The sequence below is a fragment of the Aquarana catesbeiana genome, linkage group LG13 (assembly GCF_042186555.1).
Source record: "Aquarana catesbeiana isolate 2022-GZ linkage group LG13, ASM4218655v1, whole genome shotgun sequence".
Lineage (NCBI taxonomy): Eukaryota > Metazoa > Chordata > Amphibia > Anura > Ranidae > Aquarana > Aquarana catesbeiana.
In genome coordinates, this window is record NC_133336.1 from 54,204,242 (window position 1) to 54,348,420 (window position 144,179).

At 43.8% G+C, this 144,179-nt stretch overlaps 1 protein-coding gene across 1 annotated transcript; it reads left to right on the plus strand.

The window, feature by feature from the left end:
• The first annotated feature begins 16,304 nt into the window (after positions 1–16,304).
• Positions 16,305–98,419, plus strand: LOC141117511 (uncharacterized). The gene is made up of 11 exons (XM_073610409.1): positions 16,305–16,730; positions 45,995–46,523; positions 55,051–55,147; positions 58,531–58,632; positions 62,813–62,913; positions 66,257–66,361; positions 77,986–78,103; positions 79,142–79,243; positions 92,368–92,499; positions 94,653–94,777; positions 98,107–98,419. Exons 1-11 carry the CDS (start codon positions 16,463–16,465, stop codon positions 98,291–98,293), a joined length of 1,866 nt encoding a protein of 621 aa, XP_073466510.1. The 5' UTR covers positions 16,305–16,462; the 3' UTR covers positions 98,294–98,419.
• Positions 98,420–144,179: the final 45,760 nt, after the last annotated feature.

Here is a 144,179-nt window from a genome sequence, read left to right on the forward strand (position 1 = left end):
GGAAGTCAGTCAAAAGTCTGACGAAAGTCCGCTGGAATGGCCGTCGGACTTTTGTTGACGAAAATTCCGCTCGTCTGTACGCGGCCTTAGAGGACCCCGTAACCGAGGAAAGAGGTAATAAAAATTCTAAATGAGACACCTACAGGAAAAAGCCCTGGCCCAGACGGGCTGATGACATTATACTATAGAAAGTTTAAAGACATTTTAATTCCCAAACTATTTACGTGTATAAATGGGATAGAAACTAAATGGGAGATGCGGAAGGAGGCCATGGAGGCTGCAATAACTATTATACCAAAGGAAGGAAAAAATGCCTCACTCTGCTCCAGTTATAGGCCCATATCATTGTTAAATGTTGACACAAAGTTATTTGCGAAGGTATTGGCAGAAAGGATGAAAATAGTAATGATTTGGTACATGCGTATCAGGCAGGGTTTATTCCAGGAAGAGAAAGTTGAGATAACGGAATCAGAACATTGCTGGCGATACAAAAAATAAAAGAAAATAGGACTCCCGGTCTGCTGTTGTCAATAGACGCTGAAAAAGCGTTTGACAGGGTAGACTGGAGTTTTATGCAAGACATCTTAGTGGCAATGGGACTTGGCCCCAGTTCGATACTGTGGATTAAAGCGCTATATAACCAGCCCACAGCAAGGGTAAAAGTAAATGGGTCAGTCTAAGGACCTTTTGAGATGCACAATGGTACCAGACAGGATTGCCCCCTGTCCCCCCTGTTGTTCGTGTTGTCACTAAAACCACTATTGGCAGGGATTCGGCAGAATGTAAATATCAGGGGGATTAAAATAGGAGAGGAGGAACACAAACTCGCGTCAAATGCAGACGATATTCTGTTCTTTATAACCATCCCCAGGATAACCCTGCCCAACTTAATGAAAGTGCTAAAACTATATGGAGAAATATTTAACTTTAAAATGAACCCTGCCAAATCCGAGATTCTAAATATTAATGTACAAAAGCAGGAGGTGCAGATGTATCAAGAGGAGTTTTCATTTATTTGGCGAGAAAATGTACTAAAATATCTGGGCATAAAGATCACAACATCCTTGGAGACGCTTTATCAATCAAATTTTATACCACTATTGAATGATATTAAATTAGAACTAAGCAAAATAGTGTGACGTGGTTGGGGAGAATTAATATCTATAAAATTAGTATTTTACCAAAGATCATGTATAAGTTTCAAATGCTGCCGATCCCCCTCCCACAAGTATATTTTAAAACACTTAAAACCATTTATACCACTAAAAGACACAGACTATTTTCCACTTGGGAGAAGGAATTTGTTTGGAAATTGGATTAAGTTAGACAATGCACAAATACAAGATGTAATGGTGAAAGAGTGTTTCAGGAGGTAAAACACAAAAAAGATTTGATGGTAATAGATGAGTGGCGGTATTTCCAGCTGAAACATTTTATTGAGACTCTGCCCCAACCAATTCAGTCAGTAGAAAATCTACTTCCGATGGAGCAACTTTGCCTGGCCACAGTAAGGAGAAAGGGGATATCTAGAATATACAAAATTTTTATGCCAAGGAAGGGGCTGGAAAGGCCGCCATACATCGGTAAATGGGAATTGGGAACACAGGTGAATGATATAGAGTTGGGGAAAATATTAAGAATGGCACATTTAACATCAATTGATAGCAATACTACAGAAATGAGTTAAAAAATGTATAGCACGTTGGTGTAGCGCCCACCAGTTTGTGTGAGTGCTACAATAGAGAGTTTAGTGTTAAAATAGGTTAAATTTGCACTCTGCTTGAATAGTTTCCTTTTTGTTTTCTGGGGGTTGGCCTAGAAGACAGAAGGAATATGAGTGTGAGTGACAGGTAGCTTTTGGAAGACGTCTCTGGACCAATGGTTAATTTGTTGGGACAGGGGCAGGACTTCTATTTAACGCCTGGTCACATAGTTCCCGGGGTTCTTGTTCTGCATGGGAACTGAGAGGAGCCTGGCGTAGGATGTAGAAACCAGGAGTTTTCCACGTGTGCTCTTCCCCCTCTGGGGTAGGAGGGATCTGTGCTCGGTGTGGATATGGATGGGTGGAGAAGAAACCCAGGAGACAGGATTCAGACACTGATATAGCATTGATGCTCTTCCCAAGTGAGAGGAGAGGAACTGCAAAGCCATGTGTATGGAGAGGAACTGAACTACTTCTTCCAAATCGCTGCCAATACTGACAACCAGGAATGGGTGAGGATCTTCCATGTGCGACATGGATCATTACTCAGAAACACAAGTGAGTGTAACCCAAAGGGAAACAGTACCTATGAGAGACTTTACAGGGATCGGTGTGCGGGTTCAGGGTAATTGAGCTGGGCCTTAGAGAACTGATACCCTTGGGGAATCCAGAAGTCACCTTCTGAATGTGATTCAAGGAATTATTCATGAAGTGAGAATCATAGTGCTGCAAAAAGTCAGGAAGTGGTGGTACAGAGGAAGAAGGAAACATGCATCGCACAAGGAAATATTATGCAATAGGAGGTCTACTTCTACTACTTGGGGTTTATGTAATCCGAGGATAATATTGTGTTGCATATCATCCAATCCTGCTGAGAGTTATTCAGAGTGACTTTTTTAGTATAGTGCTGCATTGTTCAAAGTGACTTTCCAACATGATGCTGCCTTTCATATGGAATCCACAATAAACTTGTATATAGTTCACTTTCATTTGACTGTCTGCGTGTTCTATATTGTTGAGGAGTAGGGGGATGGCAAAAGCTTCAGGGTAGAATGAACTTTCAGCCACTCCTACGGGAGTAGGGCGCTTCATTGGTATATAACCCTAGACAAGGCACACAAATATCAAAGGGAGACTTTGCAATTTTGCTGGAGGGGGTGTAGAGAACCTGGAACCATGACCCACATCTGGTGGACTTGTCCAAAAATTAGAACATACTGGAGAGAGGTACTGCAGACAATAAAGTAAATAACTAAAGTTGAGGTAGCAGAGGACCCATGGGTGTGCTTGTTTCACCGGACGAAAACCCCAACAAATCAATATATGAGAACATTGGTCCCTCCACTGTTAAATGTGGCGAAAAGTTTAACCCCAAGACTGTGGCAGGATCCAGAGAGTCCCACATTGAGGAGTTGGTGCAACAAAGTAAATTAAATTTATAGTTTGGTGGAGTATGTAAGATTTAGTGGGGAGGATGGATGGGTAGGATTTGAAGAAAAGTGGAGTGATCAGGTCAAATTTAAGTATACAATAAGTTTATCTGAAAATATGGGAGTTATATGAGGGGAGAGGAAAGGAGATGGGTATAGTCAGTCCCTATCTGTGCGTCCCTATGTCCAGATAGATGAGGGGGGGGGGGGGGGAATTGCCATTTGTATCATATGATGTATAGCGAGAAGTTTATCTCGATTTATTTTTTGTATGTTGAGAATTTTTATAAGATACAAAGAAAATTTAATAAAGAGATTGAAAAAAGAAAATTGTAAGTGTTTAGGTGTGACCTCATATTATATGGTTTTAGTAAATCTAAAGGAAAATTGTACAAGAAAATTGTATAATGCATGGCCAGTCTTAGGACTCCCTGCTATGAGAAATGCTTTCCCTCAATGCAAAATCAGACAGAGCCATTCCAAAGAAAGGGGGAAATAGGGATTAGTCATGGCTTTGTCTCATTTACTTGTGTGAATAAACTTCAACTTGAGCTTTTGAACTTTGTAAACAAAATAAATTTTAGGGTGGTAAGGTCATAAAGAAAAATGTGCACATAAAGCTCTGCCTCCTTTATAAAATAAGTATACAAAATAAAGATAGAAAAGCTTCTTCACAGTAAAGGTTGTGAATGTGGAATAGACTCCCTCATAAACTAGTTTTGGCCAGCTCAGTAAATAGTTTAACCAACTACGGACCACCCAGCGTCATTATACGTCGCTACTTTGAAGAGGAATATTGTTGTTATGGCAGCAGCTAGCTGCCATAACCCCGGTATCCTCTTCTACAGCGGGCGGTCCGCTTTCAGATAAAAGTGGTCTCTGCGGTGGATTCGCCGCAAGATAACTTTTATCAGCGGCGGGAGAGGGTCACCGCCTCCCGCCATGCTCCGGTGCCCTCCACCGATTACCGGAGCCGTCGGTACCGGCGGAGGCGAACGGATCCTTCTCCTGGCTTGGTATGGAGATGAGTGAGGGGAAGATGGCCCCCACCCATCTCCATATCATTGCAGGACAGAAGCGACGTCAAAACGTCACTTATGCCCATAGCTCCTAACCACTTGCTTACTGGGCACTTAAACCCCCCTGCAGCCCAGACCAATTTTCAGCTTTCAGCGCTGACGCACTTTGAATGACAATTGCGCGGTCATACAACACTGTACCGAAATGAAATTTTTATAATTTTTTCCCACAAATAGAGCTTTCTTTTGGTGGTGTTTAACCGGTTCAATACCGGGCAATTTCACCCCCTTCCTTCCCAGGCCAATTTTTAGTTTTCAGCGCTGTCGCACTTTAAACGTCAATTGCGCGGTCGTGCGACGTTGTACCCAAACAAAATTGACATCATTTTTTCGCCACAAATAGAGCTTTTTTTTGGTGGTATTTGATCGCCTCTGCGGTTTTTATTTTTTGCGCTATAAACAAAAGAAGAGCGACAATTTTGAAAAAAACACAATATTTTTTACTTTTTGCTATAATAAATATCCCAATTTTTTTTTAAAAAACACATTTTTTCCTCAGTTAAAAATATATTTTTAAATTTTTTTAGCGGCGTTAGTGATTTTTTTTGGTGACTGCGACATTATGGCGGACACATCGGACACTTTTGACACATTTTTGGGACCAGTCACATTTATACAGCGATCAATGCTATAAAATTGCATTGATTACTGTGTAAATGTGACAGGCAGTGAAGGGGTTAACCACTAGGGGGCGGGGAGGGGTTAATATGTTTCCTAGGGAATGATTCTAACTGAAGGAGGAGGGGACGCACTAGGGGAGGAGACCGATCAGTGTTCCTCCGTTCTGGGAACACAGATCGCTCTCCTCAGAGCTGACAGGCTGTGGATCTGTGTGTTTACACACACAGATCCACATGCCGGCCCGGTTAACGGGCAATCGCGGGTGCCCGGCGGACATCGCGGCCGCTGGGCACACGCACCGGGTCCCGAGGAACGCGGCGGGCGCGCGCGCGCGCTCCCGGCGGTGCGCGTGCGCCCCCTAGACGGCCGGGAATCCCAGGACGTCATATGACGTCCACCCAGGATGGGAGATCCCATCTGTGGACGTCATATGACTATGGGCGGGTAGGGAAGTGGTTAATCACAGATGGGATTTTTATTTTTTGCTAAACAAACAAAAATAGATGGAAAATTTTGAAAAAAAAATCATGTTCAATAGTTTGTTATAAAATTTTGCAAACAGGTAATTTTTCTCCTTCATTGAAATGCGCAGATGAGGCCGCACTGGTGGGCACTGATAGGCTGCATTAGTGGGCACTATCAGTGCCCATCAGTGCAGCCTAGCACTGATGGGCACTGATAGGCACAGTTAAGGCAGCACTGATAGGCACAGATAAGGTGACACTGATGGGGACAGATAAGGCGGTACTGATGGGCACAGATAAGGCGGCACTGATGGCCACTGATAAGATGGCCCTGATGGGCACTGATGGGTGGCACGGATGGGTGGCACTGATAGGTAATACTGATAGATGGCACTGATGGGCACTGATAGGTGTCACTGATGGGCGGCACTGATGGGCACTGGTAGGTGACACTGATGGGCACTGATAGGTGTCACTGATGTGCAGCACTGTTGTTGAGGCACTGATTGTGGGCACTAATAGGTGGCCCTGTGTGCCCTGATGGGTGACACTGTGGGCACTGATGGGTGGCCCTGGTGGACACTGGTAGGCGGCACCGTTGCCTATTGCTAGGTGACACTGTGGGCACTGATGGGTGGCCCTGGTGGACACTGGTAGGCGGCACCGTTGCCTATTGCTAGGTGGCACTGGCAGGGGGCACAGGTTGGCACTGAGAATCTAGCTGCAGCTCACCATGATTGGGACTGATGTCCCTCTCACAGCCACCGGAGATCAGCTTTTTTTTTTTCTCCTCACGCTGTCAGCGCGAGGAGAAAAAATAGCCGATTACTGTCAATAGAAGTACTCCCGGCAAAGCAGGTCCGCGCTGTAGCCGTTATTCGGCTATAACGCGGATCTGAAGTAGTTAAAGGGCCATTTTTTTTTCAAATGACAAAACATTTATTTTATTATTTTTTTTTTTTATTGCGTTTTAGTGTAAATATGAGATTTGAGGTCTTTTTGTCCCCAGATCTCATATTTAAGAGGTCCTGTCATGCTTTTTTTCTATGATGATGTGATGTTTACATTCCTTGTAATAGGAATAAAAGTGACACCATTTTTTTAAAGAACAGTGTAAAAATAAAAAATAAAAAGGTAAAATAAATAAGAATGTTTTTTTTTTTTTTTAACTGCGCCCCGTCCTGCCAAGCTCGCGTGCAGAAGCGAATGCTTATGTGAGTATATGAAAACGGTGTTCAAACCACACATTTGAGGTATCACCACAATCGGTAGAGTGAGAGCATTAATTCTAGCTCTAGACCTCCTCTGTAACTCAAAACATGCAACCTGTAGAATTTTTTAAACGTTGCCTATGGAGATTTTTAAGGGTAAAAGTTTGTCACCATTCCACGAGCGGGCACTATTTTAAAGCGTGACATGTTGGGTATCAGTAACACTATCTTTCACAATATAAAAAAAAATTGGGCTAACTTTACTGTTGTCTTATTTTTTTATTTAAAAAAATGTATTTTTTCCACATAAAGTGCACTTGTAAGACCACTGTGCAAATACGGTGTGACAGAAAGTATTGCAACGACCGCCATTTTATTCTCTAGGGTGTTAGAAAAAAATGTATATAATGCTTGGGGGTTCTAAGTAATTTTCTAGCAAAAAAAACAGTTTTTAACTTGTAAACAACAAATCTCAGAAAGAGGCTCGGTCCTTAAGTGGTTAAAAAAAGAGCTGGGTGCATTCCTAAATGCACAAACTATAACTGGATACTAACATTTGCACTAGAGGTAATTGATCCATGGAAAATCCCATTCCCTCCGGGGGGGGTCAGGAAGAATTTTTTTCTCCAACTGGAGCAAATTGGATCATGCTTTATGGTTTTTTTTTGCCTTCCTCTAGATCAACTGTGGGGTATAGGATATTGGTGGTATTCTGGAGGTATTCTATTTATTTATTTTTATTGGTTGAACTATATGGAATTTTGTCTTTTTTTGTCTTAGTAAACTGCTGAAACCCCCCCCAAAAAAACAAACCTGCAAGACAATAGCATAATGTGTTAGTATGCATCACGTGGCTGTAGACATGAAACACGGAAGAAAAACCGGGTGAAGATGGAAGCACCAGGGATCGGGGAGAGCTCTGATAGCGCATCGCTGGAAGGCTCTGTGTGTCGGTTATGCCGCGTACACACGAGCGGAATGTCCGACAGAAAAAGTCTGGCGGAAGCTTTTCATCATCTATTCCGATCATGTGTAGGCTTCATCTGACTTTTTTTTTTTTAAATTCTGACGGACCTAGAAATAGAACATGTTCTAAATATTTAGAGCGGAACCAATTCCTATCGGGAAAACCGCTCGTCTGTATGCTGTTCTGACGGACCAAAAACGACGCTTGCTCTGAAGCAAGTAAGAGATGGAAGCTATTGCCTACTGGCTATTGAACTTCCTTTTTCTAGTCCCGTCATACATGTTGTATGTCACCGCGTTCTGGATGGTCGGACTTTGGTGTGATCGTGTGTACGCAAAACAGTTTCAGCGGAATTCCGTCGGGACTCCGTCGGAAAAACCTTCAGAGTTTTTTAGGAAAACTGTCTTGCGTACACACGATCACTCCAAAGTCCGACCGTCAGGAACGCGGTGACGTACAAGATGTACGATGGGACTAGAAAAAGGAAGTTCAATAGCCAGTATAGCCGTTTTTGGTCCGTCAGAACAGCATACAGACGAGCGGTTTTCCTGATTGGAATTGGTTCCGTCGTAAATATTTAGAACATGTTCTATTTCTAGGTCCGTCAGAATTTAAAAAAAAAAGTCCGATGAGGCCTACACATGATTGGAATAGACGATAAAAAGCTTCCGTCTGACTTTTTCTGTCGGACATTCCGCTCGTGTGTACGCGGCATAACCGACACACAGAGCCTTCCAGTGATGCGCTGTCAGAGCTCTCCCCGATCCCTGGTGCTTCCATCTTCACCTGGTTTTCCTTCTGTGTTTCATGTCTACAGCCACTTGATGCATACTAACACATTATGCTATTGTCTTGCAGGTTTTTTTTTTTTTTTGGAGGGGGGGGTTCAGCAGTTTACTAAGACAAAAAAAGACAAAATTCCATATAGTTCAACCAATAAAAATAAATAAATAGAATACCTCCAGAATACCACCAATGTACGCGGCATAAGTCTGTCATAATGTACTAGCCTGCAGTGCATACTAGTACATTATGACTTAAACCTGCAGGGGGACTATTTCTTTTATTTTGTTTTCGGGCTTTACAACCACTTTATCTATTTTGACGTACTGTATGTCAAAGCTTAGAATACATGTAATATGAAAGGTGGAACATGATGGTACAGGTTTTTATCTATTCTTTAGACATACTTGTGAAATTGACCAGCCTAATGTAAATATTCTTGTCAATACATGTTAATGTTTAATAAAATCTTCTTTATGCAACTTTTTCAGCCATGTAGTTGAAGGCCGACATATTTGCTCATTGCAGGCTCTGCTTACTGCTTAGTAGCACAATACACTTGTTGTGCCTATTGGATGGCCATCGGCTTCCAAGGGAGCTAGGACATGTGTTAAGGATACTCTTATGAACTTCCTGTCCACATGCGTGTACTCTAGCAATAGGTGCATGGCCTGATGGCGACAAAAATGGAATATGCCTGTGTAATATATTAACATGACCATTTGTAGTCTCCGTTGGAAGACTTGACAAAGTGCTAACACAGGAGCACAACTGGTAGGCAGTGATATTGTATCTGTGCTGCTTTTACTATGCAATCTTGCTGTTTTTTTCCCTGCTTTGCGTACAAAGCCTCTGATTGGCTGAGTCAGAGGTTGTGACATCATCAGCCCACCTTTCTGACTCAGCCAATCAGTGGAAGCTTTGTATTAAGTACCGGGGACAAGGTCATCCAGTGCCCAAGGCGAACATGGCAAATTTCCCCCCCTTCCCCCCAAGATAGGGCTAAGGGTTTAAGGTTTGTAATGCATGTAATGTTTGTGACATGCACAGTGGCATCACTAGGGTTGGTGTCACCTGGTGCGGTAAAACATGGGGGATTACCATGTTTTACTGCACCACTACGGCTCTCACTTCCTAGCCTGCCACAGTGCTCTGTCCTGTCGCTGTGGAGTGACAGCAGAAGCAGGACAGAACAGTAGACACTTGGCAGGCTAGCGCATAAGGCTCTCTCCTGTCTAACCTGCCACAATGCACTTGATGGTGTCACCCAAGGCTCAACGACACCCCCACCACAATCCCCCCCACAGGGGGAGAGCACACTGCATTAAAGGGTAGGTGTGACCGAATTGCGCTGTCAATGGGAGGGCCATACAAAGGCATTGTTAAAAACCATGAGTGCATTATGCATAGGTTCAGAAGTACACTACATACAAAGTGCAGCGTTCAGGAATGTGATACAAACAGGGTGCAGAATTTTGCTATGTACAGGGTGCAGGGCTCAGAAGTTTGCTATGTACAGGGTGCAGGGCTCAGAAGTTTGCTATGTACAGGGTGCAGGGCCCAGAAGTTTGCTATGTACAGGGTGCAGGGCCCAGAAGTTTGCTATGTACAGGGTGCAAGGATTGCTATGTACAGCCAGGGTGCAAGGATTGCTATGTACAGGGTGCAAGGATTGCTATGTACAGGGTGCAAGGATCGCTATATACAGGGTGCAAGGATCACTATGTACAGGGTGCAAGGATTGCTATGTACAGGGTGCAAGGATCACTATGTACAGGGTGCAAGGATTACTATGTACAGGGTGCAAGGATCGCTATGTACAGGGTGCAAGGATCGCTATGTACAGCCAAGGTGCAATGATCGCTATGTACAGGGTGCAAGGATCACTATGTACAGGGTGAAAGTGTTAGCTATGTAAAGGGTGCAAGGATCACTATGTACAGGGTGCAATGATCGCTATGTACAGTGTGCAAGCATCACTATGTACAGGGTGCAAGGATCGCTATGAACAGGGTGCAAGGATCGCTATGTACAGGGTGCAAGGATCACTATGAACAGGGTGCAAGGATCGCTATGAACAGGGTGCAAGGATCGCTATGTACAGGGTGCAAGGATCGCTATGTTCAGGGTGCAAGGATCGCTATGTACAGGGTGCAAGGATCGCTATGTACAGGGTGAAAGGATCGCTATGTACAGGGTGCAATGATCGCTATGAACAGGGTGCAAGGATTGCTATGTACAGGGTGCAAGGATCGCTATGTACAGGGTGAAAGGATCACTATGTACAGGGTGAAAGTGTTAGCTATGTAAAGGGTGCAAGGATCACTATGTACAGGGTGCAATGATCGCTATGTACAGTGTGCAAGCATCACTATGTACAGGGTGCAAGGATCGCTATGAACAGGGTGCAAGGATCGCTATGAACAGGGTGCAAGGATCGCTATGAACAGGGTGCAAGGATCACTATGAACAGGGTGCAAGGATCGCTATGTACAGGGTGCAAGGATCGCTATGTTCAGGGTGCAAGGATCGCTATGTACAGGGTGCAAGGATCGCTATGTACAGGGTGAAAGGATCGCTATGTACAGGGTTAAAGGATCGCTATGTACAGGGTGCAATGATCGCTATGAACAGGGTGCAAGGATTGCTATGTACAGGGTGCAAGGATCGCTATGTACAGGGTGCAAGGATCGCTATGTACAGGGTGCAATGATCGCTATGAACAGGGTGCAATGATCGCTATGAACAGGGTGCAAGGATTGCTATGTACAGGGTGCAAGGATCGCTATGTACAGCGTGCAAGGATCGCTATGTACAGGGTGAAAGGATCGCTATGTACAGGGTGCAAGGATCGCTATGTACAGGGTGCAAGGATCGCTATGTACAGGGTGCAAGGACCGCTATGTACAGGGTGCAAGGATCGCTATGTACAGGGTGCAAGGATCGCTATGTACAGGGTGCAAGGATCGCTATGTACAGGGTGCAAGGATCGCTATGTACAGGGTGCAAGGCTCAAGAGTTCTCTATGTATAAGGTGCAAAGTTAAGTACCGCATGCTTCACAGGACAGAAAAGAGGACAAAAGAGTGGACAGAGAGGCTGCTGCCAAAGAGCAGCTTCAACTTACAGAGGGTCAGGTGGGCATTCTGCCCACCTGACCCTGGGCTGTAGAAGGAGCCGTCGCTGGTCGGGGTAGTGGAGCCGCTGCAGGCCGGGATAGCGGACCCGCTGCAGGGATGGTAGAGCTGCCGAGCACATCATCCCCCCGCCCCCTCTCCCTTTTATAGAGATATTGCTGGGCAGGGAGAACTGTGCACACCGCTGGGGCGCTGTCACCTGTTCTGTGTGATCACTGGAGGTGGTCACCGGCCAAAAAAAAGCTCTGGTGTCACCCCTCTGACGGGTGTCACACGGGTGCGGGCTGCACCCCCATAGCAACGCCACTGGACATGCATTGAATTAGTACTAAGATACCATCCAACTTTTGAAGTTGAAATGAGGGGCATAGTGCACTGCAGCAAAAAATGAATGTGGTTAAATTATAGTTGGATAGGTAGTCTGGTTGAAAAAAGACAGAAGTCCATCCAGTTCAACCAATACATTTTAATGGCTTTGAGGGGCAAACTGGTACCCCCTGCCTGGGTGCTTCAATGGTTACACCCTTTATCTGTAGAGGGAGCGCCTGGGGAATGGATGTACACATGATGCAGCTGTGATGTTTTGCTTCACTGCTGCAGCATAAATTATACTTGACCTATTCAAGTTAATGGTACTGCACTGCAAGTGCTTCACAACTGTGTGCAATGCACATTTTGTGGCATGCTAATGTAGGGTTGAATGGGTTAAAGCAGGCAGGGAGAAGGCAATGCAATGCCTCCTTGCCGCCTGTCAACCTAAATGCTGATCGCTCTTCAGAGACCAAAACACGTGAGAACAAGCCTTTAATTATTTATTTTTTTACATTTTGTTATACAGTGCTTATAATTTATTTATAATACATATATTATTCTCTGGGAGGATTGCTGTCTATAACACTATATATCGCACAGAAGTGCTACATTAGAGAAGCTAAGATGCTATAAATCTTTTTTATTGCATGTCCTATGCTTTAAAAACTGTTATTAATATCCTAGATGTTTTGCCTACCAGCCTAAATTAATGATCTGTCTTTTTCAGTATTTTGGCATCAGACAAGAGTGGAAATAACTGATGATAGAATAGGATGGGATGGAATGAGTGGACTAGGAAAACATATGATGGTAGTGTATGACTTGCCTCCCAAATGTTAATTTTTTAAGGGAAAGTCCACTATTCTAAGATGGGTAATTAAAGGTCAAATCCAGGCAAATATAAAAGACACAGATTAATGTAGCTCTGTATTCAGTAAAACATCATTAATATGTATGCTCCTTTGGCTCCTTTGTAAATTGGCCCTAGTATGTTTATGTATACATGTAAGATAGGGACCTTAGATTGTAAGCTCCTTGAGAAAAGACTGATGTGAATGTACAATATGTAAAGCACTGCATAAATTGACCCTATATAAATACCTGTGTTAAAGCAAAGCTCCAACCAAAAGGAGAAGCTCTGCTTGTCTGCCTCCCCCCCCTCCTCTGCCACATTTTTCACCTTTTGGGGGGAGCGGGTACCTGGTTTTGACAGGTACCTGCTCCCACTTCCGGCTGTGGTGGAAGTTTGTCCCCCCTCCTCCTTTCCCCCCAGTCGGCCCAATCACAGAGCTCAGCCTGCTTGGTGCACGTGCAGTGGGGAGCTGGCTGTGAACTCGCAAGGCTTCACTGCCGATTTCCCTTAGTGGAGATTGCGGCGGCAGCACCCGACAGCCAATTGAAAAATCGGCTCAGGTGAAGACACCGCTGGATTCCTGGACAGGTAAGTGCCCTAATATTAACAGTATTTGTAGCTGCTGACTTTTATTTTTTCTATAGGAGCCTGGAGCTTCTCTTTAACCAGATGCCGACAAGCGCACGACGATGTAAGTCGGCACAATGGCATGGCTGGGCAAATGGGCGTACAGATACGTCCCCTTTAAATTGCGTCATTGTGGGCGCGCGCCCGCAGCGAACTCCGTGACCGTGCCCGTGGGTGCCGTGGACTCGAAGTTCGCCGGGGGCCCACAATCGTGTCAAGGAACAGCAGAACGGGGAGATGCCTATGTAAACAAGACATTTCCCTGTTCTGCCTAGTGATCTACTGCTCCCTGTCATGGGGAGCAATGATCGCTATCATGTCAATGGTAGCCCAACCCCCCCACAGTTAGAATCACTCCCTAGGACACACTTAACCCCTTGATCACCCCCTAGTGTTTAACCCCTTCCCTGCCAGTGTCATTTACACCAAAATAGTGTCAAAAGTGTCAAAAGTGTCCGATGTGTGCGCCATAATGTCGCAGTCACAATAAAAATCGCAGATCGCCGTCATTACTAATAAAAAAAAAAATCTATAATAAAAATGCCATAAATCTATCCCCTATTTTGTAGACGGGATAACTTTTGCACAAACCAATCCATATACGCTTATTGCAATTTTTTTTACCAAAAATATGTAGAAGAATACATAGTGGCCTAAACTGAAAAAGAAATTTGTTTTTTTTCAAAATTGACGCTCTTTTTGTGTTTATAGCGCAAAAAAATAAAAACCGCAGAGGTGATCAAATACCTCGCTCTTATTGTTGGGGAAAAAAAGGACATCAATTTTGTTTGGGTGCAACATTGCGCGACTGAGCAATTGTCAGTTAAATCGGCGCAGTGCCGAATCACAGAAAAGGCTCTGGTCAGTTAGGGAGTAAGTCCTTCCGGGGCTGAAGTGGTTAAATAATAAATACCTTGTTATTCTATGGCTTGTATCAGCCCCTGTAACTGTAACTTTTACTGGACAGCTTGGCCCGCATGTAAATATAGAAAAAAATACCACTAAAGTCATGTGAAATAAAAAAGGAAGTCATATACAGTCATAGGTGTGCACAGCCTGTTGCATTAGGGTGTGCACCTCAAAGCTCTCAAAGTTTATACACATATGCGTGTGTGCATGTGTAGTTATACTGACGGTGTCAGTAGAGCAGAGGTTAGTGTCAGTGGGGCACTGGATGGCGTTAGTATCTTTTTTATAATTTTTTTTTTTATTAATATTTTTTACTTTTTTATTGTTTACAATTATTTTTTTTTGGAGCCCTGTTAGGGGGCTTTGGTGAAATATCAGGGGTCTAAACAGGGGAAATCTGTACCACACAGGGTGATTAGGGTGTGCCCAGGCACACCTGGCACACCCTGTGCGCACGCCTATGTATACGGTAAAACCTTGGTTTGAGAGTAACTTGGTTTGAGAGCGTTTTGCAACACAAGCAAAATTTTTTAATAAATTTTGACTTGATATACAAGCAATGTCTTGATATTCAAGTAGCGTCATGTCACAACTGGGTATAAAAGAGAAAAGAGGCACCTCTAAGTGTAGCAATACGGATATATTTAATGAAGGTACAACATTTAGCAACATATTGCTACGCTTAAAGGCTCCTCTCTTCTTATTAATACTCTGTAGCTCCTGCTGGTTTTAGCTTCTAATAACCTTGTGGAGGCTTCCATTTGTAGATGGACATTTTATGGGTGCACAACCTGGTCACATTGCTATAATCTTTTTATATGGACTATAAGCTGAAGGACTTATTAATAAATGGTTGCGGAACGAATCTTTTGAGTTTCCATTATTTCTTATGGGGAAATTAGTTTTGATATACAAGTGTTTTGGATTACAAACATGTTTCTGGAACGAATTACGCTCGTAATCCAAGGTTTTACTGTACTAAATACTATTATAACAAATACACAGTTACCAGAATACAATAGCTGTTATTATAATGTTCCTTTAAATAGCATTTTCTAAGAAGTATCAAAAGAAAAAGCATGACCACAAGATGTAGTAGATGATTTATAAGGCCTCATACACACGGACGTTTTAACAGCGTTTTTTTTTTTTAGCTTTTTTTGCTGCTTAAGAATGCCACTCCATGTTATTCAATGGGCTCATACACACCATGGCGGTTTTTGAGCTGTAACAGGCATGGTCTTTTTTAAGCTCCAAAAAAACCAAGGACCAGCGCGTTCTGAGGCTCCAGCGCTAGAGCTGTTTTGACGCCGACGCCGGAAAAAGCTCAAAACCGCGCATTATCGCTGTACCGACGTTTTTTTAGCGTCAGCGTTTTTAAAGTGGAGGGCCACCCTAAAATAAAAAACAGCATTAAAATTCTTTAAAAAATTAAAAAAAAACCATTTGAAAAAAAAAAATTTAACTTATCTGAAACCCCTGTTCCTAGGCAGTCTTCCTAATCTGCCTCTTGCTATTCCGCGGCGCTTCCTCCTCTTCGGCGAGTGGCCCCGTTGCCTTCTGGGAACTGTGTGTGTTCCAGGAAACAACGGGGCCATTCACAAAGCGTCGCGCGACTCAAGGCTCCACTGCCTGTTTCCCTTAGTTAGGTTGGAGGCACCGGCGGCCGATCCGATGGATGGATCGGCCTGGGGGGGGGGGGGGGGGGGGGCGACATCGCGGGCTCGCTGGACAGGTAAGTGTCCTTATTAAAAGTCAGCAGCTACAGTGTTTGTAGCTGCTGACGTTTAAAAAAAAAAAATCGCGGACGGAACCCCCCTTTAAGCTGTAAAAATGTTTATGTGGGTAATTTGGGAGTGGAAAATAGCAGAGGGATTTAAAAAAAAAAAAACGCGGCTTAGCGTTAACGCTTACAAACGACGTTAACCGCGCACTGACAGCAAATCAAAACGCTAATAAAATCGCGTTTTTAACACCGCTTTTTTTCCAGGCATTGTTACTAGCTTTACAGCCCGTTTTTTTTTTAAACGTCTGTGTGTATGAGACCTAGTAGTGGATAGGTAAAGGTGACCTTTGAAATTAAAACAAAAGTGCTGCAATAAGTGCATCTTATTCAATAGACTTCCTTATGTGTAATAAAAAATTCCCTTATTATGGACTATTATATGGGAAGGTGTGTCTCTCCCCCTGGCAATGGCCTTGTTGTTTGTTACTGTTTTAAAAGCACACAGTTCATTCGGAGATGCTGCAATAATAAAAGTCCAATGAAAGTGCAGAGAGCAGAGGCTGGAGTTCCCCTCCACAGTCTACTAAGCCACATCCTCTTCTGGAGTCTCAGTATTCACAGGCAGCCGGGCAGACAGCAAGTATGAAAAACGTGGTGAAAGGATTGAAGAAGCGCTTCACAAAGAAATCTAAAAACAAACATGTTTCTCCAACTGAGAAAGTTCATCTTTTACCTGGAACAGATAAGCAAGAGCAAAAAAACACAAAAAGAGTAAAAAATGAAGCCATAGACAATCCAAGACTGAAAGATGTAGCAGAAAAAGTTACCAGCGTACTCCAAACATTATATAAATTGAAAAGAAAAGGGGATATTATTTCGGACACAGAACCTGAACAGTGGAAAGACACAGGTAAGAAAGGAATGATCCCAAGATGAAGTTATCATTCATTGACCTTTTTTTTTTTTTTTTTGTGGCAAACACTTAGCGCATGCTACTTTCCTGAGTGGCAGTAATATATAATAATCTAATGTGAAGATAGTTAGAATTTAAAGGGTCAGTCCACCCAAAACTGATATTTCAATGTTTGCTAGAGGCTGAGGAGTTAAGACATTTGGCAGCTTCTTTCTACCTCTCAGGGAATTCTATTGGGAAAATCCATGGGCTGCATTCTTGGGTTTGCATTATGGCCGTTATGAGGGTTTTCCACTCTGCCTGCTGGGCGTTAAACTCATTTTATATTGTGGAAAATGAAACTGTAGGAGCTGAAACACACAAAGGCGGGCAGGATTACACAAAGCTTCCAGGTGGACGGGAACAAAGTCGGAAATTATAGCAGGGAGATCTGGTTGTTGGTGTATCCAAGACGCATTGGGGGTTATTTACTAAAGGAGAATCCACTTTGCACTGCAAGTGCACTTGGAAGTAAAGTCGTTGTAGATCCGAGGGGGACATGCGAGGAAAATAAAAAACAGCATTTTAGCTTGCACATGATTGGATGATAAAATCAGCAGAGCTTCCACTCATTTCAGATCTACCCCTTAGATTTAGAGCGACTGCACTTCCAAGTGCACTTGCAGTGCAAAGTAGATTTGCCTTTCATAAATAACCCCCATAATAAGCAAAGGATCACCTCACTTTTAAATAAAATATCCTTTTTGCCAATGGACTAAGCCTTTAACCACTTAACAAGTTAAAAACAGTTTTTTTTTGCTAGAAAATTACTTAGAACCCCCAAACATTATACATTTTTTTTCTAACACCCTAGAGAATAAAATGGCAGTCGTTGCAAAACTTTCGGTCACACCATAATTGCCTAGCGGTCTTATAAGCGCACTTTTTTGGGAAAAAATACACTTTTTTGAATTAAAAAATAAGACAACAGTAAAGTTATCCCAATTTTTTTATATTGTGAAAGATAAAATTGATACCCAACATGTCACGCTTCAAAATTGCGCCCGCTCGTGGAATGGCGACAAACTTTTACTCTTAAATATCTCCATAGGCGACGTTTTAAAAATTCTACAGGTTGCTTGTTTTGAGGTACAGAGGAGGTCTAGAGCTAGAATTATTGCTTTCGCTCTACCGATCGCAGCGATACCTCACATGTGTGGTTTGAACACCGTTTTCATATGCGGGCGCTACTCACGTATGCGTCCGCTTCTGCACGTGAGCTCGGCGTTTAAACATTTTTTTTTTCCTTATTTATTTTACCTTTTATTTTTTATTTTTACACTGTTCCTTAAAAAAAAAATCTGTCACTTTTATTCCTATTACAATAAATGTTAACATCCCTTGTAATAGAAAAAAAGCATGACAGGAGTCAAAAAGACCTCAGATCTCATATTTACACTAAAATGCAATAAAAAAAAAATAAAAATTGTCATTTAAAAAAAAATAAAAAAATGGCCCTTTTAGGAGCTATGGGCGGAAGTGACGTTTTGACGTCACTTCTACCTTGCAATGGTATGGAGATGGGTGGGGGGCATCTTCCCCTCACTCGTCTCCATGCCAAGGAAGGCACAACATCCGATCGCCTCCGCCGCTGCCGATGGCTCCGATAAGCGTGGCGAATCCGCCGCAGAGACCACTTTTATCTGAAAGCGGACTGCCGGCCGAAGAAGAGGATACCGGGGTTATGGCAGCTAGCTGCTGCCATAACAACGATATTCCTCTTCAAAGTCAGGACGTATATCGGCATGCGGTGGTCCGTAAGTGGTTAATTATAGAATACTACTACTATGTATATTATTCCTTTTTTTTTAATTATTATTTTTTCAGCTATAGTAATAAACACATATTTGTGACCAGAGCAGTTACTGTGTACTGCATTGACCACTTCAATACAGGAACCACTCATGTGGTCACAAATACCACACATACCACATATAGCTAAATTGTAGGAAATTTCCCAATAAGGGAACTACGAAGGGGATTTTACTGGTACCACAGGAAGACACATAAAATTGAGGGCCAGTTCACACCATAGAAGTCAGGATGCGTTCCAGATGCTTTTCTGTATGTGCGTTTTTGAAGTGTTTTTGGTGCAATTTTAAAGCCGTCCATTCCCCCCCCCCCCTTTTTTTTTTCTTAACTAGCACGGAACTGCATGTGGTGTGAACTGGCCAGTTCACACCACATGCAGTCAAATACGTTTTTTTTTTCTGCATCAAAAACGCATGGAAAGTAGGTTATATGGTTTTCAATGGCATATTTCACACCAGTGCTTGCAGTTCCAGTGCGTTCCAGTTCCAGAAAAAAAAGGAGAACATGCTGCATTTTTTCTGCACTGGACTGTACTGGAGCGCTGTAAAGCGCATCAAAAAAAGAGGGGGGGGAGCACTGGACTGCATCAAAAATTCACCAAAAACGCATCAAAAACCCACATGTAGAAAAGCATTTGGAACGCATCTGGACTGCGTTTATATGGTGTGAACTGGCCTGGAATTCTTTTTTTACGAAATGTTAAAAGAAGATGGTATTAAAATTGAGGGATCACATGTTGTCCCATAAAACAATTGCTTCTTCCAAACAAAAAAGAATTTGTAAAGCTGTATGCATCTATCTTCATAACAAGTTCATATATAGGTCAACGCATTTCACAAAAAAATGCGCTTTCATTTTCTTTCCACATTTTCCAAGAACTTTTGGAAAAAAAATGATCAAAATGTTCGATGTTCAAAAGACTCATTATGCCTCATAGAATATACGTTGGGGTGTTTGCTTTCCAAAATGGTCATTTTGTGGGCATTTCCATTGTCCTGGTGCTCCATGGCCTTCAAAAGTGTGATAGGTCGTCATGACATTAAATGGGTAATTTATGCTACTAGAATGCCTGAAGGTGCTACTTGGATGTTGGGCCTCTGCATGTGGCCAAAATCTCACACATGTGGTATCGCCATACTTAAGAGGAGTAGCAGAATGTGTTTTGGGGTGTAATTGCAAGTATGCCTATGCAGTGCGTGAGAAATAACTTGTAAATATGTACATTTTCAGAAAAAAATTTATATACAGCATTTCTTCATTTTTCAAAGCATTGTGGGAAAAAAATTGCAACTTCAAAAAATTCACTATGCCGCCTACTAAATACCTTGGGATATTCGTACTGTCCTGACATTTAGGGCCTCAAAAAAAGGCAGTCAGTACATCACGATTGATCAATTTTCAATGATACGTAGCATAGCCTGTAGACTCTATAACTTTCACACAAATCAATTATTATACACTTATCAGGATTTTTTTTTACCAAAGACATGTAGAAGAATACATTCTGGCCTAAATATATGACAAAATTTGATTTTATTGGATTTCTTTTTTCTAAAAAGTAGAAAATATTGTTTTTTGTTTTTTTTTAACTGTCGCTCTTTTTTCGCTTATATCGCAAAAAAGAAAAAACCCAGTGGTGAATAAATACCACCAAAAGAAAGCTCTTTTTGTGTGAACAAAATGATAAAAATGTAATTTAGGTACAATGTAGCATGATTGAGTAATTGTCATTCAAAGTGCTAGAGGACTGAAAGCTGAAAATTGGTCTGGGAAGGAAGGGGATGACAATGTCCAGTACTGAAGTGGCCATAGATAGGTAGGATTTCAAACAAAAAATCTTAGCAAAGTATGTTCTAAATTCATGTGTTTTTCCAATAATTAGTGGGTTAAATCAAAGTTCATTTTCAACCACAGTGATGAGAACATTAGAACAAGCAGGATGGAAAATATTTCTCAAATGAGTGCATTTTTTTTTTAATCAAAACTTTTTTATTTGTTGATGCAGCAAATATTTATACAAATGTATAGCAAACATTGACAAGACCGAAAACAGTTACAATCTGTCAAAGATATAATATACATATCTTCAAGTATGAACATATATGTTACAATGCACCAAACCATAGCTGTTAAATCAAACTTTTAGCACTTGGTTGGACAATCGTTAAATCAGTATACAACCCTTTTCTTTCTTTTTGCTATCGAATTTTGATAAACCAAGTATCTAACATAACAGAACTAAAACACATAGCTGTTTTCTCTCCCCTTCTCCATTTACTCTCAGTATTTTTAGAATCGCAATAGCCTATCCATTACTAACTGTTGGGGGGCAAGAGTAGGATCATCTCTAGCCATGGCTGCCAGATGGGTTCAAATTTTGACACGGCATTCCTGTGGCGATAAGCCAGTTGTTCCCTAATAAGGAGTGAGTTTACATACGCTATTCATTGTTTCCCGGTAGGTACGGTAGGTGCCATCCAGTGTCTAGCCTTAAGCTTTCTAGCTAGATACAGTAGTCTAATAATCATAATGTACATTCCCCTCTGGTACATTTCCTTGTCAATCGCTCCCAAGAGGCATACCAGAGGGGTGGAGGGCACCGTTACCTGTGCTAACCGGGAGATACTCTGTGTGACCTCAGTCCAATACCAGTTGAGTTTTGGGCATCTCCATAGCATGTGAATGAAATCAGCTTGTTGTGTTTTACATTTTGGACATAGGGGAGAGTCCCTCAGGCCCCATGCATGCAGTTTCTCAGGCGTCCGGTTCTGTGCACGATAAATAGCTGCGACAGCCTATGGTAGGCCGAGATGGAAACCATAGGGGTCGATTCCAATGCCATGTCCCACTAATCACCATCAATCTCTCCAATGTCAAGGATCCATTTAGCCCTACATTTCAAAGAGGCATGGTCCTGGATGGAGGACAACAGTACTGAGTATATTTTAGAAATCTGCCCCTTCCTGGCATCCGCTTGAAGTAGCTTCATCAAGAGCGGGAATGAGGCCACGGTCAGGGAGATTGTCTGTCCCTGTGCCTGCAAGGCGTGTTGGAGTTGGAGATATTGATAAAAACATCTAGTGGGAAGTGTAAATTCTGTGCAAAGTTATGCAAAAGATTTCAGTACATTCCCTGTTTATAGCTGTGGAAAGAACCATATCCCCTTGCCATAGGGCGAATCCCTCCAGTTTATTCAGTTCTGGGTATCTTGGATTATTCCACAGAGGGTTTGAATCCCAAGGGGCTCCTGACCTTCAGTGCCTCTCGTGGTTGCCCCCCACACTTTTCTAAGGAGGCCCGCAGTTGGGCAAGTCAGGGGAAAGCTGGGTAGATCCATTTCCAAATGAGAGCCGGCCTTCAAATCAGGGTTGGCCCGAGTTACCAATCGTATAAATTGGATCATCTAAGGCCTCCTCTCTTCCCCACCCAGTGACCTGCTGCATTTGGGAGGCCAAGAAATATAATTTAGGATGGGGTACAGCCAGACCCCTCCTGTCCTTACCATATTGTAGGGTATTCAAACTGATCCTAGCCCCTTTCCTTTCCTTTCCTTTAGATAGCTAGAGGTGTCCGGAGTCATCACCACATCCAGATACCTAAATAAAATTGGCTATGGCAATTTGTCCAGCCTCCTGGGGCAGGGGATTGGTCATGGGATCAAGGGGCATAAGGATGGATTTAGACCAGTTTATTGAGAAGCCCGAGAAGTTGTGCCAAACTTGGTTATAAGCGCCATTATCTTTATGGCCTCTGTGAAATCCCATGAGATCAGGTGTACTACAGATTAGTGTGGCTAGTGGTTCCACCGCAAGGGCAAACAACAGGGGCGACAACGGGCACCCCTGATGAGTGCCCCTATGTAATGATAACAGCAGGGAGAGGGTATTGTTAATGCAGCGTCTTGCTCTGGGGGGCGAATAGAGAACCTTCACCCAGTAAATGAACTGGTCACCCAGACCAAAGCGAGCTAGGATCTCCCAGGGGTAGTGCCACTCCACACTATCGAACGCCTTATCGGCATCTAGGGATAGTACGGCTCTCCCCCCAGGATTATCCACTAGAGTTTGTAAGTTTAGAAAAAGGTGTCTAATATTGTTGGCCTTGGATCTGGTGGGTATAAACCCGGATTGATCTCTATGCACTAGTCCCCCGATTACTTTGGTAGTCTATTCTCCAATACTCGGGCCAGGATTTTGACATCTAAGTTCAGGAGAGAGATGGGGCAGTATGAATCTGGTAGGAGCTTGTCCTTCCTCGGTTTGGGTATCATCACTATGATGGCTTCCTGCATGCTATTCGTAAGACATCCCCTCTCCGTAGCCTCAACAAAAGCCTGTAGAAGCGGCGGAAGAAGGATATTGCCATATCGCGAGTAAACCTCTGCAGGGAGACCATCCAATCCTGGAGATTTATGTTTCTTAGCTCCCTGCAAGGCCTCTGTCAAGTCCCCAATAGTTATCGGAGAACTCAGCATGACCCTGTCAGCCTCCGAGACTTGAGGGAGGTATAGTCCTGTAAGAATGACTCCAGTTCCGAAGAGCTAGCATTATTTTTGGGGAGGAGTCGAGACTCTCAGTATATCAGAATTGAGAGTGTGACTTTCCCCTGTCCCTGACTTAATGGCCAGAATGGAGATTGTGTCTCTCTGTTCCCTGGCCACCAAGGCAAGGAGATGGCCCGTATTCTCACCCTCCTCATAATACTCCTGTTGTAGGAAAAATCTCCTCTTTTCAGTTGCAGATAGCACAACAGAATAATACAGTGATTGGGCTTCGGTCCATGCCTCTCTAGTTGCTTGGGTATGGTCGGTGACCATTGCTTGCTCTCTAGCTTGTAATTCATCCCGTATTCTGGTTTTCCATTCTCCTGACCTCCTCTTAACACCCATTATCCCTTGAATGAGACATCCCCTCAGAATAGCCTTGAAGGTGTCCCAAACAACAGCAGCCCTCGCGGAGCCCCTGTTGAAGTGGAGGAACTCCCCCAAGGCATTAGGAATCCCATCCGGAGACGGCAACGGTGTCAACCAGAAAGGATTAATCCTCCAAAGGGGTCTAGTTTCCTGGGCCTTGATATCTATCCTTACCCAAAAGGGAGAGTGGTCAAAGAGTAGATGGGGCTCATATGCTGCACACAGTACCATCTGCATAAGGAGCACATTTCCTAGAACCAGGTCTATGCGTGAAAGGCCTCCATTTGAGGCTGAGTGACACGAGTAACATTTGGCCGTTGGATGTCTCTCCCGCCACACGTCCCTCAGACCCAGATCAGATAATAAGGATGCAAATATGCTTTTACCAGTAGCATGGTTTACAAATCTGGAAGTTAGGGATAGTCTGTCTAAGTGTGGGTCTATAACATTATTGAAGTCCCCCAGGGCTAGGACCGGTACATTGGGGTATAGAGCCATAAACTGGGCTAGTTTTTTGAGAGGGTCCGAGGAGAAAGGGGGGGGGGGGGGACATACATGGCAGGAATAATACATATAAATTCATTAAGCTTGCATAGTAAACAAAAATCTGCCCTCCCCATCAATTTGCTGCAAACATTCAAAGGACACCATCCCAGAGACCAGTACACTAACTCCTCTCGAGTAAGAGGAGTGCACTGAATGAAACTGGGAGGGATATTTGTGTGACCGCAGCAGACGGACCGAGTCAGGTCTCAGATGCATCTCCTGGAGACAGATCAACTGGGGTTGCATCCTGGAAAAATACTTAACCATTGCACTCCTCTTGGTTTTGTCCCCCATTCTCCTTATGTTCCATGAGAGGAGCATTAGCCTTTTAACACCACTATTCTCCATAATAAATCAGGTATATTGAATGTAGAGCAAAGGGCCAAGGGCCCAACTGTTATACAAGGTATTATCATCATGGCATTTGAGGTAAACAGTAATTGCATTTGTACGTAGTATGAATCCCAACATACCCATCCCATCACAGACACAAATCTTAACTACATATGCCATCTTGTGGATGTTATGGGTAGTAGCAGCAGTAGATAGTCACATAAATGTCCCACCTGTAGGGAGGAGAGGGTTATACTCAGAGAAGAAAAAAGAGAACGTGCATAATTAAAGTTAGCAAAGTGTCTGGCCAACTGGGCCGCACAGAACCAAAGTAATCCCCAACAGGAAGGAGGGTACAGTCCTTGCAGGACTATTTGCAGGGGGCTCTTGTGTAGCCCTGGGGGCATGAAGTCTTTTCAAACTTTGCACTTGTAAAAGAAACATCAGTACATACCTGGCACCAGGGCACAAATGTGTAAAGGTGACGTGCAAGGGGGAAACAAAGTAGGGGAAACCATCCCCGCCGTGGTAGAAAATCGCAACAAGGCACCATTGGTTCAAAGATTAGAAGAGGTACCAGAATATTTTGCCTACGCAGGATGTTGTGCTAGGGCTCGCTCCTCTCTATCTAGCCAGTGCATAGCTGCAGAAGGGTTTTCAAAGAAATGCAAGGTACCGTTGGCAATCCTTTCAGCTTTGCAGGAGACAACATGAAATATTGAACATTAAGGGCCCTCAGCCTTTTCTTGATATCAATGAATTTGGATCTGTGTCGTTGCACCACCGCGGAGAAATCCGGAAATAGTGATACCTTGGTGTTTTCCACCTTTAAGATTCCAGCCGTCCTAGCTTTATTCAGGATGGCATGACAGTCCTTGTAATTCAGGAGGCAAAATAGGAAGGGACACGGTGGCGGACCCCTGTTGTGGTGGCCGTGAGGGGACACGGTGGGACCTTTCCACTGCAAACATAGAACAGAATGCATCATTGCCAAAGGTGTCTGTTAGCGAGGCCTCAATGAAGGCCACTGGATTTTTACCCTCTGCTTTTTCAGGAATGCCCACCGCCGCACCTTGTTTCTGCGCAGACGGTTCACCATGTCCTCCAAGCAGGCTGCATTAGCAGGGGCCACAGAATGTACATGTCTGACATCTCTCTGAAGGGGCTGCCATTCGTCTTCCAAGGTACTCAATCGGCTTTCTAGGGCAGATGTGCACCCCCCGCAGTTTCTGCATGTCATGCCTTATGAGAGAGACCTCCACTTTCATGCCCTTTACTTCCCCAGTCAATACTGCAATAGAGGAGCTGCATAATGTAACTGCAGCGAGGATATCTCTCAATGTGGGTTCAGGGTCAGAGCTATGTTGCTGTGATATGGCGGCCATATTGGTATCAGGAGGGAGGGTACTCACATTTGTGGCGGCCGAAGCTTCTGCTAGTTGTGGAGGAATACCATCCAGCGATCCCATAGCTTCCTTCATAAGCATCTCATCCGGGTCAGGCATCAGAAGTGGTAGAGGATCTTTTTGGGACAGATTCCTGCTGAAGAGGTGTTGAGCTGCCTCCTTTGCTGTGCGGGGCGGCAGGCTGCCATCATGGCCGTGGGTGTCTGGAGCCCCTTGTGGAGCTGGTCCACGTCTGGACATCGTGGGACTGAAAATATCCTCCGTCGGGGATAGCAGGTAAGTAGCGGGAGTCAATGCCCTTTATCCCGGGTCTCGGCGAGACAGGATGGCGGTGCTGTCCAGATGATTTGCAGGATTCTCGGCGGAGCTAGGTGCTGCAAGTCCTACTCTATGCAGTGCGTGGCCACGCCCCCCAAATGAATGCATTTTTAACAATGTATGTAGTTTTTGTTCTGTAAAGCCCATTCATTCCAAAATCAAATGTTAAAAGCAAACACAATCTTTTGAATGACATTTGAATGTTCTGAGATTTTTAGGACAAATTTTCTTAAGACTTTTTATTTATCCATCTCTGGCCAGCGTAACACATGTTGCAGTGCCACAAGCAGCAGGTTTTTTATTTATTCATACAGTCTACTCTAATTTACTCAACTTTGATGAGACACTTTACTGTAGTCTACTCTACTTTGATGATACAGTGTACTCTAGTCTACTCTACTTTGATGAGGAAGTCCACTGTAGCCTAACCTCTATTGATGACACAGCCTACCCAAGCTTATTCCACTTTGATTAGATAGTCTACTCCAACCTACTCTCTATTGATGATACAGTCTACTCGGGTCTATTCTATGGTAGTGAGATTGTCTACTCTACTTTGATGTGACAGTCTACTCTAGTCTACTCTACTTTGATGAGAGTTTAGTCTAGTCCACTCTACTTTGATGAGACAGTTTACTCTAGCCTATTCTACTTTGATGAGACAGTCTACTCTAGCCTATTCTACTTTGATGAGACAGCCTACTCTACTCAACTCTACTTTAATGAGACAGCCTACTCTAGCCTATTGTACTTTGATGAGACAGTCTACTCTAATCAACTGTACTTTAATTAGATAGTCTACTCTAGTCTAGTCAATCCTATTCTACTGTAATAAGATCTACTTTGATGAGACAGTCTACTCTTGTCTACTCTACTTTGATGAGACAATCTACCCTACCCTATTCTACTTTTCTGAAACTCTACTTTAGTCTACTCTACTTTGATGACACAGTTTACTCTAGCCTATTCTACTTTGATGAGACAGCATACTCTAGTCAACTCTACTTTAATGAGACAGCCTACTCTAGCCTATTCTACTTTGATGAGACAGACTACTCTAGTCAACTCTACTTTAATGAGATAGTCTACTCTAGTCTACTAAAGCCTATTCTACTGTAATAACTGTAATGGTCTACTCTACTTTGATGAGACAGTTTACTCTAGTCTACTCTACTTTGATGAGACAGTTTACTCTAGCCTATTCTACTTTGATGAGGCAGCCTACTCTAGTCAACTCTACTTTAATGAGACAGCCTACTCTAGCCTATTTTACTTTGATGAGACAGTCTACTCTAGTCAACTCTACTTTAATTAGATAGTCTACTCTAGTCTAGTCAATCCTATTCTACTGTAATAAGATCTACTTTGATGAGACAGTCTACTCTAGTCTACTCTACTTTGATGAGACAGTCTACTCTAGCCTATTCTACTTTGATGAGACAGCATACTCTAGTCAACTCTACTTTAATGAGACAGCCTACTCTAGCCTATTCTACTTTGATGAGACAGACTACTCTAGTCAACTCTACTTTAATGAGATAGTCTACTCTAGTCTAGTCAATCCTATTCTACTCTAATAAGATCTACTTTGATGAGACAGTCTACTCTAGTCTACTCTACTTTGATGAGACACTCTACCCTACCCTATTCTACTTTTCTGAAACTCTACTTTAGTCTACTCTACTTTGATGAGACAGTCTACTCTAGCCTATTCTACTTTGATGAGACAGTAAAGTATAGTTGACTAGAGTAGACTGTCTCATCAAAGTAGAATAGGCTAGAGTATGCTGTCTCATTAAAGTAAAGTTGACTATAGTAGGCTGTCCAGGGGCTTTTTTTTCAGGGGGAACTTGGTGGAACTCAGTTCCACCACCTCTGGCTCAGACCCTTTGGTGCCTGCTCAACACAATCACTTGTAAACACAAAAGTCTGGTTTCTGTGTTTACAAGTGACAGCTCTACACTCTGTATGTAATGCAATCCTGGTATTTAATGCCCCTTTAAGACCCTCCTACTGTTTTCGTGAAATTTGACTGAACACACCCACTATTTGATATGACTTGGAGGGTGTGTGTAGGGGGAGGGGTTTTGTGGGGCCGTGGTTAAGTTCCAGCACCTAATGTTTGAGAAAAAAAGCCCAGAGGCTGTCTCATTAAAGTAGAGTTGACTAGAGTAGGCTGCCTCATCAAAGTAGAATAGCCACTTTAAGACCAGCCTCGTTTTGGATTTTAGGTGTTTACAAGTTTAAAACAGGTTTTTTTGCTAGAAAATTACTTAGAACCCCCAAACATTATATATTGTTTTTTTTCTAACACCCTAGAGAATAAAATAGCGGTCATTGCAATACTTTTTTTTGCACCGTATTTGCGCAGCGGTCTTCTAAGCGCACTTTTTTTGGAAAAAATTCACTTTTTTGATTAAAAAAATAAGACAACAGTAAAGTTAGCCCAATTTTTTTTTATATTGTGAAATATAATGTTACGCCAAGTAAATTGATACCCATCATGTCACGCTTCAAAATTGCGCCCGCTCGTGGAATGGTGTCAAACTTTTACCCTTAAAAATCTCCATAGGTGACGTTTAAAAAATTCTATAGATTGCATGTTTTGCGTTACAGAGGAGGTCTAGGGCTAGAATTATTGCTCCCGCTCTACCGGTCGCGGCGATACCTCGCATGTGTGGTTTGACCACCGTTTTCATATGCGGGCGCTACTCACGTATGCGTTCGCTTCTGCGCGCGAGCTCGTCGGGACAGGGCGCTTTAAAAAATTTTTTTTTTTTTTATTATTTATTTTACTTTATTTTATTTATTTTTTCACTGTTTTTTTAAAAAAAAAAAAATTGGATCCCTTTTATTCCTATTAAAAGGAATGTAAACATCCCTTGTAATAGAAAAAAGCATGACAGGTCCTCTTAAATATGAGATCTGGGGTCAAAAAGTCCTCATATCTCATATTTAGACTAAAATGCAAAAAAAAAAAAAGAAAGAAAAAAAAAAAGTCGTTTAAAAAAATGACACAAGAAAAAATGTGCCTTTAAGAGAAGTGGGCGGAGCTGATGTAATGACGTCGCTCCGGCCGTCCTATGGTATGGAGACGGGTGGGGGCCATCTTAGCCTCACTCGTCTCCATACTGAGGAAGGGAAAGGACCCGATCGCCTCCGCCGCTACCGACGGCTCCGGTAAGCGGCGGAGGGTGCGGAAGAGTGGCGGGAGGGGGGGTGGCACCTCTCCCGCCGCCGATAACGGTGATCTCGCGGCGAACCCACCACAGAGACCACCATTATCGTGTACAGAACTGACGGCCCTAAAGATGGATACCTCGGTTGTGGCAGCAGCTGCTGCTGTTACCGAGATATCCATCTTCAAAAAAATGACGTATATATAAAGTGGCCGGTCGGTAAGTGGATAGGCTAGAGTAAACTGTCTCATCAAAGTAGAGTAGACTAGAGTAAACTGTCTCATCAAAGTAGAGTAGACCATTACAGTTATTACAGTAGAATAGGCTTTAGTAGACTAGAGTAGACTATCTCATTAAAGTAGAGTTGACTAGAGTAGTCTGTCTCATCAAAGTAGAATAGGCTAGAGTAGGCTGTCTCATTAAAGTAGGGTTGAGTAGAGTAAATGAGATAGTCTACTCTAGTCTACTCAAGCCTATTCTACTGTAATAAGATCTATGCTACTTTGATGAGACAGTCTACTCTAGTCTAGTCTACTTTGTTAAGAGTCAAGTCTAGTCCAAACTACTTTGATGAGACAGTCTAGTCTAGCCTATTTTTCTTTAATGAGACAGTTTACTCCAGCCTACTCTAATTTGAGACAGTCTATCCTAACCTATTCAAGTTTAATGAGACAGTCTAATCTATCCTACTATTCTTTGATGAGACACTCTACCCTACCCTATTCTACTTTTGTGAAACAGTCTACTCTAATTTATGACACAGGCAAGACTTTAATTCCTCAAAGGAAACAGCCTTACCAAAATTGATGCATCTATGTCCTGCATCATGGGCTGGCTTTAAGGGTAGAAAAGAAACTAATTGTATTTGTATTATTTTAGAGACTAAATATGAATGTGTTCATCATAATGTGTTTGGACATTATGAGGAACAGAAACATCCAAGTTCTGTTATGATAATATGTAGCCATTAGGCGGAACATGCTCAGAGAGAGGTTGGGGGGGGGGGGGGGGTCCAGGTTTAAGAAGAAAAAGTAACCCTGAGTCAACATCTGGGTGTCTGGTTAAATGATGCCAAGCTTGCTAAAGAAATTATGTACTGACTCATAAGGAGACACAGCTGCAGAATGTAAAGGCGAGATTTTCTGTTTTATGAAGACAGCTCTGATTTATGTTGATAAACTCTGAGGAATTGACAACAGCTCAAAAGACACTACCAGGAAGTGGTATGGCATATGTCAGAATAGTAGTTCTGCCAGACTAGGTCTGGTTGAGGAGGGTGACCTAATGGAACATTGCTAGTGCTTCTCTTAGGCCCACTGTACTCTATGGGTAATGTTAAGACACCTGTGTTACCTGAATATGTAATGGTCTGGCAGCCCACCTTGATGCACCAAAACAGACATACCCTTTTTTCCTTCAATGCATGTATAACTTCTTCTAGGCCATCCATTTGTTTACTAATTGTGTAAAAAGAGTTAACACTGATGGTCGTGAAGATATAGTTCTCGTTATATGGTAACTCCCCTAGAAGATTGAGGTGGGGTTTTTATCTATTAAGTGTCATAGAATAAAAATAGCTATATTAGATAATTTTATTGTTTTATTATTATTGATTGTCACAGCCTTTTGCAAACACCATAGATTTATATATTTTTATATTAATATATTTTGACATTATTTATTTCTTTGTAGTGAGATGGTTTTTATACAAACAGGTTACATATTAATTATAAAATGGATTAATCTTTTATTAATATCTTTAATGCGGCATTAGGTTTTGGATTTTTCAAGTGTGTGAATATCAGGGGGATATTACGTTTGCCACAGCTGATCACCTTAGTAAAATTTCAAAAGAGCACAGGTATAATATAACAAATTTTGCTTTCCACGAGATCTGTTAACATTTGTATACCTATCCTAATCTGATCTTAATTTGGTAAATATAAGTTAATAAAAGTATATTTTTTTCCGTAAATGGACACTGACTAAAGATCTTCCATCTCTACTTCTCCAACTGTTCAAAACTTGATGAGGTAAAGATTTATGAATTGCTATAGAGACCCCCCCCTAGATTTAGAATAGGAAAAAGAATCATGATACCATGTTGGATAATATATGTTTTGTATATGGTTTGAGCGAAAAATCCATCTCCTGGAAAAAGACAACACTGACCTTTTGTTTATAAAGAGAATACAGAATTTGCGATCTCTTGATGGGGAATTTAATCCTCTAGCGTTAAAAGAACAGATCTTGACTGAATCCATAAATCAGGAAAAGAAAAAAAAAAAGAAAAAAATTTGATTTAATCAACACTTACACAAAAAAAAAGAAAACAGCCTAAATGACTCTTTTGAGTCTTAGCTTACTTTAGTAAGATCCCTATGTTAGAGATATAAAGGGACCTCCTTTAAATAAGTCGCGCATTGCACCAGGTATATTTATACACATTGAAATATATGTTACTCCGTTCCTCACCTTCGTCTTATTCATTTGATCATATAAGGGGGAGCCAGAGAGGAAAGGGGGAGAGGAGCCGTGAAGATCTCAAGGGAGCCCACTGCTGGGAGGGGAAGGGGAAAGGGAAGAAAGAGGGGGAAAAAAAGAAAAGAAGAAAAAAAGTGAAAAGGGGGCAGTAAAAAAAAGGGGGTATTCCCCTCATGACTACCCCAGGGTGAATTCAAATATCCATGGTAAATATTGGATGTGCCAAAATCTTTATCAATCATCATGTGCATAGTGTATATATTGTACACACTCTAACCTTCTCCATTTCCAAAGGGGGAATCCTCCCCCCTACAGAGGTGGAAGGGTTTCCCCCAGGAAACCTCTATCTTATTACAAACCCCCCCCCCCCCCCCCCCGAAAAACACATCACTATTGTGTTCAAATATGGTTATACCAAATCAACACTTTTCCTAAAACATCCATAAAATCCCCCCATCGCCCAAAATATATTCAGTGACATCAAGAAAACCCCTCTCTTTGGTGAATAATAAATTGCCCTATTTATAATCTTACAATCTTGCAACACAAACCACATTAATCCCTGCGTTGTAGTATTGGTGGATTTTAAACCTTTGTTATGTCCCAAGTAAAAGGTGTCAAAAAAACAAAAAACTGAAAAAAAAGAAAAAGGAGAGAAAAAAATCCCCCTTATCCCCCCCCCCCCAAGACCCCTGTTTCTATTTTCTAAATCGTCTATGGTGGTAATAGCATATTTAAAACATTAAGCTTGTTCTTTATTTTTTTTTTCAGACTGTATTAATTTCTGTTCAATGATTGATATTCTTGATTCCACAGTGTCCATCCTGCCTTGAGTATTTTCCAGAGATGTTTTCATTAACTGCAGTTCTGTTTTATTTGAAGTTTCTAATCTATATACATAACTGTCCATATCTTCTCTCGTCGGCAAGGCTTGTATATACGGCTGCATGCCCCAAGGCTCTCTCTCTCCATTCTCCCTGTTTCCGTTATATCATGTTGTGTGGTTAATAAGGGGCTACTGCTAGATCGTTCCAACTTTTTATCTGTAGTTGCTAGGGTTGTATTCAAGTCTGTCATATTAGATATTTCCAATTGGTGTTGTGATTGTTGAAAAAACCCTTTATTGTCTGTAGTTTGTGCAGGTAGAGCTTTCAAGGCGTTTTTGGCTGTAGCCCTGTTGACCCCCTCTTTCCCTTCTGTGACTGGGACCCTTTAGGTGGCATAATACTGTTTATCCCCTGATATTGTAAAATGCTTTAACACCTCATCTTGCTTCTTTTTTCCTTCTCCTCTTCCATCTCGTACCACGTCTTCTTCTCCCTGGCTTTGCTGTAGCTTAGACTGTGTGTCCCAAGGCAGGCTTCTCCAGGCTCCAGGCAGCTAATTCTGCCGATCTCCTCCCTTCTAAGTCACCTGTAATGGACTGAGTCTCCCTGGCCATTTGCCGCCTCCACAGGAACCCGCTGTCATTCATAGGGTCCATAGGGTGCCATAGATCCCCGCGGCACCTGCCACAGACAAGGATCTCCTGTATCGCACCTAGCACCGCTCATGTTCCGAAACAATCCAGCAAGTGGTGTCTACAAGCCACGGCAGACCCGGAGGCTCATAAGGGAGATCCGCTTTCCGTTACTCTTTTGGATCTGTGGGTAGGTGGATCAGCGTCTTCCTCATGCTGTCTCCTCTCTCTCTGTACGGCAGCAGGTGATTGTTCTGATCCGTCGTTCACCATATGTCACTGCTGGACTAACTCCTGGTCCGGAAACACACACCACTTTCGGAGATTTGTGGAGGTTAGTTAGGCTGTATACCCGGGCGTGAAGGAGTTACCTCAATGCGCGGCCATCTTGGTCAGTCTCTCCTCCCCCGTTTAGCCATTCTTTTGATGGGAGTAGCATGTTTTTTTACATTTTTGTTGCATTTCTCTGCATATCCCATGCCAGCAAATTCCTTCTTTATTTTTCAACATTTTGTACACTGATTTGACAGTGCATTTTAGAGATGTTTTATCCCATATAAACTTGGGAATATCATCTACCTTTTAGACCTTGCAGTGTAATTTTCAGATCAAAGTACAGTATTTATTTTGAAAACAGATGTCCCACAAATGTAGGCTATAGGATTCAGAATGCAGCGTCTTCCCATCTATTTACCTCAAAATATATTCAACAAAGTCTACTGAGTAAAACAAAACTACAGTACATTAATGTGACTTTTATGTAATGTAGTGAAATGGTGAAACTCAAAGTGAATTTGCATTTTACAGCTTTATTCGCTTTCAAAGCTTTATTGCGACACGTGCAGGGGAAAATGTTAGTGTAATATTAAGAAAAGTTTAGGCTGGGTCAATGAAGACACAAATTAGCATGACAGTGACTTTTTCACAGGATTGCTAAAAATTGGAATGACAGTACTTTCATTTATGTGAGCATTTGCAGTAAATGCAAATTTCATCCAGATCATGCAGCATCTATGTAGCGATCTGGGGAAGCAGACGATCACTTCTAATAGTGATCTTTTGCAGGCTGCAATCAGCCAGTAATAGATCACTATAGCAGGGATCTATTGCTGTAGGGAGAGGCTGGAAAGAGATACAACAGTTCTGCCTGAGCTGCCGTACTGGCTTGGAAGTGTGTAGGCATCTGTGGTGCAGGGCAGCCTAGTTGGCTGCAAGAGGTAATGGGTTTGCAAGTGTATATTCTCATTTTTAATGCCTATTTGATATGTTTATGTGTACATATGTTCAGAGCTGTTTGGCCTCTATATTGTCTCCAGCACCATTTTGGAGAAAAAAAAAAGTAAAAATAAATCAGCGCGAAATGGTAAATAATAAGGGCAGCAGCTGAACACCAGGGTCAAATTTCAAATCCCTCAATAAACACAACAAAACAGAAAGTGCAGCGCTAGTAAATAAGTGGGATGAGAGGACTATAAGCACAATACATTCCACCACAGTGTATGTGTAAACAGTCCAAATATTCGGTCCACAATGATCTTCAAAGTGTGGAAAAATGCATGCTTTATGAAAGCGGTGATTTCAGGAGCCCACCACCACGGTAACAATTGGCCTCTCACCTGATGTAATGGACCCTTAAATTATAGAGGGTCACAAACGCCTTTGTCATAAACCAATGGGTATGCAGCACATCAATCAGGGACCAGGTACAGGAACTCCAATACGACCATCTGATGTAATGGACCCTTAGATTATGAAGGGTCACAAACGCCTTAATCATAAACCAATGGATATGCAGCACATCAATCAAGGACCAGGTACAGGAACTCCAATACTCCAATTCGACCATCACATGTATTCAGATCCATTGTGAGGAGTCAACTCTATAGGGTACGTATAGTCAGTGATGAGTCGAAAAAGATAAGATTGGAGGAGATGTGTCACAAATTATTAGACATGAATTAAGCAAATTACAACAGGAGGAGATGAAGGTAACGCATAGTACTGCCGGGTCGGCTTAAAGGTTCTAGTGCTGTGTTTGCTATTCATCGTAAACCATTACATCCTGTGGCAGAGGATCGTACGGGTTTCTATTCCATTCAAGTCTGTGGCAGAGACTTTTGTTCGTGCTGCGTGCCAGTTGCTAGGTTAGTGAGAGAAACCTTTGTATATGGGTTGTCAACATCACCAAGACAAAACATACATTTTCCAGCCTCCTGGCTTTAAAAATATAATAATCTTTGAGCCTGTCTACACACAGTCTCACCAAGTTTTCTTAGTCAGTTTTGTGACAAACGTAATGCCCACCTGGGCTGCACAGGCTAATGCCTAATTATATTCAGTCTATTAATATCTCCTTGGCGTTGGCCTGGTCAAATTAGATCACCTCTCCTTGATGCTCCCAGTGTCTAGTCACACATGCCACTCCTGCAGCAGCTTGTCTCTAGGGGCTATCCAATCTTATCTTTTTCGACTCATCACTGACTATAGTACCCTATAGAGTTGACTCCTCACAATGGATCTGAATACATGTGATGGTCGAATTGGAGTATTGGAGTTCCTGTACCTGGTCCTTGATTGATGTGCTGCATATCCATTGGTTTATGATTAAGGCGTTTGTGACCCTTCATAATCTAAGGGTCCATTACATCAGATGGTCGTATTGGAGTTCCTGTACCTGGTCCCTGATTGATGTGCTGCATACCCATTGGTTTATGACAAAGGCGTTTGTGACCCTCTATAATTTAAGGGTCCATTACATCAGGTGAGAGGCCAATTGTTACCGTGGTGGTGGGCTCCTGAAATCACCGCTTTCATAAAGCATGCATTTTTCCACACTTTGAAGATCATTGTGGACCGAATATTTGGACTGTTTACACATACACTGTGGTGGAATGTATTGTGCTTATAGTCCTCTCATCCCACTTATTTACTAGCGCTGCACTTTCTGTTTTGTTGTACCATTTTGGAGAAGCCTGGTGTCCTGATAGGACAAGCAAAGCCCTGGAGATTTTGAGTGGATACTTTATATAAGGAAGCCCAGCCACGTTTAGTTGAGAACACGTGTGTGTATGGACTGGGACAGAGACCCCTGCTTGTGAGGGAGAGTTAGGAGAAGATAGGGAGAGTGTTCCGGCCTGTGAGGGATAGCTCAGTGTTACTACGGAGTCCTGTATCAGCAATCCTGGTCAGATGAAAGACTCCTCCTTGCAGATAATAAATCTGGTGTCCTCGCTGTGAGGGAGGGACAAGCAGATCAGATGCCTATATCCATCTGCTGAAGGAATACCGTTGTACCGGGTAATGTGTGTGAATAGCAGCCTCTACAGATACGCATTGTGTGCTTGGGTTTATACTGTGTCAGTCAGTGGAAAGTGACGATAGTGCTGAAAACTACTACAACTACTGCTTACATCAGAAGTGACTGTGCTGTGTATCTATGCCTCCATGCTTGGAGTGAAACTACTTGCGTTACTGCTGTAAATACTCTTTCTACTACCGTCTCTCCGGTAATAAACGTTGCCTGGTTTATAAAGTCAGTACGTGTGATTTCCTCTGTAAGCCGCTACTCCCTACACCCACTTACAAGTGTACTGACATTACTCATGACATCACAAAACCCCTAACGTATACACAATGCAAAAGCATTGCTTTCGCTTCTACAGCACCCTGTTATTGAGTGGTCTGCAGAGACATAGGAAGCTGATCGTTTCAGTTCCTGGGCTCAGTGCTGGACTGGCTGTTGTAGACCCTAGTTGTCATTGACCAAGGCTGTCACTGACATCCGGTGCTAATGCTGGGAAGTTGCAGAAGCCATTGAGAAAGGGTGGCAATTAAAAAAATTACAGACAAATAGCCCCTGTCCATGCACTGTTTTAAAACCGCGCTCAGGACAGAAGTGGTTAATTACCGCAAATGCTTGGGACAACATAATATGTACATCATAGGAATATAAAGTCATGTAATTATAAAGGTAGGTAAACTGAACTTTTGTTTATTTGGAGATTGTCACTATAATAATCAATGAAGACAGTCAATCTCAAGAGACTTAAATAAAATGCTTAGCAGTTTGTCCCATTGTGAGCCTGATAAAGGGGAAAGTCCTCAAAATTCTTCCTAAGCAATGAAATCACAAGACGTGTCCAGCAGCAGGCAGAGATTCAGATGCCGGTAGCCATGAGCAGCTGGATTAAGAGTCAACATTGAATGCCTTGATGTCAGCTAAAACCGCTTTTCTTGTGAGTGCAATACTTTTTAATTGAATATTAAAGAAAGTTCTTCACTATGCCAGTTCACTCTGCACTATCTCTTTGTGAAGATACTAGCTGCCTGGTTTTCATGTCACTGCTTTCGACTTCAATACTTCCTGAGTCTTGGATCTCCTTCGTTTGCTGTACACTTGACTTGGGAAAAATATATTTATTAAGGAAGAAAAGGGAAGAATTTATAAAATGGTTCCAAAAATTCTATGCTTTCCTGTCCCAGACAACCACACCCCTTACTTGTAGCGGTGACAGATGGACGGGAAGCGAGAACCAACTAAAGTGTTTTATCAGATATGGATGAACAATAAGAGCATTATACCCCAGATGTTTTATGGCTATGGAAACGTGAACTTTCAGCTATCTGTATGACTCACAGTTGCAGTGTCTCTATTTAGTTTACACAGATTTTTAGCAATGTCTGCTATTGAAACTAAAAATACTGAAATAGAAATATGTAGTAGTTGTATAGTATAGGTAGTGGTAGTATGATTTTGCAAGGATATAGCATTAAACAGTCTCTTGATTTTAATGAAACCCATAATCCTGTTACAACAAGAAGTCAACAGATACCAAATGGTTTCTGCTCCTACGCTAACTAATGATGGAGCCCCATGAGACAAAATTGAACTTCCTACTTCCAGTTCTGGGGCATAAGGACATGTTTCTCCACCTCCCCCAATGCACTACTTGGTGCCCACGTGACCCGTTTCCAGGTCTGAGCATAGTTATGGGGGGACGGGTGAGGAGGATGTGCTTAGTTCTATGAAGGTATCAACTCTCAGCACAGGGTGGGATTGGAGGTGGATTGGGCGGGTTAGCCTTGGTCGACTTGCTATAACTTGATTAAAAGTTACAATAAAGCAATTTGGTGTGTGTGTGTGTGTGTGTGTGTGTGTGTGTGTGTGTGTGTGTGTGTGGGGGGGTTATGAGAAATGACCCTCCCCAAAAAAGCATAGTGCACTAAACCTGTAGGTAAATAAGAGAACCATAACCTTTGCTAAGTGTAATAGTAGGTTAGGTAATAAAGTATGTAATGCCTCCACCTAGGACAGGGCCTCTATAAACAGAGGCTATTATCTTCCTAGGAAATTAACCAGTGATCTAATGAAAGTAATTGCGAGCAGAGGAACTACTGCAACCTGCATATAACATTAACCATAAATATATAGATGCACACCAGTATGGAAATAATACAAGCTTTACAGTATATACGTAAAGATTAAAGTGGATGTAAACCCCAAATTTTTTTTTTTTTATATCATACTGTACAGTATAAGATTTCCTATCATTTGGGCCCAGTCTTGCCACAAAGAGTTAATCCATCTCTGAGCAATCCTCTTTTATTGTTCAGTGAGATAAATCTTGACAAACAGAGAAAAACTTTGCCAAATCCTCCCCCTTGCTGTGAGTGACAGGTGATTTACATATCTCGTACACTAGCCTAAGAGACATGCAGTATTTTTTAATTCCCTCCCACTCCTTTCTTCAGCAGCTCTGCAAGGATTGGCTGTTCCACACCTCAGCATGATTGGGCATGCTGAAGTCAAGTGGTTACTTTCCTGTCTTTTCACTGGATGTTAGAGATCATAGCAGAAGTTCAGTGTAAGAAATACACAGGAGAAAATGCATATTGACAAGGGGAGTGTAGAGGTGGGCGGGGAGTCTACTGACATCACGACTCCACCCACCGAGCTCCAGACAACAGACCCACCCACAGAATATGCAGTTTTTCGGGTCTAATAACAGACAGAGGGGAGACATTTGACAGGTAAAGATACATGCAGGAGGCATGTATTTCCTTATAGATAACCCCTATGGCAGTAGTTTAGAAAGGATGACATTGGGTTTACATAAACTTTAATTATAGTACATACATCCAATATACAAACAGGTTACATCAGCAAAGTGGCCGTTTGGAGTCCTGGTGAAATTTTGCACAAATACCAGGGTATATATTTATTAAAAGAGATGCCTCTAGATGAATGTTGCAGCAAAATCCAGTTGCAGCATCCATGAGGATGATCATGATGCAGCATTCGTCTTTGTGTCAGAGACCTGAAGACAAGATCATTGCTGATGGAGTGATGTTGTCCAACCAGCCTAGAAAGCAGCTTTTCACACACAGAAACTGTGGTGTGGCACTGGAAGTCAGACCCTATCTACTCTGTGCTTTAGTCCCTCCCTAGTAGTTTCTAATATTACATGCAACTGGACCTCTAACTACCAGAATTGTCACGTACCAGGCTGGAGGCTGAGGTGACTAGAGGGCTCCCCTTGCGGCTGAGTGCAGAGCACCCCTGAAGTTGGAGACAGAGGGTGCTATGCCCAGAGATGCACGGGTTGCCTGTCGGTGAAGCTGTCTGATGGTTCCAAGAGCAGACAACCAGGAGCAGAGAAGGTGGTCACAGCCAATGATTCCCTGGAGGTACTGGCGGATCTTAACAAGTGGAAAAGCAGAGACATCGTCAGAAGCCAGGCCGTGGGTCAAACATAGGAAGGCAGTCAGAAGCAGAGGCAGGAGGTGTAGTTGTGATCAAGCCGGGGTCAAACACAGGAAGTCAATCTGGAACAGACAAGAGCAGGTCCATGAAACAAGCCAGGTTCAGAGCCAGGAGAGAAGCCAGAGCAGGTCAGGGTAAGCCGGGTCGGTAACAGGTAATCCAACAGGAGCAAGAAACACAGGATACAGAGCTGATGATAATCCAGCGATTTATGAGAGCAATTGGAGTCCTTATATAGGCCAGCAGAACACTGGTAATTAGCACGTTTTGCATACGCACGTTAGCCGTTACGCGCCGATTGCTAATGCACATGCGCGGATTCACGCAGCCATATTGGATATTGACATATTTGCCAGTTTATCTCCGGTTTCTTCCCACTAAGCTAAAACTAGCTATAAAATCCAAGTCCAGAGGGGGCAGGGCTAACTAAAATAACAGGACCTGAATATAAATTCTGACAACTAATAGGTTCACCTAATAATATACTGGAAGGTGACCACTACATACATACCTACCTAGACCTAGCTACCTAGCACTGTACATGTGAGATAACAACAATAGGACAGAGATACTCTGTCCGTCACAAGGATACAGAAGCACACACAAGAAGCGATGGGCAGCTGCAGAATTGGAACATGGGAATACTTGCATAATAGCCTCTTCTGGTCTGGATTTAGCAGCATGAACAGGACATGTGGCTGAGTCTTTCTCTCTCTCTCTCCACTTCCTCCTTCTGTTTTTATTCTCAAAGTCAGCCTCCCAGAGACAGGAAGTGCTATTACATAATTATACTGTACATAACACTGTGATATTAGCAGCTAACAGTAGAGGGCAGCAGATCACTACACAGGCAAACTGCAAAAGAAAAGAAACAATTCTTACCTCTCCATGATGGGGAACCATTGTGCACAGCAGGAGACACAGGCACCAAGACACCTGAATATGTCAGATAAAAAGTGGGTGTAGCTCTGCAAAACAGCAAAAACTGGACTCACCGGAAGCAGAATTTTAAAAATGATATTACACTGTCAGTTTTTTCAGCAGCTGATTTAGGTAAGTATACAGCTTCTGTTAGGCAGCCTTCCAGCGTCTCCCATCAGCTGAGGGTCAATGAGTTTTCTTAGGCTCCTAGCTGTTCCCATCAGCTGTAGGGTAATGAGTCTAGTAGGGTTGGCATCATTGGGTGCGATAAAACATGGTGTCACCCCCCCCCCCCAATAATTTTTTCCCTATTTAACATTGGCAAATTATACACTGCCCTAGGGACAGCCGACAATGCAATATATAGGAATCTGTATGAGGTCAGAGCAGACAGTGCAGTATATGGGGTATGGAATGCCTATGAAGAAGGTCATATATGTCTCTGATAGCAGACAATGGTATGAGGGATGTGGGTAGGATGGGATCTGATCCTGCAGACAATGTAATGTATGGTTAATTGGAGCTAACAATGGAATCAATGTATGGGGGATCTGGATGTGATCAGAACTGACCCAACAGCGAGGAAGATGCTGTGGGTGCCGGCAATCACAGCAGGCAACTCCTGGTCGATGGCACCGGCGATGAGATGCCATGGGATATGCCGGCCTGGATTGGATGGCCGCAGGGAAGATGGTGTGGGTGCCAATCACAGTGGGCAAAACCTGGATGGATGGATGCCTGGCACCAGTGATGAGATATGGGATCTGCCTGGATAGGATTATGGCCACAGGGAAATAACTGTGGGTGCCACAGCCGGCAATTGCAGCGGGCAACCCGGCAGTAACATGCCTGGATGGATCAGGAGTGGGTAATATACATAGTTCAGGCGTCAGGAGTGGGTAATGTAAATAATGCGGGGGTCTGGCGTATGTAACATACAGATTGCAGGAGGGGGTAACCAGCAAATTTTTTGCATTTGATCGCCAGAAATAACCCATACTATTGAAGGGGGCTGTCTTGCAACCATGTACAATGAATGTAGTTGCAGCAAGGTGGTGCAGGTATTTAGGGATTAAATCAGGAGGTGAGGAGGCAATATATTGCTTCTCCACTTTCTGGCAAACAGCCACAGTTACATTTACGGCAGCAGGTCTGTAAAGGCAGGCTGGATCACATACATTATCCAGCCGAGGGCAGCTCCTGGTACCTGGGCGCTAAGAGCGGCCTGGGAAATTTTTTGATCTATTTATGGGCTAGCACAAGGGTTCTACACAAGGCGATCTCCCTGCCTGTAGAATACATTAGCTCAGTGGAAGTGATTCTCCTGTCCACATCAAATGTATGGATGGGGGAATCAGATTTTCCATTCAACCTGCCTTCTGGCTTCTCCCTTCAGCTGAGGGTTTATGAGTCTTCGCAGTCTCCTAGCTGTTCCCATCAGCTGTAGGGTAACAACGATATAATACAAATAGTATTAAAAAAAAGGTTTTAATCCTTTTTTTTTAACATACTGTCACCAGTCACTATACCTGATCATCGCCACACCAGTTACATGATGACTCCGTGCTGCACTGGTGAGTGTATGTAAAAGAAAACTGTGAGAAACAAAACTAATTTTATTTGATTTCTTCATTTCCAAAAATTGTGACAAAAAATGACAACTTAAAGCTCACCATGTCTCTTACTAAATACCTTGGACTGTCTACTTTCCAGAAAGGGGTCATTTGGGGGGAATTTGTACTGTTCTGGCATTTTAAGGACCTAAAGAAATGAGATAGACCATCAGTACATCAGGATGGACCAATTTTCAAATATAAACCATAGTTTGTAGACGCTATAACTTTCACACAAACCCAATAATATACACTAATGCCCCGTACACACGGTCGGATTTTCCGACGGAAAATGTGTGATAGGACCTTGTTGTCGGAAATTCCGACCGTGTGTAGGCTCCATCACACATTTTCCATCGGATTTTCCGACACACAAAGTTTGAGAGCAGGATATAAAATTTTCCGACAACAAAATCCGTTGTCGGAAATTCCGATCGTGTGTACACAAATCCGACGGACAAAGTGCCACGCATGCTCAGAATAAATACAGAGATGAAAGCTATTGGCCACTGCCCCGTTTATAGTCCCGACGTACGTGTTTTACGTCACCGCGTTTAGAACGATCGGATTTTCCGACAACTTTGTGTGACCGTGTGTATGCAAGACAAGTTTGAGCCAACATCTATCGAAAAAAATCCTAGGATTTTGTTGTCGGAATGTCCGAACAAAGTCCGACCGTGTGTACGGGGCATTATTGTGATTTTCTATTACCAAAGACACGTGGCAGAATACATTTTGGCCTAAATTTATGAATAAATTAGATTTTACTAGATTTTTGTTTTATAACAGAATGTAGAATTTTTTTTTTTCCTCAAAGTTATCTATATTTTTTCGTTTATGTAATAAAAAATAAAAAAACCCAGTGGTGATCAAATACCACCAAACGGAAGCTCTATTTGTGCGAAAAAAAAAAGATATAAATTGAATTTGCGTACAGTGTTGCATGGCTGCACAAATACCAGTTAAATTAGCGCAGTGCTAATGAGCAAAAAATGCTCTGGTCATGAAGGGGCTAAAACTTTCCGGAGTTCAAGTGGGTAATAAATACATAACTGCATTCACTGATGTATTTTAATATCTGCTTGGAGTTCAGCTTTAAATTTAATTTAATCAAAGGGGTTAAATATGGTCTTGGACTGGTTTATTTGTTATATGTTTATTTATTTTATCTCATGCTTTATCACTATCACAGTACTTCCTCTTATAGGTGTGATAATCTGTTTTCTCAATTTTCTGTTTTGCACCTTACTATTAACCAGTGATATGACTGCAATAAGGTCAAATTGCTATCACTAGGGGTCCTAGTTTTGTGTATTGTATTATTTTATATCGTAAGAACCACATCATTTGCAGCTTTCAGGGACATTCAAAGTCCAGCCCAAGCCAAATTTTTGTCTTTTTTGTTTTTTTTTAATCTAGTAGGGAAGGCTTATGCCGCGTACACAAGAGCGGACTTTATGGCAGACTTTGCCCGGCAGGCTTTTCAACGGACTTTCTGACGGACTTTCTGAATGAACGGACTTGCCTACACACAATCCACCAAAGTCCGTCGAATTCGTACGTGATGACGTACAACCGGACTAAAACAAGGAAGTTCATAGCCAGTAGCCAATAGCTGCCCTAGCGTGGCTTTTTGTCCGCCGAACTAGCATACAGACGAGCGGACTTTTCGACCGGACTCGAGTTCGACGGAAAGATTTAAAACATGTTTCAAATCTAAGTCCGTCCAACTTTTGAGAAAACAAAGTCCGCTGGAGCCCACACACGATCAAATTGTCCGACGAAATCCTGTCCGCCGGGCAAAGTCTGCCGTAAAGTCCGCTCGTGTGTACGCGGCATTAGAAACTCTGTTAGGTTTTATACAAATGTGCAGCCAGGGGGTGGCAAAACCAAGTGGTTGAACCTCGGTTTTAACACCCACCTGAACACAGACATTCAGACATATAAGGCTGTACACAATGTAGCCACAGCAAAAATTTTTTAAAATATTCTGTTTGGTGGACATTACTACCGACGAACATGACCCAAGTCTATGGGACCACACCAATGCCCAGGATTGCAGTGCAGTGGTGTAGCATTTACAGGGTTAAATCTAGTGCAGCGAAGGCTAAATATATATAATGTAGCATGAAGATTACTTAAATGTGCATATAGCTCCAGTAGCAAAAGAGCTAAAATAAAGTTTCATTCACCTCCCTAGCTGAAGGAACTGTGCAGAAATTCACCTTCAAAATTAAAAACAGAGGCACTAAAATCACACTCTTTTCCCCTTTGTTATGTAGAATAAACTTTATTATCCTGACAGTACTTCAAAGTAAACAAACAGCAGGTGTTTCTGAGCTGTAGGAATCAGACTGAAATCCTAAATCAGAGCCTCATTTGTGATCTTTAACCCCTTTGCGCCTAAGGGTAGAACAAATGTTAATGCCTAAGCATAATTTTGCTACTTTGACAAGTGTTAGTAAAACCGTACATTTCATTACGACTACTTTGTGCATTCAGGTGGATTATACCTTGTTTTTTTTTCAGGACAAATTGGGCTGACCTTGACATTTGACACAAACACTAACCCTTGCATTCACCTAGATCAAATCTTTCTTTTGGTGGTATTTGATCAGCACTGTTTTTTTTTTTTTTTGTTAAAAAAATTAAAAAAAAAAAACAAACATTTTGAAAGAAAAACAAAACCGTTTTATATTTTGTTATAAAATTTTTCTCCTTCATTGATGTACGCTGATGAGGCTGCACTGATGTGCACTGATAGGCTGCACTGATGAGGCGGCACTGGTGGGCACTAATAGTTGGCACTGGTGGGCACTGAGAGGTGGCACTGATGGGTGGCACTGATAGGTGGCACTAATAGCTGGCAGTGATGGGTGGCAGTGATGGGCACTGGTAGGTGACACTGATAGGCAGCACTGCTAGGTGGCACTGATAAGGCACTGATTGGCACCACTGGTGGGCATTGATAGGTGGCACTGATATGCACTGGTGGGCACTGGCAGGTGGCAATGATATGCACTGGTGGGTACTGGCAGGTGGCACTGGCAGGCACTGGTGGGCACAGGTGAGGTAGCTGCGCCTCTTCCTTTTCGGGACCGATATCCCTTTCACAGAAGCCAGTAATTGGGAAAAGAAAAAAGATTACCGATGTTCTGTTTACATCACGTGATCAGTTGTCATTGGCTGACAGCTGATCACGTGGTAAGGATCCTTGGTCATTCCTTTCCCCATATTGTAAATTACATGTGTATGATCTGCAGTGATACATGTGTCAATATTCTCTGTCAAAAGTCATCATTGACCCACAGGGCCTTTGTGAATACAGGCTGTCCACAACAACTGGCAACCTATGTCTGGAAGGGGTCTGCAGCATGAAATGAGAAAAAAAATTATATTATTGAGATCATTGAATGTTATTAAAAAATGGTTACAATTTGAAATGCATGGTATATTAACTGTCTGCTTTCTTGTAGACAAAACCTTTAGTGGTTTACTGGGGAATTTCCAGTACTATAAGGCCTGTGTATTAATCAGCAAATTAGAAGACGAAGAACGGATTGATGTAACAGAATTTTATTATGCAATATCCCAGAAGATGTGGGAGGCAGTGGACAATGTCCTTACCGGTGATCAGAGTCAGAGCGCCAGGCTTCAGACCATTCCTCAGTGTATAAAATGGGCAAAAGAGACCCAAAGCAAAAAGGATGCTGATTGGGGCCCACAAGGATGGATAAAAGAACTGGAGGATCTTTTTGAAAAAGACATTAAGGAGACAATTCCAAAATTTGCACACGGAAGCTTAGAGGATCATTTGAAAGAGCTCAAGCACAAAATCTCCAAGATTACCAGTAAAGTGCAAATATTTCCTAAGGAACTTGCTTCTACTTACTTGAAATGTTTGCATGTCTGCCTCCTGAATGACCTTACTTGTATGGCAGAGAGGAAGCTTGGTTATAATGAACAAGTATTATTATATAAATGGACCACGGAGGAACATGGAAAGTAAGTAAAATAATTATACTGCTGACTAGATGCCATCTTGTTGCTTTTTTATTGCCTTCCATTGGGTCTAACTCAGAAAATGGCACACTAGCATAATAAATATAATTTACAAGAATTTAGACTAAAGAAGATGCAAACTCTTACATGTAATCCATGTTTGTTAAAATAGCTTCTAGAATTTGCCTGAGATTCCGAATTTGTTGTCACCAAAGAGGCTTCCTGTGTTGTCACCAGTGAGAACTCAAAGGGAGTCTGAAACCAGGCTCTGACTGAAGTATCCTGCTCATTCTTATCCACATTAGTGGAAGCATGCATTGCTTGCATCTGACATCTGTTGTAAGCTGACCCTACACATTACAATCTGGTTATACAATACAGTCATGTAATGCAAGGGCCCACATATACATGAATCTGTGACTGTAAAAAAGATTGCACAATCAGATTGTCACGTGTTTGGCCAGCTTGAAGTTGTCATAGATGGGTAGAATTTCAAATGAACATTCTTAGAAACAGTTTTAGGAATTTTTTTTTCATTTACAAATCATTAGTGGGTTGAATCAACGTTCATTTTCTTCTGCAGTAATGAGAAAATTCAAAGGTGCGGGATGGAAAATTTTCTCAAACACATTTCTAACAGTGCATGTGGTTTTCATTCAGTAAAGTCCATGCAGGCTGGGTTCACACTAGAACACGCAGCTGCTCACAGCAGGAGTCTGATACGTCTCCATTCACCGTTTCAGGTCCGATTTTAGCCCGAATTTTTGGCTGAATTCATCCATAGAGAGTCGGTCACAATCTCCTGCTATGCGAATTGGATGCGGCGAAACCAGCATCCAATTCGCATAAGTGTGAACCAAGCCTCAATCCAAAATTAAATGTTAAAAGCAAACACAATCTTTCGAACAACATTCAAATTTTCTGAGAATTTTTGTTTGGATTTTTTTAAGAGTTTTCCTAAGAATTTTTGTTCACAATTCTATCCATATATGGCCAGCTTTACAATTTAGACACCAAATAGCCAGGTCATACTGAAAGTATAGTTACCCTTCAGATTAAAGAATTAGGCTAATTTATACATTTGCCTTACTAAGTGATTTTTTACCTCAAACCACAAACTGGATAATACATAAAAGCTAAAATATGTTGATGTGTATATAGTTCTGAGGGTTTCAGAATTGACATTGGAAATACAAATATATACAGTATATAACAGTGCACTTGTTAAGTATTCCTAAAGATATTGAATTTACGTATAATAATTTTTTTTACATAGAACTTGCATACGTTCTATGAATAACTTGGATCTTCCTCAATATCAGTTATCCCCTGTCCCTCCATTAGCACTTAAGCCTCATACACACGATCGGACTTTGTATAAACTTTCCCGTGCATTTTTGTACAAAGGGCGTTGGCCGTAAACTAATTAAGCATACACACGGCAGGACTTTTTCAGCCAACTTTCACCAAATCACGTGGTTTTTCAGCTCTTTACTGCCACCCTTTGGTCAACTTCTGTATTGTTGTCTGATCTTTTGCATTGGTTGTGAGCATGCGTGTTTGTACTTTGGACTAAAGTCCTATGGACTTGTGTACACAAGATAGGATTTTGCACCATAGGACTTTTGTTGCCGGAAAGTTTGTCTGTTTGCACAGCCAACATTTGTCCGATGAAAACCGAAAAAGTTTGTCCGGTGGAGCGTACACAAGGTAGGATGTTGCCTTAAAACAGCTAATTTGCATGTTTGTTGTCAAAAAGTCCGATTGTGTGTATGGGCCTTTAGACCAGAAGGGAGAGGCGGCTCAGGTAGCCAATTAGACTTTGCTGCATACACATGTGAAGACAATAAACATTCTGATAGTAGGGAAAGCACAGAGATTGCTTCATTGGTCTGCTGTAGTTCTTATACTGTCCAATCACAAGCAAGGTCTTGATGGGTGACTCATAAAGCAGAACATTGGTAGCTGTTTTTTTACCTTTAGTCACTCATAATAGGAGTTAGAACCATTGCCATCATATCAGGAGGAGGGTATTCCATTTTGCACATATAGAATGTTTAAAACCTTATGAGTAAAGCTGGCCAAACACCAGTAGAATTTTGTTAGAAAACTTAATTTTTCAGTGGTTATTCAATTTACTAATGGTTAGTGGGGTCAGTATCATGTTCATTTTCAACCGTAAATGAAATTCTAACTATGTATATGGTTTTTCTTTTGGATAAATCATACATATTGTAAGGAAACCTGTTACTATCTTCGGGATCTTATTCAAATAGCAGATCTTTTGAACATAATGGTAAGAAAGAATGTACTGACCAAATTATTTTCACAAATTCCATACAAACGTTCAAATAAAATTCTAACAGCTTCACCCTCATAATAACCAAGTCAGTAGACTTTTGCCCCGTACACACGATCAGAAATTCCGCCAGCAAAAGTCGGATGTGAGCTTTTGGTCAGAAATTTCGATCATGTGTATGCTCCATCGGACTTTTGCTGGCAGAATTCCAGCCAGCAAAAGATTGAGAGCAGGTTCTCTATTTTTCGATCGGAAAAAGGTCCTATCCGAAAATGTGTTCGTCTGTATGCAATTCAGACGTGCAAAAAATGCTTGGAAACAATTCGACGCATGCTCGGAAGCATTGAACTTCATTTTCTCGGCTCGTCGTGGTGTTGTACGTCACTGCGTACGTCACCGCGTACGTCACCGCGTTCTTGTCGGTCGAAAGTTCAGAGAACTTTTGTGTGACCGTGTGTATGCAAGCCAAGCTTGAGCGGAATTCCGTCGGAAAAACCATTTAAGTTTTTTCTGACGGAATTTCTGATTGTGTGTATGGGGCATAAGATGGTACTAAGGCAGCTTATTCATTTGAATGTAAACAAAAGAATGAGTTTCCCCAGGGTGGGGTTTTTTGGCAGCACAATGACAAAGTGGAGTCAATGATGTATGAAAAGTATAACAAATTTATTAAATAGTGTACCATGAAAGCTAAAACAATGAAACGCGTCAGGTTCAATATTCATGTTACCAAGCGTTGTTATGAATATGTGTCTGCCAATGTATGTTCAGCTTATTTAATTTAATTGTATTTCAAGTACCCCCCCCCACTGGAGCTCATTGTTTTAGCTTTCATGGTACACCATTTAATAAATTTGTTATACTTTTCATACATCATTGACTCCACTTTGTCATTGTGCTGCCAAAAAACCCCACCCTGGGGAAACCCTTTCTTTTGTTTTCAGTCTTTAAGGGGTGAGCAGCAATCCTTTTCTCTCTCTCCAGTGTCCCCTTCTTTTTGTAATTCATTTGAATGTATTCCTAGATGTTGATGTGGGACGCATGTCAGTGCTGGCTGCAATCAGATCTTTGTTATTATTTGCTATAATTACTGTTTTTGGGTAGCGCAGAGACAACAATATTTTATTTAATTTTTTTATTCGTTTGAATTTGCTGCCTAACCCACAATATCACCAAAAAATACTTACCAGCACTTTTTGGCAGCACACCGCAACACATGTCCATTTGCAAGGTGTGTTGGAGTAACATTCAAAATGTATAGCACTGCATCTCACTGAATATAATGCTTGTGTCACCACAGCACAGTAGCGTGACCGTCCCTTTTGTCTGTACTTTATCTTGGCATCTACCTCCCTGCCAGTGACCACTAAGGGTGAAGTGTAAGGTAGCCAAGTGCATGTAATACAAAGACCCGAATACTAATTGGTCATTGCCATCTACATGGTTGTTTAGAAGTCACTAATTTGATATATTTTTTCTGTTGTATTTACTGGAACATTGTCTACTGAACACGTGAGGTTTTAGTCGAGATAAGAGACTGCTGCATCCACCAAGGACATACTCCACGTCTTAGTGAAAACCTGTTCCATGAGGTATAGCACAACAAATCTCTTTGGTGGAGTAAACACCTTGTTATGTTGAGCCCAGTCCACATATACAACCTTCTTGAAATAAGGGTGTAATGGGAAATGACTGGGTATCCTGTGGCTTCTGTCATGACCCCAGTGGTGGAACCTTCAAAAATAAACTCAGAAAGTGACAACTTCAGATCAAGTGCAGACCATTTCAGCAAGAAAACTCACAAAAGCCTTCTGGAGTTAAGTCAGACCATAGGGTCCTCCTGCCTCTTCCTCATTGCCCACCGATTCCTCCCCTGCTGGAAAAATGCATTTGTTAAATGGAGCCATGTCAACTTCACTGCAACCTTATGTAATGCATGCGGTTGCGGCATTGAGTGGCAGGCTTTTAGCAGACACAGCTTCATAGAGTGACAAGCAATAACAGCCACACATTTAAATGTGCCTCAAGTGTATCTGTCTATCCTCTCATATTTTTGTGCACGCAGTTTATAATGAAAATGGAGCTTCTGTTTGAATTACTAAGTGACATTGAGTCCATTTAATTGGTTGGTGCAGAAGCCATTGACATACATTCAAAAAAAGCTTTTATTAGTTTAGAGCAACCTTAACAATGAAATAGGCATTCTGATTGGCTGCTGTATGTTACCCTGTTTCCCCGAAAATAAGACCTAGCGTGATTGTCGGTGATGGCTGTAATATAAGCCCTACCCCCCCAAATAAGCCCTAGTTAAAGTCCTTGTAGGTCTTATTTTCAGGGTAGGACTTATTTTTGGGGAAACAGGGTAGGGGTTATTTGGGGGGTAAGGCTTATATTGCAGCCATCACTGACAATCACGCTAGGTTTTATTTTTGGGGAAACAGGGTAGTGTACTTTGCTTACTTCCACATCTCAGATGGCAGGTCAGTTCCATTTTGTATGCTGCTTGATTTTGGAATGTTAATGTAAAGTGGAATTTAAACTTGCTACAAATTACATTTTTTTTACTTTTTAGGTTTTTTGTGAGATACAATAGTAAATTTACACTTTAAAATCCCCTATGCAGAGAACGTTCATAATCTTACTTGGTGGCTGAAGACACTGTAATATAAAATCAAACGTCCAAACTTCAAATAATATGTTTGGATACTTTGACATGCTAATTTAACCGAAACTGAAACTATTCATCAAGATTTTCTCCAGGAATGTTTTAGCAATCTGGAATTTTCCATCCATTTATTTTTATAGCTTATTTCAACGCTGCCAATTAGAATTCCTTCAATAGAGCAGATTCTGAACTACCTGCCAAGATTCGGAGGTTATGTTGAGCAGATCTTGTATAGTAAAGAAAAGAAATAAAATTCTGCGGTAGGGACTGGATTAACTATTAATAGCTGCTGGCTGCTGCCTCCACTAAAGCCAGCCACCAGCAGTTAGATGGCAAACTGAATGAAAATAAAATATTGGGGGTAAATGGAATTGGCGCTGCTAGTGTAAGGTATAATCTGGTGTGTCACAGTATATACCAAAAACATAAAAATATTCAGCAACAGAGTAAGTAAAGTGCTAATGTGCTAAAGTGCATGAAATCAATCAAACAGCTTTAATGTAACTATCTTGCAAGAATTAATTTATCATATGCATACTGTAAATTGAATAAAATGTTAAAATTGTCAGGGCTGGGCTCAGCCCTTCCTTCTCTGAGCTGGCCGCTCATCTGTCGGTTAATTGTCAGCTCCTATGTCTCCACAGTGACTCACCTGTTGATGATTTCCTGCTCGTCAATCCTGCTTACTTAAAGCGGGGGTCCACCCACACCGCCAAAAAAAAAAATATTAAAAGCCAGCAGCTACAAATACTGCAGCTGCTGACTTTTAATACATGGCCACTTACCTGTCCCAGGGTCCAGCGATGTCGGCAGGCATTGGAACCCGCTCGGTTCTCGGGAGCTGCCGCCGCCATCCTAGGTGAGGGAATCAGGAAGTGAAGCGTTTCGGCTTCACTTCCCGATTCCCTACTGCGCATGCGCGAGTCGCGCTGCGCATCGTAAGTGGTCCCCGCTATCTCCTGGGAGCTGTGTGTTTCCCAGGAGACAGCGCGAAGGGACGGGAAGAGGCATAGACTCCCATGGGAGTCTATGCCGGAAGTGGGTGCAAATACCTGTCTTAGACAGGTATCTGCACCCCCCTCCCCCCTGAAAGGTGCCAAATGTGACACCAGAGGGGGGGAGGGTTCCGAAAAGCGGAAGTTCCATTTTTGTGTGGGACTCCGCTTTAAGGCAGGCCATACATGGGTCGAATTTCGAAATAATTTTCTTTCGAAAATCTTATCTAAGAATTTACGTTCTAATTTGCCACCATTAGTGGGCTGCAACAACAGCCGATTTTCATACGGCCTTCGAATTTGAGTAATCGGGCATGTTGGAAATTTTTTGAAAAACAAACGATTTTCTAATCAATGATGGGAGAATCGTGTGAGAAATGTAATCGAAAAAGAAATGCGCATGTGCAAGAAAAGAAAATTCCCCGAAAGAAAATTATTCTCTGTAGCAACATGAAGTGAAGTTGAAGGCTTGGTTGGTCGAATTTCGAAATCAATGGTGGCACCATCGGATCACACAACACACAAAATTTCTGATTTTCAAAAGAAAATTCTTTTGAAATTCGACCATGTATGGCTAGCCTAAGCCGTCCAGCCCAGATGATCTCTGCCTTCGCCTGGTCAACATCACAGAGATTATCTCCTGCGTTCCTGTTAAAGACTTGCTTGGCTGACGTTCCCTCTGGCACCAGATCCTGCTTGCTGTTCCACTACGCTGATACCTGGCTTCCTGACATTCTGGATTGTCTGACTATCCATTCCAGTTACCAAACTTTGGCTATGTTTTGACTATGTTTGTTCTATTTACTTTTATTATTAAACAAGTGTGATTTAACTGTACTTCTGTCTCGGTCTGATTCATGGTTTCTGCCAAAAATCAAGAATTCATATCCAAATAAGTGCCAAAGTGCTAAAGTGCATAAATCAAAATGTTGTAATACACAACAAATATGCATTTGTGATACTTCATGTGCATAAATTCAGTGAAAAAGTCCATCGTTCATATCAGACATTTGGAAATCATATCCGCTGAGTGAAATAAGTGCTGCTAAAAAACGTGCTCACATTCGGGCAGTGGCTTCGTGAATAATGATCATTAGTTGGTGAGCTGTGAGCGCACTATGTATCCTCCCTCAGCAGCTGAAGATACTATGGTGAGGGTAAAGGAGGCAATCAATGGGATTTCCATTACAGTCATTGGTACAGTTGAGGCTTGTGAGCAAGGGGATTGCTATCTGGTGAGTGCAGCATAAGAGAGAGGCACAAATGTGACACAAAGCCACTGCCCGAATGCGAGCATGTTTTTTAGCAGCACTTATTTCTCTCAGCGGATATGATTTCTAAATGTCTGATATGAACTGATGGTCTTTTTCATTGAATTTATGCAAATGAAGTATCACTAATGCATATTTGTGTAATACAACATTTGGATTTATGCACTTTAGCAGTTTGGCACTTATTTGGATATGAATTCTTGATTTTAAAATGTAATTTAATTTACAGTATGCATATGATATATTAATTATTGCACGATTTTTACATTATAGCACTTTTGATTGATTTCATGCACTTTACTAATTCTGTTGCTGATAATTTTTACGTTTTTAAAATATACTGTGAAACACCAGATTATACCTTACACTAGCAGCACCAATTCCACTTACCCCCAATATTTTATTTTCATTCAGATCATGTATAGTAACATTATTATAACCACTGTACAGCAAACACCATATGGCACCTGCTTTTACCTGTATAACATCCTCCTCCTCTGTGATGCCATGCTGGATCCCAAGAATAAACCAAACAGATGTGATCAATTCCTCATCCTCCCACAATTCATTTTTTAAAGTAGAACTAAAGGCAAGCCAAAGTTTTCCTTTCCATTTTGAATACAGTAAGGGAGGGTTAAAACCGCTGTCAGTTTTTGGCATCTGTGTCATTGGGGAGCTTTCCCTTCACTCCCTGTCCCACAACCAAAACAGTATGTGAGAGGAAATCCCTGCAAAGTGTTAGAATCCCTGGTTGTCACCAGGGTCACCAAAGCCACTGTCCACATTGGAAGATTTTCCACTTATCCCTGTTCTGGCAACAACCCAAAATTTGGGATATAATTTCACTTTCATTATTAGTGATTAACTATTAACAGAACAAATAGAGAGGGTGAAACTACCTAGCGGGGGCACAGACGGCAATAAAAACCTGACAGGTGTTCTAATCCCTCTCCCATATATCCAAAATTAAAAATAAAGGTTTGCCTTTAGTTATATTTGAATGTGTGTGTGACCTATCACCAGTCCTAAACACTGTAATGCGGGGTGGACCGCTGTACCCTTATGGAGAAGGAACAATGCTGGATGGGGTGGAAAACAGTCTTTGAAACTTCAGTGCAGCAAAGGCACTGTGTTGTCTGCTCACCCCAGTAAATTAGGATCTGGGTGCATTTCTGCTAGAATCACCCTGTACTTGCCATATACTTAAAGGGACAAAATTTGGAGAACTGTTTTGCACAGATGTACTACATATTTTTCATCAATCAGTGCACTAAAGGGTGATATTTAAATTTGTTTCTAGGTTGTGTAAGCACCTACAGGGGTCAGCGGACTTTGATCACATGCTATTTGAGAAGTGGTTTTTCGACAACGGGAAAAAGATAGAGTTTACTGGACAAGTATGTTGAAATTGTAATAATTGGTAGTATAATATTTTGTGTTATAAGGCACATGTTACTTACAGTATGTCACCTGCACAGCCATTTACTAGGTTAATAAAAGCAGTTTGTAAGAGGGCAAGGGGTTGCAAAGTGATAGTCACATCCTTCATGCTTTCCTACTCGATGGGTGCCAAGCAAGGGACACATGAGAGGCCTGCCCTGGGGTGGGTCCTTCTGGGCTGTGCTAGGCACTTTGGTTAGGAAGGATCACTGCCTTACACATGAGGTACCTTTACTTGAAAAGATGACTAAACTCTAGTAAACTCTCCTGATGTAATTATACACTGCCACGGTCATTGATTAATTTAGGTGAGACACGCCGAGCCAATTCCCTCTTCACCTGTACAGTGTGTCACCACTACCTTACTCCCAGTAACGGTATGGAGCTCTGCCATGCACCTAGCGCCAACTCCATGCATGCACTTCACTTAACTCTTCTTCTTCTGTGCCTGTGTACAGGTTAGGGACCTCTGCTGTGCTGATCTGCTCCTGTTGCTATGGGAGATGGACCTGCTTTTGGAGAGAGTGTTGACAACAACTCCTCCTGCAAGAAGCTAACCCACCTGGCACATGTACACGCTTACAACAGGCTGCTAGAGAAATCTCCATTACCATTGGTAAAAATTTGTTTGTACTTTACACTATCAAGCTATCTTCATACCCCAATGTGCTTTACCTGGCCCGCACTGTAGACTATGTGTGCCGGTTACTTGCATTACGCCCCTCGAGTAACTTCAGACTAGGCAAAGTCAAAGTTTCAAAAGCTTTACTTAAATAACTTGGTGTGACAGTCAAAGAAAGGCAACAGTCTCTCCCTAAACTAGTCCTCAACACAGTGTCACTTGGTTGGTCGGAGGCTGGAGTGTTGAGAGTGCTACCCAAGCGGCTGAGTGCAGAACACCCCTGAAGGTGGTGACAGGGAATGCTATGCTCAAAGAAGCAGGGGTTGTGAGCTGCGACAAGCTGAAGTGCAGAGGAGATTCACTGGATGGAGGCTGGACGAGCAGGATGCACTGCACGGCAGGAGTCTCTCAGATGTACCAGATGATACTTGGCAGTAAGGAGAGCCAGAAGCAGGTTCAGGAGCCAGGCCAGTAGTCATACACGAGATATCAGCCAGGAGCAAAAGGCAGGAAGCAGAGTCAGGAGCAAGTGGGGGGTCATACACTGGAAATCAGGCAGCAGCAGAGTCAGGCGAGCGAGCCAAGGTCGTACACGGGTAAGCAGGGAGGAGCGGAGTCAATAGAGCAAGCCGAGGGTCAAAGCCAGGAATGGACACACAACAGGTCAAAGGCAAGCCAGGTAAGTAACAGAAAATCCAATAGTAGCAGAAACAGGAACACAGGAACTCAGGGAGCTGGTGATCATCCAGCAACTTGTGGACCATATTGCTGACTTTAAGTAGGCCACTGGGCGCCAGGATCATGCATTGTGTGAACAATTGTGCATCAATATTCACGGCTGCGTGCACATGCGCATTTGCACTGGCAAGCGCCTGAGTGCCCGCAATCTGTAATCTCCTTGATTATGGGACCCAGGAAAGCCTGACAAGAAAGAACTGGGAATCACAATTAACACTTACCCTCCTGACTGGGGCAACATAAAACTCGACCTGCCTACAAGTTTATCAATTTACAGGACATTTATGTCTCATGATAGTTATATTATACTGAAACACTATAATTAAATGAAACAAGCGGTAACGGTAAAATTAATGGTATGGGATCAATTTGATATTAGCCGTATTCTTAAAGTTTATATATTTTAAATTGTTTTGTATCATCATTTATCTTGAAAAAGCTGCTTCCTACCCAAGCAGTTGGTTTCCAGTACTATGGGTACCCACAGACACGATAAAAAAAATCTGATCGTTAGTACACAGCTTTTAAGTGCCGATCACGGCGGTTTATGCAATGTTATCCGATGGGACAAGCACAAACATTTTTCTCGTACAATACTAGATCGTACGATCGTTATTCTGTCGCACGAGAATCTTCGTAACTTTAGTAAACTCTTTATTTTCGATATGAGATTAGCATGCAAAAAAAACAAACAAGTGGACAATCATCATCGTGTGTACCAGGCATTAGACTGGGGAAATTAGGATGCTGAAAAAGTTTTATTTGATTGGTTGATACATTAATGGTCTTCTTTGCATATTATTATGATGCATACTATTAGCTGTGAAAAATTATGTAGTTAGGTAACTGAAACTTAGACACCCATGGTGATACAAAAGAGTATTGTCAACACCTTGGAAATAACCTGGGTAAGCAAATGAAGTCAGAATAATTACTGGTAATAAGAAGTTTTAATTAACCACTTCCCGCCCGGTGGTTCAGTTATCCTGACTGGGTGTCATATGACGTCCTTCAGGATAACAGCCGTCGCGCACCCGTGGGGGCGCGCATCACAGCGATAGGTGGTACGGTGTGTCAGTCTGACACACCACTACACCGATCTCGGTGAAGAGCCTCCAACGGAGGCTCTTTACCACGAAATCAGCTGTGTCCAATCACGGCTGATCACAGTGTAAACAGGATTAGCCGGTGATTGGCTTTTCCTCACTCGCATCTGACAAGCGCGAGTAGAGGAGAGCCGATCTGCGGCTCTCCTGACAGGGGGGACTGCGCTGATTGTTTATCAGCGCAGCCCACCCAGGACCACCATCATGCTGCCCAGGACCAACAGGGAAGGGGGCAACATGTTGATGGCCAGGTATGTACACCATGGCCATCCACATATGAAAAAATTTGCACAATACATGCCAGTCAGTGCCCATAAATGGTCTGGCAACATTATGGTCCAGCTAAAAAAAAGTGATGCTCAGCAATGCCACCCATCAGTGTCATTAGTGCCACCCATCAGTGTCATCAGTGCCACCCATCAGTGCCCATCAGTGCCCACCTATCAGTGACCATCAGTGCCCATCTGTGCCACCTATAAGTACCCATCAGTGCCACCCATAAGTACCCATCAGTGCCACCTATGAGTGCCCATCAGTGCCGCCTATGAGTGCCCATCAGTGCCGCCTATGAGTGCCCACCAGTGCCGCCTATCAGTGTCCATCAGTGCTGCCTATCAGTGCTTGTCATTGAAGGAGAAAACTTACTTATTTACAAAAAAATTAACAGAAACAAAGAAAAACTTAATTTTTTTCTAAATTTTTTGTCTTTTTTTATTTGTTGCGCAAAAAGTAAAAATCGCAGAGGTGATCAAATACCACCAAAAAAAAGCTCTATTTGTGGGAACAAAATGATAAAAAATTTGTTTGGGTACTGTGTAGCATGACCACGCAATTGTCATTCAAATTGATAAATGTTTCACATTTTTCATGACAGGAAGTAATCCAGAAGGAATTAAAGGAAATCCTTCAGAATGAAAGGATGTGGAACTCCTATCCAAGCGTTGATGTTCAGTGTTATTTCAATAACATCCAAAAGGTATCTTGATATATTTAAGATATACATTTTTTAAGATCTTTTATACATACATACAGTATCTCACAAAAGTGAGTACACCCCTGACATTTTTGTAAATATTTTATTATAACGTTTCACGTGACAACACTGAAGAAATGACACTTTGCTACAATGTAAAGTAGTGAGTGTACAGCTTGTATAACAGTGTAAATGTGCTGTCCCCTCAAAATAAGTCAACACACAGCCATTAATGTCTAAACCATTGGCAACAAAAGTCAGTACACTCCTAAGTGAAAATGTCCAAATGGGGCCCAAAATGTCAATATTTTGTGTGGCCACCATTATTTTCCAGCACTGCCTTAACCCTCTTGGACATGGAGTTCACCAGAGCTTCACAAGTTGCCATTGGAGTCCTCTTCCACTCCTCCATGATGATATCACGGAACTGGTGGATGTTAGAGACCTCTACCTTCTGTTTGAGGATGCCCCACAGATGCTCAATAGGGTTTAGGTCTGGAGACATGCTTGACCAGTCCATCACCTTTACCCTCAGCTTCTTTAGCAAGGCAGTGGTCATCTTGGAGGTGTGTTTTGGGTCGTTATCATGTTGGAATACTGCCCTGTGGCCCAGTCTCCGAAGAGAGGGTATCATGCTCTGCTTCAGTATGTCACAGTACGTTTGCATTCATGGTTCCCGCAATGAACTGTAGCTCCCCAGTGCCGGCAGCACTCATGCAGCCCCAGACCATGACATTCCCACCACCATGCTTGACTGTAGGCAAGACACACTTGTCTTTGTCCTCCTCACCTGATTGCCACCACACATGCTTAACACCATCTGAACCAAATACGTTTATCTTGGTCTCATCAGATCACAGGACATCGTTCCAGTAATCCATGTCCTTAGTCTACTTGTCTTTAGCAAACTGTTTGCAGGCTTTCTTGTGCATCATCTTTAGAAGAGGCTTCCTTCTGGGATGACAGCCATGTAGACCAATTTGATGCAGTGTGCGGTGTATGGTCTGAGCACTTACAGGCTGACCACCCACCCCTTCCCTGTGCCAGCTATACTCCCTGTGGTAATAACCCAGGCTATGGACTTTCCTTAAAAACCCTTCACCTCTATCAGGAGTCATTCCTAACATCATTTTATTTATTTATTTATTGACTCTCTGCTGCTCATTTGTCAGAACTTTGGACTATATGTTCAGGATCCTGACTTTTTAACCATTCCCTCACCATCCCAGACAACACAGCTTTGCCTGCTGGAAATACCTTAGCGCAATAATCATTGTGTTTTTTGCACCCACCCCTTCAACCTCTGCAGCAATGTTGGCAGCACTCATGCATCTATTTCCCAAAGACAACCTCTATATATGACGCTGAGCGCGTTCACTCAACTTCTTTGGTTGACCATGGCAAGGCCTGTTCTGAGTGGAACCTGTCCTGTTAAACCTCTGTATGGTCTTGGCCACCATGCTAAAGCTCAGTTTCAGGGTCTTGGCAATCTTATTATAGCCTAAACCATCTTTATGTAGAGCAACAATTCCTTTTTTCAGATCCTCAGAGAGTTCTCTGCCATAAGGTGCAATGTTGAACTTTCAGTATGAGAGTGAGAGCAATAATACCAAATTTAACACACCTGCTCCCCAGTCACACCTGAGACCTTGTAACACTAACGAGTCACATGACATCGGGGAGGGAAAATGGCTAATTGGGCCTAATTTGGTTATTTTCAATTAGTGGTGTCCTCACTTTTGTATCATTTCTTCAGTGTCATGAAAAGATATAATAAAATATCTACAAAAATATGAGAGGCGTACTCACTTTTGTGAGATACTGTGTGTGTGTGTGTATATATTTTATATACATTTATATATATATATATATATATATGTATGTATGTATATATTATTAATAATAATAATAACAATATTTATTTATTTATTTTATTTATTTTTTATTATTGTTTTAACGTTACTATAATTTGCTATATATTTTATGCATAGAGTGAGTGAGAGTGACATATCACATGGTATACCGTGATATACCACACAACAGCTGTAAAACAATGTTCTGGTGACAGTGCCATGGCATCACTAGTGGCTTCTCTATAGAAATATATAGTTTCGCTCAGAGTACAGAAAACAGAATATGTAGTGTAAAACAATGCCCAAGGTGTCATTGGAAAGGGAAGTCAAGGGGACATTTCCCAGTTGAAGATACTAAAACAACATAGCAGAAATTGTAACTATTCCGCAATGTATCGAAGGCTTTATAAAAAAATACATCTGGTTGGTATTTTACTTAAAGTGGTAGTAAACTCTGTTACACCACTTATACCTACAGGTAAGCCTATAATAAGGCTTACCTGTGGGTATTGTGAATACTTCCTAAACTTGCACTGTTTAGGAGATATTCAGAGTGTATGCAGCCAGTGACGTCACAAGCGCATGCAATGCTTACTGGCAAATGATGACATTGCCTTGCAGAGAAAAAAAAATAAATTTCACCAGCTGCAGTATACTACCACTTTAAAGTGAGAATAAACCCCATACATAAGCCTACTAAGGCCTACTCAGGTGATACAAAGTGATGAACTAAATCCTTCTACATACTTTGTACCTGTTTATCTGCAACGTTCTCTCCTCTACAGTTCAGTTTAGTTGGTATTTCTTAGCCTCCAGAAGGCAGAGGGTGGGGATCTGAGGTCACACACTGCACAGTGAACAGCACAGGACTGAATGTAACCTAATACCAAAGGGAAGGGAAAGAACACTCCCCCCCCCCCCACCATACAGTCTCAGAAGGACAGATGCACAGAGGCTTTCAATCACCTGCTGTGTGCTGGAGTGGGGTGGAGGGGGCGAGCCATCTCCAAGGATTGCCTGGTGTCAGGAAAAACTGTCAGATAGCAGAGGTAAGAAAAGAGCTGACAGGAATCACATGCTATATGAGGATATGTGTCAGAAGCTGGATCACCTGCTGGTGGCTATGTGGTTTCCAGGGACCAGGGCTAAAGATCACAGTTCCAGTGGCCACCAGCGGGTGTCTCCCATCAGCTAGCATCAGGTTAGGCCTAATTACTGGGATCTGCTGGCTGCTAGGAGACACCCGCTGGTGGCCACTGGAACTGCATCCTTCAGCTCTAGGAACTACAGTGCCACTAGCAGGTGATCCAGGTCCTCACAATATGCTTTGTTCATTTTTTCATTTTTTCAGAGGTTTACAATCACTTTAAATTGGTACTTTGTCCACATGGTGTCCTCAAGGCTCTTGCCATAATGCATAGCATACTTGCACATTATTGCAAACATACCTCCCAACGTGCCTCCCACCAGGAATTACATGTCCTCATTCTCCCTCAATGCTCCATCGTCTTCTCTCTGTCTTTTTCTGAGTATGGAGTCTTCTGTCTTCAGCAATTGGTCAGCGACTGATTATGATTACGTAACTCCCAGGCATGTGCTGATAGTTACCTCATTCCATCAACCAGTACTCAAGTTTAAAGCTTTACAATATAAATGACTACTTGGCTTTTTTATATAATTCACACTTGAAGAGGAACTTCACTCCCCCATTTTTTTTTCCTCCCAGTTACCTGGTATCCAGGGTTGTCTTTAATTTACATACTTACCTGCTCAGCAGATTGAGCATTGCTATGATCTGCCTCACTGCTGCGATGTGCCTTGTCCTGTGCCGCCATCTTTGTTCCTGACATCATCGGGTGCTGGGTGCCCATTCCTAGTTCAGGCAGCCTGGCCCCCACACACAGCAGGTCTTGTTTTGATGTGTTGACTCCCGGGATATTCTTCTCTTATCTGTCATTGTCTGGACTGTGGGCAGGCTCCTTCCCAGCCAGTACTCACAGCAGCAGGCACAGGACTACACTTCCTAGCAGCCTGAGCGGCTCAAATACATACCATTGGGTCCCCCTGAAGACTTGCACCAGGGCTATTCTCATTCACCTGCTGTGAATGGAATTTGAAGCATTGTGGCGTGTGTGACGTACAAATCCCAGTAGGCTTCAGCACACAAGAGATGCTATTCTAGCCTTGGCGAGAGTGGCATCAGATGGGTTCTAGTGGTCCAAAAAAAAGTAATATAAAAAAAGTGGAAAAGTGGTTGGAAAAACAATTATACCCAATGCATCCAAGGGGTAATGTTCCCCTTTAACTTATATATATTTTTTTTAATCTAGGTAATGGCTAGCATCTGCGAAGCGGTAAAAGATTTAAGTGCTACATTGGTGTCTAGACTGAATTCTATATTCTGGGAGGAATTCCTCAAGTTTCTGACCAGGTAATTGTTAGCGCTTATCTCCATACCTGATAGGGAATGTGACAAAGGCTTTTTCGTCAAAATTGTTTATTAACATATTTTTTACTTGAATGGAAATTTATGCTGATTGAGATATTTCTGTTGTGAAAAAAGTAAGACCTTCACATGTAGAGTTGCGTACATCTTGGATTTTTAGATTACACTACTTTTTGAAAAAAGTGATCCAAATTCTAAAAAGAATAAAAAATAAAGCAAGTATATACAGTATGTGTACCGTATATATGTATACAGGGCTAAAAGCTACTAGCCAGGCATTTGAGAGTTATTCGCCACCAGTTGCCCCACCCAACCCCTACCCTGTCCCGCCCCTAATCCCACCCCTAAACACGCCCTCATAAATCATCTCATTAAATGACACTGTTAAAAATTTTATGCAGAATTAAAGTAATTGTAAAGGCTTGTTTTTTTTTTTTTAAAATAACAAACATATACTTTCCTCCACTGTGCAGCTTGTTTTGCACAGATAGGTAAAGTGAATAATGCTGAATACAATAAAAATTGTATCTGAAGTTGATGTATTGAAAGCAGAAAAAATGGGCAAGTGTAAGGATTTTAAGTGACTTTGACAAGGGCCGAATTGTAATGGTGTCAGAAACCATGAATCAGACTGAGACAGAAGTACAGTTAAATCACACTTGTTTAATAACAATAAAAAAATAAACAGAGTAAACGTAGTCAAAACATAGCCAGGGTTCGGAATGGATAATCAGACAAGCCAAAACGTCAGGGAGCCAGAGATGAGTGTAGTAGAACAGCAGGCAGGATCTGGAGCCAGAAGGAATGTCAGCCAAGCAAGTCTTTAACCATTTAAGGACCAAGCCTCTTTCTGAGATTTGTTGTTTACAAGTTAAAAACATTTTTTTTTTAGAAAATTACTTAGAACCCCCAAACGTTATACATTTTTTTTCTAACACCCTAGAAAATAAAATGGCAGTCGTTGCAATACTTTCTGTCACACCGTATTTGCGCAGCGGTCCTACAAGCGCACTTTTTTTGGAACAAATACACTTTTTTGGAATTAAAAAAATAAGACAACAGTAAAGTTAGCCCAATTTTTTTTAATATTGTGAAAGATAATGTTACGCCGAGTAAATTGATACCCAACATGTCAGGCTTCAAAATTGCGCCCGCTCGTGGAATGGCGACAAACTTAAAAATCTCCATAGGCAACCTTTAAAAAATTCTACAGGTTGCATGTTTTAGGTTACAGAGGAGGTCTAGGGCTAGAATTATTGCTCTTGCTCTACCGATTGCAGCGATACCTCACATGTGTGGTTTGAACATCGTTCTCATATGTGGGCGCTACTCACGTATGTGTTCGCTTCTGCATGCGAGCTCGTCGGGACGGGGCGCGTTTAAAGAAAAAATTTGGCACTGTTTTTAAAAAAAAAGAAAAAAATTGTGTCACTTTTATTCCTATTACAAGGAATGTAAACATCCCTTGTAATAGAAAAAAGCATGACAGGACCTCTTAAATATGAGTTCTGGGGTCAAAAAGACCTCAGATCTCATATTTACATTAAAATGCAATTAAAAAAAATGGCCCTTTAAGAGCTATGGGCGGAAGTGATGTTTTGACGTCGCTTCTGCCCTGCAATGATATGGAGATGGGTGGGGGCCATCTTCCCCTCACTCGTCTACATGTCAAGCCCACGAGAAGGACGCGATCGCCTATGCCGCTTCCAACGGCTCTGGTAAGCACCGGAGGGCACCGAATCACAGTAGGAGGGCCCCTCTCCCACCACCGATAAAAGTGATCTTGTGGCGAATCCGCCGCAGAGACCCCTTTTTATCTTAAACCGGACTGCCCTCTGAAAAGGAGGATAACGGGGTTATGGCAGCTAGCTGCTGCCATAACAATGATATCCTCCTTCAAAGAACGTATAACGTCGATGGGCGGTCCGGAAGTGGGTAACAGGAACACAGGAGAGCGTCTCTAGAGATGTGACCAAGGCGAAGGTAGAGATCATCTGGACTGGACAGCTTAAGTAGGCAGGACTGACAAGCAGGATATCATCAACAGGTGAGTCACTGTGGAGAGATAGGAGCTGGCAATTAGCCGACAGCTGAGCAGCCAGCTTTGAGAAACAAGTGCTGAGCCCAACCCTGACAAATGGCTAGACAATTGGGCCAGAACAAATACACAACTGCAGCTCTTGAGGGATGTTCCCAGTTTTCAGTGGTCAGAACCGACCAAAAGGGTCCAAGGAGAAAAAAAATGGAAAACTGGTGACAAGGTCATGGACAGCCAAATCTCATTGATGTACGAATGGAGCGAAGGGTGGCCGTGTGGACCAATCCAATAGAAGAGCTACTGTAGCTCAAATTGCTGAAAAAGTTAGTGCTGGTACTGATAGAAAGGTGTCAGAACACACCTGTGGCGGCTGGTGGTATATTTCTGGGGGGGGACAGTCAAAGGTCGGGTCACCCGCAACCACCCTACATTCAGTCGGTTGGTTGGTTCCTGACACTTACACCATCTATGGTGAGGGCGATGGGTGGCAGCTTCCTTGCTTCTCCTACTCGGCATCACAGCATCCCCTTCCTCTTCCTCCTAGGCCAATTGGAACGCTTCTCCTTTTGGCCAATCGAGAAACGGGTCTTATAAGCCTCTGGCTCTAATCATGTGCTTCAAAAAAAAAAACCCAATTGGAATCCATGCGTCCGGCGCCCCACATGTAGATTAGGGGGCCGGACACATGGATGGGGGGACGGTGCCCGTGCACCCGGTATTGAGAGGCCACCACTGGAACACACAGTGCATTGCAGTTTGTTGTGTATGGGGCTGCGTAACCGCGACACAGATCAGTCAGGCTGCCCATGCTAACCTGTGTAAACAACCAAAAGCATCTACAAATGGGTATTTGAGCATTAGAACTGGACCATGGAGCAATGGAAGAAGGTGGCCTGGTCTGATGAATTCAAGAATGTTTGAGAAACACAGTAATGAATATAAGGGGAATATAAGGGGTGTAGACTTGGCCTCCAAATTCTCCAGATCTCATACAATCGAGCATCTGTGGGAAATGCTGGAAAGACAAGTCTGATCTATAGAGGCTCCACCTTGCAACTTACAGGGCTTAAAGAATCCGCTACTGATGCCAAATACCACAGCGTGTCTTCAGTGGTCTGGTGGAGTCCAAGCCTTGAAGGTTATGGTGGGTGGTCATAATGTTAGGGCTGATCAGTGTATGTTTTCGCAGCCAAAACCTACACAGGCACCAGGGTTTACATTAGAAATTTTTTATTCAATTACTTATTTTCAAGAACCTAAGTTTGTTTCATGTTATATTTTGTAATCTAGGTATGAAGACTTTTTGAAAAACAAAGTTGACAAAGCCGAAGGGATGACCGCAGGAAATGGAGTTGAGATGGGGATAAGGATTTTAAAAAACTGTTATATTTTAAGGTAATTCATGTTTTTATTATTTTTAAAACTACATCTATAAGCAAATAAAATCAGCAGTTGGACACTGCTAAGCTTACTGATCTATAATGACCAGCCAGCATATGGCCAGTCTGGGAAACCAGAAGGCAAGAGGTGTGTATTACAGAAAGCAATACATATTGGAATTAAACTGCAACCCCTTCTACATCCCTGTGTACAATCTGCAGCATTTAAAAGAAAGTTACAGTGTGACTGTTCATAAACGGCTTTCTTTTAACATGTAGTCACTTATCATCTACCAATAGAGGGTATTTTATGCACTGGGTGCAGCAACCCAAAGCAACCAATCAGATTCTGGCTTTTACAAAATTTTAAGCTTTAAAATAGAGATTTCAGGTTAATATATTTTGCCTTCTACATTACTAAGGCTTTATTAAAGGAAATCAGTGGTCGCTGGTGCTCAATATTTTGGGGGGTAGCGGCAAACACACCTCCCTACCCCCCCCCACTGGCACCGCTGCCCCCCCCCCCCCACCTACTTGCAGCCGTGGCTTCTCCTTCCGGCCGAACTGACAGACTTAACTTCCCTGCCAAACAGGAAGTGGGCCCTGAGACTCCCTGGCCAAATCGGGTCTCAGGAGGAGTAGCAGGAAGACATTAGCGAATATTAATTTGCTAATGTCACACAAGTGGGTGGGCTCGGGGCGCAGTGCTCTGTGCCCTGAGCCCACCCTTTTTGAAGCCATTTAGAGCCATTTTTGCATGTCCCTGATAGCAGTGGACAATTTCCTATGCCATTTTTGAACAATCATCTATCTATCCTTAAAAATGGCCATAAAAATTTGCTCATTTTGCCTACCACAGACTTTATTGGGCTTGAGTTGATTCCAATGTTGTAGTTCACATAATTCATGCTGGGTTTGCCAAACCTCCCAAAAACCAAATACAGCCAGGTTCACTCATTCCTAGGGGGGTACATCCTTCTGGAAAAGGGGGAACACACATATTAATCAATGGAGTTGAGCATTACCTTTCTTGCATACAATGTTTTCCTTGATCTGCTCTTCTCCCACACCACCATTTTGGATTGTCTGTCGTCGGCTGTCTCTTCCTGATTTTTACAATCACCGCCTGATGGCTTGCCGCTAGAATTCAGGCACGCACAGATGGAGATGCAACTGTCATTTTTGCAGACTCTAAATATTGCAAACTACAGCCTCTTGGGATATATGATGTAGGATATCCCAAGAGGCTGCGGGCAGACGATCACAAGCTCACATTCGCCCAGGCAAGGATTGAGGGAGTGGGATAGTGCAAAACTGTAAAAGAAAAAAAAAGTATTAACATGGTGGAAAATGTGTTAAATGTTAATTGTGAAAGAGGGAGAGAAGGAGGATGCTAGGAAGTCAATTTAGTGCTGAAGGGCCCACTTTAAGTGACACCTTTCCTATGTCCTTTATGGTGAAACAAAAGAATCATTCATGTCTTTTTTATGTCTACCATTCTATTATAAAGCTTTTTTGATGCTTTCCTTTAAACAATAATTAGAGGAATGTTATATAAATATTAGTTTAGGCAAATGCACAATTTTAATTGCAAGACTGTTGGTATAAACATACACAGCTTACAAAACACAGGCGTGGCTGTGGTCACAGTCAGGTATTTCCACATCAATGGAAAGATAAATCTAATTAAAGGATCACATGCAAAATCACATGCTGCCACCTGGATAATCAGGTCATTCTAAAACAATATTTTTAGTTATAGTTAGAGTCTGGCTAATTGGGCCAGCTGTTGCTTTCTTATTTCGTGGACAGAAGGGGCGCTAGACTAAGTGTAGCAGGTTAACTACTGTGTTTTATTAAAAAGCCAAATGGCAATAGCAGACAGGTGCTACACTTAGTCTGGCTCCCCCTTCTGTCCACGAAATAGGAAAGCAACAGCTGGCCCCAAGCAATAAAGTAACAGTAACAATACTCTGTTACTTACAGAGTATTGCTTTACTCTATGGGGAGCTGCCGCTAATGTTGCTTTTACACATTCTACATATAGACTTTATAGACTTTTAACCGCTTCCCGGCGATATACGTCGGCAGAAGGGCACGTACAGGCAGAATGACGTACCTGTACGTTGCCCTTTAAGAGGCGGCTTGAGGGCGCACGCACGCCCGCCGGGAGCTTCGTGAGCGTGATCACGGGTCCCTCAGACTCAATGTCCGCGGGGATACCCGCAATCGTCTTACGGAGAGGAAAAATGGAAAAATACTAATATAAACAAGCATTTCCCTGTTCTGCCTAGTGACACTGTCACTGATCACCGCTCCCTGTAATCAGGAGCGGTGATCAGTGTTGTGTCACACACAGCCCCTCCCCCTCACAGTTAGAATCACTCCCTAGGACACACTTAACCCCTACAGCACCACCTAGTGGTTAACCCCTTCACTGCCAGTCACATTTACACAGTAATCAATGCATTTTTAATTGCAATGTATAAATGTGAATGGTCCCAAAATCACACCAAAAGTGTTTGATCTGTCCGCCACAATGTAAAAATCGCTGATCGCCGCTATTACTAATAAAAAAAAAATATTAATAAAAATGCCATAAAACTATCCCCTTTTTTACCAAAAATATGTAGAAGAATACATATCAGCCTAAACTGAGGAAAAAAATGTTTTTTTATATATTTTTTGGGGATATTTATTATAGCAAAAAGTAAAAAATAATGTGTTTTTTTTCAAAATTGTCACTATTTTTTTGTTTATAGTGCAAAAAATAAAAACTGCAGAGGTGATCAAATACCACCAAAAGAAAGCTCTATTTGTGGGGAAAAAAGGACGTCAATTTTGTTTGGGAGCCAAGTCGCAATTGTCAGTTAAAGCGACGCAGTGCCGAAACGCAAAAAGTGCTCTGGTCTTTGGCCAGCCAAATGGTCCGGGGCTTAAGTGGTTAATAATATTATAGACTTTTTATAATCAAAGACTTTGCATTTAGACAATAGGGCAGATCTAATTTTCCAGAGCCATTCATATATTCCTTTGCTTTCTTATTTCATTTCCTGAAGCATTGTTTTCAGCTTTGTCTATGCTCACACCACAAAATAGAATTACCACTCCTCCTGCTGCATTGCTCAAAACATTCAATACAATAAAAAAACAATAGTGGATATGTTTCCACTCAGTTTTGTTTTACCAAGTGGAACTAGAGGGAGAATTACTAAAACTGGAGCACACAGAATCTAGTGCAGCTCTGTATAGAAACCAATCAGCTTCCAATTTTTATTTTTAAGGCTTAATTGAACAAGCTGAAGTTAGAAGCTGATTGGTTACTATGCACAGCTGCACCAGATTCTGTGTTTTTTTTTCTTAAATTTTAGAAACACACAAAAGAAATGAGCTTATTATAAACTATCTTATTGGTGTGGATACATGTGTAAAACAAAAATCTCTGCTTTAGTGTATTGATTGTAACTATTTATAGGGGCAGACAAATTTGCTTATTTCATAAGCAATCTCTGCTTCCTGATTAGTAGTGCTCAACAAAAGCTGTGCTTTGCTGCTCATCTTGTCTTAACCCTTTCACTGCCAGGTCCTAAAAATTGCCCGCAAGTTGCCAAGTCTGTACGCCGTGCGGACCTCATATCTCCCTCTCCTATAAGCTTATGGTCACTGACCATAAGCTTATATCAGAACTGTTCAGCAGATTCTGATGAACAATTCTATAACTCTGATCAGTGGATTACAACCTGCTGATCAGAGTTATTAACCCCTAATGTTTCCCCCCCAAAGGAACCTTTGAAAAAATGTTCATGTCTAAGGGAACCACTGCTAAATACAATTCATCCAGGATGAGTGGGAAAATGCATCTTACTATGGAAATCAGTGGCAAGAATCGCCCCTTACAAATGGATAAAAAGATCATTTGTGTCATGCCCAGGGCTTTTTTTCTCAGAGAATAGGCGCAGGAACTCTCCCTCCCCAGCCAACTTCCCGCCCCCAACCACACCCAAACCCGCCCCAACCATGCCCAAATTCCAACCCCAACCACACCTTTCTTAGGGTAGAGAAGTACAGCGGCACCAAATAATGGTATAATTAGAAATCCCCCTTTCCCATTTTTCCACTCTGCACAAATCTCCCCCTTTACCAGCTCTCCTCTCTGCATACATCTCCCCTTTCCCAGCTCTCCTCTTTGCATAAATCTCCCCCTTTCCCAGCTCTCCTCTCTGCACAAATCTCACCCTTTCCCAGTTTTCCACTCTGCACAAATCTCCCCCTTTCCCAGCTCTCCTCTCTGCATAAATTTCCCCCTTTCCCAGCTCTCCTCTATGCACAAATCTCCCCCTTTCCCGGTTTTCCTCTCTGCACAAATCTCCCCCTTTCCCAGTTTTCCTCTCTGCACAAATCTCCCCCCACCTGCTCCCCTCTCTGCACAAATCTCCCCCCACCTGCTCTCCTCACTGCACAAATCTCCCCCCACCTGCTCTCCTCTCTGCACAAATCTCCCCCTTTCCCAGTTTTCCTCTCTGCACAAATCTCCCCCCACCTGCTCTGCTCTCTACACAAATCTCCCCCTACCTGCTCTCCTCTCTGCACAAATCTCCCCCCACCTGCTCTCCTCTCTGCTTAATTTGCCCCAGCTCCCCTATCTGCAAAAATCCCCCCCTCCCCACACACTTTCCCAGTTCTCCTATCTGCAAAATTCCCCATCCCCAAAATTCCCTCTCTGCCTAAATCCCTAAATCCCTACCCCCCAGCTCTCCTCTTTGCTAACCCCCCCCCCCCCCCCCCTCCCCAGCTCTTCTCTGTGCTAGTAGAGGAAGTCCGGCAGAGGAAGTAAGTTGTGCAGAAAACTTCCTCTACCGGCTAATGTGTTACATGACAGGTCAGAGCAGAAAGGGCTGCCATAGGTGCCAGAACGCCGTTCCGCTGCATTCCAGCAGAAAAAAAGCCCACTGGCTCTTTCAAGTGGCATTGGCGCCAGATTTATGCAGGCACCATCAAATAGATAGTCAATCAGCCACAGCTCAAGTAACTCCCAGCAACCTCTGGAGAAACCCTGGCTGAGAATGGCCGTGCTACATTTTAGAGAACTAAACCTGTTGCGGCCAGCTTAACACATACACTATATTACCAAAAGAATGGGATGCCTGCCTTTACACGCACATGAAGTTTAATTGCATCCTAGTCTTGGTCCGTAGGGTTCAATATTGAGTTGGCCCACCCTTTGCAGCTATGACAGCTTCAACTGTTCTGCGAAGGTTCGGGCAGAAGTGCTCTTCCAATTGTACCATACCAGCGTGACGCTGGTGGGTTGGCCCCCGGGCGGATAGCTGCCTACAAATATCCCCATCTGGTTTGGTTTTCTCAGCTTTTGTGGTTGCAGCTCTTTACACTCTTGTATTGGAATTACACAGGTACTTTTCCCACAATCTGTGGGGTTACAATTTTGTTTTCACACCATTATTCTTCTCCCAGTTAATCTGGGAGGTTATATTGCACTTCTATCTTCTCTACCTTTTCCAATTTCTCTGCACTTAGCTATGCTGCTCACTCTATGGCTATCACACACCCACTATTTTTTCTCCAAGTGGTTGTCACTATTCACTTTCTATTAATAAATATATATATATATATATATATATATATATATATATATATATATATATATATATATATATATATATATATATATATATATATATATATATATATATATATATATAGTTATTCTACCATGTATCTACTTTAGCTATTTTTCACAGACACCTTGGAGTGAACAATAGACACTACCAACCACGATAGCATGAGTTGTGGTTGTGCTCTGTCCAGGGGGCCCTTCCCACCTCAGCTCCCAGCGGAGACATTTGTGATGCTTCCTGGCCTCTCAGAATTCCGCTGTGACATGTCGAGTAGGGGGTTGAACATCTCCCCTCCCATGGCCCCCTTTTTTCTTTATATGTTCAACGTTCTATATACCGTAATTTTTTCTACAGAACTGTCATACGCATCAGCTCCTGATGAGGTGGTATTTATCCCCCGAAACGCATAGAGCTTACAAAGATGCATACCCTAATGACTTCATCTGTGTGGACATTTATTCCTTGTTAATATGTTTTATACTATTCTGTACTTGGAGCAACATTGGCAATGGTACCACACAACACTCTGTGGTTTATGTTTAATCTTGTGTTGTATCTAAGTTCATGCAACTACTATTTTTACTGTGATATCTATTTTGGTTATATCATGACATATTTATGGCTGTATAATAAATGATCCTTCTACATCCGGTTCCTTTTTGTGCCTCTTTTAAAGTCCCAAACTCCCCCCTCCTTTATACCGTTCTCGGAAGGCTCACCACAAGGTTTAGGAGTGTGTCTATGGGTATGTTTGACCATTGTTTCAGAAGCGCATTTGTGAGGTCAGGCACTGATGTGGACAAGAAGGCCTGACTCCCAGTCTCCGTTCAAATTCATCCCAAAGGTGTTCGCTCATCCATGTCTTTATTGACCTTGCTTTGTGTTCTGGTCAAAATCATTTAGTGGAGGGGGGATTATGGTGTGGGGTTGTTTTTTAGGGGTTGGGCTTGGTCCCTTAGTTACAGTGAAGGGAACTCTTAAGGCGTCAGCATACCAAGACATTTTGGATAATTTCATGCTCCCAACTTTGTGGGAACAGTTTGGGGATAGCCCCTTGCTTTTCCAACATGACTGCACACCAGTGCTCAAACATGGTCCATAAAGACATGGATGAGTGAGTTTGGGGTGGAGGAACTTGACTGGCCTGGTCCTGACCTCAACCCAGTAGAACACCTTTCGGATAAATTAGAGCAGAGCAGAGGCTGCGAGCCAAGCCTTCTCGTCCAACATCAGTTACTGACCTCACAAATGTGCTTCTGGAAGAATGGTCAAACATTCCCATAGATGCACTCCTAAACCTTGTGGACAGCATTCTCAGTTTAAGCTGTTATAGTTGCAAAGGGTGGGCCAACTCAATATTGAACCCTACGGAATAAGACAGGGATGCCATTAGTTCATGTGCGTTTAAAGGCAGATGTCCTAATAATTTTGGTAATATCATGTATGTGTTGTGGCAAAAGGGTGGACTTTAACGCCCACAACCTGCACATAGGTGTTGCTGGGCAGCCAGGGTTTCTGTGGCGAACACAGTCTGAGCTGTGTCTTGGTCACCACTAATGGTCTGGCCCCTGATCATGTGACCACTGTGACAGCCAATCAATGTGGTCACATGCTCACTGATCCAGCCCAGATTTGTGCAGAGAGGAGAGCAGGTGGGGAGAGATTTGTGCAGAGAGGAGAGCAGGTGGGGAGAGATTTGTGCAGAGAGGAGAGCAGGTGGGGGGAGATTTGTGCAGATGGGAAAACTGGGGCAGCACATTACTACTAAGTTTAATAATTATTTGTACTTGTATTGAAATAATACAATAAATACCTTATTGTACTAGAACAGCAGGGGCAGAGAACTGGACTGTTCTGAAAAGTCCAAGATCAGAATAATCAGTAAATTGGTAACAGTGTCACAGGCTGTGCCTGGTTCCCCAGCGCAGAGTGATGCATCCGGCCTAACAGTTTGCATATTTCTATTGTTTCTTTGATATCGTGGCTTACACTGGGGTTCATTTGTTGAGGCTACAGCTTGGAGGTTTACATGTATTCAGAGAATTTCCAGTAAATGGTTCAGCTGGACTCAGTCCAACCCATGACTTATCTGGGGTTGTCAGCTGCATGTCTGTAGTAGCTGAAAATGAAAAGTATATCTCTAGGCAAATCCTGTTTTTTTAGTTTTAGATAAACAGTTAACATATCTCTGCGTCCCCCTTAGATAATTAATTCCTGTGTTTGTCATGGTGATGATATCATCTAGAAAGAAAATAAGGGGAAATCCAAAGTTGTAGAGCAAACGATGAGGAGAGCAGTAAAGAGGGTGTTCGGTAATGCCCATACTTTGCACATATGCTTCTATGTATGGCTAAGCTTTCTGTTCTGAGAGCATGCTCGCTATGCACAGCGGCCAAGCTATTGGAGGCAGCTCCCATTCTCTAGTAATGATTGGGAGGTGGCAGGACTGACTCCTGATCATTTAACAGCCAATCACAATGGTCAGATAATTGGGCAGTCCTTCTTGCCCCCCTTCCCCCAGTGTAAAGACCCAGTTAAAGGGATGCTGTGGCTGGTGGAAAGGGGTTAAACACTAAATTAAAGTAGAAGTACAGCCAAAGCTCGTTTGGCTGTACTTATCCTGTGGTGTGACCTCTTTTCCGCTGATAGCAGGCTGAAGCCCGCTGTCGGCTGACGTCAAAGATTCAGTCCAGGCTGGGGAAAGATAACGACCATATGGTCGGGATCAACCCACATGCCTAGACTTGCACCTGGCTCAGCCTCTCAAGGAGCCGCTGAGCCACCCGCTCCCACCCCTCTACAGCCCAGTGCTCCAGTGAGTGGGGGTGGGGGGCAGAGCAGAGAGCCGGTGACTGACAGTCACCAGCTCTTTGTAAAGGGAGCCCTGAGAACTGAGCGATCAGTGATGTTTGACCTCTCGGTTCTCAGTGTTAGAGCTGGCCGGGTACAGATGCAGCCTCAGACTGAGACTGTATCCACCTAGGTAAGTATAATTCTGAAAAAAAATACTTCTTTTTTAAAATAAAATTAAAATGAAACCTAGTAATTTATAGTTAGCATATAAGAATAGATTATCGTCTATTTTATTTATATTTTGTTTTCATTAAATATGTAGCGGTGCCCCTGTCGCTGCTTGTTCTAGCATCCACACATCACCCCGCTGGTGTCCATTTTAGGCACACTTTTCCAGTCAATGAACAGTCTCTTGCTTGTTTTTGTTGTTTTTATTAGGGGATTAAACTTGGATGGGGAAAAGGGACATGGGATGCCCAAATGATGAATCTTTAGTAATGGAAATAAATGTAGTTGAATCTAAACTGACAGTCTCTGCTACTTCACATCTCCTCCAGCACACTACTTGAGATCACTTGCTTTCCTTACTGTCCAGTTGCAGATTCCTGTCACCGTTAGCACATGGCTAGGCCTCACTCTAAATAAGTCCTAACATTTTCCTAGTAGCAAACCATTTTAGATGAAGAAGATAATTGTGCTAACTGATCCTTGGTGGACTACTGCTCCCATCATGTCCAATGCAAATCCTGCCAGCCCTCCTGGCTGCAATGACTTGACTCGAAAACAAAACCACAGTCTCTCCCTCTGGCTCCACATCCAAATCCTGGCATGTCTCCCAGAGCTTCTCACTGTGCTTCTCACTCACAGCTCCCGGCATGGATCCCTCCCAAAATGACTTGCCTGGCAGTGCTCCCAACTGTCCTCCTCCTGCTCCTGTGCCAGAACACCTCTCAATGACCGTGTAAAGAGAGGCTCCCAAGCTTCAGGCCTGAGTTCACCTCCCCCCCAGGAGGGGGTTCCCTTAGACCACAACAGTCATATGCCCTGTACACACAGTCAGATTTTCTGATGGAAAATGTGTGATAGGACCTTGTTGTTGGAAATTCCGACCGTGTGTAGGCTCCATCACACATTTTCCATCGGAATTTCCGACACACAAAGTTTGGGAGCTTGCTATAAAATTTTCCCACAACAAAATCCGTTGTCGGAAATTCCGATTGTGTGTACACAAATCTGACGCACAAAGTGCCACGCATGCTCAGAATAAATTAAGAGACGAAAGCTATTGGCTACTGCCTCGTTTATAGTCCCGACATACGTGTATTACGTCACCGCGTTCAGAACGATCGGATTTTCCGACAACTTTGTGTGACCGTGTGTATGCAAGACAAGTTTGAGCCAACATCCGTCGGAAAAAATCCATGGATTTTGTTGTCGGAATGTCCGATCAATGTCCGACCGTGTGTAGGGTGCATAACACTCCATCATTCAATTCTTTCATCCGACAACTCCTCCCACAGCAGGCTGACCATGGGTATATATAGGAGGCCTGCCCCCTGTCAGTTCTAGTTGGGGATTGGTCAGGGCTCCCACATACACTCCATGTCACTCCAGCTCTCTGCCCTGCCTCTTTTCCAGAACCTTCTGAAAACCAGAGGAGACGCCCAAGAGCACATGTCAGTCACCTGCTGCTACACTAAACCACTACCCTGCCCCCAGATCAAAACAAACAGGCTTAGCTCACAGCATAGGCCTGCCTAAATTTACCTGCGCTAACAGCACAAAACAAACCCACTACTCTAGCACCTACCTTCCTAAGGTAGTGGGTGCTACAAATAGATAACACACAGGGGAAAAAGTTGCACCCCACACTAGAGGTACCAGAGGTTACATTATTGACCAGAGAGGGTGCAAATATTTTGACTTTGGGGAAGAGTTGATCTTGGTCTGCTATGAGCTTGACAAGGGTGCTGAGATTGTCAGGTAGACTTTAGGTGGATATGGTTGTCTAATCAGGATGTGTAAGACCCATAGTGGCTGTGGAATAAAGTCCTATGGATACTGAGTGTACTCTGCTTACTAGATTTAGAGGGATTGGAGACCAGATCCTACTGTGCTCCTTGTGGCCCACCACTGTAGTTTGGCATTGAGTTGGGTATCCGAGGTTGGACAAAGCTGAGTTAAATTAAGTTGAAATACATTGTTTATGAATATAATATAACATTGCCTCCACTTACCCCTGCATTTGGATCACATTACTCTGCTTGCAGTGAAGACGATTAGGCCTGTGAACAGCTTGCAGATTTACTGTTTGTTATTGTGGTTGGCCCAAAGTTGGAAGCCATTACTTTATATTTTTGCAACCAAATAATAACAATGATGTAACTCCTGTCATTTGTTTTGAAAATAATTTACCACATGCATCGATAGTTGCTTTTCAAATGTTTTTTTAATTTTTAAATAGAACCTCATATACGTCATAATATGCCAAACAATGTATATTCTGTTACAATGTTTAGAGTTTGTTACTGAGACTTGGATATCTTTGCTATATAGATGATTGTATCTGTTCTTTTCCCTGAAAATTTTAACATCACAAGATTATACATATGCTATATTACCAAAAGTATTGAGACGCCTGCCTTTACACACACATGAATTTTAATGGCATCCTAGTCTTTGTCCATAGGGTTCAATATTGCGTTGGCCCACCCTTTGCACCTATAACAGCTTCAGCTCTTCTGGGAAGGCTGTCCACAAGGTTTAGGAGTGTGTCTATGGGAATATTTGACCATTCTTCCAGAAGCGCATTTGTGAGGTCAGGCACTGAACTCACAAAGCCGCTCCGTATGAAGGATCCCAACAATAATGTCGGCATCAACCTAGATGCCTGACTGGCAGCTGGCTCAGCCTCTCAGCACACCACTCCTCAGCCCAGTGTTTAGGTGAGAGCTGGAGGGGCAGAGCAAAGAGCGGAGACTAACAGTCACTGCTCTCTGCTCAGAGTGGACCAAGAATGGAGCGATCAATGGTCATGTGATTGCTCAGTTCTTGGGTTTCAATTTGGCAGGGGACAATTGCAGCATGGAGGTGAGTCCCACACTTCTCCTTTAATTTTTTTTGCTGTCCACTTTAAGTTTTTTGCTGATTATATAAAGACATATAACTTTCCTGCCATAACTTCTAACTGTTTGGTTTCTTTCCCTCATAGGGATACCCTTCTGGGACTAGGAAACATGCAGCAAGAATCTGAGATAATGAAACTACTTGATAAGTGTGAAAACAAAGGCACTGAAATAGTCCTGAGAATTCTGAATCCAAGAATAAAGGTATTTGCAACTAATTTAGTATGACAAGGGCTCTTTTATAAAAGTGGAGGAAAGGCAGTGACTGTGATTGGCGACCAGTTCAATTCCAACCTGTATTACTGTGCAGCTTTAAAGAACACATCCAGGAAGAACAAATATCTCGTTTTGGGTTAGAAGGGTGGAATGACATTAGTTACACTAACCTCTGTGGTCCAAAGATCAAAGTATCAGCTGCCAGGACCTGCGACAACTAACATTTTCCAAAGAACCAGCCACAAGCCTGCCTAATTGAAACTGATCATATTATGAAAAGCTGCCTAGATATAGTTACCTTCTGTGAAAAAACACATAAAACCACAAAAAAGATCAGTAGAGACAGCTGAAATGTGTGTTTAATTGGCTCCATTTTTTCCCAAGCCTCCTTACTGGTGATGGTGTCACATGCCTTGTGGGTGATGGTGTCACATGCCTTGAGGAGATCAAGCTGAAGAGGGGACTTCTCTTGCACCTCTTGTCCAACACCCCTGGTAGTAGTGCAGAAGGTGTGAGGATCCTGATGACCATGGATCACCAGACATAGACCAAAGACCTGTACAGGGTTACATTTGAGCAGTGAACAGGAGTGAAGCCAGGACACACACTAAAAGGTCATTAACAACTGGGCAGCAAGGTATAGGAACAACAGGCAGGGGCAAGATACAAGCCGGAGTCAGTTCACAGCCAGGCAGCAAAATACAGGCAGAAGCTGAGTCAGGGTTCAAGCCAAGATCACAATAGGTAGGCAAGGATCCAAAGACAGATCAGAGGCAGGTCAAGTTGTGCACAGGAAGTTAAATATAGCAAGTCAGAACACGGGCAAACCAGGAACTAGCTAAAGACCACTCAGCAATCTGTTCATGTCACAATCCAGCTTATATAGGCTGTTTGGCCCAATGCCAGTGATGGCCGTTCATCTGTAACTTTTAATGGCTGGCTCTATTGGGGGTTGTTCATGTTATGTCTGTCATTAATAATTGCTGCTTAAAACTGGCCTTTACTGTGTTCATTTTTTGTTTTTAGAGTGCCTTCAAAAATTACTTTAAGAAAAACAAACTTGACTATGAAAATGTTCTCAAAGAGTTTCGGAATGCATTAGGAAAACAAGGCATGGAAAATAACAAGGTGAGCTTTTTAAATAGTAAAAACAACCCATGTTCTACTGGCAGATCGCAAAGACAGTCCTTTGGGGCAAAATGTTAGTGTATGCTATCTCTCAAACTATCACTAGATACATATGGTGGCATGTATAAATTGATCAATGCCCAACTGAGGCAAATGGAATAAACTGTATTCAAGCAAGGCAGTTATATGATGATTGGCTTGCTCAATATGTTTATATTAGATCTTGGAAAGAAGCAATTTTTTTTAGATTTGGAAATAAATCTGGTCTTTTATTGGTAAAGTGTAAATGAGAGGGAAAAGACAGGGGGCCCATGCCACCCACTTTATAGACAAACATGGTCAGGTACAATCAAACCCAGAAATAAACCTTGAAATTTTGAAATGATACTATACAAATTTATATACTGCTGCATGTCCCAATCCGCAAGCTGATGTCTTTTTAGACCAAACTGACCTTTCAACTTGGTCAGAGGGTGATTTTTTTTTAATGTGAAGAATATAGTAAAATAAATACCAAAAACAATAAAATATTCTTCTTCTAATAAAGCCTCTGGTCCAGACAGCTTCAACCTTGAATTTTATAAAATATAATTGGAGAATTTAACGATCCCCTTGAGTAACCTGTTTTAATATATTCTTGAAAAAAACATATCCTTCTACAGGTGCTTATATTCTTATATATTAAGGTAAAGATCTTTGTTAAATCAGAATGTGAAAATGCTATTAAAAATAATGGCAAAGAGGTTGGCAACATTGCTTCCAGAATTGATATCACCATGTCAGACATGCTTTGTAATGGGTAGGTCTTACTGCTACAAATGATACAAAATTATTGATAGTTTTGGACAATCTACACGAAGGGAGTCCTTCTTCACGTTCTATGGCATTGTTGGCATTGGACGCGAATAAGGCCTTTGATAATGTAAATTGGCAATGGCTATGGCGTGTTCTGTATCACATGGAGTTTTAGGGAAAATTTTATGATTTTTTTTGCAAACTATATACTCTATTCCTTCTGCCAAAATGTATTTATAGGGATCTTTGCATACTTTTTTTTTTTAATTATTTATTTTTTATTCATTATTTTTTCCAATATAAAATATCTTTAAAAACAACATGGGCATTCCAGGTAGAGTATTTATCCAGTATAATTTCTTTCCCTAACATTGTTAAATTTGTCAGCAAGCTTATCCCGCTCTCCCTCCTCTTTCTCACTCCCTTGCCTAATAGAGAAATACTCACTGTATATATATAACTATGCTAGCTACCTATTTTGGTCTATATTTTGCAGCAGTTGTTACAACATCTTTTATCTTAGTTTTGGAATTTGTTATGATGTAATGTTCCATCGTGCTAGTATTAGTTTATCCAGAGAATACCTTTCCATCTTATCCCTTTTCTTGTTAATAATTCAAAGATCTTGCTCTAACTTTAACCCACTAAGAGGGGGAGCCTGTTCTCACCAACCACGCTCTCCACATCTTTTCAAATTCCCTAAGGTTTACTCTCTTTATATAGACTGCTTTTTCTTTCCATATAGTTTCATTTATGGTATTAATCCATTCACTTACTGCCGGGGGTTTCCTTGACTGCTATCTCAGCACAATCAGTTTTCTAGCTTTGAATAAGCATCTTAATATTGCTACTGTCGTGCTCTCTCCTTCCCCTGCTTTCTCCTTGTATTCCAACACGCAGAGCTTAGCCTCCAGACCAAAGATTGTGCCATAGATCCCATTTATGGTGTCAAGGACCCCCTCCCAATAACGGAACAACTTTGGGCATCTCAGCACCATATGTATGAGGTCTCCGGTCTCCTGGCATCTGGGGCATTTCGCATCAAGTCTCCTACAGTACATGAATAGCTTTTTAGGAGTGTAAATAGGCTCTGTGTATCAGCATCAAGTGAGACACTTTCTGTGAGGGGGATACCGATATCTTAGGTCCCATCTCCAATATTCTCTTCCACCGTTCCTGCATTATTTTCCCTATGTCCGCTTCCCGTCTCTCCCTATTATTATTACGGAGAGCCAAACCAGACGTATCTCCATTGTGCAGCTGTCCATATAATTCAGGAATAAGCCCCTTGGTTGTATCCGCTTTAAATATCTTTTAAAAGAGGGATTTTATTCCATATTAATGCTTGGACCCTAAATCGGGCTTCTAAAGTGTGTCTAATCTGTAAATATCTATAAAATGAGTGATATGGTATATTATATTCTATTCTTAATTCCAAGAAGGTTTTTAAAGTATTCCCTTCGTATAACTGAGCCAATCTATTTATGCCTTGTGTTTCCCACTCTTTAACCTTTCCTATTGGCAACAACTCCTTTAGGTTCTTATTGTTCCATAGGGGGGTATATTCAAATATCCCTGAGTTCCCCATCAGCTGTTTTCCAAACTTTTATTACCATTTTTGTTGTAGAGTTCTTATAATAAAAAGATTCCGCTTCCAACGCCTCCACTAGTGTGTTATGCAGAGGCCCTGAGAGAATTATTCTCCCATTTGCACCTCCTCCTCCCAAGTTATCACATCCCCTTAACTGTTGCAGCTGTGCTACCAGATAATAGCTCTCGGTGTGAGGTACCACCAAGCCCCCTTCCCCCGATCGGGAGCTGCAGTGTTTGCAGCCGAGCCTGTCCTCCTTTCCAGATCAATTCTCTGAAAAGGGTTTAAATTTTTTTTTTTAAACCATTTTTTACATATCCACACTGGGGAGTTATGTAACACGTACACATCCATATTATTTTTATCAGGCTGCATTGGCCTGCTACTGACAGGGGGAACCACTTCCAAATATTAACTTTTTGTTTAAATTTAGTCAATAATGGTGTTATATTATTACTAATATCAGTGGTGCCCCGCCTTCTGGAGCCTGCAGCGCTGATGGATGTCCCATTGGTCCAATGGTGTGACTGCGGGACGTGTGACATCCATCATAGGCGCTGCAGGCTCCAGAAGGCGGGAAATACAATGCGGCCACCGCGTGAGATCCCCGCTCGACTCTCCTCTTCTCCTCCTCTCATCGGGTTGCCTGCTGTGATGATGGGCGCGCACCGCACACCACAGCTGAGCTGCTGCTGCAGGACACATGAAGTCTCCTGATCAGGTAGGTCAGTGTGTGTCACTACCGTCAGTGTATGTAGGTCAGAGTATGTCAGCGCGTTTTTGCCACCTAGCAACTCCCCTGACTAATATACTGGTTAGGATCTCTCATCAAAAGTATCCCCAATTATTTCAGTGTATCTACTACCACTAATTGGTGCATTCCAGAAATAATTGGGTTACTCATAGGGTCCACCGATAGGAGCTCCGACTTCTCTCAATTTATCACTAATCCAGAAAATATTCAGAATTCCTCCACAATATTCACACCTTTATTTAAAGATTGCCCAGTGTCTCCCAAGAAAAGAAGGACATCCTCCCCTGTCCTCCGCTGGAATCCTTTTATCTCAGAGCACAATCTTATTGCTATTGCCAATGGTTCCATTGCGAGAGCAAAGAGCAAGGGAGAGAATGGGCATCCCTGTCTAGTCCCTCTTTTTAATTGAATCTTATCCGAGTATTCATTGTTAATTCTAACTTTAGCACTCGGATCATTATATAGCATTTTCATCCAACCTATAAAAGAAGGCCCAAATCCAAATTCCTCCAGAACCCGCCAGACATATCCCCAGTCCAGGCTATCAAAGGCTTTGGTCACATCCAGTGACAGCACAGTTTTTGCTCCCTTGTTGTCTGACGGGATCTGCAGGTTCAGGGATGTCCTTCTAATATTCATACTGGAGGATCTATTGGCAGCAAATCCCATTTGGTCTGGGTGAATACTTTTGGGAATACCTATTCAACCTGGCTGCCAGGACCTTAGCTATTATTTTAGCATCAGAGCACAACAAAGAGCTTGGTCTATATAAAGCTGCATCTAAGGGGTCTTTCCCTTCTTTATGTATCACTATAATAGTCGCTTCAAGCATCGAGGTCGGCAGTCTCCCCTCCTCCACCACCCCCCTCAGTGCTCCAAGCAGCTCTGGAAGTAATATTTCTCCATAATATTTGTATATCTCTGTCGGGAGCCCATCCGGACCAGGGGATTTCTGATTCGCAATTCCGGCTACTGCCTGTTAAAGTTCTCCAATGGTTATTGGAGCCTCCAAGTCCTCTCTATCTTCTTGTGAAATGGACGGTATCTCCAGATTCCTCAGGAATTTATCCATCTCTCCCTCCTCTGCGATGTATACAATTTTCTATAATAGTCACTAAATGTGTCTATAATCTCTGAGATGAGAGATGTAATCTTTCCTCCTGTTAGCTTAATTGTAGGTATAGTAGAGGGGGGAGAGTTGGATTTCACCAGTTGTGCCAGCATTCGACCCACATTTTTCCCTTCTCAAAAGGAGCATTGTTTCTGGAAAAGTCGCCTATTCTCAACCTTCCTAATAATAGCTATCTTATAGTCTTGTTGTTTATTTAGCCATATTTTTTTTTTTCCGGAGATGGATCGCTTACATACAGTCAGGTCCATAAATATTGGAACATCGACACAATTCTAATCTTTTTGGCTCTATACACCACCACAGTGGATTTGAAATGAAACGAACAATATGTGCTTTAACTGCGGACTTTCAGCTTTAATTTGAGGGTATTTACATCCAAATCAGTAGAACGGTGTAGGAATTACAACAGTTTGTTTATGTGCCTCCCACTTTTTAAGGGACCAAAAGTAATGGGACAATAGGCTGCTTAGCTGTTCAATAGCCAGGTGTGTTATTCCCTCATTATCCCATTTACTAGGAACAGATAAAAGGTCCAGAGTTCATTTCAAGTGTGCTATTTGCATTTGGAATCTGTTGCTGTCAACTCTCAATATGAGATCCAAAGAGCTGTCACTATCAGTGAAGCAAGCCATCATTAGGCTGAAGGACAAAACAAACCCATCAGAGAGATAGTAAAAACATTAGGTGTGGTCAAATCAACGGTTTGGAACATCCTTAAAAAGAAAGAATGCACCGGTAAGCTCAGAAACACCAAAAGACCCAGAAGACCATGGAAAACAACTTTTGTGGATGACCGAAGAATTCTTTCTCTGGTGAAGAAAACATCCTTCACAACAGTTGGCCAGATCAAGAACACTCTCCAGGAGGTAGGTGTATGTGTGTTAATGTCAACAATCAAGAGAAGACTTCACCAGAGTGAATACAGAGGGTTCACCACAAGATGTAAACCATTGGTGAGCCTCAAAAACAGGAAGACCAGATTAGAGTTTGCCAAGCAACATCTAAAAAAGCCTTCACAGTTCTGGAACAACATCCTATGGACAGATGAGACCAAGATCAACTTGTACCAGAGAGATGGGAAGAGAAGAGTATGGAGAAGGAAAGGAACTGCTCATGATCCAAAGCATACCACCTCATTAGTGAAGCATGGTAGTGGTAGTGTCATGGCGTGGGCATGTATGGCTGCCAATGGAACTGGTTCTCTTGTATTTATTGATGATGTGACTGCTGACAAAAGCAGCAGGGTGAATTCTGAAGTGTTTAAGTGTTTCGGGCAATATTATCTGCTCATATTTAGCAAAATGCTTCAGAACTCATTGGACGGCGCTTCACAGTGCAAATGGACAATGACCCGAAGCATATTGCGAAAGCAACCAAAGAGTTTTTTAAGGGAAAGAAGTGGAATGTTATCCAATGGCCAAGTCAATCACCTGACCTGAATCCGATTGAGCATGCATTTGACTTGCTGAAGACAAAACTGAAGGGAGAACAAGCAGGAACTGAAGACAGTTGCAGTAGAGGCCTGGCAGAGTATCACCAGGGATGAAACACAGCGTCTGGTGATGTCTATGCATTCCAGACTTCAGGCTGTAATTGACTGCAAAGGATTTGAAACCAAGTATTAAAAAGTGAAAGTTTGATGGATGATTGTTAATCTGTGCCATTACTTTTGGTCCCTTAAAAAGTGGGAGGCACATATACAAACTGTTGTAATTCCTACACTGTTCACCTAATTTGGATGTAAATACCCTCAAATTAAAGCTGAAAGTCTGCAGTTAAAGCACATCTTCATTGTTTCATTTCAAATCCATTGTGGTGGTGTATAGAGCCAAAAAGATTAGAATTGTGTCGATGTCCCAATATTTATGGACCTGATTGTAGTTATTTTCGGCCATCATTACCTCTGTTCTGATACTTTCCAACCATTCCCTTGATTCCCTGTTGAATTTTGCCACCTGCTGAATCAGTATACCTCTAAGGAATGCCTTTAAAGTGTCCCAAAGGATCCCAGCCGATGCTGTGCCTTCATTGAACTCTACAAACTCTTTCAGTTTAGGGAGGACCTCATCTGATTTCTTAATAATTTCAAGCCAAAATGGGCTTATTTTCCAAGTCCTCTGAGTTCTTTTTCCCACTTAGTTCAATACCAGCACCAATGGTGAGTGGTCCGAGTGGTTTAGTAGTTTGTAGTGCTCTTGCATTTACTAAAGCCATATCTATCCTGGAGAGCGTGGAATGAGTACCTGAAAAACAGGAATATTGTTGAGTGTCTGGATTTCGTGCTTTCCAGTTATCCATCAGTTCCACTTCCTCCAGGAATTGACTTAATCGGCTCTTTTCTATATTCGAGAGGGGAACCTATCAACCTTTTTATCTAGGACTTCATTAAAGTGACCTACTATTATTATCGGTGCGTCCTCCTTATCTAACAAAAATTCAGTTAATCTATACATAACCTCCATTTTAAAGGGTGGGGGGATATATATATTTGCCACAACATACAATTTGTTTTCTAGGCATTGGAGGAAAACAAATCGACCCATCTCATCAATGCTGATCTGTATGCAGGAAAAAGCCACCCCTGTTCTCACCATAACACTCACCCCTCTAGAATAGGAAGAATATACACAATGGTATTGAGTCTGATACCTCCTACTCTCTAGTTGTGTTATTGCGTGTTTTGTTAAGTGTGTTTCCTACAGACAGGCCAGCCCTATTACATGTCTTTCCAGTATGGAAAACACTGCTGCTTTTTTAACTGGGTTGCCCATTCCCCTGACATTGAGTTTAGCCTGCATCTAAGATCAAGGAAGGTATAAGAATCAATTGAGAGTGAAAATTTAAAAATTAGTTCATGTGAAATTCAAACCATCTCTGTTGTTTCTACCATTAATTCCATGTGCACTGTGTTGTAACCCCTGTGTACATTTCTCTATTATATTAATTTCAAGTATACATTTCATTGTTAGTGTAACATTCAGTTTACATTCCTCCTCTATTTGTGAGTAAACTATTCCTCTATTCCCACCCCCCCACTTTGTCTGTCCCCCACCCTACCCACCCAGCCACCCCTCTCCCTCCCCCCCTCTGCCCCCCCCTCCACCTATCAAGGTGTACCCTAAGGGGCTTTTTTGTGACCAATTCATAACCTTTCAGTGCAACATACTTTCCTATTTCTCCCCTACTCCCCTTTCCTATCAACATCAGAGAAAACAATAATAAAACATTTTTTAAAAATACATCCCTCTCTTCCATATAGTGACAAAACCAAACCCATTCCTCGTGTGTCTCCTCCCCCTAGTCAATTAATCCATATTTCAATTTAAAAAGGAGAGGAGGAGGTAAGAGGAGGAGAAGAGAAGAGAAAAAAATTCAACCACACAAGTTTATCTCCCTTCCCCTCCCCTCACTCAACAAATTCAAACATTTTAACCATTACCCTCCTTTCCTTCCCTTCTAATCCTCCTCCCTCCCTCAGTTTATCTGCAGTTTCTCCTTATTGTCCTCCAACCACATTGCTGCTCCAGTCATATCAAAAATCTGTATTCCTCCCAGTGCTACTACTCGTAGCCATGCTGGATAAAGCAGTGCATATGTCATCTTAAATTTTTGTAAGGAGCGCTTTATCTCAGAAAAAGCTGCTCTGTGCTTCTGAAAGTCTGGCGAAAAGTCTGAATAGAACGAGACCTTACTTCCCTTATAGAAAATTCCCCGCCTCCCTTGCCTTCCGTAGGAGTATCACTTTGTCTTTGTAATTAGGTAATTTCATCAATATTGGTCTTGGGTATCCTCCTGTGTGCTCTTTCGATTGAAAACAACGGCGAAAATGTCTCTTTTCCAAAAACTTCAATGAACCATTTTTCTAAGAAATCTATAGGGTCAGAACCCTTACTCCTTTCAGGCAGCCCCACCAGTCTCACATTATCTCTTCGGAGCCTATTCTCCATCTCATCCATTTTTGAGGCATATGTACTCATCTGATCTTTCATATTTTTAACATCATGTCTTAATGGGTACATATTGTCTTCTATTTGGCTTATCCTCCCTTCCAGGACTGTTGTTCTTTCTGCTGTTTTTTGTAGATCTTGTCTGACCCGTATCAAATCCTCCTTTACCCCCTTCAGTTGGTCACATAATTCCCCTAATGAAAGCTTGCATGCATTTACAGCCTGGAGTACATCCTTCAGTGTCGGTTCTTTCTCAGGGATAGGATTAGGGTCAGAGAGTATCTCTTCATGTTGCTCTGTCGGCCCCATACTTTTACTGCTCACAGTTCTTGTTGTTGAAACAGCTGATGCTATGACTGATGAATGACCCTGACTTTTCCTGTCCACTGATACCCCCTATTGTATTTTTACCTGTTGAGCCCCTTTCATAGGTGTCTGCATCGGGGTATGAACAAAGCTTTCTAATTTTGCTGCAGCCACCTGCTGGGGGTTCTTATCCTTTGAGGAATGCAGTTGTTGTGTCCCCACATTCTCCGGCTGCATTTGCTCTTCTCCTCTTCTTTTTGTTGCCATACCTGTTTTTATAAGACACAGTCCTACAGGTATTTATGGCTATTAAAGTTGTACGGAAACGAGGAAGAAAAAGATAGGGGGTTCCTTCCCTTTTCCCTCCCTTCCCCCTTCCCTTTTCTTTTAATCCCTAGGGATGTCAAGAGCTGGGCCCCTAAACTGAATTTTAAGCAAAGCTGGAATACTGGGTTGGTGTATAACAAAGTCCTCTGAGCAGAAAAGCTAGAGCTCTAGAATCTTATAGTTCTGTATTTTAGAGGCCTCTAATGCTGGAGAAGCAGGGTTCCATATGCTCTAGTATACTAAGGGGAACAAACCTGGATGAAACCATTATTGTTGCTGGGAACCTGGTTTATTGGATCAGATGTTGATAGTTCTTATACACTTATACTGTGAAGGAAGCATATATTATAGTAACCAACAAGGCTATTACTCCAGGAATTCCTGAGTGTCATGAAATATAGTCTCTGAGAGCCATAAAGCTAAAACAGTACCAACTGGATAATGTCCCAATAAAAAAATAAAAAAAAGAGGAAGAGGTACTCAATACATACTGCTGGGCTGCTTATATGCCATTTATCTGAGCTCAATGCATAGGCTTATTCACAGTTCAGGTAGTTAATTACCAGTCCGCCCAGCATCCAGCGAGGGATTTATTTATATAATAGAGTCACTCACCATCTGGGTCAGTTCTGACCCCCTGGGAATCACTGCTCATACCTCTCAGGTTTTTCTCCACAGACTCCGGCTCAGCTTGTCTCTGATGTCCCACTTTCCCCTCAGGTCATCTCACCGCACACTCACGGCTCCTCCAGCAGTGATGCCACAGAGACCTTTTCTTCGTGTGCTCCCTCTCTCTAGCGAAATTTTGCGTTGTTCCAAGGTATACTCAGCATCTCCTGGCCACATCGGTATCACTCACGGTTCTCTGTAAGCGTTTGGAAGCACACTCCTCCTCCTCTCTCGTGACTCCGCTCGGAGGGGGGCATGGCTCAACCAGCCAGGTCCGTCAGTTCAAACTCAGTTCAAGCACCAACACCAAGCGGCAGCCTCCATACGCCTCTGCACAGAGGGGAAAGACAGGGAGAGAGCCCACACACATCCTCACGCTCTCACTCCACTCGCTCCCGCATCTCACATCCGGTCACGCCCCCGTTTCATAAAATCCAGGGATCTTTGCATACTTGGTTCAAACTTTATAGGGGCCTACTATCAGGGTTGCACTCTGACTCCCTTGTTATTTAATCTAACCTTAGAACCTTTGGGTTATTATTTGGAATCTTCTTCTTTGTTGCAGGAACTAATGTTGGGGAGTCATGAAAATAAGATTTTTTTTTTGCAGATGGCATAATATTATTAGTATTTGATTCTAGGTCTCAAGTTTCTAAAATTCTGAAACATATAAAACAATTTTGATAGTTTTTGGTTTTGAGCATAAATCTGGCCAAAATCGTGTGGTTGTTTTTAACTAAAACTCTTCTTGAAAAAATCTCTACTGGGTGAGTCAGAGCAGCTTAACAGTCTAGAATTATTATATAAAATACCCTGGGGTTTTGATACCTAAAAATATTTATGCCCTTAATTATTTTCCTGTAATTAATAAAATAATTGCTGAAGTACAACAATGCAAAGAATTACAGCAATGGAATTATCTACCTATTTCTATGCTAGGCAGGTGTCACTTGATTAAAATGGTTAATCTTGCTAGGTTGCTATATCCCCCTTCAAGTGATTCCTTTATTGCTAAAACATAGAGATATTGATAGATTAATTTCAGCCTTTTCTTCCTTTATATGTCAAGGTAAGGTAACTGGTCTGGCTGTTTGATCCTAGGTTCCATTCTCTGATAGGCACATAGCAGTCAGGCATACGGTATCTCTTAATCACTCGAGTCAGAGAACAGGCTGGGCATGCCTTTTTGTGTTTTTTTTATTTAATTCTTTGGGTATGAACTGGGATGGGGTGAGGGTGAGCCTAGCAATACTCCAACAAACTTCAAACTGGCAGTAGAGGACACTAATGCTAAAATAATACTTCAGGGTGAAGGCACCCCCTTTGAAGTGTAGACAATGTGGTACTGAACAGGGACTCCCCAACAGGAATACAGTCCTGAGTGTATTGGTAATAAAGTAAATCTCCCAAAAGAGGCCAAAGAAAGTCCAGAAGGCTGGTAGTCATTGTGTCCTGTATACTGTACACCTGCTTGCAGTATCAGTCAGTTTGTGTACAAACTGCCCATATCCTGGGTCCTTTGGAAACTTTCTACAAAAGCTTCAGTAGAATAGAATAGAGGTTTCCCAGCCAAACAGCAGTATAAAAGATTCTTGCAGCTGCAAGTGGATTTCCTAGAGATGCCACAACTCTAAGGCTGGGTCGTACTCGCCCAGGAAGAAGAGACCCCTGCTCTGGGTTCCAGCCTATTTATACCTCCCTCAGCTCCCTGCTGGTCACTCACATTCCTGACCAGGTATTGGCTGGAGAGGCATTAATATTCAGGCTGCGATCTGTATTCTTCCATCCACTGTGTCCCAGGGTTCCCTGGGATACAGGGGAAAGTAACCAAGCCCACACCAGTAGAGCCCAGAGCAGACCTTAACAAACTTTTGTTGCTCTCCCTGATTACAAGGAAGCCAAAGACTAATTTTAAACAACAGTAGTCTAATGGGACACTACACCTCGATTTGCTTTGAAGAGATTACAAACAAGTATCCATTAGGTGTTATTGTTCTGAATCTTCACTTACTGTACAAAATTTGGCATGTTTGTTAAGTTACGTGATGGATTGGATTAATCGGTGCATATCTACTGGGAAACAAGCAAGGCATTTGCCTTGAGTGGCATTTTTCAGGGGGGCAGTGCCGACCCCAGGCAGAAGGGACACTACGAGGACTGCAGAGAAGCAGTGGCATCACTACAGGTGTGCACACTGGGGTGACACCAGGGGTTGCCATGGACTGACGTTCGGTAACAGAGGAGCAAAGCGGAAGCAGGGGGTGGTGGTGGCTGCAGCCTTCGATCCCAAAAGTAGCTCAATTGGCAGAGCAGGTCAATATCCGAAGCCTTGCTACACACAGCTGGTAAAAAGGAGCTGCGTGAAGGAGAGTCTGGTATCGTTTTTTTGAGGGGGGGGACGTCAGAGTCTCCTGGTTTAGTATAAGGGGATCTCACCCCCCTCTCTCTCTCACCCCTTTCTCACTCTCTCAACCCCTTCCCTCTCTCGCCCCCCACCTCTTTCCCCCCCTCCCTCTCTCACCCCCTCTCTCTCTCCCCCCCCACCCCACCTCTCTCTCAACCCTTCCTCTCCAGAGACCCTACACAGCCTCCAGAGACCCCACAAAGCCACCAGAAACCCCACATAGCCACCATAGAACCCACATTGCCACCAGAGACCGTGAATAGCCACTTGAGATGAAAGGGGAGGGACTAATTTAGATGGGGGGCACACGATTTTAGTCTTGCCTAGGGCAGCACAAAACCAAAATACACCACTGAGTCTTGAGTCTTATCCAGTACAACTGTGGTCCGCTGTGGGTTTTTGCATACTCTTTTCTAGACTTTTCCTATTCAAAATAACTTGCTTTTGCAAGATACTCTGATGGCATGAAGGGTGGTTGGAAGATTATTAGTTGACAGATTTTTTTACTCTAATTACGCTATTGACTTCTTCACTGTTTTTTACTTTGAGAAGCAAAACCTAAGTTTTTCATATCAGGAGAGAGAGAAGTGGGAACAGTTAACCTACAAGATGTGTTATGTCTTAATGGTCCCCTGTTACCTTTTCCCATACTTAAGCAGAAGTATGGTATTTCAGAGTTACATTTTTTTTCACAATATGCACAGTTTAAGAGTTTCCTTAATTCTGTTCTGGGAAATTCATTTTAGCCAAAGCTCCATCTGAATTGTATGCATTTATTGGATAAGCCATTTGAGAAGTGTGGATTATCGTGGTTTTATTTCTTGAGAGAAGAGGAGGGCTCAGATCCTCCATTAAATTCAGGATAAATGGGCCCAGTTCTTGAGTATATCACCAGAGGAAGCCTGTTCCCATATCCAATATGGTTGGCAATGTACTACTAAGACATTATTACGTAAACACTGGAAAGATTCAATACAACATTTTTTTTAAAGAAAATACCAAGGATTTAATTTTGTTCATAAATCACCATCCTTATCTCATTATCCAAAATGTCTTCTTGACAGACCTAATATATATTTACAATTATATAAGCAAGGAAGAATATGAAATAAACAATGTACTGCAATTGTGACAACAACATTCAGATAAAATAACTATGATGAATGAATAAGTGTTTTGTTCTGCTTCTACCCAAACAGGAATTCAACACGGTTGTTCAGCACAGAATTAAAGTTCTATACATTCAGTCATTCTTCAAAAACAAAAGCAAAAATAAAGTAGAAACATTTGTACAAGGAAGCAAAAAACTGAAGGAGTTCTTCACTGAGTTGGTAAGTGTATATAATTAGATTCTGCAATAGATATTAATTATGTAGCACCCTCTAGTGTGTGCTACTAGTAGTGAGAGTAGGCAAACAATACTCTGACTCATATCAACTGGTGAGTCTACAACTGGGTCAGGATTACAAGAGTTCAGGGCTGGATGACTCATTCTGGCAGCTCTCTGGTGCCCCTCCCCCCTGTTTCTAGAATGTTCTGGAACTAGTGGGTGAATGTTAGGAGGGGCTGTCTTGAATATTTATGGGCCCTCAGCCAATCCCCAGAGATGGGCCTGGCAGGGGACTAAGATAGCCCATAAATAGACTTGGGCCATGCCAGCAGGGGAATCAGGTGGAAGATGGAGAAGTATTGCTGAGGGAGGCTGTCGGTGGCACTTGAGGGACCCCCACTGGGGTGGGGTTTACCTTGTGCTGGAGCTTGGAAGGTTGTCCTGGAATTATCCCACCGCATGAGGCAGTTGGAGGGATTCATGCCAGGAGGCAGCGGCAGAGAGCAAGGAGAGACAGTGAGTAGATTAGCATGGTGCAGGGACAGACAAGGGGAGAGACTGTCATTTGCAGCAGATCTTTTTTAAAGACAGCGTTGTGCCAAGTCTTCATCCAACTTTGCCCTGGGGAGTCTCCATGTGTATGTGTCAGTTGGGCAGGACTGGGGCAGAGAGCCAGTAAGGAGGACTGGAAAGGAAAACAGCTTGGCTAGCATTCTGCAAGCAAGGGGAACTGGGATCAGTGGCCACAGGAAGGCAGAAGAACTTACTTCCCCTTTAAACTTTACCAATTCCCACGCTAAAGCTGAAAGACTGCTAAAGCAGGAGCTTACTTTGCTGGGAGGGTGTCCAAGGACACTCCAGTAAGTATGGGTGGCGTGTTCTATGTTTACTGCATCCTTGAGACACAGCTGATCATAATTTGGGGTAAATGGCCAAATGGCCAATCACAGCGGCCCTTTACAACATGGTCAGCTGTGTCCAATGACAGCTGATTATGATCTAAACAAAAGCCGGATACCAGCATTCCTTTCCTCACGCTGACAGCGTGAGGAGAGCCAATAACCAGCTTGTGTTAAAGGGACATCAACACTGATAATTAGGGCACTAATTATCAGTATCCTGATTATTAGTGCAGCCCCTACAGTGCCCACCAATGCTGCCTATCAGTGCTGCCAATCAGTGCTCATCAGTTTTGCCAATCAGTGCCGTTTATCAGTGTTGCCTATTAGTGCCCATCAGTGCCGCTTATCAGTGCCTCCTCATCAGTGCCCATCAGTGCAGCATATCAGTGCAGCCTCATCAGCGAACATCAGTGAAGGAGAAAAACTACCTGTTTGCAAAATTTTATAACAGACTATGAAAAACTTTGTTTTTTCAAAATGTTTGGTCTTTTTTCCTTTTTTAGCAAAAAATAAAAGACCCAGTGGTGATTAAACACCACTAAAAGAAAGCACTTTTTGTGTGACAAAAAAAATATAAAAATGTCATATGGGTACAGTGCTGCATCACTGTCCAATTGTCACTCAAAGTGAGACAGTGCTGAAAGCTGAAAATTGGCCTGGGCAGGAAGCGGGTAAAACTGAGCATGCAACCTTTGCAGTGCGGGGGGAATTCCACTGCAGGGGGAACTTCCCCGGGGTTCAGCTTTAAGGCACAGACAGCAAAAAAAACACTGTTAAAAGTTGTAACCCTTCCTTTCTCTACTAAAAATAGGTTTTGATTTTAGTCCATGTCCCCACTGAAGATATTTCTTTTATTCTCTATACAGACAGGAAGTGAGGGCAATTCTCTGCAATAGAGACACAACCGGCAATAAAAACCTGCCTTTTTTTTAAAGCAATTCTGTCATGAGAGAGGAACATGGAGAGTACTAATACTGACCTTTCGAAAATGCTAGATGACTGGCTGTCATACAGACCTTCTGGCTTGAATACTTTGAATTGGAACATTTAGGCAGATAATAACTTAGACGTTTTCTTTGACTTCCTAAACTGCATACTTACAGGTGACTCAGAAGGTATTCAAAGCAGAATATCGAGATCACATCCAGTCGGCCAGCATTTTCTGAAGTAGATCAGCAATGGTGGCACCCATATTTTTCTATCTGGTATATAAAAGAAAATAAATTCACACTGATTTGCTTTTCATATAAAGGTTTCAGATGAAGACCAGCTGGGCAATGATCCACTGGAATATATGGGGCAAATGCTGACCGCCAATGACTTTGAATCACTGCAAACAACAACCATATACTTCCTCAACGAACACCAAGACCTAAGGTAAATTAATGGATAGACTTTTCGTGTTATATACCGGTTATCTGTTTTCTATTTTTATTTTATCCATTCTGGTCAAATATCGTTAGAACTTTAAATATACAGAAACAAGATCATGTCTATACTTCTCAGCTTATCATAGTGATGAGCAGGACATAAGAGGGCAGACAGGCCTACTGTATTATCCCACAAATTTTAATAAAAATATATGGTAAAAAAGAAATACTCACAAACAGTGTTGGGTGAACGGGCATGAGACGGAGCATGAACACGCCAAATGCCCTGCAGTGCACTACGCGCTGCACAGTGCATTCTGCGCCCTGATTGGGCAAAGCTTTGCCCAAGCAGAGTGCAGTAAAAGCTGGTTGTTAAGGAGCAGGGTTGGGAAACTGGCCACAGCGTCCTTAACAACCGATGAGTCATCAGCTGTCAATGGGCTTCCCCGCTGACAGCTGAATAAAAAAAAAAAAAAACAATCATTTGCTGGTAAAAAAATACATTTGAGTCTGGTATGGATTTTACGGGCAATCCATACAAAAAAAACAAAAACAAAGGTGTGGGGTCCCCCCCAAAATCATTACCAGACCCTTTTCTGAACATGCAGCCTGTCAGGTTAGGAACGAGCGCCCTCCCTCCTGAACTATACTAGGCCACATGCCCTCAACATGGGGAGGTGCTTTGGGGCAGTGGGGGCTCTGCCCCCCATCCCAAAGCACCTTGTCCCCATGTTGATGGGCTGTGGTTGTGGGGGTCTGCGGGTGGGGGGTTTATTGGAATCTGAAAGCCCCCTTTAACAAGGGGGCCCCCAGATCCTGCATAGTACCCCTACCCATTCACCAAAAAAGTCTCAAAAAGTAATAAAAACACAGATAAAGTTTCTGACAATTACTTTATTAACAAATAAAAAAACAGTGTCCCTCGAAGAAAATCCATCGTCAATCACAACGCCCGTCGCACCAAAAAAAGAAAAAAAAATGCTCTGCACTCATTGAAGGCTGAATGCCTCCTCTTCCGTTCTTATATAGGTAAGAGCAAAGCCACCTGGCAACATCACCTGGTGGCACCATCTCCCTTTAGACGTCACATCATATAAAAGCAAAGGAGAAGGCCTTCAAAAAATACAAGGCTGAGGGATCATCGTCAGCATTCCAACTGTACAAAGAATGCAATAAGAAATGTAAGGGTGTAATCAGGATGGCTAAGATAGAACATGAAAGGCACATAGCGGACGAGAGTAAGAAAAATCATAAGAGATTCTTTAAGTATATAAATAGTAAAAGAGGGAGGAAAGATCATATTGGCCCGATAAAGAATGATGAAGGGATTCTGGTTACAAAGGATGGTGAGATGGCAAAGGATTTGAATGTATTCTTCTCCTCAGGCTTCACGAGGGAAATGGGGGGCTTCAGTAACCAAAACTGCAATGTTTATCCTCATGACACGTCACAGGGAACACCCCCATGGTTAACAGAGGATAAAATCAGAAACAGACTTGAAAAACTTAACATAAATAAGTCACCGGGACCAGATGGCTTGCACCCGAGAGTCCATAAAGAACTCAGTCAATTAATTGCCAGACCATTGTTTCTAATTTTTACAAACAGTCTACACTCTACCATCATCTTGTTCTCCTCCCTCATAAACCCCATATCCTCCTCTCTTCAGCTCCTTCCACACTATATGAGGCTTTTGCATAGCCCTATGCCAACGGGTGGGTTAAACCTACTAAGGGTGGTAACTTCCTCTTGCTAACAGAGAACACACAGAGAACACTGATCCAGGATCGGCACACTGCTCGGATACATAGAAGGGACCCTCAAGTAATCTTGTCACCAAAACATAAAGGAAAAGGGACTTCCCATAGTGTAATAACGTATGAATAATTTATTTATAGGTAATTGAATCACACTTACAAGCATGGATAAGTAACGATCATAAGTAGCCGGCCGGCTTGCGAGCGCCCGTACACTCCGGGAAAACACAAGCGGTATGTCAGTGCGTCCTGTCCTGTGCGTCCAGTCAATGAAACACGCTGGACACTATAAAGCTACCTTCTTCCCCTTCAGACCTGCCATCAAAACATCTAACAGAGTTTTTCAGCACTGACAGCCTTTGTAGTTCTGAGCAAGCTGATGCTGGCCCCGACTCCCTAGACTCTCTTATTGCACTGTCCGTTGGCCTCTCTGCTGCCCGCTGCGCTGGTTGCTAGATTCGCCTTCCGCCTGGCGTCTAGGAACCAGTGACGTCACGTCATGAGGCCGAGGCGAGGCCCCAGCATTCAGAGCAGATGAGGAACTTCTGCCTCCTTCGTGCCTGGTCACTTTTTAGGCTCCACCCACCTCCCCCATCTTCTCGAGGCAGCGCGGCTCAGAGCCTGAGGGAAAGAAGGGAGCACGCCTGAAGAGCTGAGTGTGAGCTGCCCACCTGCACCAGCACCTGGCTGAGGAGAGGCAGCCTGTGTCCATGTTCTGGAGCTCATCTAACAGCACTGTTTGTATAATTGTGATCAATGTGTTAAATTAATTATTTCATGATAGATATGCGCGAGATGTCATTGCTAACCTTCTAAAAATGCTCTTTACCCAGCTGTAATGCTGACCCGTGGGTCTGAATGCTTTCTACGCCAGAGCCTGTATGCAAATCAGAAAAGTTTAATGAAAGTTAAAAATTCTTATCTGCATACCTCCTCCGGGTTAATGAATATAAATATTGGAACACCAGGGTCATGATGCTGGCATTTTCAGAAAGAAAAGTCAGTAGTGGAAACCTCTGTAAACTTAAAAACTGATTAGAAATGACTATTTAGACACTGGCAGCTTGATCCTTCTATTAAGCTTTTGCATCAGGTTTCTCAAACCTTTGCATGCCTGCGCTTTATGTGATAATGACTAAGCCCCTCCCCTTCATGACATTGTTGAAAGGGGATGGAGCATGGGTGACCTTAAAATGATGCCCCCCCCCCCGAAAAAAGTTCTGCGGCTGCCCATGCACACTTTGCATGGTACACGTTCTTTAATTCACAGAAATCTGTCCCCATCATTAAAAGGTTAGTTGGTTAGTTGTGTGTAGCCAAAGGTCAGGCCAAGGATTCCCAAATCCTCCTCTGTATGTAGTGCAAATTAGATGCTTTGATAAATGGGTTTCCATAAAACATGTAAAAAAAAGAACCTTGAGCTCCACCTGCTGAAATACAATGAGACTGCATAATATTAATATGCAATATTTCATATTTACTTAATAACAACTGTGTTGAACATGTATTCTTTAGCACTGGTTATAATAAAGAAAATAATTACAAAACCAATCCATGCTCCCTTGTTTTATTGTTACAGGAAAGAACACCTGGTGACCATTTTGAAAATTAAAGGTGGCATCAAACATGAAGAAAAAGCGAAGCTTTTATATTATATAGAAAACAGGAAGATTCTTTTTGGTGAAAACAGGCTGAAGTTTTTTGAGGATGTAAACACAGGTTTTCATTTGAAGAATTTACTGTGCTTCCAATGCTGCTGCGCATAGGAGGACACATACATATGTTTTATAGTCAGTTGAATGGCTGTCTTAGACTTTTTGAGTCATAAGAATACTACTGAAAGTGTTTCTGAAATGTTTTTATATTTATTATTAAAATACTTTATAATTTGATGTTACTGTTGTGGAGTTTTTTTTTATAATGCTGATCCATTCTTTAGGGTTCATTCACATCTGTCTGTTGTGCAGTATTGCAGTAACACATAAGTTACTGCAGTGCACCGTACATGTGCTGGCGAGTTGCAGTGCTATTTTAATGGCATCTCAGATGTACATGCATTGCAGCATACCCCAATGCACTGTTGTGCGTTGTGGGGCACTGCAATGGAAAACTGGTGCTTGTACTATTTTTTTTGTGTGTTTTGGGGCACTGACAGCCCATTCAAATGAATGAGTCTACTTAAATGCAGCATGTGTTAAAGTGGTTCTGAAGGCTAAAGGTTTTTTTCCCTTCATGCATATGCATGAAGGGAAAAAACCTTTACTATGCAGCTCCCCCCGCAGCTTCCCTGAATACTTACCTGAGCCTGATCGCAATCCGGCGTTGTGCATGAAAGCAGCTCCTGCTTCTCTGAATCATAGCCAGGGAGCCAAGGGGAGGGTCTTATGGACACACAGAGCAGGACTCGGGAAGTGAGCACACACAAGTGCCCCCATAGCAAGTGGCTTGCCATTGGGACACTCGGAGCAGAGGAGGGGCCAGAAGCTCCGGCCAAGAGACCCGAAAAGAGAAGGATTGGGGCTGCTCTGTGCAAAATCATTGCACAGAGCAAGTAAGTATAACATGTATATTTTTTTTAAAACCTTTAATATTATTTTAACTTAACCACTTCAGCCCCGGAAGGTTTTACCCCCTTAATGACCAGGCCATTTTTTGCTGAGAATTGCGCGGTCGTGCAATGCTGTACCCAATAAAGTTGATGTCCTTTTTTCCCACAAATAGAGCTTTCTTTTTGTAGCGCTGGTAGATTTTCAATCTACTGTTGATAGGTAAATTTAGTGGGTTATCTGTTCATACATAGTCAGATTTGCCTCTGTTCCAGTTTGGCTGAGTTGCATGTAGTTTCACACTGTGCCTGTGGGTGTCGTGGGTTGGTGTTGGAAAGGCAACACGCTGTAGTGTATGAGTGCTCCTCTGTCCCGGAGATAACTCGATGGAGGTGGCTCTCCGAGTTACATTCTGGGGGAGGGTATTTATGGGTGAGACGCCATGTTTGGGGGTTCGTTTCGTTCCACCTGCTGGCCCTCCTGGCCAACATGTATGTGCTATGAGTACTACCTCGTGGCCCTCCGTCCGGGAGGCCCACGTAGCTGCAACGTGTGGGTGGCCCAGAAGCCTGTCTGGGGCCTACCACAGCGGCAGAGGAATGGTCCTGGGCCTGAGAAAATCCCAGGGGGGGAACCGTCATGGAAGGATCATGCAGAGTGATGGTCTGGAGAGGGGCCTGGTGACTCAGTTGGAGGACGTATCCTAAAATAACCCTACCGCATAGTACTGCCAGGGCGGCTTAAAGGTTCTAGTGCTGTGTTTGCTTTTCATCTTAAACATTTACATCCTGTGGCAGAGACTTTTGTTCGTGCTGCGTACTGGTTGCTAGGCTAGTGAGAGAAACCTATTCAGGCGGGCAAAGATTCAACTTTACAGAGAGAGTATATCCATCTACAAGCTTTGAATTTCTAATATTACACTAAGACAAGGTATTTGAACTTCCCTGCAACTTCCCTTCTACCTCTTACCTGCTACTTCCTTCAATTCATGTTTATTAAAGCATTGGAAAAGATACCCAAGTGTCCGATGCCTACATTGACTGGTGTTAAACTCAATGGGACCCTAGACCCAGTTCTGGTGAAATAGAGGTAACAAAGGTGATGGTAACAGCCCGCTTAAACCAACAGCTCCACCGAGAGTAATTGCTACATGTGGGAGCGTCGTCCGGGATTTGAACCCGGGACCTCTCGCAACCCTGAGAATTATTTCACCGGGAGTTTATGTTAATTATTATTGTTAATGGTGAAGTCTTCCTCAGGGAGGGACTGCATCACATTCTAAAATTTCAAACAACAGCATGATATATATATATATATATATATATATATATATATATATATATATATATATATATATTTATATATATTTATATATATATTAGTAATCATGCTGTTGTTTGAAATTTTAGAATGTGATGCAGTCCCTCCCTGAGGAAGACTTCACCATTAACAATAAAAGTTGAAAGGCGTTGGAAATCTGCTAACAGGACGCCATCGCACCAATTTGGGGTGGTACTTGTAATTAGCAGTAGGGTGCATCATATGTATTCATGTATCTGATGTTTTTATAATTATTCAATATTTCCAAAATATAGATTGATGTGTACGTTTATGTATATTCTATTTGTTTTTGTACCAATAAAATTCTTTTTAATTTAATTTAACAATTTTTCAATCATTACATTGCCCTAAAAATCCCAATTCGAGGTATATATTTTGTCTTGTGGGTGAGAAGTAAAAGCCCGGGAACTACGTGATCAGAAGAGCAAGTGGGAGGAGCCTAACCTACTTGTAGCCACGTGGGACGCGTGTGTGTGTTTGGCGCCAGAGAACAGGAGAGGCCTCGTGATCGTGCTGAGAGGATTGGAGTGCGGCCATGTCTTCTTTTTCGTTGATACCGCCAGCTATGGGATCTAAGATATTCCCTACGAGTGCCGCTGCAGGTGCTATGTTGACCGGAACCCTGCTGACAGATACCGGCATTCGTCTGAGACTGCAGGGGAGGTTTTTTCTCTACACAGTCGGAGATATTGAAGGGCTGGGCATGCTTTGCCACAAGTGTGAAGGACTGGCCATACATCTCCGTCCATTTGCTCGTTGTTTGCAGTGCGGAGAATATTTGTTTATAGTGGAGCAACCTACTATGTCGCCGCGTGCTTATCGGGTGGACTGGGCTACAGGTATTGCTACAGTGGAAGCTGCTACCGTTGCTGTTGGGGGACAACAGACTGTGATTTCACCTGTTGCCACCGAGAGTGTTCCTGAGAGAGATATCGCTATTACTGCTTCATTAGCGGACATCACTTTCATTTCTATGTCTACTACACCTATCCCCGTTGCACCTGTCCAGAGGAAGGTGGGATATGTAAAGGCTTCTCAAGGCCTACCCCAGAGACTACCCGAACCAGAGCTGGAGAAAAATATGGATCCGGAGAAGTCCACATCAGGAACGGGTGAGGGATCAAAGGGGGACATATCTGGGACTCTTTGTAGATATTTGCCAGCAGAAGAGTTGAGAGACTCCGAGATAGATTCCATGTCAGATCTCTCCGGTGATGATGATTTGTTTGAGACAATGTCACAGGAACTATTTTGGGCCCAGGGCGAAGATGTTACTTCTGCCTTGACTTTCTCAGAGTGGACAGCCATGGACTCTGGGAAGACATCACTTTGTGTGGAGTCGCACAGTACTACTAAAGAGACATTGTCTAAAGTTGCTAATTTGCTTCCGACACCCATCGGGTCTATGGTGAGTAAATCACCAAACTCTGGTGTGCCTCCTGGTTTGGGGAAAAATAGATCTTTGCCTAAACTTGCACGTTTACAGAGAATGCTTACCAAACGTGTTGCCACAGAATATGGTCTGCAGTTTCCCTATGTTCCTCAGGAAGTTATGCAGGAAATTGAGGCCAACCGGGAACTGTGGTACAGTGAAGCTGTTTGGGACTATTTGTCTGTGCCAAAGCCTTTCCGGAAAACTGGATGTTCTGTTGCCATGGAGGAACGCTTCAGTGGATGTTTCCTACACTGGAACTATGGTTGGCACATTTATGCTGATAAAGTGGTCATTTGCAGACCCGGAAAAGATGACATTGTGTACTTTATCACTACAGTGGATAAACTGGGAAAGAAACTCACATTGCCAGACCCTGGGTTTTATTGGTGATTATGAACAAAAGAACTTTGGGGTAGTTAGAGAGTGTCAGTGGTTAGAGATCTTCGTGATCAAGAGATAATGTTCATCTCAGCGTTTCTAAAATCCAAAGACTCTCTGTTAGCTGGATTTTCTTCATTGAAAGGATGTGATATAATTAAAATAGGGATGGACTTCTAAAGTTACTTTAGTTCGTTTTATTAAAGAGAAAAAAAATATACGGGAAGAGAGTGTTGTTCCTCTTTTGGAATGAGACTTTTTTCCTAAACTGTTTAGTAAGGATACTGTACATATTTAGAGTGTGTCTAACTTTGTTTTTTTTTTCAGGAGCAATTGGATCTCCTATCAAGCTGTTAGGCTTTTCAGCTAGATAGATAGTGGGGTTGTGACATTCATAAGGTGATTTTGTTTGCGGATGTGAACATGTTGTTTTATAAATGTTGAAACTGTATTATCGCTATACTGTCTTTTCTTTTCCTTGCCCTTATCCAAGTTTTAAGTTCAAATACCTACTCGCAGGCCTGGGAGTTATTTTGACAGACATTGAGGACAATGTCTATTGTAGTGGGGGGAGTATGTAGCGCTGGTAGATTTTCAATCTACTGTTGATAGGTAAATTTAGTGGGTTATCTGTTCATACATAGTCAGATTTGCCTCTGTTCCAGTTTGGCTGAGTTGCATGTAGTTTCACACTGTGCCTGTGGGTGTCGTTATCGCCATGGGTCGGTGTTGGAAAGGCAACACGCTGAAGCGTATGAGTGCTCCTCTGTCCCGGAGATAACTCGGTGGAGGTGGTCCTCCGAGTTGCATTCTGGGGGAGGGAATTTATGGGACAGACGCCATTTTTGGGGGTTCGTTTTGTTCCACCTGCTGGCCCTCCTGGCCGACAGGTATGTGCTAGGAATACTACCTCGTGGTCCTCCGTCCAGGAGGCCCACGTAGCTGCAGCGTGTGGGTGGCCCAAAGCCTGTCTGGGGCCTACCACAGCGGCAGAGGAATGGTCCTGGGCTGTCTGTCCTAGAGAGAAGAAGCTGGACAAATGAGAAGATCCCAGGGGAGGACCCGTCATGGAAGGATCATGCAAAGTGCTGGTCTGGAGAGGGGCCTGGTGACTCAGTTGGAGGACGTATCCTAAAGTAACCCTACCGCATAGTAATGCCGGGTCGGCTTAAAGGTTCTAGTGCTGTGTTTGCTATTCATCTTAAACCATTATATCCTGTGGCAGAGGACTGTACGGGTTTCAATCCAATCAAGTCTGTGGCAGAGACTTTTGTTCGTGCTGCGTACTGGTTGCTAGGTTAGTGAGAGAAACCTATTCAGGCGGGCAAAGATTCAACTTTAGAGAGAGAGTATATCCATCTACAAGCTTTCAATTCCTAATACTACACTAAGACAAGGTATTTGAACTTCCCTGCAACTTCCCTTCTACCTCTTACCTGCTACTTCCTTCAATTCATGTTTATTAAAGCATTGGAAAAGATACCCAAGTGTCCGGTGCCTACATTGACTGGTGTTAAACTCAACGGGACCCTAGACCCGGTTCTGGTGAAATAGAGGTAACGAAGGTGACAGTAACAGCCAGCTTAACCCCTTCCCGCCGACCGTACGCATATATGCGTACTCGGCTTTCCGGGGTTATACCAGGATGATGCCCGCAGCTGCAGGCATCATCCCGGTACCGTTGTTTACAGCGAGCGATTGGCTACCCGTGTATAACAACCGATGCGGCTAAAAGCCGCTCGGCTGTTATACCGGAGGAGCGGGAGGGGACATCCCCCCCCTCCCGCCGCCTCCCGCCGCTGTTACCGGGCCTCCCGTGCGATCGGGAGGCCCGGTGTCCGTTCGGCTGCCTTCGGCGGCTGGGTGCGGACTGGAACGAAGCTGCGAGCGGCTTCGTTCCAGCCTTCTTGTTGTAAACGCGGAAGCGACGTCATGACGTCACTTCCCATTTACTCGGCTGCCAATGGCGCCGAATTTAAAAAAGTACACAGTATTCAGAATCGCCGTTTTCGGCGATCTGAATACTTTGAAGTGTAAAGGAGGGATGGGGGGTCTTTTAGACCCCCCGATCCCTCCATAAAGAGTACCTGTCACCACATATTACTGTCACAAGGGATGTTTACATTGCTTGTGACAGCAATAAAAGTAAAAAAAAAAAAAAAAAAAATTTTAAACACAATTTATAAAGTACAATAATAAATAAAATAAATAAAAAAAAAAAAAATTTTTTAAAGTGCCCCTGTCCCCGCGAGCTCGCGCAGCGAAGAAAACGCATACGGAAGTCGCACCCGCATATGTAAACGGTGTTCAAACCACACATGTTAGGTATCGCCGCGATCGTCAGAGCGAGAGCAATAATTCTAGCCCTAGACCTCCTCTGTAGCTCAAACCTGGTAACCGTAAAAAATGTTTAAAGCGTCGCCTATGGAAATTCAAAGGTACCGTAGTTCGTCGCCATTCCACGAGTGCGTGCAATTATAAAGGGTGACATGTTTGGTATCTATTTACTCAGCGTAACATCATCTTTCACATTATACAAAAAAATTGGGGTAACTTTACTGTTTGGATTTTTTAAAATTCATGAAAGTGTCACTTTTCCAAAAATTTGCATTTAAAACACCGCTGCACAAATACCATGTGATAAAAAATATTGCAACAATCGCCATTTTATTCTCTAGATTCTCTGCTAAAAAAATATATATAATGTTTGGGGGTTCTAAGTAATTTTCTAGCAAAAAATACAGATTTTAACTTGTAAACACCAAATTTCAAAAATAGGCTTAGTCATGAAAGGGTTAAACCAGCAGCTCCACCGAGAGTAATTGCTACATTTTGATGGTATTTGATCACCTCTGCAGTTTTTATTTTTTGCGCTATAAACAAAAAAAGACTTTTTGAAAAAAAAAAAAACATATTTTTTACTTTCTGCTATAAACACATCCAATAAAAAAAATGTAAAAATCTAATTTCTTAATTAATTTAGGCCAATATGTATTCTGCTACATATTTTTGGTAATAAAAATCCCAATAAGCGTATATTGATTGGTTTGTGCAAAAGTTCTAGAGTCTCTTTTTTTTTTTTACTAGTAATGGTGGCAGTCAGCGATTTTTAGCAGGACTGCGACATTGCAGTGTACAAATCGGACACTTTACTGACACTTTTTTGTGAACAGTGATGAGTGACAGTGATCAGTGCTACAAAAAATGCACTGTTACTGTACTAATGACACTGGCAGGGAAGGGGTTAACATCAGGGGCGATCAAAGGATTGTTTACATAGGCAGATTGCCATTCTGACTGTCTGGGGAGCTATCATGGGTGGCCGGTGGACACTGGGCCAGACCCGCTGATTGGCTCCCCCTCTGTCTAATCGGCGCGCCTCGTGCACCCCCCCCCCCCCCCCCAGTGTCTATTGCACGAAATGAAGTACAGGTATGTAATTTCGCTCAATAGAGCTGTCCTGCCGCAGTATATATGCCGTAGGTGGTCTTTAACTGGTTAAAGGATAAGTTCACCTATTTAAAAAAAAATAATACATTCATATCTTTTTGTAGGTAAAAAAATGTGCAATTCTTTTTTTTTTCACTTGAAGCCTGTAGAATTGCACCCGAGATTTGCTGATGCAAGACTTGCCATGCAAAACTCCTGAAGACGCGTCAATGCCTGCCTGTATGAGCAGACAGATACAGATTGACGGGAAGAATCAATGAACTACCTAGAGCACTCAACAGCGCCATGGTAGTTCATTGAGAACTACAAGCTGACAGCCGCAAAGGCTGTCAGTACTTGTAGTTTGCCATTCACAGAACTCTGTGAATAAATGGCGTGCCTGGGATAGGCAGAGTCCCACACGACCATGCTTTTTTTTATATTAAATAGTGACAACGAGCGGGGGGGGGAATCACCCCCCCCGCGCTCGCTTATTGTCAATAGAGGCAGAGGAGCAGGCAGTGGTTGCAGGTGTTCCCAAAGATTAATTTATTCTTTAATGTACCATAAGATGAAAATGGGCCCTCAGAGCAGGTCATTGATGAGTATACAGTGTGTATATTTCCTTTAGTGCAAATCATTCCTCTGTTCCTTGGAGCAGCTGCAAATTAAATGGTTTGATTAACAAAAACAATGGAAGGGTTTGATTGCTTCTCTTTGGTGTAATGAAAATCACTTGAAACTAGCCATGTTTTTGTTATTGTATTAAATATAGAGATTTATTTATTACCCACTAGAGGGCACTCCATATAAATCCCAGCTACACTTTTTGCCCTGCTCCATCCCAACTCCCCCCTTCACAGCCACACATATACCAAATACCTTTTTCTCCTGCAGTCTTCTGGCTGGTTTACAATGTCCTTGGGTCCTCAGGCAGTTCTTACATCTGGACAGCAGTACTGTGGACTATAGGCGTTGCCAGGGGATGGCTATCGAGGCTGGAGCCCCGAATCTGGAGTCCATAGCCCCGAGTCTATTGCTGCAGGTTCTGGCTCAGTAGGACCTGCAGCAGTGTGATCATCCAGCACAGCCAGGGATTGGTGGACAAGCTGGCTAGATGTACACTGTGCAGTCAGGAAGGAAGACTTCATCTGTCAAATCGAGAGTGTGATGTCGGGTATGGGCGGGACTGCTACCCAGACCGCCCCTCTGTTATCCAACCAGTGCAGAGCCGGCATTCATACATTGCTGGTAGGGACAAAATTGCAGAGGGTCAGGATCATGGGTGTAGCGTGTGGAGTTGCAACTGTGACCCCGCCCATGCTTCAGGGGGGTGTGTGGCTCCCTGTTATATTTGTTTTTATGTCGCCGCTGTGTGTGGGCAGAGGGCTTGCATGAGGGTCCGTTATGTTATAGGACAGACCACTCCCCTCCCCTGTACAGGTGCCGTTGGAATGCTGCTGAGTGGAGGAGGCGGGTCATCTGCTAAGGGGCCGTTCTCTTGCTTAGAATGACGCTACCTCCCAACTCCTTGTTCTCCCTATCCATGCACCTCTGTGAGTTGGCCCCCCCTCCACGAGTTAACCCCGCCCCCTCTGCGAGTTGGCCCCGCTCCTTTGTTAGTTGGCCCCGCCCCCTACGTGAGTTGGCCCCGCCCCCTCCACGAGCTGGTCCCACCCCCACCTCGCTGGTCTCCTCCCCTCACCTTTCGCTCCAATTCGTTCCCTACTGATCTCTCCTGGCCTCGTTATTTCCCTTTCACCCCCAACCTGTCCTCAGTAATGGGGGGCATCCGGCCGGGGGAACTGCTCTCTAAGCGGGTGCAGTCGATCCTACAAGCAAACATGTTTATGGTGAGAGCACAGGATGGGGGTGACTGAGTACATTCTACTGTCCAGGAAACTGACATGGCTGGAGGAGGACTGAGACTTCCCTGGATTCCCCCTGGAGTGACAGGAGTCAGCATGTGAAAGGGATAAGTTGCTGTCCCCCAGGGTGGGTATAACTGCCTTGGGGAGAGCAGCCGCCATCAGCCATACCCGCCCTGGAGGACAGCAGCAGCAGCCGCTGCCAGCCATACCCGCCCTGGAGGACAGCAGCAGCAACTGCCGCCAGCCATACCCACCACGGAGGACAGCAGCAACAACTGCCGCCAGCCATACCCGCCCTGGAGGACAGCAGCAGCCATGAAGATTGAGGTCAGTTTTTTATAAAATCAAACAGCAATGGACATGTCTGTTTTCTACACTGGGCTGCTTTCAAACTGATCCACAAGTGCAGCTGCGGGTTGCCTGCACTGAGCCACAGACTTCTGTTATTATCTGCAGGTTTGGTGCGCTTTCACAAAGTGCATCCATCACACCTGCAGTATATAATAGAATTCTATGGCAACTAACCTGCAGGAAAGCCACAGGTACACTGCGCTGCACCCACGGTGTGAGTCAACCACAGTGCATCAGTGTGAAAGCAGCCTTAGGCTCCTTTCATACAATCAGTCCAATCGGGTCCGCCTGTATGTTTTTCAGGTGGACCCAATCTGACCCTCCATTCACTTCTATGGAGCGGCAGATGTAAACGGATTTGTGTCAGTGTACACTTGCCTACCTCCAACCTCTGCCCTACTGGCACCGTCCTCTGCCCTACTGACAACGTCCTCTGCCCTACTGGCACCGTCCTCTGCCCTACTGGCACCGTCCTCTGCCCTACTGACACCGTTCTCTGCCCTACTGACACCGTCCACTGTTCTACTGAAACTGTTCACTCCCATTCTGACATTGTCCACTTTTATGGTAGGGTAAGTTTATATTTTAACGGTGACATTTTGTTTTATTATATTATATTATATTTTTTCCCTATTTTAGGCCTTGCTGTTTTTTTTTTTTTTCTTAAAAAAAGGACGCCAAACCCCGGTGATCTTTTTCATTTTGTACAGATTGATCTGTTGCCTACCCCTGCAACAGAGTAGTCAAAAGATTTAGGAGAAACTGTCCACATTTTGACATACTGTTCCTCCAAGTTCTTTTGAATGATATTCTCTCAATATGTAAATAAAGATCTGAAATGGTTCTTTAGCCACTCAGAGTATCTTGGCATGCGGTGGAAGTGGCAGGTGGTAGTGGCAGGTTAACCTTTTTTTTAACCATGCCCATTAAGCCACTCCCACTGTTAAGTTTGACCACACCCACTTATGCTGTAGTGCGCGTAGCACGTTCACATAGCGTGCCATCGGTCGCTTCCTGCTTTAATTGTCCCTCATTCTGAAGTTCAAAAGTTGGGAGGTATGCCGCAGGGTCTCTCTCCGCCCTCTCCACCACTCTTCCGCCCTCACAGCCGGGCCACTTCAATGTGGGAGCGCTGTGTGGCGGGGAGCAGAGAGATTACATCATATCTCACTGCCCGCCCCGCATATCCGCTCTCCTGCCCTCACTAAATGGACCAGTGCTGCCAGCCTGCCACTAATGCAGCGACAATGCACATTTGGTGGCACTGGCAGGTATGGCAAGTGTCAATCCACATTAGTTGGCAAGTGACAACCCACATCTAGTGGCAGGTGACGTGGCAAGTGACAATCTGCAAATGGTGGCAGGTGACGTGGCAATCTGCAAATGGTGGCAGGTGATGTGGCAAGTGACAATCCACATCTGGTGGCAGGCGACATGGCAAGTGACAATCCACATCTAGTGGCAGGTGACGGTGGGAGGTTAATAAGCTGCATCTGGTGACAGGCAACGGTGGCAAGTGACATGATGCATCTGGTGGCAGGAGATATGGCAAGTGATACACCCAGGGCTCCCACTGATTCTGCAGTATGGTGAGTTGAACCACTTCATTATATATTAGAATGTAACAATAGAAACAATGCGCTTCGATCACCCTGACACCATATCAACCATGGTGCCATGATGATTGAAACGTCAACACCAGCCTTTGCCCGTGAAAATTGCTTACCGCCGGCATGCCCCCCCCCCCCCCCCCGGCCTGCAAAAAGGTTGGTGACCGCTGCTATGGGCTCTAGCCCCAGATCCTTTGCAGACCTAGCAATGCCCCTGCTGTGAACCCATGCCAACATAATGAAGTACCCCCCAGGGAATGTGTCCATGATGGTTTGAGCTCACAGGGACTGGATTGTAGGACACTGGGTCAACAAAAACATGGAGGAAATGTGTATGAATTGGAATGATGTACTGAAAATGTTTTAAATGTTTTAGATTTTGCCCAGATATACACTTAAAGCGGTAGAAAAATCGCAACATTTTTTTAAAAAATCTTGGAAGGTAATGTCATAATGTGCTAGTACGTATCGCATATTAGCACATTATGTTAAACTTACCTGAAAATGAAGCCTTCCAGCACCGAGCTATCACTGCTGCAGGAGCTTCCATTTTCACCCAGTCTTCCTTCTGGGTCCGCGGACTTCGACTGGAATCCTGGAGACAATAATTATGTGAATATGATTAACAATATTAGACCACAATTTTGATTTGACATCCTGCCGAGCGACCTTGCACAATCGGGCGTTTGCCAAATGGGCGATGTTCGAGCCGAACTTATGCTTGGCTTGAACTGTTCGCCCAACACTAGCAGTAAAGAGTGTTTTTTTATTTATTTATTTTTTACGAGCCTGAGTTGCTGGTCCAGCACTCAACCGTCTTCCCTTCTCAGTTTGGACTGGCCAAGGCGGAGTTAAAAAAAATCATATACCGTGACTTACACCCAGCACACAGATAATGAGAAGAGATACACTGCATGGTCCGTACATACAAATTAAAAACACATACAGAGAATGACACCGGGCACACAAAACGAGAGAAGTATTACTGTGCAGGGTCCATATATACAGAAAAATAGAAGGTGAGGGAACACTTCACCTTCTCCTCAGACCCTAATGAAGGGAATGAAGGGAGATGATTTTTGGGGCCCCAGAATATTGACTGTTTCTCTGATACCAGAGTGAAGTTGTATACAGAGGGGCAATGATTCCAGTTCCCTTTAAGCAGAACAGCCAAATCCGTATCGCTACAATATGCTTGTTTACACAGCACTTCCACATTGACATCTCTTGGTGAAGTCCCACCACCAATCAGATGCAAGGGTGTGGTCCCATCTTTTGCCAGAGTTAGCCCCACTCTTTCAATCCTGTTGTTCATCTGCTGTTAGCACATGGTCCTGCCTCTCCCCAAAGCTGGCCCCACCCCCTGTAGTAGAATTTCATATTAACAAATATATATTTTATGTTATTCAAATCAATTTGCATATGTTTTATTGATAATATAATTATTATTCATATTATTCTTATTCTTATTATTATTATTATATAGTAATGGTCTTATCAATATTATTATTCTATAGTAAAGCAATAGTTATTAATCTTTATTAATGTATACTATGTTATTCCATAAATATAGAAAGTCTTCATTTTTAAATGTTGAACTTTAGATGACCTCTCTGCTTCGTGCTGAAATTTTTATTGGGTGAAAGTTCATTAGGATAGTTCATTTTTAGTTTTTAAGTACTGTATTTATCGGCGTATAACACGCACTTTTTTCCCCTTAAAATCAGGGGAAAATCGCGGGTGCGTGTTATACGCCGATCCCCTGCGATTCGGAGCTGCCAGATTTTCAAAATCGCTGACCGATTTGAAAATGGCGCCGCCGGCGCCGAAATACACAGTGCCGGTCCTCGGCTCTTCTCGGCCACTTTCGTCTTCACTCGAGCGCCGCCCGAACCTAGCCGAGTGTACTCGGCTAGGTTCGGATAGCTCCGCTCGGGACTACGAGTGGAGCCGAAAGTAAACGAGAGCCGCTGAGAAGAGCCGAGGACCGGCTCTGTGTATTTCGGCGCCGGCGGCGCCATTTTCAAATCGCGGACGGCGATTTTGAAAGACAGGATGGCAGAGGTCCGGGATCACGGGATGCGAGGCTGCACTGGGGAAGGCTGCACTGACCAGGCTGCACTGGGGAAGGCTGCACTGACCAGGCTGCACTGGGGAAGGCTGCACTGACGAAGGCTGCACTGGGGAAGGCTGCACTGACAAGGCTGCACTGACAAGGCTGCACTGACATGGCTGCACTGGGGAAGGCTGCACTGACAAGGCTGCACTGACAAGGCTGCACTGACAAGGCTGCACTGACATGGCTGCACTGACATGGCTGCACTGACAAGGCTGCACTGACATGGCTGCACTGGGGCAAGGCTGCACTGAGAAGGCTGCAATGATGGGCATTTAAATGTAAGTTTTTTTTCCTTCAACTTCCCTCCTAAAAGTTTTTTTTCCCTTAAAATTCCCTCCTAAATTGGGGTGCGTGTTATACGCCGGTGCGTGTTATACGCCGATAAATACGGTAAGCACTAATTAGAAAAGAAAAACTTGACAGCAGTTGAATTACAGCCTGATAAGATGTGAACATCTTATACAGGTGGTTTAGAAATAATTATGTGGAATATGGGAAAGTTATGTACATTACATTAGTTAAGTTTGACAGGGTCAAACAAAGGTCTACTTGTGCCCTCATTAAAACTGTTAAAATACATACATATAGGATTATATAGTGAGACATATAACACATAAGGTGGGGTTATTGAACGTTCATTCTCCCAAAGTCTTAAATCTGTTATCCTTGAAGTTGGTTAAGTCTTATCGGGACAAGGAAGGTTTGATTTAACACAGCTGGGTGCCATATTGTCTCTACACAGGTGTTTTTAATTGGACAAAACCAGTTATAAATCATTTTAATAAACTTGTACGAATTCTGGGAATGATTAGGTTTGTCTGGTTTTATGACAGGTGTCAGATTTATCGTTAGTTACATTATGTAGATCGTAGCAACCAATCATGTTGTACCTAATATGCTTGCATTGTAAGAAACTGTATAAATTAGACCTGCATCTTGTAATACTTTTAACATAAAGCTGTATGTGCCCAGCTGTTAATAAACCTGCATCACTGAAGTCATGCCTGGTTCGATACGTTATTATTCTACTTCACCCCTCAATCCCATTCATTTAACATATTTTCATACATTAAGTCAATCAATGTGTGCAAATTGTCAATAAAACTGAACAATCTCCTTCAAGTAAAATGCAACGTGCAAAAAACAAGTGCTTAATGTCCTATAATTAAAGTGCAAAAAATGTACAGTTTCTGTGTCTTTTGTTCTTCAATATCCTCCAGATGATAAATATTGTGCAAGTATACCAATAAAGTGCCAAAGATAGCTATGGGCGATAGCCATTGAGCAGACTCACTATCCCATTTTATTACATGATGTCATACTTGTGTATTTTGAACGTTGTTCTTATTAATAATAACAATAAAAACATTTTCAACCCTAAAAGTGCCAAAGATTTAGTGCAAACTAAATATCTTCAAAATTAAGTTCTTCGGGCAAATAACATACTAATTGCACTCCTCTTCACCAATATTCAAGTCATCATTCCCCCATAGCTCAGAATGACTTTCCAAAAATTGAAGGACCTTTTGATCAGAAAAAAGCCTATAAGCGCTTATTGTAGAAATGTCATCTGTTATCAGCCTGTAAGTGGTTGTAAAGGCATTTTATGCATGACAATAAAAAAACCTACAGGGTGCGCCCCCCCCCCCAAACTTACCTGAGCCCGATCCAGCAAGGTGCAGGAGAGCCAAGACTCTCCCGGGTCTCTCTCTCCTCATTGGCTGACAATTACAGCCACTGAGGAGGGGGTGGGGCTGAGCCATGCTCTTTGTGTTCCATAGGCATAGAGGGGCAGCTCGGGAGCGAGCATGCAGGAGTGCCCAAGGGCAAGGGGATGCTCTGTGCAAAACCATTGCACAGAGCAGGTAAGTATTTTTTTTGAAAATTATCTTTATTGCAGGTTTTGAAGATAACAGTACATAACAGAGCCTATTGGGCATACCCAGGCTCAATTGCATAACAAAAAAATAAACAAACCGAAACAAAAGCACAATAAAATCACAATAAAAACAACCTAGCTAAAATCAAGGCACTCTAAGCTATCGAAAAATTGGTACGCTCTAACTGCCCATGCAGGCTGAAATATTAGGATTCTTATTGGCCACTCTCCCACTCAAACATCCTACAGAGCTAAACTCAGGAATTTATGAAAATACGCACTCTCCCATATCTTATGTGTCAGGAAAGACTCCCTCTAATGAAGCATAAATGTAGAGTTGCACAACAATATATACCGTTAATTACTTATCCAAGTGTTAACTAGTCATCCGAAGAATCAGCATTAGTATAAGCGGATTCCACCCAAATGTTGCACACTTTATGAAATTTCTTGACACAACCTCTAGACAGATAGGTGGTTTTGTATAATGGCAGGGCTGAATTGATCAGATGTTTCCATAAGTTAAATGATGAGGAGGATTTCCATCACTTTATTATGCCTTGCGTGCATAATAAAGTAGTATCCCCAAAATAGTTCTAACTGACAGAGCAGGTAAGTATATGACATGTTTGTTATTAAAAATGGCTGTGGTAATTACTAAGGTAGTGAAACTGATCAAATAACCTGTGCAAAATAATGGAAAGCCTGAAAACATGACCTGTTGGGACGTATTGAGGACTGGAGTTGAGAACCGCTGCACTGGAGTAGAGGTGACTACTATAACGACGTCCAGCTTCCTTGGGGATCCAGCAGGTATGGTGCATACATACAAGGTGTAACAATTTAATTCCTGGAACGGGCTGTAAAAAAAAATGTTTTTGCAGGAGCATTGTCATGGTGGAGAATCCACTTGTCAGGCCAGATTTCCGGTCTTTTCCTCCAAATTGATTCCCATAACCTTTTCATAATTTTCAAGTAACAATGTTGGTTGACTGTTGTGCCATGTTCTATGAACTCGTAAACTATCCCTTGTAATCAACTAAAACACACCAGCATGAGCGTAGGAGGGTTCGAACTCTGTCCACATTTGCATCTGTCCTTTGCATTTTTGGCTGCCCACTTCTTGCATCATCTTGGACATCTTTCCACTCCTCCTTAAACCATCTTTATGTCAGGGCTGGGCTCAGCCCTTCCTTCTCTGAGCTGGCCGCTCAGCTGTCGGCTAATTGCCAGCTCCTTTCTCTCCACAGTGACTCAGCTGTTGATGATCTGTTCGTCAGTCCTCGACTTAAAGCCATCCAGCTCATTTCATCTCTGCCTTCGCCTTTGGTCACATCTCAGAGATTTTCTCCTGTGTTCCTATTGAAGACTTGCTCGGCTGACCTCCCTTCTGGCTCCTGATCCTGCTTGCTGTACTACTACGTTGATCTCTGGCTCTCTGACATTCGCATTGACTGACTACTGACTATCTGGTTACTGAACTCTGGATATGTATTGACTACGCTTACTCTGTTTACCTTTTTATTATTATCAAACAAGTGTGATTAACTGTACTTCTGTCTCGGTCTGATTCATGGTTTCTGACACTTTACCATTTAAAAACACTGGATTTTTTCATGGAATGTTTACCATAAGCTTGTTGTGTCAGAGCTCAAATTTCATTCTCACTTTTGCCAATTTTCACGCAAAGTTTAAAGGTAATCCACTGCTCCAAATTCCTGTCACTCAATTTCTGCCAACAGTTCAACACACACATGTGTTTCTTCTTCTACTACTGAGTCAACTGGTCTGTGACTCAGGTGAGTGCAAGAACATGCTATGGCATTGGTGAGAATTCTGAATTGGACCCATAACGTGCATGATAAGATCTGTGTTGAAATAGAAAAACAAATGGCTGGGTGTAACCTGGCTTATGCTCCTTGGGTTACACCTAATTACAGGGGTCTACAGGTTGGGATCTCTCCATTAACAATGGCCACATGAAAAGTCTGGGATGAGACAAATAGTACAGTGAAATTGGCACATTCGGTGTCCTCTCTTGCCCCGTTGGGAGAATACCCTTGGTTTGTCCCAGGAGACGACATTTCCTTGTTTGGTATGTGGGGTCCGGGCACTGACATAAGTTGTCACGTGTTCTGCCCATCTGGTATTTTACTATCAGTCATGGACTTACAACAGCAGTTTGGTCCTTTCCCAAAAGGACTTTTGGAGACATCATCAGTTACTACATCAGTTATCACATTTAAAAAACCTCTAAATACTTCTGTTCGTCCGATAGAATCCCTGATGGCCTGGGAGGATATGTGTGTAGGGAAACCTAATGACCCAAATTTTTTATCAAATATACAGTATCTCACAAAAGTGAGTACACCCCTCACATTTTTGTAAATATTTTATTATATCTTTTCATGTGACAACACTGAAGAAATATACAAAAACATATTTGGGGGGAACACCCTAAAATGCGCTTAAATTCAAGATGGTGCTGCTATAAGACCAAGAAACAGTACAAAACAGATCACAGCGCACACATTCAAGAATGACATTTCCTGTGAAGCTAGTTAAAAACACCTGAACATATTAAAAAAAATACGGAGGTTTGGTCACACTATATGGTCATATAGTACTAAGCCCACTTACTGCGACAAAGTACCCTGAATTAGTGGGTCCTACCCTAGTAATAGAATGGAAGATCCTGTGTCTCAACCATGGGAGCTAAACTCCTCTATGTGGGAGAACTGAAGGGGATTCCTCCTATGCACTGGTGGCCACTAAATAAGAGGTAATGAAAAGGGGGAGGGGTGCTCCAGCCCCCAAAAAAACATATATATGACCATATAGTGTGACCAAACCCCTGTATTTTTTTAATATGTTCAGGTGTTTTTAACTAGCCTTGCAGGAAATATCATTCTTGAATGTGTGCGCTGTAATCTGTTTTGTAACACTGAAGAAATTACACTTTGCTACAATGTAAAATAGTGAATGTACAGCTTGTGAAACAGTGTAAGTTTGCTGTCCCCTCAAAATAACTCAACACACAGCCATTAATATCTAAACCGCTTGCAACAAAAGTGAGTACACCCTTAAAGTGAAAATGTCCAAATTGGGCCCAATTAGCCATTTTCCCTCCCCTGTGTCATGTGACTTGTTAGTGTTACAAGGTCTCAGGTGTGAATGGGGAGCTGGTGTGTTAAATTTGGTGTTATCGCTCTCTCTCTCTCATACTGGTCACTGGAAGTTTAACATGGCACCTCGTGGCGAAGAACTCTCTGAGGATCTGAAAAAAAGAATTGTTGCTCTACATAAAGATGGCCTAGGCTATAAGAAGATTGCCAAGACCCTAAAACTGAGCTGCAGCACAGTGGCCAAGACCATACAGCGGTTTAACAGGACAGATTCCACTCAGAACAGGCCTTCGCCATGGTCGACCAAAGCAGTTGAGTGCACGTGCTTAGCGTCATATCCAGAGGTTGTCTTTGGGAAGAAGATGTTTGAGTGCTTCCAGCATTGCTGCAGAGGTTGAAGGGGTGGGGGGTCAGCCTGTCAGTGCTCAGACCATACGCCGCACACTGCATCAAATTGGTCTGCATAGCTGTCGTCCCAGAAGGAAGCCTCTTCTAAAGATGATGCACAAGAAAACCCACAAACAGTTTGCTGAAGACAAGCAGACTAAGGATATAGATTACTGGAACCATGTTCTGGGGTCTGATGAGACCAATATAAACGTATTTGGTTTAGAGGGTGTCAAGTGTGTGAGGAGTACAAAGACATGTATGTCTTGCCTACAGTCAAGCATGGTGGTGGGAGTGTCATGGTCTGGGGCTGCATAAGTGCTGCTGGCACAGGGAGCTACAGTTCATTGAGGGAACCATGAATGCCAACATGTACTGTGACATACTGAACCCAAGCATTATCCTTTCCCTTCAGAGACTGGGCCGCAGGGCATTATTTCAATATGATAACGACCCCAAACACACCTCCAAGACGACCACTGCCTTGCTAAAGAAGCAGAGAGTAAAGGTGATGGACTGGCCAAGCATGTCTGCAGACCTAAACCCTATTGAGCATCTTAGGGGTGTACTCAAATGGAAGGTGGAGGAGCAAAAGTTCTCTAACATACACTAACTTTGTGATGTAGTCATGGGGGAGTGGAAGAGGACTCCAGTGGCAACATGTGAAGCTCTGGTGAACTCCATACCCAGGAGAGTTAAGTCAGTGCTGGAAAATAATGGTGGCCACTCAAAATATTGACACTTTGGGCCCAATTTGGACATTTTCACTTAGGGGTGTACTCACTTTTGTTGCCAGCAGTTTAGACATTAATGGCTGTGTGTTGAGTTATTTTGAGGGCACAGCAAATTTACACTGTTATACAAGCTGTACACTCACTACTTTACATTGTAGCAAAGTGTCATTTCTTCAGTGTTGTCACATGAAAAGATATAATAAAATATTTACAAAAATGTGAGGGGTGTACTCACTTTTGTGAACTACTGTATATAAACTCCTCCTAATGACATATACCCTCCAAGAACCGATCTTTTGAAGAGAGTGGTAAAAGGAATTGAACAAAGAAATTTCACTAGTAAATAAGCTGAAAATTCTTACCCTCACTCACTCTTCTTCCATAAGCATGAAACTACAAGAGTCATGCTATACATTTATTTCTAGATGGTATACAATTCCTGTTAAATTAGCATGTATGTTCCCAGTGCTTACACCCAATTGTTGGAGAGATTGTGTTCAACTAGGAACGATATATATATATATATATATATATATATATATATATATATATATATATATATATATATATATGTGTATGTATATATATGTATATATATGTTATATATATGTTCAAGGATTCAGAAATATTGGAATATATTTCCACTTAGTGGTACAAAAGAATTGTAGTCTATGAAGCCAGGGGCTAGCTATTATGCCTGCAATTCAGAGACATTTTTGCTGTGTTATTAATATAGGGTTGGCTTGTTTGCTGGACTCTATGTGTCATTTCCTTTTCTTGTGACAAAATTCAGAGCAAAGCATTGTGGGATGTGTAGTTCAGAATGCTGAAGTTTCAATGCCAGCAGGACTGATCTGAACTACAATTAACAGAATGCTGAGTGGACAGAACAGACTGCTGAGAAAGGATATAAAAGGGCTGGTGTGGCCTAGATCTCTCTCTTTGACTCTGCCAGCAGGAGGAGGTTTGTGTGACAGTGAGCTGCTGTTGATTTGCAGCCTACACAGCAGGGAGCCATTCAGTTATACCCAGATGGACCTCTGTGGACAGCGTCGCTTCTTCCCTGCAGCGGACCAGAGGGTGTTCCAGGTTATCCAGAGATGCCTGCACTTCAGATCCAAGTAGGCTGCAGCATGGCGCGGAAGGCAGGATAAAGCGAGAGTTCCTGATAGAGTCTTCTTTATCACCTACATTGTTGCCAGCTGTATCTGAGTTCCAGAGTGTTGAGCAAGCATAGCCCATCTTGTTGTTATAAGACTGCTTTCAGACATCATTCACACAGTTCAGCTTGGTGGTACTTGTAGTTCCAATGGAAGTCAGTTCTTATGCTATAACGAACAATGAAAGCAGACATCTATGTCTTGTTCACATTATTGATTATTGTAACTGCACTGAATAACACCATTAGGATCATATGAGAGGGATTTATGCACCCTGGGGTTTAGTCAGGGAGCTCCTCACAAATTTACTTGCCAAGAGTAGTCATCTTGGTCGATAGGGAGAAATCAATAGATCTCTATCAAAGTTTGGCCTTGTTGCACTTTTCTCTTCTACCACTAGGTGGCTGGGAACTTGGTGGTACTAGATATCAGAAGGGCAACCCAAGGTCAGGCTATAGGTATATGGGGTATCTCAGCCAATGGGCAGGGGTTTTCTTCAATCCCATGGCCTGCTGGGAGAACCTATATATTTGGGTGAAGTCAGGTGATTGGTGTTCTGTGCCACCTGAACGGCTGTCTGGGTGGACGTGTATTGTACGCCCCGGGCTGCTAGGCTGGAGATTGGGCCTATCCAGGGGGCATCTGGCTGCCAGGCTGTGTGAGGGCCTATCCAGAAGTAGCACAGGGTTGGGATTGCGGCTTGCAGTCCAACTGAAAGTGACGGTTCTGTTGGCCGGAGAACCTGTCAGTGATTGGAGGTAGGAGGGAAGCTGTCGCCACAAAGGAGCCAACCACCTTTACCAGGGACCACAGTGAGTAACTGAAGAAAGCACCGGAACCATATTCTCACCGAACGGGCACAGCGGAGAATCGGGAAACTTCAGGCGGTGATCAAGCCAGGGACCCAACTCACGGAGAAGACGCTTGCAGGGCAGCCTTGTGAGTCAAGCCAGGGACCTCGCCGGTTAGCAGGGGTGAAGCTTGAGAAATATCTGGAGTGCCAAGCTAGGGACCCAGCAGGGAAACATGGGTGAAGCTTGAGGAAGATACCACCGCCAACTTTGGAGGAGCTCAAGGGATTCAGAGTCAGTGAATCAGAGGGTCTAGTGAGAGACCGGGAGCTCAGTGTTGAAGAACTACAAGAAGCAGTTGTAGTGGAGCTAAAAAAACTGTTACGTTGGAGTTAGGAACTGTTAAAGGACCGTTGCCATAGGAGACAGCATTCCTGCATCTGCAGAAGTCGCGCCTTGCTGGGGCCTTTCCCTGCATGGCTGTCCTACTATTGAAGTCTCTAAATCTGCCAATTGAATCTATAACTACTTAAGGGTGTCCTGGCCCTAACCCTCTTTCCCCCAAAATACAAAAAGGACTGTCAAAAGAAATAAAACCTCTTTTACATCCAAGAAGTGTCTGGTGCCCAATGACTTTCACCATCTTTGCACCCACTATGCCTCACAACCCACTACATATTGAAGGATGTCAGCTATCTTTGGCCTTGGAGGTCCTTATTAGACTGGACAAGGTCGGAGATCTTGCTACATTTGGCACCCAACGTGAGGCTAAGGCATTGTCCTTGCAGCAGTCGCCCATAGCAACCGGCTTCAGCTCCATCGGGATTTCGTCTGGCTCCGTGGGAAGGTGGCAAGTAACTTTTACCCTTCTTATAGACTGTGTTGTCGTGTGTACTATCAATGTGGGATCAGCCTGGTGTTTTGATACTTCCCACCAGCGCTGTGAGGGTTAAATCAGACTGCAAAGTGGACTCTATTACAGTTTTGGCGCGCCGCAGCATAAAGAAGGGGGCGCTACAGTTCCCAAAGAACTTTTGCACCAATCCGTTGGCAGGGGGAGGAGTTCCCGCTCTGCAGAGGAGAATAAGGAAGTGCTTCCACGTTAGTCTGATTGATGAAAGTACGCTCCGGGCATCTGCTTTGGCCCAAGCGTCGGAAAACCTATCCTGACGGATACTGGAGTGCGGTACGCACCAATGGGCTCATTTACAGTTGAAGGAACTTCAGGTCACTATGTTGCCTTTTTCATAAGTATAGATAAAGTATTTGTAAGTGTGCTTATTTATTATCTTACAGTATTGAGATATACTTATTTCTGTGTTCTCACTAATACAGTAAACAAACTTGAACTGTTTCATTGATACTGTTCCTTATTAATACAGTTGGTAAGATGACTGAGCCCAGAGCAGGGGCGGACTGACCATCGGGCAGTTCGGACGCTGACCGAGGGCCCGTGGCCAGTAGGGGGCCCCATGGCAGCTTCCACTTCGGGACCCGATCTACCCGTCAGCTAGCTGTGATTGACGGGCTGATCGGGTCTCTGCTCACTGCTAAGAGACTGCAGTGTATACACACACCTCGTGATGCGCTCCTCCTCCTCCCCGCCGGCCCCTCCTTCCCCGTCCACCCCAGGTGCTTGTATCTGTCATCACCTCGGACGGACAGAAAAGAGGAGGGGCCGGCGAGGAGGAGGAGGAGCGCATCACGAGAGGTCTGTATACAGCCGCTTCCCGCGCTACTCTGCATGTAGGAAGGAAAGTGCAGCAGCTTGTACCACGTGCTGCTATTAGAAAGTTGCTGCACAGCTTCCCACCCACAGTGTCCCCCTGTGCCCCCCACCTCCCCACAGTGTCCCCCACCTCCCCACAGTGTCCCTCTGTGCCCCCCACCTCCCCACAGTGTCCCCCACCTCCCCACAGTGTCCCCCTGTGCCCCCCACCTCCCCACAGTGTCCCCCTGTGCCCCCCACCTCCCCACAGTGTCCTCCTGTGCCCCCCACCTCCCCACAGTGTCCCCCTGTGCCCCCCACCTCCCCACAGTGTCCCCCTGTGCCCCCCCACCTCCCCACAGTGTCCTCCTGTGCCCCCCACCTCCCCACAGTGTCCTCCTGTGCCCCCCACCTCCCCACAGTGCCCGCCTGTGTGCCCTCCACCCCCACAGTGACCCCCTGTGCCCCCCACCTCCCCACAGTGACCCCCACCTCCCCACAGTGTCCCCCTGTGCCCCCCACCTCCCCACAGTGACCCCCACCTCCCCACAGTGTCCCCCTGTGCCCCCCACCTCCCCACAGTGTCCTCCTGTGCCCCCCACCTCCCCACAGTGCCCCCTGTGCCCTCCACCCCCCACAGTGACCCCCCTGTGCCCCCCACCTCCCCACAGTGACCCCCACCTCCCCACAGTGTCCCCCTGTGCCCCACAGTGACCCCCACCTCCACACAGTGTCCCCCTGTGCCCCCCACCTCCCCACAGTGACCCCCTGTGCCCCCACCTCCCCACAGTGCCCCCTGTGCTCCCCACAGTGCCCTCCACCTCCCCACAGTGTCCCCCTGTACCCCCCACCTCCCCACAGTGTCCTCCTGTGCCCCCCACCTCCCCACAGTGCCCCCCTGTGTGCCCTCCACCCCCACAGTGACCCCCTGTGCCCCCCACCTCCCCACAGTGACCCCCACCTCCCCACAGTGTCCCCCTGTGCCCCCCACCTCCCCACAGTGACCCCCACCTCCCCACAGTGTCCCCCTGTGCCCCCCACCTCCCCACAGTGCCCCCCACCTCCCCACAGTGACCCCCTGTGCCCCCCACCTCCCCACAGTGATCCCCTGTGCCTCCCCACAGTGTCCCCATGTGCCCCCCACCTCCCCACAGTGCCCCCTTGTGCCCCCCACCTCCCCCCTCCCCACAGTGCCCCCCTGTGCCCCCCACCTCCCCACAGTGTCCCCCTGTGCCCCCCCACCTCCCCACAGTGCCCCCCTGTGCCCTCACCTCCCCACAGTGCCCCCCTGTGCCCCCCCACCTCCCCACAGTGTCCCCATGTGCCCCCCACAGTGCCCCCTTGTGCCCCCCACCTCCCCCCTCCCCACAGTGCCCCCCTGTGCCCTCCACCTCCCCACAGTGTCCCCCTGTGCCCCCCCACCTTCCCACAGTGTCCCCCTGTGCCCTCCACCTCCCCACAGTGTCCCCCTGTGCACTCCACCTCCCCACAGTGCCCCCCTGTGCCCTCCACCCCCCCACAGTGTCCCCCTGTGCCCTCCACCTCCCCACAGTGTCCCCCTGTGCCCCCACCTCCCCACAGTGTCCCCCTGTGCCCCCCACAGTGCCCCCCTGTGCCCTCCACCTCCCCCCTCCCCACAGTGCCCCCCTGTGCCCTCCACCCCCCCCACAGTGCCCCCCTGTGCCCTCACCTCCCCACAGTGCCCCCCTGTGCCCTCCACCCCCCCAGTGTCCCCCTGTGCCCTCCACCTCCCCACAGTGTCCCCCTGTGCCCCCCACCTCCCCACAGTGCCCCCCTGTGCCCTCCACCTCCCCCCCACAGTGCCCTCCACCTCCCCACAGTGTCCCCCTGTGCACCCCACCTCCCCACAGTGTCCCCCTGTGCCCTCCACCTCCCCACAGTATCTCCCTGTGCCCTTCACCCCCCACAGTGTCCCCCTGTGTTCTCTATCCCCCCCCCATGGTGTCTCCCTGTGCCACTCACACACAGTGTCCCCCTGTGCCCTCCACCCACCTACAGTGTCCCCCTGTGCCCTCCAACCCCCCCCCACAGTGTCCCCATGTGCCCCCCACAGTGCCCCCTTGTGCCCCCCACCTCCCCCCTCCCCACAGTGCCCCCCTGTGCCCTCCACCTCCCCACAGTGTCCCCCTGTGCCCCCCCACCTCCCCACAGTGTCCCCCTGTGCCCTCCACCTCCCCACAGTGTCCCCCTGTGCACTCCACCTCCCCACAGTGCCCCCCTGTGCCCTCCACCCCCCCCACAGTGTCCCCCCCCACAGTGCCCTCCACCTCCCCACAGTGTCCCCCTGTGCCCCCCACCTCCCCACAGTGTCCCCCTGTGCCCTCCACCTCCCCACAGTATCTCCCTGTGCCCTTCACCCCCCACAGTGTCCCCCTGTGTTTTCCATCCCCCCCCCCATGGTGTCTCCCTGTGCCACTCACACACAGTGTCCCCCTGTGCCCTCCACCCACCTACAGTGTCCCCCTGTGCCCTCCAACCCCCCCCCCCCATGGTGTCTCCCTGTGTCCTCCACCCCCACTGTGTCGCCTTCCGCCCTGATGGCTACCCTGAAAGACACTGTGTTAAGTCTGGAGGATCCCAGTGCTCTACTGTGTGCCCTGTGTTTTGGTTTGTGCCCTGCTATTTGCCCTACTGCGTGCCCCATGGCCTGTGATGTGCCCTGCTAGTGTACCCCCTTATGTGCCCTACTCTGTGCCCCTTGCCCTGTGATGTGCCTTGTGATGTGCCCTGCTGTGTACCGCCTGTTGTGCTCTACTGTGTGCCCTGTAATGTGCTCTGTGTGCCCCATGCCCTGGGATGTGTGCCCTGATGTGTACCGCCTGTGTCCTGTTCCCAAGGATGTGCCCTACTGTGTGCCCTGCTGTGTGCCCTACTATTTGCCACATGCCCTGTGATGTGCAGCACGTTCCCTGCTGTGTATCTCCTGATGTGCTCTGTGATGTGCCCCGCTGTGTACCCACTGATGTGCCCTGTACCCTCTGTGATGCACCATGCTGTGCTCAATAATGTGCCCTGATGTGTACAGCATAATAAACCCTGCTGGGTGCCCCATTATGTGTCCTGTGATGTGCCCTACTGTGTGCCCCATGCCCTGTGCCCCATGATGTGCCCCGTGCTCTGCAGTGTGCCATGTGATGTGCCTTACTGTGTGCCCCATGTAAGTGGGGCTTTGTGTAGGTGCGGCTTGCATGTGGGCGGAGACACAGGGGGCCCCATGATCTTCTATTGCCCGGGGGCCCCATGAGTTGTCAGTCCGCCCCTGGCCCAGAGTGTCATTGGTAATGGAGGATTTGCAAAGTCATGGTAATCAGTGGTTTACAGTGGGGCAAAAAAGTATTTAGTCAGCCACCAATTGTGCAAGTTCTCCCACTTAAAAAGATGAGAGAGGCCTGTAATTGTCATCATAGGTATACCTCAACTATGAGAGACAAAATGTGGAAACAAATCCAGACAATCACATTATCTGATTTTTGAAAGAATTTATTTGCAAATTTTGGTGGAAAATAAGTATTTTGTCAATATCAAAAGTTCATCTCAATACTTTGTTATATATCCTTTGTTGGCAATGACAGAGGTCAAATGTTTTCTGTAAGTCTTTACAAGGTTGTCACACACTGTTGCTGATATGTTGGCCCATTCCTCCATGCAGATCTCCTCTAGATCAGTGATGTTTTGGGGCTGTCGCTGGGCAACACGGACTTTCAACTCCCTCCAAAGGTTTTCTATGGGGTTGAGATCTGGAGACTGGCTAGGCCACTCCAGGACCTTGAAATGCTTCTTACGAAGCCACTCCTTTGTTGCCCGGGCAGTGTGTTTGGGATCATTGTCATGCTGAAAGACCCAGCCACCTTTCATCTTCAATGCCCTTGCTGATGTGAGAAGGTTTGCACTCAAAATCTCATGATACATGGCCCCATTCATTCTTTCATGTACACAGATCAGTCGTCCTGTTCCCTTTGCAGAGAAACAGCCCCAAAGCATGATGTTGCCACCCCCATGCTTCACAGTAGGTATAGTGTTTTTTGGTTGCAACTCAGCATTCTCTCTCCTGGAAACATGAGTGTGTTTCTACCAAACAGTTCTACTTTGGTTTCATCTGACCATATGACATTCTCCCAATCCTCTTCTGGATCATCCAAATGATAACCTCAGACGGGCCCGGACATGTACTGGCTTAAGCAGGGGGACACGTCTGGCACTACAGGATCTGTGTCCCTGGCGGCGTAGAGTGTTACTGATGGTAGCCTTTGTTACATTGGTCCCAGCTCTCTGCAGGTCATTCACTAGGTCCCCCTGTGTGGTTCTGGGATTTTTGCTCACCGTTCTTGTGATTATTTTGACCCCATGGGGTGAGATCTTGCGTGGAGCCCCAGATCAAGGGTGATTATCAGTGGTCTTGTATGTCTTCCATTTTCTAATTATTGCTCCCACAGTTGATTTCTTCACACCAAGCTGCTTGCTTATTGCAGATTCAGTCTTCCCAGCCTGGTGCAGGTCTACAATTTTGTTTCTGGTGTCCTTCGACAGCTCTTTGATCTTCACCATAATGGAGTTTGGAGTGTGACTGTTTGAAGTTGTGGACAGGTGTCTTTTATACTGATAACAAGTTCAAACAGGTGCCATTAATACAGGTGGAGTGGAGGACAGAGGAGCCTCTTAAAGAAGAAGATACAGGTCTATAAAAGCTAGAAATCTTTATTGTTTGTAGGTGACCAAATACTTATTTTCCACCATAATTTGCAAATACATTCTTTCAAAAATCAGACAATGCGATTGTCTGGATTTGTTTCCACATTTTGTCCCTCATAGTTGAGCTATACCTATGATGACAATTACAGGCCTCTCTCATCTTTTTAAGTGGGAGAACTTGCACAATTGGTGGCTGACTAAATACTTTTTTGCCCCACTGTATATGATAAAACCAGTTAATGTTGTTTTCCATAGTGGCCAAACAAAGTGCAGATTCCACCAATTGGATACTTTTGTGATGTGCATCCAGTATGAGTGAACATGACAAATCTATAAATCGATCACCAAGATGTACCCCCGCCGAAAAATAAATATTTTGCCTCCTTAAAAGAAACACTGGACTCCAAGTTAGAAGAGTCAGAAGCGCTGTATATAAACCCAGAGCAGGAAATTCAATCCTTTTACCCTCTTATTACAGTAAGGGTGGTATCATGGCTAGTAGTAAGGATAACTCCATCATGATGAACATGGGGGATAAATGGAATACACCCATATAGTGTAAAACTGTAAACACGTTTATTGAGACAGAATAGTGCTAGTAACTTACAGTGTAGCAGATAAAATCCAAAGATAATTGTTCACAGAAACCGGTCCAAATTCCTCATGATTTTTGAATACATGGTGACATCACTGGCATGGATGAAGTCCTACACGTTTCGTCAGAGTTGACATCATCAGTGGCATGTTTATATTTGTTATTCACAATCCATCCTATTGTGTTGTTGCCAGCAGCTTGTGTGTTCTACCTGCGCAATAATTTTGTTTAATAATAAGTGTATCATTATTTTGGTCCTCCCAAATATTGGTGTTTCATTATTCTGGCCCTCATAAGTGAAAATGTTTTATTGTTCTTGAACCCCTAAGTTTCGATGTGTCATTATACTGGACTCCTCCCCACCCAAGTGTTACTGTGTCATTATTGAAGGAATCTAGTTGTCAATATCATATTGTTTAGGGATCCCCAAGTTTCCGTGTCATTGCTCTGAGACCTCCGCCAGTGCTAATGTTTGTTCTTAATTCCTAAATTCTGGTGTAGGCCAAGATGCTGCCACAGACCACACACATGCACAGATGCACCGCAAGAGATCATGTGGCATGCCTGCACATGCGTGACATCACGCAAACCGGCTCCTGGGCTGTGTGATGTAGCATGTTGTACATACACAGACATGCTGAATGGTGGCTGCCAGAGTAATGTGAGTTTCGCAGCGTGTCTGTGGATGCCCAGAGATTGGGCGCATGCTGAGGAACACTGCAGGATCTATAAAAGTGAACAACAAACACAACCTTCTGTGCTCTCTGTGCTCAACTGTGGTGCTTAGGACCTGATAGGTTATCCACTCAAATAACAAAAAGAGGGCACACCAGCCTTATGCATTGCCCTAGTACACTATTAATGAATAAAAGCAAGTAAAATACTCAGAAACAGATTGAGTCTACAGGAATATCAATAAAATCAAGAAGCAAATGTCTCCAGACCATCAATGCTTAGCCTATGACGTGGGAAGTGTCCTTAGTCGTCCAGTATGGCTTACACATTTTGAAGGGCAACCCCTCTTCCTCAGAGCCGAAAATTAAAATATCCAAAGCCTGACATATATAGTAAACTACTGCACAATATATATATTTTTCCTATATTTTTTAGTAATATACTATATAAGCAAGGCTTTGGACATGTCAATTTTTGGCTCTGAGGAAGAGGGGTTGCCTCTCCAAACACAAAGGCCATGTTGGACGTCCAGGGACACTTAGACATAGGCTTTGTTGATGATCTGGCAACATTTGCTTCTTGATTTATTCATATGCTTGTTGACTCAATCCATTTGTGAGTAGATTACTTTTTTTTTTTCATTAACAGTGTATCTAGCTAATGCCCAAGACTGGTGCGCCCTCCTTTTGTTACTTTGTAGTACTGCAGGATCTCTGGCAGGTTCTGTAGACCTGACATAAACTCAAGGTGGGTCTGCACTGGCTCAGCATTAGGGATTTTTTTGTATGTTAGGCAGAGTGAAGGCTCTTTTTAAACCCCTGAAAAAAACCTTGAAAACATTTTTTGCTATGAATAGGACAGCAGCTGAAGCCTATATTAGTATAAAAAATGGACAAATTACAGCTTCATCAGCTTTCCCTTACAACAGCTTATAAAGGGGAAAAGTTTGGGACTTTGGGAAAAATGTATACATTTATTTATTGTCAGAGAGTATATCTAGCACATAAGATTTAAATGCGAAATTCATATATTTACAAATCACAAATCCATTTGATATATATACATACATAGAAGGTAAAACCACACGTGCCTGTTGCCGGTATAAAGGGCTTCATGTGATCAATTGGTATATAATAACAGATATACTGTAGGAATAAAAAGGGAACATGGTAAATGAAAGTCATGACTGCATCCTAAATAGGCTCGACGCGTTTTATGGTATGGTGGTACCATGAAACGTATTGGGCCTATTTAGGATGCAGTCATGACTTTCATTTACCATGTTCCCTTTTTATTCCTACAGTATATCTGTTATTTTATACCATTGATCACATGAAGCCCTGTATACCAGCAACAGGCACGTGTGGTTTTACCTTCTATGTATGTATATATATCAAATGTATTCGTGATGTGTACATATATGAATTTCGCATTTAAATTTTATGTGCTAGATATACTCTCTGACAATAAATACGTTTATACATTTTTCTCAATGTTCTGCCATATGCTTCATTTAAAGTCCCAAACTTTTCCCCTTTGTAACCGATTTAGGGATGGAGACACATGCTTTATATGCCTCATTTAACCACTTCAGCCCCGGGAGGATTTGCCCCCTTCCTGACTAGGCCATTTTTTGTGATACCGCACTGCATCGCTTTAACTGACAATTGCGCTGTTGTGCGACATTGTACCCAAACAAAATTGATGTCCCTTTTTCCCCACAAATAGAGCTTTCTTTTGGTGGTATTTGATCACCTCTGCAGTTCTTATTTTTTGCGCTATAAACAAAAAAAGAGCGACAATTTTGAAAAAAACACAGAATTTTGTACTTTTTGCTATAATAAATATCCCCAAATTTTTTCTAAAAAATAAAATGTTTTCCTCAGTTTAGGCCAATATGTATTCTTCTACATATTTTTGGTAAAAAAAATCTCAATAAGCGTATATTGATTGGTTTGCGCAAAAGTTATAGTGTCTACAAAATAGGGGAAAAGATCTATGTAATTTTTATTATTCATTTTTTTTTTTTTACTAGTAATAGCGGCGATCTGCGATTTTTATCAGGACTGCGGCATTGTGGCGGACAGATCGGACACTTTTGACACTATTTTGGGCCCATTGACATTTATACAGCGATCAGAGCTAAAAATAGCCAATGATTACTGTATAAATGTCACTGGCAGGGAAGGGGTTAAAACTAGGGGGCGATCAAGGGGTTAACTGTGTTCCCTAGGTGTGTTCTAACTGTAGGGGGATGGGACTGACTAGGGGAGGATACCGACCGGTGTTCATACTTAGTATGAACACGCGATCTGTCTCCTCTCCCTTGAGAGAACCAGGATTTGTGTGTTTACACACGCAGATCCCGGTTCTCGCTCTGTCACGAGCTATAGCGGGCATCGGCTCCGGGGACACGCGGCGGGCACGTGCCTGCTATGACGTCCTAAAGGAGCGATGTACAGCTACAGCGATTTGCACAGCCCTGCCAAGCTGCCGCAGTATAAATGGTTGGCTAGTGGTTAAAGTCCCACCCATTTCACTTCCTTACAACAGCTTCTATTTCACTAAAACTTTGGCTGCTCTGTGTCCCTCTTTTAAAATGAGGGGGCTGCTTTAACCAAAAGCCCCCTTTTTGGCCTTTCTAAACCTGCTGGCCATAGTTCAAAGGTCATGTAATGAAATATTGTTAAAAAAGTGCTCCCAGGTAAATCTGCACATATATTCGGTATACTATATGTATACTGAACGCCTCCAGGTTGCCATATTTAATTATCCAGACAATTACAGCTTTGCAGACTGAACAAAAAAAGGCAATATTTAATAACATTCAATTACAATGTGGCTTGTGTAGTAATTGTAAATGTTATATGTTTTTTTTTTTTTTTTTATACTTTTTTCTGCCCAAAACTGGGGTTACCCTTTAATGTTGAGGGTTTTGTAGCTCTGAGCTCAGGTGCGAATGGGAGGTTGGTCTATATATAATAATTATTTTAGAGAGACGATCACTTTAAATACTTTTAATTTCATGCAATCCTATAACAAAAGGATAACAACAGCTCCCCCCAGTGTACAGACAGAATAATACATAGACTCTCTTGGTTTCTTATCAGGATTGGTCCTCTGAGTTCTGGAAATGTCCTTGTTGTCACTAATATGAATCAGTTGTCTTGTCTTAACTTTGTCTTGTGATATGCCATGGGTAGCCCGTGATTGCTTGTTCATTTTTGTTTTTAATTTTATATATATCTATATATTGGTCTGTTTGGATTCCAGTCTGGCAATGCATTTATTTAATTAGAATGAATATTCATTTAGAATTTAATATGAATGTGGAGTAGTGGTATCGGGTACTGCACTGGGGCTTAGAGACAATTCAGAGCGAGGCTTGGAGCAGTTCCCTGTAGTACCTAATTCTGCATCAACAATGCATGAAAAGTGTTTAACATGAATTCCAATGGTCCTAGTTCACACCAGTGCAGTGCAATCAACAAAAGTAGAACATGTTGCATTTTCTCTGTATGGAACGCATCCGGAACCTGGCAAAATGCATCAAAAATGCACCGGAATGCACACGTCCTTGATTGAGATGAAGGAAAAAAGAGGGGAAGAAACGCACCAGAATGCATCAAAAATGCGCATGGAGAAATGCATTCAACAATGTTTTAAGGTTCGTGTGAACCGGTCCTAAACCACCATGTAAGTTTTGGGTTAGAGCTGACCTAGAGCTTATATAGGCTTAAAGTGAACCGTGAAGTGAGTCATATGCTCCATCATACCTAGAGGTTCTATATATATTCTCCAAGGTGCTGAACAGTAGCAGGGATGCAAGCAGAAGGTAAGCATATGCTACTGGGGAGGGGGACATTGACTTGCTCTTCATGGGCAAAGTACAGTATTGTTTTAAAGTGATATTAAAGACAATTTAAAAAAAAAATGGTATACTTACCTGCTCTGTGTAGTGGTTTTGCACAGAACAGCCCCGATTCTCCTCTTCTCGGGTCCCCCGCCAGTGCTCCTGGCCCCTCCCTCCAGCCGAGTTCCCCCAGAGCAAGCAGCTTGTAATGGGGGCACCCAAGCAGGCTCGCTCCCAAGCTGCTGCTCTGTGTGTCCATTCACACACAGAGCCAAAGCTTGGCCCCGTCCCCTCTCTCTTCTAATTGGCTCACTGGCTGTGATTGACAGCAGCGAGAGCCAACAGCTCTCGCTGCTGTCTCAGTCAGTGAGGAGGGAGAGCCGCTGCTCTCATGCACATTGCTGGATCGCAGTGGGGCTCAGGTAAGTATTAGGGGGGCTGCTGCACAGATACGTTTTTGTAACTTCATGCATAGAATGCATGAAGATACAAAATCTTAAACTTTTAGAACCACTTTAAAGGAACTCTGTTGCTAGTTAAAAAAAAAGTGTAGAAATTGGCCGGCCGCTTAAGAAATAATGTGAAGAAGACAAATTGTAGTACACTCAGGCCAAGATTAAAGTGATTTTAAAGGTTTTTTTTTTAAAACAACAAACATGTAATACTTACCTGCTCTGTGCAAGGTAATGTAGCAGGTACCTCTTCAGACTGATTCAATCCATGAGTGGAGAGCTGCATCTGTTGCTGTGAGTGAGAGGGGGATTGCAGCCTACCCAGTGACACACAGTCTGCAGCCCAGCCCAGAGGAACAGTACCTGCATGCTCCAGCAAGATGCTCTGCAGCCACGGAGAACGTTCACAAGGGAGGCCGTTCCAACAGTCCAAAAGACAGACAGGACGCCATTGTGACACACCTGCAGCCAGGAGTCGATCGATCGCTCTGTGGAAGACCGCTGACTGTGTAAAGTATTGGTGAGAGGGCTTTGCCCAGGAACATATTGCATTTCATAAGACACCCCACTTGAATGCTGTGTACAGGCCCTGTTATCTGGAATACTCAAAGGAAAGCTACATCGCAGCACCAGCTACTTACATTTCTTTTCATCACTGCTTGCTATGTTGAGAGGCCTTTATCCACAGAGCTCCTACATGCCGGTGAAGAGACTAAATGCAAAGCTTTGCTCAGGGTACACTATTGGCACTACACTCTTAAAGGGGACACGCTGTTTTGTTTAGAATCCCTTCCTTGTGTGTATTGGAACAGTTATAGGCCGGCCTGGGGTTCCCCTTTAGCCATAGCATTTGTCACACATCAACAGCGTGTCTAGGGGAATTTACCTAACTTGTGTATATTGTGATTTACCCTTTTATCTGTTGCATAGTGTTACTGACTGTTTTTTTTTTCTCACTGTTTCAACCAAGTCCTGGCTATTCACACAGGCCTTGAGTGACTAATGTTAATCTAAATGTTATTCTACTCTAAATAAACGCAAAAATACAGCACTTTGTTGTGTATTATTATCAGGTTATTCTATTTACCACTGAGCTAGGTGTGCCAGAGGGGCTGGGACAGTTCACTGGGGTTGAGAGGCAGAACAACGGATAGAACCAATAATCAAAAGCAGCTCCTCCGGGGGTTTGCTACAGTAAGTAAACTGATCGGTGTGTACAGAGAGAGGAGAGAGCTGAACAGGACACGCACCAGTTTGTTGACAAGTGATCGCTCTGTCATTGGACGGAGCAATCATGTCATAAAGGGCCACTGTCATTACCACGATCCGTGATGCAACGGGTCCGGTGAACCCGGCTAGCATGGACACTGCTGTGTGCACGCCCCAGGGGGTGCGCGGGAAGCGCGAGTCTGGGAGGATGTCATTGTACGCCCTCCCAAAATTAGCCTACTGTGCTGTAGCCGTCATTCGGCTATGGCCCGATCGGCAAGTGATTAACAATTTTTTTTTTAGCTAAATTCTGGTGTCCATTTTGCAGACTTTGGATACAAGTAGCAGGTGCAGAAAAAGTGGGCTTTGGGTGTTGGTGGTGCCTCCACACCGTAACTCTATAGAGGTACTGTTGGTGACAGGTTGTCCAGTGACTTAGCGAGCAGGCTGCTGAGCGGGCCGCCTCCGCAGGTGAGTGAACAGGCTGGCGGGCAGGTGCCACGAGTCAGTGAGTGATGGGTGGGCAGGCACCGGGGGTCAGTGAGCAGGCTGGTGGGCGGGCGGGCAAGGCCCTGTGGGTCAGTGAGGAGGCTGGTGGGCAGGCGGGCAGGCGTCGAGAGTCAGAGAGCAGGCTGGTGGGTGACTCAGAGAGCCGGCAGGTGAGGGAGCAGGCTGTCAGGCTGCTGAGCGGGCAGGCGGGTGAGCAGAGAGATGACATCGTCTCTCACCGCCCCCCTGCATCACCGCATTTCTTTGTCTTAAAGAAGACTGCCATTACTGTGCAGGTGTGGGCAGCAGAGAGATTACATCATCTCTCACTGCCCGCCCTCACTCTGGGACAACAGGGACACTGTCACTGGCTACTGGCAAGTGACAAGCGATGGTGGCAAGCGACAAGCTGCATCTGATGACAGGCAATGGTGGCAAGTGACAAGGTGCATCTGATGACAGGCGACGTGGCAAGTGACAATCTGCATCTGGTGGCAGGCGATGGTGGCAAGTGACAAGCTGTATCTGATGACAGGCAATGTGGAAAGTGACAATCCGCATCTGATGACAAGCAACGTGGCAAGTAACAATCCGCATCTGGTGGCAGGCGACGTGGCAAGTAACAATCCGCATCTGGTGGCAGGTGACATGGCAAGTGACAATCCGCATCTGGTGGCAGGCGACATGGCAAGTGGCAATCCGCATCTGGTGGCAGGCGACAGTGGCAAGTGACAAGCTGCATCTGGTGACAGACGACTGTCGCAAGTGACAAGCTGCATCTGGTGGCCGGCGACGATGGCAAGTGACAAGCTGCATCTGGTGACAGGCGACTGTGGCAAGTGGCAAGCTGCATCTGGTGACAGGTGACTGTGGCAAGTGACAAGCTGCATCTGGTGACAGGTGACTGTGGCAAGTGACAAGCTGCATCTGGTGGCAGGCGACGATGGCAAATGACAAGCTGCATCTGGTGGCAGGCGACTGTGGCAAGTGACAAGCTGCATCTGGTGGCAGACAACATGGCAAGTGACAAGATGCATCTGATAACAGGCAACGTAGCAAGTGACAATCCCCATCTGGTGGCAGGCGACGGTGGCAAGTGATATGCTCCGGGCTCCCACTGATTTCTGCATTATGGTAAGTTGAACTATTTCATTATACATTACAATACAGTAATAATAGAAATAATGCGCTTCAATCACCCTGACCAGGGCTTTTTTCTCAGATAATAGGTGCGGGAACTCAATCACGACCCCCCCAAACACACACACACCCACACACCAAACCTCATCACAGTGGGAGGGTCTTAAGGGGCATTAAACACCAGGAGTGCATTACATACATAGTGCAGAGTTTGGGGGTGTACTACAAAGAGGGTGCAGAGTTCAGCCTTCTTCCACAGCTGCTTACCTCTGCATCTCACTTTCGCCCATCTTCAGCTCTGACCTCTCCATGGAACCTCCCCTTCCTTAAAAGCTCCACCATCGTCCACATATCTTACTTTTGTTGCTGTATTAAGCTGAAGCACCCAGCCGGCCCTAGTACCTCCACTGTAGGTGACTTCTGTGTTTACAGGTGATAGTGGTAGGCAGAGAGCCTGAGCCAGAGGTGGTGGAACTGAGTTCCACCAAGTTCCAGCTGAAAAAAGACACCATACAACCACAGTGCCATGATGATTGAAGCGCTAACACCAGCCATTGCCCCGGCAAATTGCCAGCAAAAATTTTGGCAGTGCCCCTCACGAGATTAGACACTGGATCCGCCCCTGGTTGATGAAAGTAATGCAGCGTGCACACAGGCGGACTTTCCGACCGGACTGGTTCGACGGACTTTCCGACGGACTTTTGACAGACTTCTGACGAACTTTTTTTACGAACTAACTTGCCTACACACGACCGGACTACGGACGGACTTGCCTACACATGACCAGACTTTCCGGCGGACCTAGTTCCCGACGGAGTTACGGCAGATTTTCCAAATGAACGGACTTGCCCACACATGAAAAAGTCCGTTCATTTTGAACGTGACTCGGGTACAACGGGACTAGAAAAAGAAGTCAATCTCGCCGCTTTTATCGACGAGATTGATGCCTTGCGAGCCCTGTCGCGGGGCATACCAGGCCCTTTGGTCTGGTATAGATTTTATGGGGAACCCCTCACGCCGAAAACACGGCATGGGGGCCCCCCCAAAGTCCATACCAGACCCTTATCTGAGCATGCAGCACGGCCGGTCAGGAAAGGGGGTGGGGACAATCGAGCGCCCCCCCTCCTGCGGTCCCCCCCACCCTGAAGCACCTTGTCCCCATGTTGATGAGGACAAGGGCCTCTTCCCGACAACCCTGGCCGTTGGTTAGGGGGCCCCCAGATCCCGGCCCCCCCACCCTATGTGAATGAGTATGGGGTACATCGTACCCCTACCCATTCACCTAGGGAAAAAGTGTCAATAAAAAAAACACACTACACAGGTTTTTTAAGTAATTTATTAGACAGCTCCGGGAGTCTTCTTCCGACTTCGGGGGTCTTCTTCTGATTTCAGGGGTCTTCTTCGCCGCTGCCTCCGGCCTCTTCTCCCAGTGTCGGGTTCTTCTCCCACTCTCTGGCTTCTTCTCCCGGTGTTCGACCTCTTCTCCCGGTGACCGGTTCTTCTGCCGGCTCCTCCGCTATCTTCTGTCGCTCTTTTGCTAGCGGTGGCCCGGACTTCTGCGTCGTCGTCTTCCCTCTTCTCTTCTTCCGATGTTGACACAACGCTCTCTCCCGCTGTAATGGTGTGTGAGCGCTCCGCAATGACTTATATAGGCCGTGACCCCGCCCCCTTATGACGTCACAGTCCTGGGGCATGCTGGGACTGTGATGTCATAAGGGGGCCTGGTCACCGGGTAATGTTGACCACGCCCCCTTATGATATCACAGTCCCAGCATGCCCCTGGACCGTGATGTCATAAGGGGGCGGGGTCACCGCCTATATAAGTCATTGCGGAGCGCCCACACACCATTACAGCGGGAGAGAGCGTCGTGTCAACATCGGAAGAAGAGAAGAGGGAAGAAGACGACGCAGAAGTCCGGGCCACCGCTAGCAAAAGAGCGGCAGGAGATAGCGGAGGAGCCGGCAGAAGAACCGGACAACGGGAGAAGAGGTCGAACACCGGGAGAAGAGGCCGGAGAACGGGGGAAGAACCGGACACTGGGAGAAGAGGCCGGAGACAGCGGTGAAGTCGGAAGAAGACCCCCGAAGTCGGAAGAAGACCTGGAAGAAGACCCCCGAAGTCGGAAGAAGACCCCCGGAGCTGTCTAATAAATTACTTAAAAAAACTGTGTAGTGTGTTTTTTTATTGACACTTTTTTCCCTAGGTGAATGGGTAGGGATACGATGTACCCCATACTCATTCACATAGGGTGGGGGGCCGGGATCTGGGGGCCCCCTTATTAAAGGGGGCTCCTGGTTTCCGATAAGCCCCCCCGCCTGCAGACCCCGACAACCAACGACCAGGGTTGTAGGGAAGAGGCCTTTGTCCTTATCACCATGGGGACAATGTGCTTTGGGGTGGGGGGCCCCTCCCCCAAAGCACCCACACCCCCATGCTGAGGGCATGCGGCCTGGTACGGTTCAGGAGGGGGGGGGCTCGCTCGTCCCCACCCCCTTTCCTGACCGACCGGGCTGCGTGCTCGGATAGGGGTCTGGTATGGATTTGGGGGGTTGTCGCCTCCCCCTCGCCGCAAAAGGAAAATTTGTTTTTCCTATTGCAGCGAGCGTGAGATATAGTACACTGCCCTTGCGTCGTATCTGGTCTGTCGGATCAGCATACAGACGAACGGGCTTTCTGTTAGGAACTGAGTCCAGCGGAGTTACGACGTAAAGATTTGAGGCAGGTTTCAAATCTAAAGTCTGTCGGCTTTCCGACCGAAACGGTCCGTCGGAAGTCTGATGCAGCCCACACACACGGTCGGATTGTCTGCCGGATTCGGTCTGTCGGACCAGTCCGGTCGGAAAGTCCGCCCGTGTGTACGCTGCATAAGAATTGGCCTTGCTGTAGAAAAATTAAAATTTGATGCTCTGGTCAAACAGGTGCGGAAAAATTGGTCTTTGGGTGTTGGTGGTGCCGTCACACCATAACCCTATAGAGGTACTGTAAAAAAACTGTGGCTAGGGGAACATGTGTGTTCGAGTGCACTTTATTGAATGAAAAGTGGTATTTGGTGCACTTTAAATTAAGGACTGATGTTGACAGAAACGTAAAAACTATTAAAAAATTTTAAAAAGGGGGAACACCAGCATTGCAGTCAGAAAAACTGCGGCAGACAATTAAAAAAAAAGTGGGGCAGGCGTGGGGACAAAAAAAAAAAAAAGGCAAAAAAAAAGTGTACAGTACTAAATGTTATGTAATGCTGTGTTAAATGCTGCACTATACTTACACTATACTGACACACTATACTAATACTCTACACTCAGAGTCACATTAAGTGAACACACTAATGCCCCGTACACACGAGCGGAATTTCAGTCAGAAAAAACTTGGATGTTTTTCCGACGGAATTCCGCTCAAGCTTGCTTTGCATACACACGGTCACACAAAAGTTCTCTCAACTTTCGACTGTCAAGAACGCGGTGACGTACAACACTACGACGAGCCGAGAAAATAAAGTTCAATGCTTCCGAGTATGCGTCGAATTGTTTCCGAGCACGCGTGATTTTTTGCGCGTCCGAATTGCATACGGATGATCGTATTTTCGGATAGGAACTTTTTCTGACCGAAAAATAGAGGACCTGCTCTCAATCTTTTGCTGGATGGGATTCTGCCAGCAAAAGTCCGATGGAGCATACACACAGTTGCATTTTCTGACCAAAAGCTCACATCGGTCTTTTGCTGGCGGCATTTCCGATCGTGTGTACGGGGCATTACTCGCTAGTAGCCTAACTAAGCCCTGCTCTATCTGTCTCCAATTCAATGTCCAATGTCAAACAACACACTGCAAAAGCTTCCCTTGGGAAGGAACCTTTTAAAGTGTGGAGGGGGGACTATGAACACTGAGCTGTGATTGGACAAAGTCATCATCACTTTCTCCAATCAGGGTTCTGACACTGCTCTGTGCCCTAATTGGCAGAGCCTTGCACCTGACCAGTGGTCAGGTGCAAGGCTTCATCCAATTAGGCCCCTAGAATGCACTGTACAGCATGCAGTGCATTGTGTGGTGCTCGGCGGACGAACATCCCACCGAGCGCCTCACAAATTCGGGTGTTCAACAAACAGGCGATGTTCGGGCAGAACTTTTGCTCAGCCTGAACTGTTCGCCCAACTGTAAGCCTGAGTACGCAATAAAGATCAAACCTGGAATTCAGCTTTAAGACCCCTTTCACACTGGGGCAGTGCAGGCGTTAGAGGTAAAGCGCCGCTAGTTCTAGTGGTGATTTACCTCTGTTATAGCAGCGCTTTGGCGCAGCTAGCGGGATGCTTTTAACCCCCCTGAAGAGGTTAAAAAGGGGTTAAAAGTGCCCACTTAGCGCTGCTTTCAAAGAACTTTTAAGGCAGGGGTGGTGGAGGAGCGGTGGAGGGGCGGTGGAGGGGTGGTGGAGGAGCGGTGTATACACTGCTCCCCCACCGCCCCAAAGATGCTGCTTGCAGCACTTTTTTTCCTGTCCTGCAAGCGCACCTCCCCAGTGGGAAAGCATTAGGGCTTTCACACTGGGGCTGCAGAAGAGGCAGTTTACAGGCGCTTTACAGGCCTAATTTTTAGTGCAAAAACACCTGTAAAGGGCCTCAGTGTGAAAGGGGTGTAAAGCATATCTAAACCTAGGAATAAAAAGGTAATATAAGGCAGCTTATCAGTCCTTAGATGTGGTGGCTGCATTACTTTTATGTATATATTTTAAGGCTAAGAACATTTTCAGCAAAAACAGAAAAAATACTTACTGATCTTGCTAGAAATGCAATGTCCTTGTCACACCCTGTGCAATAAACTGAATGGACAAACATTCCTATCAGTCTTTTGTAAAAAACTTGTTTCGCCCCCCCCCCCCCCCCCCCATGTAATTGCAATAAATAGAGGAAGATATACTTTTACTCCAAATCAGGAAGGCAATCTGGGTGACAACCATGGCCCCCTCCTTAGATACAGTGGAGGAGTGAATGTAGCCACCTAAGGACAGGTGTAAAGTGTATTATTGGAAGGTTCACCAAGGAAGAGAAGAGAAAGCTGCAATATATGACATTTTAATTTTTGGGTTTAGATACACTTTAACGACTCACCTCAAAATGAAAGCCCTCAGACCTGGTGATTGGCTGCTCAGAGGAGTCATATGTTTCACCAATAATGTGGTGAAGCAGCAGAAGGGCCGGTGTTCTGCCGAGAAAGTTCCGCTCGGCGGATTAGTTCCCCCCTCTACTGCGCATGCACAGTAGAAGCCGGCGGAAATAGCCGAAGCGGAACAGCTGAAAATCAGCTGTACACGGCGCCTGTAAGAGGGCCCCTCGCGGGCTCGCTTCGCTCGCCGCCCTTCGGGCACGGCCTCGCTGCGCTCGGCACTTTTAGATTCCCCCTCTAGGTCCACTTGGATAGTGGGGAAGAAACCTGAACCCAGAGCGCAGGCGCCGTGTACAGCTGATTGAAGCGTTTGAGCTTCGGCTATCTCCGGCGGCCGACAGTAGTACGTACTGCGCAGGCGCTGCGCCTGCGCAGTACAGGGGGGGAACCTATCCGCCGAAGGAACTTATTCGGCAAGACACCGGAACGGCAAAGTACCAGCCTAAACTTTGTAGGGTCACAATTGATATTCAATATTGGTAGCTAAGTGGAGCAAACATACTCTGCACTCTTCTTCCCAGAATGAGGAAGAGGAAGAACCAAAAATAAGAACGTTCACAGAATCTGAGAATAAAGCTGACAATACAAAAACCACCCAGTGGCCCACACTGATAAAGAGAGTCTGATGTAAAGACTTTGGGCATTTTCTGCTAGATAACAAACCTTTCTACCTAAAACTGTATCTATCAAAGTCACCAAATGGACAAATATGCTGAAGACAAGTTAGTACCATACAGAGATGAGTCCGTTTCTAGGATTCAGATTAGGACTGGATTGAAGCTGGATTGCAGTTTACCAATTCTTAGATGAAATGGCTGCTTTTGTTATATTCTTTTTTTTCCCCTTTGTCCTCGTCTGGTGATCTGCCAGTAAGTCTGTTATTTTTCAACTTCCTCTAACCACTTGGCCTCTGGAAGGTTTTACCCCCTTCAAGACCATGCCATTTTTTGCTGTTCAGCACTGTGCTACTTTAACAGGCAATTGAGCAGTCATACAACACTGTACCCAAATGGGGAACCAAAACCTTGTAGGGAATTATCCCTATGGTAGTATTTTGGGACTTTAATGGCATTGGCATGAAACTGACCATTTTAGTTAAAAATAACCACTTTATTTACGTAACATAGCAAAATTGTGTACAAATGTACATATCCATTTAAAAGAGCAAAATCATCATATTTGCATGTCCATGTGCAGTACATGGGGTATCAAACTAGGGTAAGCAAATAGAAAAAATTACTCTAATATACAGTGTTTTCCCGAAAATAAGCCCGGGTCTTATATTCATTTTGGCAACAAAAGACACAGTAGGGCTTATAGAAATTGTATGGCCTTCCAAAACAATTTTAAAGAATATGTCAGTATACATGTACCATCATCTAACAAATAGTTTGAAAGAAATTATTTGGGAGTGTGGGCCCCACCCCAAACTCACCAAGAGCAGAAAAGGCAAGTGGACTATTGCGGTACATATGAAGTGAGTATAGATATGAAGTACAAATCATTGATAAAAAAACAATATTTATTTATACAAAAGGTAGCAAAAAGACAACAAGAAACATGTATATTAAAAAGATTTTGTGTTCTCAGATGATATGTGACATTTCAACATGTTTCGCAGATTTACCGCTTCATCAGGACAATACATCTGTAGGCATAAGTAAAAATAAACAGTTAAGCCAAATATGGAATTTAAACAGTATTGTAAACCGGGGAAAGTGGAATGAAGTAATGAAACTCCTTACCCGAGCCCCAGGGTGTGTGGCGGAAAGGCCACCTGGCCGAGCCTCCCCCCCTGGTGATTGGGAAGGGAATATGTGGAACCAGCTAGACTCTATGTAAGATAGTTATAAAAAATAATTATGTAGATCAGGTGGTCAGCATAAATGTAGGTAATATTAAGGCGTACACCACAACAGTGTTGGGCGAGGCAATTATTTTTTATAACTATCCTGATGAAGCGGTAAATCCGCGAAACATGTTGAAATGTCACATGTCATCAGAGAACACAGTAGGGCTTATGTTCGGGGTAGGTCTTATCATGCCATGTGCTGTCTTCTCCCCCCCCCCATCAGGAATCCCCTGTGGAACCGTGTAAAAGTGCTTGTAAAATCCTAGAATCCACTCCATTACAGCACCACGTAATGCAAAATGTGTATGTCTCTCCAATCCAATTGTGCCACATACCTTCTTATAGTGCTGGGCGCTTCTGTAACCCGCCGGAGCTCTCTTCTCCTCTCCGAGCACTGCAGAGGGGAGGGGGCCCTGAGATCCCCTGCTGACAGCTTGCAGAAGAGCAGAGCAGCGTGATATCAGCTGAGCGCCGCTCTGCGCTTCCATGGCCCGCCGGAGCTCTCTTCCCAGCTCTGAGCGCTGCAGAGGGAGGGGGGCCCAAGATCCCCCGCTGACAGCTGGGAGGAGAGGAGAAGAGGAGAGCAGCGTGAGATCAGCGGAGAGCAGCGGGAGGTCAGCGCTATACTGAAGGTATTTGGCACAACTAGATCACATAAACACACACACACAGTCCACACTATATAACACTGTAATAGAGTGGACTCTAGTATTTCACCAGCACTTTAAACTAGGGCTTATTTTCGGGGTAGGGCTTATATTGCAGCCCTTCCCGAAAATCACAGTAGGTCTTATTTTTGGGGTAGGTCTTATTTTCTGGGAAGCAAATATACCCAAAATGTACCCAAATTAAATTTATATCATTTTTTAAATCACAAATATAGTTTTCTTTTAGTGGTATTTGATCACCACAGTTTTTAATTTTTTTTATACATAAACGTAAAAAGACAGAAAATTTAGAAAAAAACTCCGATATTTTCTACTTTTCTGTTATAAAAGATATCCAAAAAAAAAAATCAAATTTAGGCCAAAATGTATTCTGCTACGTCTTTGGTAAACAAAATTCCTAATAAGTGTATAAAGTTTGGTTTGTGTGAAGGTTATAGCATCGACAAACTATGTATACTGGAATGTATTCTGGAATTTACGCAACTATAGATGCTATGCTGTAATGGTGGTGATCAGCGACTTATAGTGTGACTGGAATAGGGTGGTGGGCAATCAGATACTGACGTCGCTAGTGACACCGATACAGTGATAATGCTGTAAACTGACACTGATGTAATGACACTGGCTGGGAAGGGGTTAACATCTAGGGGCAATCAAGGGGTTAACTGTGTGCCTAACAATCTGTAATTTGTGCTGCTTTTACTCCCTGATCTGGGAGAAAAAACAGCCAGATCGCTGTTCTCTGTTCACAGAGTTCTGTGTGTTTTTAAACACAGGACTCTGTGTGATTGGACACAGCCAATCAGCAGGTTTCAGCCAAAATCATTGGCTAAAATCTGCTGCCAAAAACGCGCTGTGTCCAATCAAACTCAGCCAAAGGCCAGCAATGTACATGATTGTACCTGTAACTGCCGCCCACTCACTGGTCTTCAGTAACTGCCTGCCCATATTGGAGGTATGGGGGCAGACAGTGTACTGACAGTCTGTAAGAGCCTGACTTTGCACCTGCGATCTGCTGTTTGAGGGTGCAATGTTTCACAGGTTCTGAAGAAAAACAATAATTAATGCACATATTTTTTAACTTGCAAAAAAATTAGCATTTTATAAAAAATGTTTTTAAAGGTGAGCCTTTAACAGACCAAGCTGTCCAGCAAAAGTAAACTAGTAAACCAAAATACTGCGCTCAAAGTGCTCAAAAAGAAAAAAATAATAATACTATGAGACAGCTGCACTCACTATTATTTGGACACAAAAATAATGAACAGATATCAGCAAAAACATTTTTCGCTGTCTTTAAATTATAAATTCAACAGAAATAGATGTAGCCAGGAGCGGAAAACGGTTATCTGATTTTGCAGACTTGCCTCCTATTATTCCAGCTTGCTCCTATGTCCCCTTAGTGCTGGACTCGAATCACTGACATGACATTCTGAGCACAGAGAAAAGCATTGTGGGGGCTGTATTCTTCTGGATAGACATTGCTGGATTGCAGAACTGACTATGGACTACATCTCCCAGCAGACCATCTGCTCCACCTGAGAATTGTGGGAGAGACTATAAAGGAATCTGCTGACCAGGCCCACACTCTCTTGCTTCCTGGATCCCATCGGGTGAGCACCACCCCGCTGCTGTGAGAGGAGATTGTGGCCTATCATGCGGCACAGAGCCTACAGCTCCAGCCCCAGTGTGTCCAGCCGTTTCGCGCTTGCAGAAGGACGCCCTGCAGCAGCGTTGAACACCGCAGAACCAGCCGATTCCCTGAATTAGCAGACTGATCGCCATCTCTGCCCATCTGCAGTAGGAAAAATCATCTAATTGTCCCTCTGGGAGGCTGCCAAGGTCTATCAGGATTGATGAGGGGTCTTATGCCCACAGATCCCACTGCCTTGTTAAGTACCACACTCTGAACATTGTGCACAGACAACACTCGCTTGGATTACAAATAGTATTGCTATAAACCAGGATCAGCTATCCTGCCTTGTTTATCATCAC

Coding starts and splice junctions, on each gene's coding strand:
- LOC141117511 (XM_073610409.1), top strand. CDS start 16,463: ATGAAAAACGTGGTGAAAGGATTGAAGAAGCGCTTCACAAAGAAATCT. Junction 46,524..55,050: donor ACCACGGAGGAACATGGAAA/GTAAGTAAAATA, acceptor ATTTGTTTCTAG/GTTGTGTAAGCACCTACAGG. Junction 66,362..77,985: donor AAAAACTGTTATATTTTAAG/GTAATTCATGTT, acceptor TTTCCCTCATAG/GGATACCCTTCTGGGACTAG.